This window comes from Strigops habroptila, chromosome 8 (assembly GCF_004027225.2).
Source record: "Strigops habroptila isolate Jane chromosome 8, bStrHab1.2.pri, whole genome shotgun sequence".
Taxonomy (NCBI): Eukaryota; Metazoa; Chordata; class Aves; order Psittaciformes; family Psittacidae; genus Strigops; species Strigops habroptila.
The window spans coordinates 28,000,548-28,144,726 of record NC_044284.2 but is presented as its reverse complement, the minus strand read 5'-3'; positions in this window follow the sequence as shown (position 1 = coordinate 28,144,726).

The window sequence follows — 144,179 nt, the reverse complement described above, 5'->3', positions numbered from 1 at the left end:
AGACAATCTCACCCCTTCCATCATTTCAGCTGTGGAAAAACTGTCCCAGGAGTTCAAACAATTGAGAGACGATTTATCCGATCTATCCAGCTCTCCACGCGTACCAACCCATGTCTCAGCTATTAACAGAAGGCGCCCTACTGCTCGAGAAAGAAAATATACGAGGTACACGCCACGGGCCACCCTATGGTTTTACCTGCGGGATCATGGAGAAGACATGAGAAAGTGGGATGGAAAACCTACTTCAGCTCTGGAGCAACGGGTGCGTGAACTGAAGAGGAGAACAATGGTCAAGGATGATCCTCCCAGGAAAGCTGCTGCTCCAGTCTCTGGCGAGCAGTTTCCCAGATGGAGCGAAAGAGCTGATTTTACTCCAGCTCCTGTGATAAGGAATACTAATCCCTTTCTACAAGACAGAAGTGGAGAATTTTGTGATCACTATTAGAGGGGCCCTGCCTCCAGCCAGGTGGAGGAGAGGGATAATCGGGTTTACTGGACTGTGTGGATCAGATGGCCTGGCACATAAGTCCCACAGAAGTATAAGGCTCTAGTAGATACCGGTGCACAGTGTACTCTGATGCCATCAAGGTATCAAGGGGTGAAACCCATTTCTATTTCTGGAGTGACAGGAGGATCCCAAGCGTTAACTATGCTGGAAGCTGAAATCAGCCTGACTGGGAGGAAGTGGCAAAAGCACCCCATTGTAACTGGTCCAGGGGCTCCATGCATCCTTGGCATAGACTATCTCAGGAGAGGGTATTTCAAAGACCCAAAAGGGTATAGATGGGCTTTTGGTATCGCTGCCTTGGAGACAGAGGAAATTAAGCAGCTGTCCACCTTACCCGGTCTCTCAGAGGATCCTTCGGTTGTGGGGTTGCTGAAGGTCGAAGAACAACAAGTGCCAATTGCGACCACAACAGTGCACCGGCGGCAATATCGCACCAACCGAGACTCCTTGATTCCCATCCATAAGCTGATCCGCAGACTGGAGAGCCAAGGAGTGATCAGCAGGACCCGCTCACCCTTTAATAGCCCCATATGGCCAGTGCAAAAGTCTAATGGAGAGTGGAGATTAACAGTAGACTATCGTGGCCTGAACGAAGTCACACCACCATTGAGTGCTGCCGTACCGGACATGTTAGAACTTCAGTATGAACTGGAGTCAAAGGCAGCCAAGTGGTATGCCACAATTGACATTGCCAATGCATTTTTCTCAATCCCTTTGGCAGCAGAATGCAGGCCACAGTTTGCTTTCACTTGGAGGGGCGTCCAGTACACTTGGAACCGACTGCCCCAGGGGTGGAAACACAGCCCTACCATCTGCCATGGATTGATCCAGACTGCACTGGAACAGGGGCAAGCTCCAGAGCACCTGCAATACATTGATGACATCATCGTGTGGGGTGATACAGCGGAAGAAGTTTTTGAGAAAGGGAGGAAAATAATCCAAATCCTGCTGAAGGCCGGTTTTGCCATAAAACGGAATAAGGTCAAGGGACCTGCACAGGAGATTCAATTTTTGGGAATAAAATGGCAAGATGGACGCCGCCAGATCCCCACAGACGTGATCAACAAGATAACAGCAATGTCTCCACCAACTAACAAGAAAGAAACACAAGCTTTCTTAGGTGTCGTGGGGTTCTGGAGAATGCACATCCCAAATTACAGTCTGATTGTAAGCCCTCTCTACCACGTGACCCCGAAGAAGAATGATTTCAAATGGGGCCCTGAGCAACAACAAGCCTTTGAACAAATTAAACGAGAAATAGTTCATGCAGTAGCCCTTGGACCAGTCCGGGCCGGGCCAGATGTGAAAAATGTGCTCTATACCGCAGCTGGGGAGAATGGTCCTACCTGGAGCCTCTGGCAGAAAGCTCCAGGAGAGACTCGAGGTCGACCCCTTGGCTTTTGGAGTCGGGGATATAAAGGATCCGAGGCCAGCTACACTCCCACTGAAAAAGAGATACTGGCAGCCTATGAAGGGGTTCGAGCTGCCTCAGAAGTGATTGGAACTGAAGCGCAGCTCCTCCTGGCACCCCGGTTGCCTGTGCTGGGCTGGATGTTCAAAGGCAGGGTCTCCTCTACACATCATGCAACTGATGCTACATGGAGTAAGTGGGCCGCACTAATTACACAACGAGCTCGAATAGGAAATCCCAGTCGTCCAGGAATTCTAGAAGTCATCATGGACTGGCCAGAGGGCAAAGATTTTGGGATGTCACCAGAAGAGGAGGTGACGCGTGCTGAAGAGGCCCCACCATATAATGAACTGTCAGAGAGTGAAAAGCAATATGCCTTGTTTACTGATGGGTCCTGCCGTATTGTGGGAAAGCATCGGAGATGGAAGGCAGCTGTGTGGAGTCCCCTGCGACAAGTTGCAGAAACTGCTGAGGGAGAGGGTGAATCGAGTCAATTTGCAGAGGTGAAAGCCATCCAGCTGGCCTTGGACATTGCTGAACGAGAAAAATGGCCAGTACTTTATCTCTATACTGACTCATGGATGGTGGCAAATGCCCTGTGGGGGTGGTTGCAGCAATGGAAGCAGAGCAACTGGCAACGCAGAAGTAAACCCATCTGGGCTGCTGCATTGTGGCAAGATATCGCTGCTCGGGTGCAGAACCTGGTGGTGAAGGTACGCCACGTAGATGCTCATGTACCCAAGAGTCGGGCCACTGAGGAGCACCAGAATAACCAGCAAGTGGATAAAGCTGCTAAGATTAAAGTGGCTCAGATGGACTTGGATTGGCAACATAAGGGTGAATTATTTTTAGCCCGGTGGGCCCATGACACCTCAGGCCATCAAGGCAGAGATGCAACATATAGATGGGCTCGTGATCGAGGGGTGGACTTAACGATGGACACTATTGCCCAGGTTATTCACGAATGTGAAACATGTGCTGCAATTAAGCAAGCCAAGCGGTTAAAGCCTCTCTGGTATGGAGGACGATGGCTGAAGTACAAATATGGGGAGGCCTGGCAGATTGACTATATCACACTCCCACCAACCCGCCAGGGCAAGCGCTATGTGCTTACCATGGTGGAAGCAACCACCGGCTGGCTGGAAACATACGCTGTGTCCCATGCCACTGCCCGGAACACTATCCTGGGCCTTGAGAAACAAGTCTTGTGGCGACACGGCACCCCAGAGAGAATTGAGTCAGACAATGGGACTCATTTCCGGAACAACCTCATAGACACGTGGGCCAAAGAGCATGGCATTGAGTGGGTATACCACATTCCCTACCATGCACCAGCCTCTGGGAAAATCGAACGGTACAATGGGCTGTTAAAAACTACACTGAGAGCAATGGGTGGTGGGACTTTCAAACACTGGGATACACATTTACCAAAAGCCACCTGGTTGGTCAACAGTAGGGGATCTGCCAACAGGGCTGGCCCAGCCCAATCAGAACTTTTACGTACTGTAGAGGGGGATAAAGTTCCTGTGGTGCACATAAAGAATTTGTTGGGGAAGACAGTCTGGGTTATTCCTGCTTCAGGTAAAGGCAAACCCACTCGTGGGGTTGCTTTTGCTCAGGGACCTGGATATACTTGGTGGGTAATGCGGGAAGATGGGGAAGTCCGATGTGTACCTCAAGGGGATTTGATTTTGGGGGAAAACAGCCAATGAACTCAATTGTACGCTGTTGCCTGCTCTATAACACTTTTATAGCCCACCAGCTAGATATCTTCAGGTCACCAGCCATTGACCCTGACTTCCCTCCGATCATCACCTCAACAAAGAATGAATTTTGAGGAAACCAGACGAGCTCAGCAGTGACCAGATGAGTTTGGCGGTATCATCAGCAGGCAACAGCCCAACACTATGTACCGTCCCTCCTGCCCTGAAAGACTATTACAAGAGATGGAGCCTGACATCATGGACTGGATGAGTTCAGCAATTTTACAGGGATTGGTCCATGGACTAGGGAACGATATCTTTCTCTGTGTGCGGGTGTGGGTGTATATATATGTGTATATATGGGACAGGGGTGATGGTGTGCTGAGAGATGTGGGATCTGAGCATGACGTGAATGGTATGGAATAAGGGGTGGATACTGTCCTGGGTTCAGCTATAGCAGTCATTTTTCTCCTGCTTAGTAGCTGGTGCAGTGCTGTGTTTTTTAACTTTCAGCCTGGGAACAACGCTGATAACACCGATGTTTTTAGTTGTTGCTAAGTAATGTTTATTCCAACCGAGGACTTTCTCAGTCTCATGCTTTGCCAGGGAGGAGGGGAAGCCGGAAGGAAGCAGAGACAGGACACCTGACCCAAACTAGCCAAAGGGGTATTCCATACCACAGCACATCATGCCCAGTATATAAACCGGGGGGAGTTACCCGGAAGGCCCAGATCACTGCTCGGGTCGGGCTGGGTATCGGTCGGCGGGTGGTGAGCAATTGTATCCTCTCCCCTTGTTATTTCACTAATCGTTATTATCATTGGTGGTAGCAGTAGTGGTTCTGTGTTATACCTTAGTTGCGGGACTGCTCTTATCTCAACCCATGGGAGTTACATTCTTCCCATTCTCCTCCCCATCCCTCCGGGAGCGGGGGGAGGAAGAAGGGGGGGGGGGGAAGTGAGCGAGCGGCTGTGTGGTTCTGAGTTACCGGCTGGGCTCAAACCACGACAAACCCTATGTCTCTTCACATTTCCTCTGGAGTAAAGCTGTTCATTTCAGTGGGGTTAAATAAATCAAATATATGATAAATTAAGTATATCTCTCCCCCATCCTCTAAGCATAGGATTTAAACTCATATGACCTAAGAGTGCATGTTTACAGCGAGAACTGACTGTACATGCTTGCCTCCACACAGAAACCTGACACATTTCGCTGCCTTCGTTGTTGTTTTATGTGTGCGACCCTTTGTAAGGTTTGGGTACATCTGGGAAAAGGAAATCAATCACTAGGGAGATCCACCTTTCACTCCTTGTCCTTATGGAAGTCCACTGTGCTTTCAAGCCTCAAGCACACTGGCAAAACAAAACTCATGGATGTCTGTAGTGGAATAAGATTGTTTGCTATTTTTAACGTTCTTCCTAGAACATTAAGATTTTGTTATTAAAGCGTATATAGGGAATGAAAACGTCCTGTGTTCATATGAATGACAAAAAAGAATACACTGTTGAATTCTCCTCCTTTCCCCTTGTCCACACAGCAGCGTTACTTGTCCCTCTCCACAGCCGTGCTCACCAGCCAGCCTTGTGCAACTGCTGCAGGGTGGTCACTGCTTCCTTCCCCCTTCTTTCTATAGCTGGGTCCAAATACAGAAAAATAAAGAATAAATATAGCTAAAGATATAAATATATCTTTGTAGAATTTTGATAATAGAGTTCTATAATGACTAAGTGATCAGTTTTGATGTGCAATGCAAATCTCAAGTTAAAAGTATCATTTTTATCCAAAGTTAATATGAATCATTAGACTGAAATAAAATCTCCTACCACTTTCCTTTCAGCTTTTCTGAGGAAATACGGAAAATATAAATCACTTTAGGGAACTGTTACAGTCTAACAGACACTTTGTAGCTTTAGGGTTTTTTTAACTAGTCTAGTGTCTCTAAATCACATGATTTTGTTGTTCCATCTGGAAGTACTACAAGCTAACAGATGTAAATTACCTTAGTGCCTACAAATATCTTCTGCTGAAGTGTATTAAAACTAACATATGAATAGACACGCATTTCACAAGTGTGAGGGATATGTGATACTTATATTGGAAAAGCACTAATCAGTTACAAAAAATCAAAATAGAAACAGAAAAGTAAAATACCTCCTCCCAGATAGCAGCCCTTGATAAATTTAAATTCAACTGCTTTGTAAGCTAACACATCCCCTTGGACTGCAGGAGGAAATTATCAATATTACTGAAGCTACAGAAAATTCCCTTTTTTTAGCTCACATCTTCTGAAATCCAGAAAGAGTTACTGCTCTCTTCCCTCTCTCTTTTAAATCACTCAAGAAAGAAGAAGGGTTTCAAAAGAACCAGGGGTTGGTTTGTTGGTGGATTTTTAAAAGAAAGCCCAAGAAGGTAGAAATAGCAAATTATACTTCCCTGTATTTTCTTATCACAATACTTCAACTCAGATCTGTGACGAATCTTTTTCAACCCTCAGCCATATCCCCTAATGCTTGAACACTTAGTTTAAACTTTACTGTGGGTAGAGAAGAGGGAACAGAAAGGACAGTGGATAGAAGGAAGGGGAAAGAAAAGTTGAAGGTATTTAAACTTCCACAAACATAATAAATGCAGAAATGGTAAATTGATACATCTCTATATACACAGAGCGTCGTCAGTAACTTGTGACATTCTCAGCCACAAATATCAGAGAGGCTGAGACTTAAGGAATTTAGACTATTAATATTTAAAGTATAATATTAAAGGCAGGTAAATAACTCATGAGCATATTCACAAGTACAGAAAGAATATAATGAGTGATACACGGTCCACCAAAGACCAGCTAAGTTTGAGCTCTTCCCTCATAAGCACACTGCTCCCTGACCATGCTGGGCAATGCTCCCTATTTCTGAGTGTTTCTGCAGGAAGGCAAAGGTATTCCAGATGTAACTGTGCTGTCAGCACACACAGAAGCTCACAGAAACAAAACCACTGGATAAAGGCAGTACTTATGGCAAGAGACACCAATACTTGCCTGTATTTATGGCAAAAGACACCACTTCTTGTCAATATTTACAAAACAAAAAAGCAGTATTTGCATGGGAATGTCTGCAAACTATCACCTTAGTGGTCTATAAAGTAAAGCAGGCAGGAGGTGCTGAGCAAGGCTCAAATATTTTAACTCTCTCTTCCAACCCTTCCCTGTACTTCAGCAGCACCATGTCAGAATTCAAGGCTGCTCTAGAATCACCTCCTATCTAAAATACCCTGATATCATGACTTTTAGAGTTGGTAAGATGTCATGTAGCAAACTACCACATCTGGTGGAGGTGATGTTCCACAGAGAGATTCCAAAAATTAGTCTTGCGGTGAAGCAGCTCCCTTATATGTGGGCAGTGTGTGGTGCAGCATCACTTTGCATGGCAAAGCACGCCCTGGTGCTCCAGCAGCCAACCTTTGTCCCACTGATTAAGGCTCGAGTGGGTACTCACAAAGGCAGAAAGCCTCTTTGCTGCTTCTCCTTCCAGCGTTGTGAGCACACATCAGGACTTAAAACATGCTATTCCAAAAATGTAACCTGTACCCCCTCAAGTGATGCAATTAACATAACTTGTTGACTGATTTCCCTTACTGTGTACCTAAAGCAATATTACTCTATTAAATATGCTTCACTAAGTACTTGTCTCACTCCCAGGATAAAATATCATTTTAATAACCTCAGCAGTAAACACGATACCTGCAAAACCACATGATGTGGAAAGCAGTGCAGGATGAGAAGGATGCTGCACACTCGTCAGCATGTACAACCTCTACCAAAACCACAGAAAGGTCAGGGAAGGGGATGTCTGACCCTGCCAGACATCCATGGGAAAGACCGAAGGGGCTAGGTTGGGTATGATTGAACCCTTACACAGAGCCCACGAGCCAAGGGCCTACTGTCATTCTTCACTCCCAGTGACTGAAGGGGCAGTTGATTAGATGAGCTTGGAAGAAAGCTTCGGCTTCTGAAATCTAAATAAAATTGTTGCTCACCTGGGTTTCCCCTTTCCTTTATCCTGCTGCCCTCATCCCACTGGGCAGCCTCCCCAGCAGCTGTGGTTCCCTTCTAAACAGCCCAAAACCTTCAGCAATCTGCAAAGTCCCTTTGGGGAAGTACTGAGGATACGAGTCCTTGATTTTATTTAACGCTTAGCGCTATTAATTTATAATTGTCACACTGGGCTCTGTTATGCTACAAGATATTGTTCCTCTGTTTTATTTAAACTTTTTTTTTTTTTTTTTTTTAACCTCTTCGTGGGCTTTGTGAACTTGTTTCCCCATTTTGTTTTTGTTCTGGTGCAACTGCTTTCATTTTAGCAGGACTGTTGCAACATAATGCAAACTGTGTTTTATTTACATTGTAATAAAAATATTAGTAATTTTTTTTTAAGAATGTTGTACTTTTGACAAGAGTGCAGGCCTACAGATTGTACCAGTAAAGCATCCTGACATAAATGCAATGTAGATGCAACTCCTGTGAGGTTAGCTGGGAGTTAAGATGTACTGATGATACACTTAAAAAGCTGATTTTATTTACAGACATAGATCAACCATTCTGGATTTCCTTAATTTCTCAGTCAGCTCCAAGCACAACACAAGGATAAGTAAGACTGTCCTTTCCTTTCCCACTGTCAGTTCACATTTACTAATTCATAAGAAATAGTTTACCTTTACTTAAATGGAAATTACCTGCCTCAAAAACTACCTTCCATGTAGGCCAAAAGCTGCTGTAGCTCCAGCAAAATTATAGTAACTTTATACACACTGCTGTTTTTTTGGGTTTTTTTTTTCCCTTGGTATGTTACTTTTATGTAAAAAAAAAAGAAACCCAAACCTTAGCTGCCATGCTAACCACTGGGAATACAAGAGGGGCTTGAAATAGGAAACATTTTTTTTACTGAAATTTCATTTTATCATGTTGTAACACCTACTTGTTCTCCAGAGTAAATTACCTGCAGAGATTGTATTAAGGAATTTCTGGGCACTGTATTGAAGAATAATAATGGCAATTTCATAGTGATTGGACAGTATTAAGCACGCACCGCGCAAGAAAACTATCACAGCAAAATCCAAATTGTTACTTTTCCAACACTGAATTTTACTTCTCTTTAGTTTGGTTACCACAAAAGTTTAATCAAAGTCTCAGTTTCTTCTTCCACTTTAAACGTAGCACAGTCAGAATAAGACGTAACCAATAAGTAAACTGGACTTGGCTTAAGACACAGGAAATTGAGATTATTGAAAATCATTATCCATTAGCAACTTGTATATTATACGTTACTTTAGTTATTTTTAGAAGATATAATATTAAAATATGTAATTAGAAAATAAAAGTTTTTTTCAGGTCTATTAGAATGATAAATTCATTTACCTGCATATAGCAATGGCTGCCCTAGGATTCTAAGGGAAGCTGTTGTTCAAATAAGTGGAGATTGACCTGAAAGGGAAAAATGTAAATGGGAAAGCATTACAAAACCACAGTATGAAAGAATAATGCAGAATCTTTTCAAAAGAAGGAAAAGCATCATGGATATATTGAGAATGCAAAGAGAAATACCTAAAGCTACAGGCAAATTAAAGACAGATTTAGGTTCTTGAGACCCTAGAAAAGTGAATAAGAGGGCTGAAAAGAATATTTCAAATAAAAATTATGCAGAAAATGCTAAGGCAATGTTTGGCTGGTTGCAGTTCTAACCTTTCTTTGCAAAAAAGGAACCTGGTCCAGCAGCCAAATAATGATGCTCACAAGTGCTCTTCAATCAATTCAAACCCTGTTCTCCAGGCAGAGAAGTTAAAAAATTGAGGCGTAACTGAAATATGTAAGACTTTTTCTGTCAGATGGTATGAGAGTTGGAAAACAGAGTCACTGAGTTAGGTGTTCTGTCAGGAAAGGATGCCGAGAGCTGTCTGAACTGCTGCCACTTTCTGAAATGACGAAACCCAATATTCAGAAGGTAAATGTGGGACCTGGAAAGCTCACCTGAAGATGGACACAGACACACGTCCTACAAACTCAGCAAGTCTAACACTTTGACAGTATCCTCTCCAGAAGGAAAGCGAGAAAGTAGAAGTGGAAAAGCTGTAATTTCTTCAAATTTTTATCCTTTATTTTATACTGTAGGCCAGTGGTTGGACCAGATACTATGGAAATAGAGGACTCAGATTCCAAGACTTCCCCAACCACAGGAAATTTAAGTGTTTACCCCTCAATATCCCAAAGTGTCCAGAGTCACTGAATCTCATCCACAGGCCCTTACCTACAAGGTGTTTCAGATCCGAGTTTGACAGTACTTTCTGAGAGGCTTCTATGGGAGGATGCCCTCCACCCAGCACAACCTGCAAACCAGTGAGAACAGCTCCCTGGGAAAAACAATCTGTGCTCTCCCTCCACTTGGCAGACCGTTCAATCATTGCACTTTTAGAAACAGTTGTGCACAATCACCTACATTTTCTGCAGTGGCAGCAATTGGAAAGAAAGCTGCTATAACCACAGGGAAGTTGGTCCTGATGGCTGTGCTCAGTGAATGACCTGCAATGACATTAGACAATGAAAGAATGTCTTTCTTCTGGGTCACGTCTGTGCAGGTTTATGTGACAAATTGTGTACACCAGAACTGTCCTGGCATGCACAAAAGAGTAATTCCAGGTCCCAACAGAACTTGAAAATCATAGGGAAGATACCTAGTTTTGGTATATAAATGGTAACTGATGCATTGTGGGGCTAATGATTTTTGGCTTGAACACTTCCAATTCCACCTTCTTTATGTTGACCGGAAATATGTTGGATTGTGTTTTGTGGAATATTCAATCAATCTTTGAGGAATGGCATTCTGTGAATAAAAAAAAAATATTTAATGAACATTTCCATAAAAAGTGTTTTGTGTGTTGTTTTGGTTGGCAGATGAAAAGACTACTCTTACATTTAGAACTGCTAACTTGGATGCATGTTTGCTCAATATGTATGAAACCAGACTGATTGTTATGGTGTTCTGCTATTTCAGTCCAATTCATTCCCATTTTCTCTTTGATTTCTCTTTTTTTCTTCAGTATATTACTTTTTAGCTGAATGAGTCTGAGTTGTCATTTGGAGTTTCTATGCTACAACTTTGATTCATGTGATAAAACAGCAAGTGCAGCAGACAACATCAAGAACTGTCTGCAAAAATGCTGATTTACTATTGTACTGCTTTCATTCTGAAAAAGATACTGAAATAATGAATCTATGGCACACAAAGAAATCCTGGACTAGATTTTTAAAATGTTAAAGCTCAGTTTACAATATAGTTAATGGACTTTTATCTCAAGTACATAGGACACATAGGATGTGTTTAAATAGAATTCATAACCAAGCCTAAAAAGATGATATAACATTGTGGCTGTGCTCCACCCTCTCTCCTTCCCTGGATAAATAATCTGTAAGAACTGAGGACTAACTGCTAACTAAATTCCTGTATAAACATCTGCAATTAAAACTATGAACTAAATCTGGGGCATTCTGTGAAGTTATAAAAACAATAAATGAATCAGTGTGCATCTTATAGATGTCTCTAACATAAAAATAGAAATATATTATTCATCATCAGTGCGTAAGAGTTACAAGGCTATACTTAAGCCTCTATACACCAAAGGTTCAACAGTAAGACAACAGTGAATTATGCTGTTGTAGAAAGTCACACCTCATGGTCTTTTTACTATTTTACCACTTTCAGGGCAAAATTAGTTAATACGGCATTGGATACACACCAAATATATGAAAGATTAAGTGGACAGAATAGATTTCATTAACAAATTCCAATGCAGTTTAAAATTAGACAAACAGGTAAGTTCACAAACACAGCATTTTAACTGATATTGCAAAGTCAAGGATAAAAGCAGAGGACCAGAAGCCTAAAATTTTGTTTGTTGCTTATTGTAGTTTTGACGGTGATATTTTTCCGGTTATTATGACACTGACTCTTCTTTTATTTGATGTAAAAAACACAGGTAGGATTTAATCGTCATGATTATCCTGAAAAAATGAATACTCACTTAAAGAAGAAAGCTATTATTACAGCTCACTTGGTCATCTGAGTTAGCAGTGTGAGAGAATACTGAGCGTATTCGTGAGAGGGAGGGAGATACCATGAGAAGGAGGGAAAGTCCACAGTGTATTGTGCAAGATTGAATGCATCTGTCCTACACAAAAACAATAAAAAGGAGAATTAAATGTAACACAGGCTTACCTCAGAAGGCGGTCAACAGAACAACACCTAGAGTTTTATTCCAGAAGTACCCAATATCCTCTTTGTCTTGGAATTGTAAACCAGCATTTTTACATTTCCAGATTAAAAATAACTACTGAGATGTGAGGGCTTGTAGTAGGACATAAAATCCAAATTTCACTTGGATGGTTTGAGGGTTATTTGCAAGAAAGGTTAATTGTTGATGGGTATAAGAACCCACACTGGTACTGACAGCGATACCAGTATATCTAATCTCTTGCAATTGGAGTCCATTAAAAAGGTGATAGATTCTTTATTAGCTAAGAGACACTTGTCTGGTTTTAAGTCTTCTTACATTGCTATAAAAAAACCCTATACAAATGTTTGCTAACATTAGTTTGCACATATGGGAACACGTATTTACACAGCATAATAGCTGAAGCACAGGATGATTGCTTTTTCTTTAGTTCATGCTCTACAGTAACGTGTTTTCATTTTAATAAAACAGTGTGTGTCCCTGAGCTATGATTAGTATGTGCATTTTCCAAGGTAAACTTTCTTATTTGAAGAGAATCACTTAATAGCTTTCTCCATTTTACTATGCATTACCTTCTCTTCTGACACCACTGCTGTCTCCTCCCCTGCATGACATAGGCAATGGAAAAAAAAAACAAGCAAAAAGTATCCCCATAAAAAAAGATTTCCACGAGATATCAAATGCACTTTGAAAGCCGTTATCTCCTAAATGTGAATACTCACTCAAGTGACTTCAGAAAGAAGTAGCTGAAATCCAGCCCTATACATGCATTAAAAAAACAAGTTATAACCACCTAGAAAGGCTATAAAGTTTGGCTTTTTGAAGTTTCAAAGTCATCAATATTGACTCAGTGCACCACTGCAGAGATGGGAATAGGAAATCAGCAAGTGGCATGAGCAGCAAATGGGTGAGGCAAACAAAATGTGTATTGGCAGATGTGGGGAGCTCAGTCTTTCACGTCAAACGATCTTGCATTTGAGGCCTTTTACTTGTCTGCCAGTTTATTTGACTGTACTTTGGGGGGTTTGAATACCTGAATGAAGCAGATCTGGCAAACTATTTTGGTAGGAGGCCGCTGGTGTTACCACCACTAAGAATGGCAGAATTATCACTGCTGAGTCTTTGATCAACTTGTTGCCTAACTTCGAGTGATTTGTCATTTCTTTCTAGCATGGAGATGGAGTGAATCTTAGAGAGAGTTAGCAGCTTGTCAAAACTGTGACTAATGAACAAAGGAGTCTGAAAAATGACTGAGAGTGCCTCTTTTCCTTGGCAGCTTTGCTCCACATCAGGTGATGGCAGTGGCTGTGAGCTATAGATGTGTCATGTTTTGTACACTTGCTTCCTTTGTTGTGTGAAAAGGAACAAGGACAAACCTGGAGCAAGGAAACTGAGTGAGATACTCATATAAAACCAACACAAAGTTTGGTACAAAGAATAGTTTGAGCAAGGAATGAACGAATAAGCCCATGACACGCAAAATCACAATGACAGAAATAAAATTAAGAGAAGACCATACACCACTTCTATGGTACATATTCCAGTTCTAGGAGCTTAGGTAATATGATGCATTTTGTTTCCACTCAAGGAGTGGTTTTGACCTAGTTGATTGCCTAGTTGGTAAATGCTGATGAAAGTCTTCATGGGAATAGTGAAGGTCACTGATTCACATTTATACACGTATAATTTAGGAAGGATCAGTGAGCCAAAAGGAAGAAGGAAATAGTGTAAGTTCTTCATGTCACAGTTCTTAAGAAAATGCCCCTAAATACTTACGGAGTAACGTGCTAACATACGAGTACTTCGTAGATGCTGTTGTTTAGGACACCAAATCCCACAAAAGAACAGGAAAACCACAATCACTAGTTTATAAATTAGTAGAAAGCTTTTGTTCTTAAACAGTACCAGAAAACCAGACTTGATAAAATGAAGTAATATTTGCTTACAGAGTCAAAACACTGCAGTAATACAAAAGAGAGAGACAAAAAATTTGTAGCCTGGAAAGAAGAGGCCATTCATCTCAGCCTGGTGATATGCAAAGAGTTAAGCAAAGGCTGAATAAGTAGGTTCCATCCAGTCTGGATGTCCAATTTCCTGCAATATCAAATATCAGATCTGAATTATAAACCACGAAGTATAAGATCTGTTTCAGGATTTTTTTGTAGTTTAGCATATAATATGGTTCTGCCCATTATGAATGAAGCCTCACCCAGTAAGATATGCTTGTGATTGACTTTTTTAGACTGAAGTTGCAAGTGCCTTCAATAATAAAGAAAATAGTCCACATTAGAAAAACACAACAAAACCTGAAAAAAATTATATGTGGAGAAGCTTGGGAAGCAAAAGCAATTATATAGCGTACGTGACAGTGAGAAGACACTGGTAACCAATGTAACGAATTTGAAGCAGAAGTTATATATCTATACAGAGAGAGAGAGATATATATATACCTATAACCCTTCCCTGTCAGTCAGGAAAACTGATAGGGAAGGGTTATAGGATTAAGTCTCTGACCATCTATTTAAAAAAACCAGCTAAAACTACAATATCCTTCCCAAAGTTCAGAAAATCTGTAATGCATGGTAGAGATGTAGGGAATTTGAACAACAGGGTTTCTCTGTTACTAGATAAAAATGGTAGAAAATTTAATAACGATAAATTCACCTACCTGTTATTTTGCTAAAAGCCAATAACTCTGTCCATGAGATGATGAGTCACTTCCTTTTCAAAAATGAGGATGCCAAGCAGCAGCTGTAAATATAGGCATCATAAAATGAGGAGGGCCAAATTATGCTACTTCTGTTGGTTCAAACAAGTCTTATTTATTACCATTGACTTTCAATGCCTGTTCAAAATTTCTAGCAAATTTCTGCATTAGTAAAAGAAATGCAATGTTTTGTGAACATATAAAGGGAGATAAACAGAATGACGAAGCAATTATGTAATTATCAGTCTGACAATGATTCCAGGCCAAGCAAGGGAATGACTGATGTAGAGCTCATTAAGCACAGAACTAAATAAGTGTAATTAATGCCAATCAAACTCAAGTTTATAAAGACTAGATCATTGCCCAACTAACGAGGTGCCTCTTTGCAAGATTAGAGGTTGATTAATGGAAGGTGAAAACATAAGAAACATTTATTTTGGATCCTGAGTGGTTCATTTTAAAAAGTAAAGTTAGAAATGAACATGGTAAATAATGGACTGACCTTGATTATATCCCAAGATTAATAACTGCGAACAACCAGTGACGATGTGACTGTTCTGTGTGCACATCTGAGAGGCTCTTTGTGCGTCATCACCATACACAAGGCAGCTTGAACTAACACACTGTACAATGCAAGAGGAGCAGGAAGGGAACACCACAGCACAGTTCCTGTGACTAAGTTGGTGAATGGTAACTTATTAAATCACTATAAATGGATCAATGTTTATCCATATTCATTTGCTCTCTATTCCACTTTTCCCCTTCCCTTTCTAAGATCCCTAGAGTTTATCTCCTGCACCTGTCCCAGTTTGAGAGATCTACATCTTTATCAATCATGTTCACCTGATAAGTCTTCAAATTAAATCATTTTTAAATTGTTTATCCTTCAATGTATAACACTGCAATTCATTCTCTTAGGTTTTAAACAGTGTCTACTTTTATTTGCCAAATGTCACTCAAGAAATTCTCTGCGATATTGCCACTGCCTCTTTTTACAATATATTCAATTTTTTCAACCAATTCCACTAGCATTTTCTATTTTTCTCCAGAGGACTAGTGAAAACATCAAATAAGATCAGTTCTTAGATTGATTCTTCAGAAATTCCGTACTTGAGCCTCAGAGTTCCTTGCAGTGCAAATCAAAACAAACTTAAAAGCCTACCAGAGACTACATGGTGAACCAGATTGGAAATGTATTATTCAGGCCAGCAGAAAGAGATAGGATTCAGGTTTTGGACACTGGTATAGAAAAATATATTTAAAAATAGAGATATTTTTAAAACAGTGACTAGAATTAATGATGACGCTTTAGTGATTATTTAAAGCTGAAAATACTCTAATCCAGACTATTTTCTAAATAGCATGAGTTAAACCAGGAAATTAAGCCATGGCTGCTGGATTACATGGTAACAATAGTTTTTTCATGGTTTATGATTTATTTAGAGTCCTAACTTGATGGAAGACAGAGGCAGAATTCCTGATGGACTGAGAACATACCTACTCCCCCTACACATACAGACTTTAAACATGGACGTCCACACACAAGCACCTGACAATACTTATCGCTTTCTGCCTCTCTCTCTCTCTCTCCCCCATAGAGTTATCTACAGTTTAGAGTGGATTTTTAATTTTATATTTGCTCTCTAATATTCCTTTTGATGCTGCATCAAGTTATGCAATGATGTTAATCACAGATTGCGCCACACTTATGGTCTTTTGGACTATTCTAAGCAGACACATTTCTATTTCTTCTGCCTTAGTTCACTTGATAAATTTGGGTAGAACCTGGCAAATCATTTATGGACAATTTTCAGAAAGGTTATGACTTCATTTCAGTTAGAGTTGTGCATGAGCACCACTTCTGATAATTAGATTTGGGATTTCTGCAAAATACGTAACTGTCCAGTAAAATCAGTAACATCCATAATCAGAACCTGAAGAAGTGCGAAATTCTATGTAACTTCTCACATCCATCACCATTTCACTATGCTTGCTGTTTCACGATACAGTAATATTTTTTGACAAGTAAAGGTTTGTTCTGGACAAGAAATTCCACCAGCATACTTAGCTATTGAATGCTATTGCTGTATCAGTCAGCATGTTTTTCCAAAGAAGGGGCCATGCTGTGGCATGATATATGAAGCAGAGGCACACTACAGAAAAACAGTTCAAACACTAGGAAGTTTGGAGAAAGTAAGATTTTGGCAGCTCTATACCACATTTGCTTTTAAAATGCCAAGCTTACTCTAGACAGAGCCAGGTATTAAAGGTAACTTGCAGGCAGCAAAGTCAATTGCCAGAACAAATGAGATACACATATTTTAAAGTTCTTGTGATATTTCACACTTCTTTTTGTGCTGAATTTTAAAACAGGATAAAAGAGGTCATGGATACAGGTAGGCAATCCAGCACAGTGAGGGCTGCAGAGGAAGACAAAATCCTTCTCACTTTCTTTTTATTATGAAATAAAAATGGAGCTATGAATCATCATAGCATAGACAAATTATCCGAGGCATCTTAAAACAGCCGCTTGAGTGACTGCTGTAATATCACCTGTCATTCAATAAAAAGAACTGCAGTACATGCTTACAAGTTGATAGGAATGTGCCCAAAGCCAAATGGAAACCCTTGGCTTCATTACAATAACATGATTTCAGGAGTTCTTTAATATAAGCATTTGAAGCCCCCTTAGAGCAGATGCAGTGACCTTTGTGAAAGCCAGGTGGGTACTGGCACAACAGCCAAAGGGACAGAGCTTATAGCGACAGTGACCAGCAATGCATCAGGGACGGAGCTGCAAATGGGATACAGCATCTGCAAGGGTCCTGGGTCACCCACAAAACACTCCATTCAAAACTCCTGCCAAGTTTAAAAAGTTTAGGTTGGAAAGAAACTGGAAAAGCACAGATTTATTGACAACACATGCAACCCAGACTTCTCAGCTAAGAAAGCCAACAGATAAAACATGCCAGCCACCACATCACAGCCCATCTGGAGGCACACTGAATTTTGGAGTGTACCACTGTCCCAGCAGAAACATCGTAATGTATCATGCTCTTGCCACAAATGAATTCCACCCTCTGAAAAAACACAAGCTGTAAGAAAAGTTATTATACTCCCATGTAGGTGTATTTACTTTTTTCCTATGACCAATGTCCTCATTTCTGCAAAGACTTCTACCTGTGAAAACAAATATAGCTTCTACCAGAGAAGAATACTCTGTGGGAAGTTCAGATCACATTAGTACCCTTCTCCTTCATTTCAGAAATTCCACTATTAAGGCTAAAAACATCCACAAAGGTGACTTTTGTTATTTTGGGGCGGAGAGGAGAGTTGGTTTGTTTTTTGTTTTTTGGGGTTTTTTGTGTGGGTTTTGTTGTTGGTTTTGGTTTTCTGTTTTGTTTTGTTTTTTTCTGTAATGATGCTAATTCACACCTCTAAAACAAATTACACTTAAATATCAAGACATACTAATCTCGCTATCAACATCATAGAATACTTAGGGTTGGAAAGGACCTTAAGATCACCTAGTTCTAACCCCCCTGCCAACGGCAGGGACGCCTCACACTAGACCATGTTGCCCAAGGCTCCATCCAGCCTGGCCTTGATCACTGCCAGGGATGGAGCATTTACCGCTTCTCTGGGCAACCTGTTCCAGTGCCTCACCACCCTCATAGGAAAGAACTTCTTCCTTATATCTAAATCATCTCTACATTTACCAGTTTCTGGGGTTCTGTGATAGCAGAAAATTGAATTTCCTTTACGACATTAAGAAATAAATTTACTTCAGTTCAATTAAGTAGGTACTCTTTGACAGAGCCAGCAGGTAACGCCAGCAGCTTTGAGGCCCAACGCATACTGAAGTCAAATGAGATTTTAATCGTATGTATATTTAGGATGAGATGCTTAAATGATTTTCACGGTTGCAAAGAATGCTTAGCCAAGAGATCTGCAGCTGTCTCCTAGTTTATAACTTAGTTAAATATGAAAGCTACAAATACAATGTAACACGAAATCTTGTATTCAGAAAGACTTCTGGCATGTATTTGTGGCTGAAGATATTACACATTGCTCCTCTGTTGATTTCATGACTGTTCAGACAATTCAGCTATCAGTATTTTTGTGTAAAGGTCTTCCCAGAGGATGAACATTCTTTTGAGTCTAACAAAAGTCACTAAATAATTTTAGTATCTTATTTTCCTATTTGTCACCATAGGTTTCCTCTGTAAGTCCCAAACTTTTTCCACAATGCATGCCAGAGCCTTTGTTTTAAGACTGTATACAAATACAAGGCTCTAATCGGGAAGACACAATCACAGACCATATGTTGTAAAAACTGCAGTAATATTCTACACTGATAGTCATAAAAACATTTAGCAATTGAGAAAATATTCTGGATGGTTTTTTTGAAAAGAAGATTCTTAATTCTTTTTTTATTCAAAATACAAAAACAGAACTACTGCAAATGAAGCCATGAATCCCTGAATCGCAATTTTTTAGTCTTTACTTCTATTAAATAATTTATTAAATACGTAGGAAAAACATCCTTTGCCAGCAGCTTCAAAAATCAGGTCACTAATATTTAAAAAAATGAATTTTGCTACAAGGTTATACCCAGCATGGCCTAAACTTAAAATCTGTTAAGAGTATTTGCTTCCTATTGCATTACGCACTGAGCCTAACTTCCAGATTCCTGGGGGTTTCTTTTGGCAGATGATGCAAAGAACTATTGGGCAGGGGGAAGGGGGGGGAAGGTCTTTCTGAATTAGATTGTCAACAGTTACTTTGATTTATGCTCTTTTTCAAGGATAAGTCATATTTATATGTTTTACGATATCTGCCAAGAAGTATTTATTAATATTTTGCTGACTAAGAAAGCTTTTGATAGAGCTATCATCTAAACCCCAGCTGAAGGCAACATTTCAAAATAGCTATGAAAACTGAAGACCATAAATTATTTGTAGCAAAAGGAGTTTTACATCTTCTAATCCCTAACTAAGCTTGTAATAGCAGAGCTGTACGTGAGTCCTTCTCTGGAGTTGGCCGAGTGCGGTGCTGGGACCAGAGTCCACTTTTCACCAAGCCACAGAAGGTATCAGGGGGGCATCAGGCTGTGTTTGCAGTAGTATTGACCTACCTCTGGCTGCCTGAGCATCCCTTAACTCCAAAACATCAGAGCACAGAGCTGAGAGCTCAAGTCTCGCACGCATGAGGCTCCCTGCCTCTGTCCCTCCCTCCCCATCTCTATGTGGGCCTGGACGGATGTTAGGTCTCCAAGGATGGTATCACTCGCACCAGCTCTCTAGGAAATAGTAACTACAGCTTCTTTCCTATTTTGTTTTCTACCCAGAATAATCAAACTAAAGTACCCATGACTCCTTGTAATTTTTTTTTTTTTTTTTTTAAACTTGGCATTTTCCTTTCGAAGGATATACTTCCTTTGTAATTCCTTTCAGGTTAGAAGAATATCCTTTATCACCTCTGCTGACCACAGTCTTCCTCCTTTTTCAGACTCATGTGCTAGTGGTCCCACTACCACAGTGACTACCTATTTTCAATTTTATCCAAGCTCTGTGGCAATTTTACCCAAGCTAAGCAGGTACCTCCAACCCAGCCTGCACTTTCTCTTCCAACAGTTCGGAGGCATCTCTATGCCCATCCTCAATAAAACAGGACGGCACCTTTCAGCAGCACCCACAGGTGCCCCATCAATCTCAATCCCAATGAAAACAGCTCCACTCAACTTTGTGAAATCACCATCCTCATCCAATTAAAAAGAAAATTAAAAAATCCCTCCATAATTCACATTTCAATGTGAATTTAATGTGGTTCCTTGATATTTTCAGCCCAAAACAGGCCCTTAGCGCTACCCATAGAAAATAGATTCTTATGTTATGCGTCTGTTGGCTTTATTCTCTCTCATTCTTCATCTGCCTGTTTCCTCACACACTGCTGCTGTAGCTGTTTGAGTCTCTGTTAGCACTGGGCAGAACCACATCTTCTGAAAGTTACAGTTATCTGGGAGCACAGCCAATTTTTTCCCTTTCCTATTTCTTTATTCCTTGTGAATATTTGCCTTTGTAATAGAAAGAATTATCAGTATGAAGAGCATGGTTGTTATGTTTCTAGCTTCATAATTACACTGGAAACATGAACAAAGTTTGGTTTTCAGGGTGACTGCATTGCCCTGAATATTGCCTTCAATGGCGGTCAGTTTTAATAGCTGGGACCTCACAGAGCCACTTTTCTTCTGCAAAGAAAAAAATTATAATATCTTGCCTGTCATCAGACTGAGGACATGGCTGAGAAATGAAGTCTTTATGTGTCAGCTCTGCTTGTGTCAGTCAAAACCTATTAAGCTCACCTGTCACTTAGCATGCGATCTCATTCCGCTCTTGTAATTCCTATACAGCCAGTTTCATCACTAGCGTGAGCTTTCCATAACAGATAATGATATTCAGAGACATTTAATTTCAACCCTTATAAAATGGCTTAACTGAATGTATCACTCTCAGTTCTCAAGATACCTAAATGAGCATTTATTTGAAACTCAGAAGAATTAAATTCACCCCACCCGAGATGATTCACACCCACATCACCTCAGCACCCAGCAGGCCCTGGCTAGCACGGCGCTCTATGGCACAGCCTGTGTGCCACCAAAGGGCCTCCGTCCCTGTTCCGCAGAGGTGAGCATAGGAGGAACACCACGCAGGCGCCATGGGACATGTGCTAACAGGGGCTCAATTGCATGGAGGATCTCAGGGAGAGATGAGCATTCTCAGAGGCACATAATGGTGGTGCACTAGGTGGGAAGGGCAGAACACCATTAATCCCTCCCATAAAGCACTGTTTATATATTCTATAGAATCATAGAATGGCTTGGGTTGGAAGGGACCTTAAACACCATTCGATTCCAACCCCCCCTGACATGGGCAAGGGCACCTTCCACTAGACCAGGTTGCTCCACGCCCCGTCCAACCTGGCCTTGAACACTGCCAGGGATGGAGCAGCCACAGCTTCTCTGGGCACCCTCACAGTGAAGAACTTCTTCCTAATATGTAGCCTAAATCTACCATCTTTCAGTTTAAAGCCATTCCACTTGTCCTGTCACTACATGCCCTTGTAAAAAGTCTCTCTCCAACATTTTTGTTGGCACCTTTAGGTAATGGAAGGCTACTATAAGGTCTCCCTGAAGACCTTATATATTTATATTATACTTGTATTACACATTTTGTTACAGGTTCTTCATTTTTCAGTCTTGACATGGGTTGCTGCATGACTGATGAGGCTCACGAGGCCACCAGAATCAGTCAGGGAGCAAGCTATGTCTTCATTTATACTTAAATAGCTTAAATGCCAAAGTCCTCACGCAGATTTAGGGTTTTTTAAACCCACTACGTCATCAACAACCAATCAAAACTATTTAATCAACAGCACAAGAAATGAGAAATTTTAGACAGCAGGATATACAGATATACACACACATCAATCACATTTTCAGACTTCTATGGAACAGGATACCCTACAATGCAGCATCTACCAGCCAGTGCCTAACTTCAGGAGCATAACTGTTTCCTTTAATTACAAATGCTCTATAATTATTTTTTATTTATAGATATATATGTACACATTTTTATTTATCTATACACCTACCCATATACATTGTCGAAGATTTTTTCTCATTTTAGAAAAGCACTCATTAGTATTTAGAAATAGATTCTTTCCACCTTTATTGTGGCCTTAAAACTGATCAAGGGAGGACACAAAAGAATCTGAATTTTATTTTGAAGTAAAAAGGTCTTAGAAGCTAGTACACAAAAGCTATATAAATCCCTAATTAAAACTCTGGAGACCCCAGAAATCTCCAGAAAGCACTTATCTTCTCAGAAGGTATATCTTTGTTCCCAGTATATCTGTGCTCATAAACTGAAATACGTGAACATACATTCAGCTGTATAAATTATTGTCTAATATCCCATGCAACATGTACAGATACATCTTGTTACAAAGCTTTTTTTTTTTTCCCCCCCAAATGTAAGAAACATTTCCTGGCTTCTGAAAGAGAAATTTTAAATGTTATCTTTTTTACAAGCATAAATATTTCCTGGATGTTTAGTGGTGGCAAAATAGGTTCGGGTTTTTTTCCACCTGTTTACTACACTTTCTTTGAAACCAAATTAGTTGCAAATTCAATAAAGTTACAGGTAAGAAAAGCAAAAAAAAAAGAACTGCTTTAAAGAAAGGAAAAAAAAAAAATTACAGCTTCTTATTTTCTGTGGAGATGCTAATCTCCCTCTACATCACAAGGACTTTGAACTATATTTTTATGGATGCTGGTGGGAAGTCAGTTTATTTCTCCTGTGTATTAAAGAGAATAATTTATCTTCCGAGGAAAAAACAAAAAGTGCATATGCAAATATCTTTTTCAAATAAAAACATTCTATTAAAATTCACATTTGGGAATAAGGTAAATGTTGTTGCATGCAGTTGACAGCATTTGTACAAGCAAAAGGTAGAATAACATGTTCCAAATTATCATTACATTAATTCAATTTTGCCTTTGCTAGGATGGTAGCACAATGACATTAGGTATTTTTCTCAAATATGTGTATTTTATGATTATTTCATCTACTGGCACTTCAGGCTATACCAATTTCATCATCTGTTTGTTTCTTCTGAATCTTAGAGATGAGATTTAATGAATTTATTTATGCAAAATCCTGGTAGTTTCCCTTTTACTTCCTTCAAAGGCCACAGATGTTAGCTTAAATAGAAAAGGAAGATATGGTTTAATTTAGACATTTGTGCATCACTTTTGAGTTGGATTTTTTATCTTTTTTTTTTTTTTTTGGCTTGTTAATATAGAAATGGTGCTTGGCAACTCGTCTCCATCCTTGGAGGTTTTCAAGATTCAACAGACAAGGGCACAGGTGACCTGATCTATTGACAGTTCAAGCAGTGTTCAGGCAGCCCAATGGGGTAGTTGATTCAGAGGTCCCCTTCAATCAGCATTTCCACAATCTATCTTAACTTGGATAATTGTACGTTGATTATCCCTAAAAAACTTGAATTTCTAGACTTGGCACTGCAAAGGATAGAATGGCTGCACAACTAAAATCCAGTCCCTACTGACCACAGTTCTGGGAATTCTGAGAGGTTTTCTGAAGTTAGATTTCAGCAGCAGCACTTCATCTCAGAGTCTGCATCCATGAAGAAGCACTTGCTGCAATACTGAGATCTAACCATTTCTCAGCGCCTCAGGCATGGGGTGTCCCATTCCTAAACTGGGAAACTGTGTTGCACACAAGCTGGCCTGCAGATGGGAGTGGGAGTTTTGGATTACAGGAAGTTGTTTTGCTCAGACCAGAAAATTACCATCTAAAAACTTGTAACAACACAGTTAAGAGCTAAGGCTGCTTAATGGTGTGCCTAATTTACTTTCCTAACTACAGGCTAGCTACATTTGTATTTCTGGACTTGAAAAAAAGGTCAAGTTAAGATATGTGTTGACTATGTAATATTATTTCAGCATTCCCCTTGCTAGTATCTACTGGAACTGTTTGTTCAGAGAGAAGCCATAATAAATGCACAGGAGCAGATCTGAGCTGAAAGTGCAATTGCTGGCATTCATGAGTCACAATTCTAAATACTGGTACAGGTGCGTGCCAGTGTCCTTAAAGCATTAGCTGTAGCTATATCTAAGTCTTATACATAGCACTTTATAAAGGGTACTTGATAGCAATGTTTTGAAGGAATCAAAAATGGTGACATTTAGAAGTCAAGACTGGTTTGTGTCATCTAATTCAATCCTAACAGCAATCCTTTATGCAAATGACAATGGGTACAAACAACAGCTGAAGTTCACAACAGATCAGCCAAAATAAATAAAAAAGTCCAGAGACTTAGAAATGTAATGCTGAAACCAAAAGGTAAACTTGGTTAAATACTGAAAATCCATCCAGTCCTTCATGTGTAATCATATAGGTATTAAATTTTCATATTTATATACAATATTTAACTTTTTAAACTATAAATTATAGGTGGGGCCTGAATCCTTGTTCTGTGAATTAGTTTTTCACATAACACTGAAAATAAAATTTTGAACAATAAATAATAAGAAAGTTCATTTTTAACTCCCATTTCCAGTTGGGTAAAAGTACTTTTACTAATATTCTTTTGGTAAACCCTTGCTTTTGCCACCACAGGAGATTGTAACATTTACATCACTCAAGAAAGGAGACAGCTACCAGGATAATTAAGGGCTTTCTTTCAGCCAAATTTATTAATTATCACAGAACTTACTGCTATTTTACATGAAAATTAAAGTAAGAGAGCCATAAACTTTTTAAGATGCTCAAAATCCAATTTTACACTTGTGTTAATCACTGCAAATCAGTTCATCACACGTACAAATTGCCATCTGCTCATCCATTTACTGAATTTCCAAACATAAACTCATTTTGCTACTTATGTAGAGATACAGAGTGCCATGTGTGTACGTGATTCACACATAACTCCACCAGTATGCAATCCTCTTCCCGATAAACCAAATACTGCAGATGTACTGGAACATCTCAGCTATCACAAACAACAGTGACACAGCAATAGTGGTATTACAAACAACGGGGACAAACAACGGTGGCAGTGATGTTATACATTCTACTTACAAAGCAGTCCCTAGAAACCACCTCAGTTCTTATCAATACAAGATTATTTTTTTATTTTTTTTTTTTTACCTATTGCTAATCATCCTTACAACCCAAGCCAGAGATTGAAATGACTCGCACTTAAATCCATATTAAATTACCACTTCTCTAAGTATCAGAAACACTCACTGAAATGAATGAACCAATGGACTTGAACATCAACTTACACGTTGAGGGCATATGAAGGTATGTCAGGACATCAAAGAAGGCATGCATTTATGCTAAATGATCCAAAATATGTAAATTTATAAATGGCTGATTTATAAGAAGGGGGAAAGTTCTATCACAGCTACACATCAATTTCAAAATGGTAGGAGATAACCATTATATTAATTAGAAATTCTTAAAATATGCCTTCTTTAAAAAAGACTTCATTAGAGTTAAAAATGAAACTGTTTACATATTTATGATATTTCTGTACAGAAGAAAGAAAATGAAAGTATCAGCCTCTTTCATCCTCTGTATCTTCTTTGTTAGTAGATATTGAGACGCAAGTGTCATGAATCTTCTGACAACATCTCAAATCAAGTGTTGTCTTTGAGTATAAATCCACTTACCTTTTCTGGGTCAGTTTCTGGTTTAGGGTTAAGAAATGGTTTGCTTCCATTGCAGAAGTCTGAAACAATGAAACAGAAAAAATAATTTCAGCACTCTGTTTATTTTAAGTATATTTCGATAACCCAAATTAGGTACTGACCACTAAAATTAAGAAGGAAAACTAAGATTTTTTTCAATCAAGTATCTGCATAAAGTTATAGGTTCATCTATATTTGGTATAGATGTATATAGATTTGTATTTTAATTTTGTAACATGATTTTACCACTATCAGTCTTGCTTTTTGAATGAAATAAATGCTATTCAGTTACCCTTGTGAGGACATACATCTCTGCATCCATGCTAATTCAGTTTCCTAAAATAATATTATGATTAAGCTTTCACTTTTCTTTTTCATTCATATTCTTCTTTGGATACTAGGTACTAAATTGAAATAATTAACTAAAATGCAATACCAGCTAAAAATGACCAATTTATCTGTATGTTAATATTGATCAGTGTTACACTCATGTCAACTCTTGTTATTGCAGGACCAATACTGTTTCTAGTACATTTACCATTTTAGTCTTCCTTCCTGGCTCTTGAGATATAAACTATTTTCAGAGGTTTAGAAAATGGGAAATGTGAGGACAAAAATACAGTAATGATTATAGATGCTTTTGTCATTAGCTGGAAGTATATTGGTATACTGAATCAAATAATTTTACCTTAAACATGGCCAAAGCTAAAAATATAGATGAGCAGCCTCTACAAGCAGGTGCTGAAGGCACTTTTTGACTTCAATCTGTCCCAAATGCTAGTAAAGAGCTACACGGTTCAGAAATCCACAAAGAATTTCACTGGAGTTGTATGACCAAACCTTTACTATTTGCTCTTCAAGCCAGAAAACCACTGTGCTAAAAGAGTCTTCCTGCTAAACAAGAAAATATACAGAAATGAAACAATTTAACAAAAGAAAAAGGAGATGCAGAAGGTCATATAAGACTTCAAATACCCACCACAGCATGCATCTGTCAGGTAACCCAGTGCTTTGGGCTCCTGGGGTGCTGTGTAGGGCTAATACAGAATATTTCTGCATGGATTATTCTATTTAAATACTACAGCCCTTATACTTGTAGAAAACATTCCGAACGTAAATGGGGTTTATGCTACATGTAAACCCCTAAAAAATGAGCAAAAAATATGTTTTTTAAAAAGCAGCAAGCTCATAATGCTGTGACACATCTTTGTGATGGCCCTCTTTTTTGATGAATTGTTATTTTTGACTCAAAATTCTGTCTTTAAAACCTTTACATTAGGTATTTTATCAGGGAAGTGAACAACTGAAACTGATCTGTTCTAGGTTTCAGAACATTTTTCAGAATGTATTTTCCAGAAAATAAACTCAGTAGAGCTACCTGGACTTTTTCATTTAGTCATGAGCAATTTTAGCATATGCATGTGAGCCACACATAATGAGAAGTAGAGAAAAAGGAAATCCCCCTCAGTTATTATAAAAAGGTTAAAAAGAAAAAAAAAAGATAATTGATGCCTCATCATAAAAATGAATTAATGGGCGTAATTAATTTAATTTGTAAAAATTAAAATTGTAAACATATTCCCACAGCTAAAAAAACCTTCATCCAGATGATTTTCCACCCGGTAACAAACTCAGAGCCAGAGATCCTCTCTCACAGGAACCCCATTAATACCCTGCTGAAACAAATCTGAATTTAATTCGAACTCGGTGGGTAACAATGCTGCTTGCTTTTCTCTCTAATGCTATGCTATAAAAACCCAGGAATTAGATTTAGGACTAGCCACCTGCTTTCACAACAGACTGCCAAAACCTGAAAGCATTCTGTTTACTTTTTTATTATCCTTTTTTAGATTTATTATTTTTGCAGGTAACGTTTCATGAAACTTTGCTGCTTTGTTAATAGGCAATGAACAGTAGGCAAAACTCTACATATCGTTTTCTTCAACCTCAAGATACTCCTTAATTTGCCCCCTAAAAATCACTTTTCTATTTATCAGTCCCATATTATTTAGTCAGTGAAGACAAAAGGTACTAAGAATGAACAGTGATGCTCAAACTTTCCAGTCTCATTAGCAGGTGAGGAAGCAATGCAAACCAGACTCAGAAAGAAATTAGAGAGGGCATTTGCATCACTCCTAATTATCCCGTGGGTTCCAATGCCACCATCAGTGCTGTCTCATCAAACCCGTCGCACTCTCTGTTGCTGCCTGCTTGTGCCATTAACATTTTCTAACCACATTGCCCTTAACACAGAGCAGAAGAAGCAGGTGAAAGTCGTTCCAATTGTGCTGAGGGTAGCTTCTGTTAACAAATAGATAAACAATGCTGTAATTAGCCCAGAAAGGAGAATTTTAGCATGAAAGAAATTTGCTAGATGAAAACTTAAATTCATCACCCTAAATAATGTAGCTTTAGTACCTTTACCACTAACGTCAAATTAAATTTTCTTTGAAAATTTCCATGAGTCTGAAAGGCTTCTGTTAAGCCTTTTAATTACTATTACAAAACACTAATAATATGTGCAAGCAGGATAAATGATGATACTGAGATTAGAGACACATTCTAACATTCCAAATGCAATAACAAAAAGCATTGATACATGTTTGCTGATAATCTGAAAGCCTTTAACCACCTTGCATTTCAGTGGTCTAAAGCATAATCTTTAACAAAAGTGCCAAGACTTTCAGTGACTGTCTCTCTGCAATGCTATAAAATTCCTAAGTGAGAAACCTACACAAGAAAATGCTGCAGATTTTCAGAATAAGTCAAAGTTAAGCTAATAGTAAACTGAAGTACCACCAGTGACATCTTACAACATGGAATATATTTTCAAGCACCAAAAGGGCATTGACACAGGAATATGAAAGACACAAGTTTTAAAAAATAACTATGCCTGATTTTGTAGAACACCACTGAGTAAACGTTGCTTTAACCTCTATTCCCTACCTCATTCAATTACATCTTTGTCCCGGGGGGGGAGGGAAAAAACAAACATAAAAAACCTGAGACTGAAGAGTGATGTAAGCTAAACACAAATGTAGGAAAAAAAACCACCAACCAAAAAAACCCAACTGAGTCTGGTAAGCGTCTGAAAAAATGAACCACTGTATTTGCTGGAATGGATTAAAATCCTCCCCGTCAAAAAAGCAAAACAAAGCAATAGCAACCCAGCCAAGCTCTATTTGAGATCTGATTATTCCAGAAATCATTCTGCTGAACAGAGATGTACATTGCCTTTGGCTGGCCCCACTTTCTCACACCGATTAATCCCCAAGTATCTCAAACATTCATTTCAGCCCAGGCATTTATGCAAATTCTCTAACCACTGAAAAGCAGCCCCCAGTGCTCATCTCCTCTTAATAGCTAGGCACACCAGCCAGAAGGCTCGCATATTTGCTTTGGTGACTTGATCTGTCTCACACTAACATCTCGCTGCCCAGGACATGCCCAAATTTGCTCATATGGAGGCTGTGAGCACAAATCTGAATCAGCAGCCAAATCTAGACTGCTTGACCAAAGCTATAAAGGAAGAAAAAAAATGTAAGTATCGCTTTCTCCCACTTCATTTAATGATGCTGGCATGAGCAGCATCTTCACACCATAGCGGTGACTTATAATTCCTCACATCTCAATAGTGAGCCCCAGCTAAACATTTTTTAGAAGTTGAACCTCAGTATGCCAAAGATGTTTTCCTTGGAGTCAACAGGACCGAGTAATGAATTTACAAATAAACTAGCCAGTTTCTGGTGAATCCCCACAGCACTCAAGCATATACAAAGTGCAGCTCTGTGGACTCTCATTTCAGGAAAAATTTTATTACCTTATCACTTCAGAAAGACATGACCATAGGAACAGCAACGTCAACACTAACTTTGAAGTCCAACAGCACAGATTGCTCTACTTCTTCGCCTTAAATCTAAAGTATTTAGTAATTTTTGTCAGACTACCTGCAGGCTTCTAGAACAACCTTTTGTAGAGGGAAATAAAAGTACTTTTCAAGGTAAGCAGACAACCATCTGAAGTCATTTAATGACCAGTTTCCCCTTCCTTCCTCCCCCTCTTTCCTTAAACAGCCTATACTGAAGGCAGGCTGTAAAACGTTGACTACGAAACAGCAAACAAATGGCTTGGCTTGGCTGTGAAACTCTTTCAACACTTCCTACTCAGATAAAAAGCTGCGATTCTATCATGGCTATCTCCACTATGATTTCTATTGAAACAAAGTTTGGCTCAGAATTGCAAGTCCTCTTTGCAGGTAGGCAGAAGTCATGCAAACAAAACTGAAATTATAATTGAGAGTTTTTGAATAAATGCTATATTTGTCCTAGTCAATACCTTCTGTGATTCCAATTCAGCTTGTCAAAAGGAAGGATTATTTCCTGCATGTTTAGATTACGCTGAATGTGAATGCTCATATAGGCACTTACACAGAGAATCCCTCACCCGGAATTGTTTCTTTTTACAGACTATGTGGAGTCAAACTTTGTTTCTAAAAATGCTCCTTACTAAAGCACAGATTGTTTGTACAGGCCACACAAAACTATTGGTAGTTTTGCACATACTGCTACCTCCAGCAATGCCACATGAAGCAGGAAAGCAACCTGTAATTCAATGACCCAGTCGGTTTACAGTGACCAGGGATGTACAAATGCTCCCATTTTACATGACCAAAATGTAAATACAGGCAAAATCTAATTTTAAAGCACCCTGAATTGCAAATGCTATTCCACGAAACGCTGTGTGAATTTACCTTAATGGTGTTACATTGCAGTGTGTGGCTGGCACATAGGAGGAAGCACTGTCATTGTCTCCTTGCCATGTAAACAACAGGATACTGGGCCAGGTTCACCCCTTACTCTAAAAGGATGCTTAGACATTCATACCAAATTAGCCCACATAATTTTACTGGTTCCAAAATTAAAGTCAATACTATGACATATTTGGTTCAGCTTCCTTAATTCACATCAACCAAATTCTGTTTTACCTATTTACTAAGTTCTGTAATTTTTAAGAATTGTGATCCAGGTACAATGGAGCCTCCCACTATCTACCACACCAGGTCTACCTCATCTGGTTTAGAGTTTATTGGTTCAGAGAAACGCAATAAAGTAAAATAAACTGCCAAAACACAATCACTGTCTTCTTTACAGTGTCTATTACATTTCTGTGATGGAGAATTTAAATCAGTGCTGTCTGTCATTAGCAAGGCACCAGCAACCTTAGGAAAATTCAGAAAGGAAAAATAAAACGTAGCTGTCAAAATGGAGTTGCTATCTGAATCTGGTCTTGCATCGATTTCAATGTGTCTCTCTTTATGTTTGCAATGATTCATACTGGCAGAGGTATATACTGCTGCCAAAGGCTTCTGGCTGCTAAATAGTTTGAGTATTTTCTTATGGCATTCCCGGTATACATATTTTTAAATAAGTTCACCATCATCTTTTGTTTTCAACTCGTATTTAAAAACAGCAGGGCGAGAGGTGATATTTCAATCTCTATAAACAAAATCCCAAACAAACCATCAATCTCTTTTCAATAAAGTTGGAGAAAGCCTAATGCAGTAAAAGGATGAGAGAGACAAAGAGAGAGAAAAGGGCTCAAAGCAATCCACAAGGTTTGCATCACTGCCCGCAAGCCGTTCAGCAAGGCAGCTCCCACCCACCACCACGCTGGTGCCTTCGGGTGTGAGCAGCCTTGCCACCTGGTAGTGGAGCAATTCTGTTATTTCTGCTGTACTGTCATTTGCTGTCTTTTGCGATGACATTGTACTGTCATTCCTTTCCATCCTTGTCATATTCACAGCACTGTCCCTCTCCTCGTGTACTGAAGGAAATAGCTATCTTTATGCTGGACTTACACGGAAGGATGCAGAAATCCAGGCGCTCATTTCTTCTCCATGCAAAGATAAGTCATTTATACAGAGTGCCACACATACCTCCTTCCAGAGGTGAATTCAGCTCTCACAGGCTAGCATGAAGGTCAGTATTCTGAAAATGTACTTGATAGTTAGATATGAAAATAAGTTTTCTATAGGCCATAGCTGTGCTGTACTTCTGTAGCCACTGGCCACAGCCATCATGTGAAGAACGCTGTGAGGTGTTTCTGAAGGATCTGTTGCAAGGACAAAAGATACATCAGGCAAAGTATCTCTGTACTAACCAAACTGATACTTGTAACGTTTACATGTAATTGCAGAATATTAGAGTTTTCCTGTTCGTAGAAAATAAGATTCGTACTCTGGGCTTACAGAATTCTGTATCCAGATAAGGCAGCTTTTTATCTTGAACAGCTATATAACAGATGCCAAACCAGAACTCCTGAAAAAGTCTCACACAATATTTTGTGTACTTTGACATTAGACTGCCACAGGGATGCACAAACGGGTGGGGGAAAAGAAGCCCAGCAGCAGAAATTGAACCTCTGAAGTCTCAAAATATTTACAGAGCTCTGAGTTGGTTCCTAAGCTATCTATTCAGCCCCATCCACCTCTATGCTGAAAGTTGGGGAATAAATTTCTTTAAAAAAAGAAAAAAAAGTATTCTTGAAGGCTGCTTACAAGTGTAAGGGAGAAAGCAAGCTTTCAGGAGACTGGGAATGTGTAAACCTCTGATATCATGCAGCGGGAAATGTCTATCTTCTGAACACTTTGGAAAAACTGAGTTTTCCAGTCCAAAATAAAGACTAATTATTTAGTCTCATTTTTAGGCTAAAAATTAAAGACCTATTTCACCCCGATAAGCCTTCAGAGAATAAACACAGAAGGAAACCATGCTGTGTCCTGAAGATGTATTTAGGCATTTTATATTTGAATGCTGCAAACAATTAAACAGGGCTTCTACAAACTGCAGGCATTTTGTAATTTAACAAACTCTACAGTCACTGCAAGACTGGACCATTATTCAGTAAAATAAAGGGGACAGAAGTGGTAAATACACATAAACATACAAGCAAGTTCATCTTTTTACATATTTCTTAAGAACAGCAGTGCTCCTGGAAGCCATTAAATCTTTCTGTGATTAGATAAAAAAAATCACAGCAGGTAGCCAAGACGCATATGAGGTGTGCAATCACAATTAAACAAAACCACGAAAAAATGTGTCAACTAGATAACATAGAAGAATATAAATCACAAGCTAATGCATCACCTTTGGAATCAGGGGAATATAGTGATAAGATTCAAGTGAAAAACCTGGGAACACTCATAAAAAGTAATATGTGATCCATTTATCTTACAATCAAGGGTGGCAAAATCTTTTCCCTTCACTCTGAGACAAAAAGCATTCATTAGCTGAGGTTTCTAAGAGTTGCTTAGCTGGAAATCTGACCAGTCCTGAAGAGGCTGTTAAATGAAGATTACAGTCAGCTGTGTTTCAAATTGTGTGAAATCACAGGAGGTAATCAAAGCATCGCTCTCAACAGAAATAAATTCCACAGAGATGCTTTGCTGTAATGGGGAGTACAGAGAGAAAATGCAGGATCTGCTGCTTTGCCATGAAGCAATCCATTGATTCCTAAACATCTGCTCCAACCCAAACAAACACACTACTACCAAAGACTGGATCCAGGTCATAACACTCATATTTTTAACTGGGATGGTGAACCCTGTACAATAAGGGATCTGGCTGCAGCCTTGAAGCCAGCAGTACCAGCTGGTACTGCTCAGCCCAGGGTGATGGGATCAGGGCAGCCCCAGCAAGGCTGGGTTTTGGAAATGTTAGGTCGCTGATGATAGTTTTGTGTAATATTATTATTACTCACCATTATCAATATGACAGATTTAGACCTTGTATTGGGAAAGAAATTTAGCTATTGACAACATAACATTTACCACAGGGTTCAGAGATATCATTCCATTTACTCAACAAAATCAGAACAAAGTCAGTATCTTTAATAGCAATCTAGAGAAAAATCTAACCAGGAGGATGAACACCGTGAAATCATAGAACACAAAAATCTTTCAGGAGAATGTACAGTGCAGGAAAAGAGCAGAATAATGTTATTGAACACAAGCTTTTATTTTAAACAGTGAGCAGTAATGTTTGTCTTGGGATTGGTTTTCAATTATAAGCCTAGTACAGTCACATCTTTTGTTCGGTATTTAGCCTTCGGTATGAATTGTAGGTAATTACTAGATTGGATTAAATGATAAACTCTGTAATACTCTGTGCTATTGAGCATTCTACTAGTTTTGAATCTCCAATAACAAAAATAAAATTAAAAAGCTCTAACTACACTGTGATTAACACTGAAATTTAACTTTTTGGTTCTTTGAGATAATCTCAATGCTGAAATAGTTAATTAACTTAAGCTATATTTTAAATATACTAGACCAAGTATTAAAATGGACAGTAAATGTAAGAAAAATGACATGAAACACTTTACAAGTGGTCCATCACATTATATTGCACAATGGAGTCATAACTTACCAGTTACAGCAAATACAGATGCATCTAAAATGAAATTTACACCTTAACAGTTCTAATTTATCTTTATTATCTAGTAATAATAAAGTCTTTCTCATTAATAGTAACTTTTCATATTTTTAACTGGTAATAGAGAGCACTTCCTTTTTTCATATGCCATGTTATGAGTTTCCTTACTGACATTTAACACCGTCTCTTTATCAGTTTAATGTCTTTTCTACTTATGCTTTTGTCAATGTATGTTAGGCTTTTCTACTACAGGGCTTAGGATGACGGATAACATTTTACTTCAAGGAAACACAGTATCTTTATACAAGTGCCATGTTTTCAATTCCCTACTTCATATTGCAGTATCTCAAATGTATGCAGAATGCAAAATTATTTGTATGCAAAAGACATGTTAAGTTATGTATTCTTTCTGCCCTTGAGCCTCTCTAGAGGAGCTAAGGTAAAAATAAAACATCTCTATCTCCAGGTTTTCCATTACCCTCTTCCAAAAATTCTTATCAGATTTTGGACTGATTGTTTTTATGCCATTGCTTAAAATTCTTGTTACTTCATTTGAACAGTTTAATGCTGAAATTTAATTTTTCCCACATATGTGATCATAGTTTGCCAATACAGATACAAATGGTTATTAATTTTTTCAATTCCCATGTTACTATCTTTTAATGCAGTACTTCATACAGAACCACCTTTATGGAAAACAATAAACAAGGGACATTCTTTAGTAGAAATTCCTGACATCAAATGGTAGCTTACAGTCTGAAATTTGGTCTTCTGTGAAAATTGCTTCCCTAGCCCAGTATTTACAGCAGTTGAGCTTACAATACTGGCATCCTAACTAGCGTCCACATGTCAACATATTGTAGTAAGTAAAAAAATAAAACATGAATCATCACTTAGCTTGCAAAGACTATCGGATATACTTAGCATAATGATTTTAAAGTCACAGTGGCTCTCTAATTTTATTCTGCCCACCTCGGGGATAGATTTTCTGAGGAAAAAACCCACATATACTAAATCAGAAGCACTGCAGTTTGAGCTAGTTGTGCACTGAGATAAAGATGTGCTTCCCTATGAAAAGAAAAAGTTACAAGGTACACTGCAAAGCATCGTCTTTCTGATAGCCTGCATCCTTATAAGCAGATATAAGCAGGTTTGACTACAGAAATCAAATATTTAATGTCTGTTTCTTGGGTGTTCTTTTATTTTTTTATTTTTTTTTTTTACCCCCAAAGATAATCTTGGCTACTCGCCTCTCTCGGAACTAAACTGGTAAGAGAAAGTCCAGTTTTCTGTATGCTGCCTGTTGCTTTAGTTCCCAGCGAGCACTCACCTGCATTTCCTTCTTGAATCTGCAGAAAAACTTTTAAGACTACTCACATCTTAACTACTCAAAATTCGTCCTCTGTAACCCTTAAAAGATGTTGACAGTCTGAATCTCTTTGGATTTCAAAGAAACTGGAGTAATTTCTATCACATTTAGTAATATTTACATTCACTGACCTTTAGCTACTCCTGGGGAAATCAACAGGAGAAGAAATAATAATTTCACTGATTTTGAAAAATGAAGGGCCCCTGTGAGTTCCTGTTAGTTACCTAAAAATTCCTGGAAGGGGCTGAATTTTCAAGGTGCTCAGCAACACATGGGCTTTCTCTCCCAACTCGGCCTCGTGTGCAGCTCTTGCTCACATTGCTCACCACTGTCAGGAGGGTAATGGGATTTACTAGTCTCAAGGGCAACCTGAGATAGGGACCATGAGAGTGAGAAGGAGGGAAAAGAGGCGCTCCCACTTACTATGAAAGCTGTGCATGAGTGCCATTATTGACAACATAGGCCCTGTTACAACACTCTACAGAATACAGTAAGGTTTGTGTTCATTACACTATTGATGTCTTATTTCCATCAAAATGATAGGCAGAACAATCAAAATAAGAGGAATGTGTTCTATTATACAGTACAGTTTAATCATACGGTTGGTTTCTGGTAGCACTGAAAGTATCAAAGGGAGAAGAGAACTACTCAATTTTGGGATTTCTTTATAAAGTAATTTGTTACATAGCAATCACATACACACACAATACCTTTACCCTTAAAATTAATTAGAAAGACCAGTGTGATAACCAAGCATGTGAGGTATAAATCCTCAATTATCTTGTTTCATTTGCAACAATAATCTGTGGAAGTATGAAAACATTCACTGCTTCCTTGGGATTTCTCATATCATTCAGGTGGCCACTAAACAAAGCAGAGGAAAGAAATTATTTGGGTCAAAGATTCTAATCAATTTGGCCAAAACATGCAAGAAGGGAAAAGATTATTTTACTTAGCCTTCAGTGATGAGGAGCTAAGATTACTCTGGTATTCCACGTATTAACTGCACATTTTAAAAGGTAGCATTCTGGGGGCAGTGCACCACAGTTGCAGGCCTCAGAACAGAAATTTGCTATCAATTTTCTTTACAAGTTGACCTCAATTCTCCCTCCTGTTAAGAGCCAGACTAGCTTAGCTTTTATTAAGGATTTTTAGAGGATAAAGAGTACAGTTACAGTGCAGGCCTTCCTTTTACTGGGAAAAAAGGATGCCTAAGCTGTTGACGGTGGAAAGAAAAAAAAAAAAAGAAAAAGAGGGATGTACTCATCTGTATGCAAAACAGGGCTAGAACATCTTTTTCCATTTTCTAGTTTTGTTAGGTTTAATGTTGCTAAAACCTATGTCTAATAAAGCATTTAAAATTAAGAAACATGGAAAGAAAATGCATTGATAGAGGAAACCCAAACTTGCACCCCAGCCATGTGATAAGAAGTTAAAATAAAAAAATATGCTTAAATAAAATAGCCTTCTTGGTTTGTGGCAAGAAAGAGCTAGAAAGGAAGGAAAGCAGGTATATCCTGATATTCATCCTAGGATGGATTTGCCCTGTGACCTGTGGAATAAATTAATATTAGGATAACTGCTTGAGTAATTATGGTATTGATGGATGAGATTCCATATCGATTTTCAGGCAATCTGCTCCTCTGCTAGATGAGCTGCAGTTTGGTTTCCCATGATAGTGGAAGGAACCAGAACTCCTAACTGCAACAAAGGGTGCAATTAGAGCATGGTGTAGAAAAATGGGTGAGCAGAAAATAACATGCATCCCAACAAGGAAAAAACAACCCACTTTGTGCAATTGGAAGACAAAATTCATAAGCCTTCCTTGCTTGTGAATCTCCTTAAAAAGAGCAGGATTTTATTTGCTGACTAGGCAGGACTAACAAGGACTGAATGTACTTTAGTGGATGTTTTTGTTTCAACTCAAAAAAGAAAAAAAAAAAGGCGCCATAAATTCACTTAATGTACTACGGGTGAGAGTGGGATTGTTTATCTGCTTGAAAACCTCAGGGAAATGCGGTTGCTTCTCCTCACCTTCCTCCTACATATATCCTTGCATTCTGTCAGGGGGATTATAACTTCTGAGGAAGTTACAATCAGAGTTACTGAGGATTGTAATCAGTTATAATACTCAGAGTTACTGAGGATTTGTTCGACTTGCACCATTGCTTTTTTGCCCTCTCTTCTCTTTAAATTCCTACAGAAAATAAACTAGTTGGAAAGCAGCTCTATCTTACAGCTAACAAAGCATTTTACGCCCCTTTGACACTGTATCCTTAATGCCTAAACTTTCTGCAAACTGTTGCAAGGTTGCAAGTCCTAAGAAATAGAAAAGGAGAAAAAAGTATGTCAGAAAGAATAAACAATGTGATAGACTAACAGGTAAGAGAAGCAGCTTGCTTTTTTGATACAAAATGTCCTTAAACCTTCATGTGAAAGCCCTACTCCACACTGTTTATGCCCACAGGCAACTGATCTGATGAAGAAGTGAGAACAGTAACTATAAAGTACTTTAGCTGGTCACATCCTAAAGAGCAGATACAGTTAAAAATTTAGTGTAATCAAAGAAAAGGTTGCAGTCCTCTTCTGCTGCTAACAGGGCCCACAGAAGGATTCATTTCTGTTTGTATTGTTGCGCTTTGCCTAGGGATGCTGGCTGACAAACACTAAGCAATGAGATTGACTGTAATGACACAGTGCAGGCAGAAATAATTCACACAGCTGCCAACTAAAAAGCAAAAAAGGAAAAGAAAAAAAAAAAAATCACCCAAAAGGCACCGAGGTGGGAATGGAAATCAGCAGCACGCGTTTTTTCCAACTTAATACTTTAGGAATATTAATGAAGGCTTCAACCACGCGCAGCCTCCATCTTGCCTATCTTGTCAGCTTATTTAATGCAATGTGGTATAAATTGCCTGAGGTTATAGGTTAGGCTCAGTACCTTACTCAAGCTCTGATAATTTTTTTTGTTGTTTTATTGCAAATGCCACTTTATGAAAGGAAACACAATTGGTGTCAGTAATATATTTAATCAGTCTGCAACATGACCATACAATGAGGGAAAGGACAAAGGCAACATTAGCTTGCTGCAAGCCACCGATCACATAAAATCTCAGGTTCTAAAGTTTTTGGTCTGCCAATAATCTCAAATCAGAGAATATCCCAAGCTGGAAGGGACCCATGCTGCCTTCCTAATATCAAATGCATGAATATGTCAATCCATGTACTACAAACATATATGGCATCAAATTAGTAGCAGTGAACACACCAGGATTCCTATCACCCCTCTCCATTATAACATTTCACAAACGAAAACATAATTCAAACAGATGCTGCTTGGAGTGAACCGGAGCTTCTCGGTCATTTTGTGGCTGCAAACACCTCAAACACTTCATTTTACTCAGACTACCTTGCAGCTGACCAGGTGTAAGATAACAGTATGTCCCTAATCTTCCCTTCAATTTCTTTTATTTTCCTCTTCTCATCAAAATACAATTTCCATATTTATGCATAGAATTTCCCTGGACATTTCTAACCGACAGAATCTGAGGCATAGAAGTGAGCACATTACAGATGCACAGATAAAAAGAGAAATACTGCTGTAGAGACACAGACCTTGGTTCAACCTGTCCGGTCTTAAAAAGCCTAATTCTTCCCAACCACAATCTCTCTATCTCACTCTAAAAAGCCGTTTCCATTATAGGGTAATACAGACCATAAACACTTCTCTCTGCTTGTTTGGCTTCTTTTTCTTTTTTTAAATACATTAGTAATTTTTGTGAAATCTACAGAGGGTGGAAGCAAGGACAGGGATGAGGTTAGGAAGGCTAAAGCCCTGATAGAATTAAATCTGGCCAGGAACATCAAGTGCAACAAGAAAAACTTCTATAGGTACATCAGTAATAAAATAAAGACTAAGGAAAATGTGGGACCTCCCTGGAAGGAAACAGGAGATCTGGTTATGCAGGACATGGGGAAGGCTGAGGTAATCGACAACTTTTTGGCTTTGGTCTTCACCAGTACGTGCTCTAGCCACACTGCCCAAATCCCAGAAAGCAAAGGCAGGTACAGGGAGAATGAAGAACTGCCCACTGTAGAAGATCAGGATCAAGCACATCTAAGTCACCTAGAGGTGCACAAGTCTATGGCACCGGATGAGATGCATCAACAGGTCCTGAGCGAACTGGCAGATGAAGTTTCCAAGCTGCTATCCATCACAGTTTAGAAGTTGTGGCAGTCTGGTGAACTTCTCACTGACTGAAAAAGGGGAAATATAACCCCCATTTTTAAAAAGGGAGAAAAAGAAAGATCGAAGGAACTACAGGCTGCTCAGTCTCACCTTGGTGCTCAGCAAGATCATGGAGCAGATTCTTCTGGAAACTGTGATAAAGCACATTGAAAATAAGGAGGTGACTGGTGACAGCCAACATGGCTTCACCAAGGAAAATCATGCCTGACAATTTTGGTGGCCTTCTATGATGGGGCTGGTGTTGGTCGGTAAGACAAGAGCAATTGACATCACTTACCTGGACTTACGCAAAGCATTTGACACTGTCTCATACGACAATCTGTCTCTAAATTGGAGAGGCATGGATTTGATGGTGGATAAAGAATTGGCTGGATGGTTGCAATCAAACATTGCAGTTAACATCTTGATGTCCAAGTGGAGACCAGTGACAAGTTGTGTCCCTCAGAGGGCAGTACTGGGACCAGTGCTGCTCAACATCTTTGTCAGCAATTGAATGCACCCTCAGCAAGTTTGCTGACGACACCAGGCTATGTGGTGTGGTCAACATGCTGGAGAGAAGGGATGCCATCCAGAGGGACCGTGACAGACTTGAGAGGTGGGCCTGTGCAAACATCATTAAGTTCAACAAGGCCAAGTGCAAGCACAAATACAGGCTGGGCACAGAATGGATTGAGAGCAGTCCTGAAGAGAAGGACTTGGGGGTGTTGACTGACAAGAAGCTCAACACGAACCAGCAGTGTGCACTTGCAGCCCAGAAAACCAACTGTATACTAGGCTGAATCAAGAGATGCATGTCTAGCCAATCAAGGGAAGTGATTCTCCTCTGCTACTCTGCTCTCATGAGATTCCACCTGGAACGCTGCATCCAGCTCTGGGGCCCCCAGCATAAGAAGGACAAGGGCCTGTTGAAGTGCATCTAGATCAGGCCACAAAGATGCTCAGAGGGCTGAAGCACCTCTTCTATGGACACAGGCTGAGAGAGCTGGTGGTGGTCAGCCTGGAGAAGAGAATGTCCCGGGGAGACCTTAGGGCAGCCTCCCAGTACCTAACAAGGACAACAAGAAATCTGGAGAGGGACTTTTTATAAATACAAGTAGTGATAGGACAAGGGACAATAGCTTTAAACTGACAGAGGATAGATTTAGATTAGATATGAAGAAGAAATTCTTCACTGTGAGGGTGCTAAGACAGTAGAACAGGTTGCCCAGAGAAGCTGTGGCTGCCCCATCCCTGGCGGTGTTCAAGGCCAGGTTGGACAGGGCTTTGAGCAATCTGGTCTAGTGGAAGGTGTCCATGACCCCCTGCAGGGGGGTTGGAAATAGATGATCTCTAAAGGCTCCTTTCAATCTAAACCATTCCATGATTCTCTTTGAAAATTCTATTTTGTAAATATAATATAATTTAACTGCTGTTACATTCAAATTTCAAGTCACATTGCCTTCATCATACCTTTCTGCACTAGTAAGGAAGAGATAAATTTTTAATCTTTTTCTTTTTTTTAACAAAAATTAAAGAACAAGTTCTGCTTGGCTTGCCTTGGCGCACCATACATTTTAATGTATATTGATTTGCATAAATATCTCATTTAGATCATATTTTTGTTAGTATTAATGGGTCTTGGACAGGTAAGATTATAACTCTTGCAATTTTGCCAATCTCATTGGTCAAAGTTGAAGAACACATTGCTTTGTTCTGAGATGAAAAATGAATACAAAGAGACAGCTCCTGAGACAGGAATATCAAAGGATCAACGTCCTCAGCAGGAAGAGGCAGCTGCGGTCTGCAGGAGGCACATAATTCTGCCTTGTATTGACTACAAGTGGGGATTTTCTGTTTATTCTTGCTAATAATTTATTTCCATTTTCTCATTTATTTCCATGGAATTCTGAGTTAATTGTATCAGGAAAGGCATTTATGAAGTACTTTTGAAGGGGGGCTGGAATCCAACAGGATTTTATTACTATGTGGCTGTATGGATTCTGTTAGGCTACCTTTTGCATTATAGAATATGTAAATGAGGAAGGCAGCAGTTCACATTTTCAATGTGAGATTTAAAAATACTTCTTAAACCCCCATTCTCATAATACAATAGCAACAAAATATGATCATAACAAAAATGCAATATATCTGTTAGTGTGTATTTTTTTCCTACCTACAGGTTACTTACATAGTATCCATTCAGACATTAATGTGTTGAAATGTCCCACACATGGAAATCTAAATCATGTAAACACATGATCTCTCATGTAATCCAAATATAACCCAGAAACTTGTAGTAAGTTAAACCACATGCTTTTTCTATAGTCTAATGAGAGAAGAAAAAAAAAAACAAAACCAAAAAAACACCAATCATCAAAATAAAACACTGAATCCAGATCAAACCATCTGCCTCTGGCTACTCTCTAGATGCCATCTTAGATGATTTCCTACTTTCTTTTTCTTTTCTTGAGCCATCATCTTTTAACTTACGATGGCAAACAAACATGTTTCAACAATGGCTTAATAAGATTACACAATCCTGTCTACCATGGATATCATCTTCCAGCAGACTGGCACTTTTGAAAACTGTGACTGGTATTTCCCCAATGTTTACAGTTGCTGTGAAAGCTGAAGGTTTTCCTTGAGGAGCAAGAAGCATCTTGTTTTCATTTCAGATGACACAGTCCTCAACATATGATGGGGAATCCCAGGTCCAGATATCCTACAAGCTTTGTAAATGCTAGATAAATCCCTTTGTTTCTCCAGCAGATGAAAACCAGTAAACCTTTCAGATTCACCTGAGCTTCCCTAGAGATTTTGCTACTTGCAAATAAAATTGGTCAAACCCTGTTTTCAAAAACTATCTTCATAGAACCATCCTCGCCTACCATAAAGATTCAAAAACATTAACGCTGAAGCAAATACATCCTGAACCATCTAGTACAGTCTGGGCCTGTTACCACAGTGAAATCGTTCCATGGACAAATTGCCCATTTGCAACTTGATCCGTGTCTTTTGTTTCACCCATGCAATACAATTACAAATCAATTATGTTCTTTTTCTAGACCTCACTCCTTTACAAAATGGTCATGACCATCGATATACTTAATGACTGTCTCTGGAAAGGCACCATTCCTTCTTTTGTAACAACAGATGCAGAGCACAACCACAGGGTACAGAAGTACAAGCAGAGGACAAGCAAGTACAAGTGGAATACAATGTTCTGGAAAGAAGAGAGAAAATCAGGGAAACCGGGATGTGGCAACATTGTAATTTACAAAGCATAAAGAAGTCAAAATCAGATCAGCGATGAGAACACAGGAAATTATTCAGCTGCAATAAGAAAGGTAACAAAGAAACTTAACTGAATATAATAAATTTAAGAAAGACTTCTTATTTCACAAATTTGTCTTGTAACTTGGTATGTCTCTGGCTATAATGAGGAGACACCTCAATCCTTCCTCATTCCCTGTTCTACTGTACGCTGGCACACTACAGGGCTCTCAGCACTAACAGTCATAAAAAGTTGAAAACCTGAAGTCCATATAATATTAAATTTTGCAAGACAATTGATCCATGTTGGGGAAAACAACTTTTACAGGGAAGCAACACCAGGTATAGAAAAATAAGATACTATTAGAAAAAGCATTTTTCAAAACTAGTCAAGTACTTTTCAAAATGTAGCAGATTTTGTTCTACTTCCTCTCTCTTAGCTCCACCGAGTGTCTAAGCGCTGCTGCCATGAGAGCTAGTGAATGACTGGCTAACAACTTACACCAGGATTTCTAACCATAAAAGCAATCCAAGTCACTTTTGTCCATTTATTGAATTTTATCATAAATAAAACAGACGCAAAATGCAGTTCAGACAAACATCACAGCACATACTAGCTCATCATCACAGTGGAAAAATTATACCATTGTTAATGTAGACCAATGGGAGTTTCACCTCTGATTTTAGCAGTGCCAGGGTACTAGCTCTTGGGAAATATCCTGAGACTGAGCCTCTCCAAACACGGAGGAAAGCCCTGCCTTGGGGAGCCGCCTTGAAGGAGAGAGATAGTCACAGTTCTGGTCATTGTGTAGCAAAGCTGCACACTCTGACCTCATTTTTTGCTTGGGCCAATGTCCTGCAAAGGCTGGTTGTGAGTTCAGGAGACTTCAGGCTAATGCTTCACTGTAGACGATACTACTTACACTCAACATTGAGACATTTCCCCTTTTCACTTTACAAATATATCCTTCTTTCCCTATTTTTTTAATTCATGACAAAATTCAGCAGACAGGACAGGAACTACTCGCATTTGTGGACATTCTGCTGGCCAGAGGAGCATCGCCACTGGCAGAGCCAACGTCAGAGTTGGCACCAGGCAGAGCTCTCGGGGGGCCAGGGGAAGGAATCAAACAAACAAAAAAACCACAAACAAAACAATACAAAACAAAACCGAGTTTATGCTTTGTTTTACAGAAGGCATTTCACACTGTAAACTAACGTGTGGTTTTCTACCATAATTATGCCACTTCACCTTGTTGTTGGGTAATTGGTTTCTTCAAGCTCTGCCTCTCCCAAATTTATCACCTCCACCAGCACAGTTGTACTGCTTCAGGTCACAAAGCCAGTTTATTTAGCCCTAGCTAAAGCATCAGACTGCACAGTATTGTGCTATGAGACAAATAATTAAAAGCCTGCCCTGCTCCAGTGCATTTCTGCAATGGGCTTCTGCAGAAGCATGACCCACCAAAAGGATTGAAAAATATGTACTAAACTGACCACAGATTTTAGGCTTGAATTTTTAGCCTATGATTTTTAATTGCCTATTTCAGATATCTTTTGAAACACTGGCAAATCAAAAGTAAGTAATTAAAAGCAAGTAATTACAATAGGTGTAAAAACCTACTGGTGAAGCAAAGACCAGCACATGAAGAAGATAATGCACGAGATTTGTCTGCTGGATTATGGAAAAGAAATATCACTATTTTAATATATTTACTACAAGGAAAAAAGATTTAGAAAACTTTACCTTCTATCAACAGGCAAACACAATTCACAGGATAATGCATAATGTATTAATGCGATTGACACCTGGATAGCCAAAGGATACAAGGGAAACAAGATTTTTAGGAAAACCATCCTTTCAATCACATGATATAGAATTAAAAAAAAAAAAAAAACAAACAAAAAAAAAAAAAAAAAACAAAAAAAAAACCACAAAACCAAAAAAAAACCAAAAAAACCCCCGACGTCGTTCTAGAAATCGTGACATTTAATTTGTGGATGAAATAAGAGAATTTCTTATTTTTAATCCTTAGTGATAAGAAAAACAAAAAAATGTTCACTGATATAAATTACATACATAAAGGCTGGCTTGGCTTTGGGGAATAGCGGTCCAGTCAAGCAGAGCATTGGAACATATGCCTAACTCCAAGTATAATTGACTAAAGTGGCTAAAACTGAGCACCTGCTTAAGTGCTTTCATGGCTTCATGCCTAATGAAATATTAATCACAAATGGCAGAGAGCCATTACAGCAAGAAAGTCTTATTTATACTGAATTGAATTATATAATAATTAAGGTATATATATAATCAGCCATAGTAGCAAGTCTGTCAGTGTTCTCATCTGAATCAGCACATTTCGAGAGTGCTAAACCTACAGTGAAATATTCCCATTTCTAATTAACCTTGCTAGTGATTTTATTTTGTAAAGAAACTTGCAAAACACCCGTAGTAGCACAGTGATTCCCATGCAGCAGCGAAGCACGCCTGAGACTAAGCTCACTGCCTTTGCTCAGGGTGCCAGAGAGAATACCAGTCTGCAGGATCAGCAGTATATTAACAAATGAAAAACAGGAACAACTTAAAAACCTCAAAATGATAAAAGTATCAATGGTCCATGGGACTGGCAGTAAACATATACACTACACGTTTTTTACCCTCTCTAATCCTTTCTACTGCTTAGTGAGATTCAAAGGGTGTAGCAATGGTTTTCAAGCCTAATTCATACTGATTCCCTAAGATCATGGAAATGATTTGTTCAATTGACAACTGCCGCACTAGACTCCTTTCAAGTCTGCCTAGTCTTCCCATTACTCAAGATGGAGGATGCAAGAAAGTTTTACAAATTGTACATTTATTACTAACTTTTCTCTTTGAAAAAGAGCTATTTGGTCAAGACTTTCCCTGTGCATTCTTTAAAATGGTATGTAAGACAAACTCAATGCATTAACTGCTTTATAGAGGTGAATTGTTAGTGTGATGAGCAACAACAAAATCAGAAATATATTTTTATTACAATATCAGTTTCACAAGACAAGGGTAAATTGACATACTACTCCCCCTTTTTAGAGTTCTCAAATACAAATAATTTTGAAAAGAAATCATTTTCCCTTCATTTCCTAGAGATAACTAAAAAAAAAAATAAATCCTAAAGCCTACGAGATAAGAACAGAAACTGCACTCAAATCTTTTTTTTTAAATCCTTCTTTACTCAGTATTATACGAATTACTGCTCCTGCAGAACCAGATTAAAATGGGGGTGGTTATGCTGGGTTCTTAATTTATCAGATAACAATTAAAGGGGTCTTATGTTTTCCATGAGATTTTAATATGTCAAAAATATTTTTAATTAGGTCTGAACATCTTGAAATAAAATATTGCAGTACAGTCAGATCAAGCCAAATGAACGTTTGTCAAATGCTGTTTGGCATTTCCTACCAAATGGGGACAGTTTTGTTCCATATTATTTTAGATGTGTGTAACCACTGTCTGCCAAAGTAAAGACTGATAAGAACTTGTACGTTTGTTGTATTTTGAATAATCTATTCACTCATCTCATTCTGGCAGAACATTCCAGTTTAAAAAGATGAGAGTTTGGGCAATAAACCTTATTAAAATAAGCTTTCACTGTACTACAAAAACCCAAACTCTTGCCTAAGGATAACTGTTGATGTTACTGTTTTCAAGTGTTGATCTTTTTAGAAAAGGAAACAATTCAGGACTAGTACCTGCATTTAATCACATTCCCACAGTAAACACCACCTTAGGGCAGAAGTGGTTGCATTTACATAATGTGATACAGGTGCCCTGGGCTCTTTGTACAATAAATCCACCCTGCGCAGACAATGATGTGGATCTGATGAACCAGCTGTCAAGCACTGACCAGCGGGTGGACTGGGTACAGTGGGACCAGGTGCAGAATACCAATGTGCGGGGCACTGCCCAACTAGTGAACGGAAAATGTCCAGCTGGATTCAATAGTGATTTGTGACAGATGAGGCAAACCCAAGAAACACCTGTTAGCTTCAGGAAGAAGTAAAAAATTGGCACCATAATGCTTCACCAAATGAGTCATCAGAATATAAATGAAGAAAGAGCATTAAAGGAAAAGAATGAATTTTACTTTCATATCTGCAAGCTACATAAGAGTATTAAATACTTGTCACATTCTTTCTGATGGGACAGTGACTCATTTAGATCAGGATTCTTTCATAATTCAGCTTCAAGTAAATTACAAAAGGAGCTCTCAAACAAAGAACACACTAAAGATGAATTTAAAGACAATGCTCTAAAGGAGTAATGCACGATCCCTCACACAATGTCAGTCTGTGTATAAATATAACTTAAATGAGATGTTACCGGTGTAGTTTTGGCAACTGTAAGCAAGAACACCTTGGAATTTAAAGGTACCTCTTCCAGACCCAAAAGTGGACTTCTGCAGTGTGGACCACAAAGCTGGCAGATGACCCTGCCCAGGCAGCCCAGGGCCAGCAAGAATGGGACAAGGTCTGCAGTGGGAAGGGACCTCATGGTGGTGATTTGAACGTTACAGACTTCACAGGTAAAGTACAAGATATCTAGAAGGAGTTTTCACTTAGTAAGTTTTCTTTTGTCTAAAATAATGATATTTCAAGCCAAGGGAAGGCTTTTACGTCCAAGTTCTTAATGAATCTTATTTCTAACTACCCTAACAATTTGAACCATAAATACAAACACTGGTGAAAACTACACAATTTTAAAAATCCAGAAAATGTTAAAGTTGAGAGTCAGATTTTTGTTTTAATTTGCAACAAGGAAAGTTAAAATATTTGCTTTACAAACACTGATAGCATTCGGATTTTGTATTACCCAAGGAGTAACACAAGTTAGCAATACAAGTAATACAAGGAGTAATACAAGTTTAGACATCCAGCTGTGGGAAAGCTACTAACCTACCTTAGATCATATCTGCCATATTTCAGAGCTTTCAGGTATCATCTAGAATGAAACAAGTCATAAATAAATGGTCAGGAAAACATTTAAGATTGCTGCAAAATCAATTGAGCATGAATGAGAAGCCTTTTGGGAGGCCTAGCATTGCTGACGTGGAATTCCTGCTTTTATTTAAAATAAAAACGATGATCGACCAAAAAAGTCTTCTCACACAGTAGGTTAATGAAGACCATCAATGCAAGGGTCTTTTGACCTTGTGCTCCTTTTGGCAAAAATCCTGAAAAGGGTAATGAATGAAATAGAAATGGCAATCCACCTCCAACCTACCATATGTCTGCTACATTTCCGCAACATCTGTGTTTATAGCAAACAAGTCCCTGCATGCACTGGATAGAGAGCTTTCGAGAATCTAGTTTGGATAATATTATTATTAGCAAAGGGGAAAATAGGCTTAATAATAATGTCATGTAGGTCATCGAATTGCCTTGGTCTCCAGAGTAGCAGCAGAGATCCCTGACAAGAAAAGCTAATATTGATTGTTTTAGGAATTCTATGAACTGTGGACAACTTATGTCTGTACAAATTATGCTATTACAGGATTTAAAGTATTAGCATCTCAGAAAAACTCAATACACTAAAACATTGGATGGGGAAAACAGCATGCACAGTGATTCAGCACCAGTAACACTGCCACCATACAGTTCCCATCATACCACATCTCATCTGACTTTGAAAATTAATGTGGTTCTCAAAGATGGATTATATTTATTTATTATACATTTCTTTAGGAATGCTGTGATGACAACTGTATACGATAGCAACCATCATTTTGCTCTGCATTAATTTTCCTCCATGTTAAAACCACTGTTCTTCAGCTCGGCTAGGGTAAAATAAGTAGACAACTGTACGCCATTTTCACATCACTTCTTCACAGTGTAATCTCCTTCAAAAGTAAACGAAACAGTCATATTTACCTAAGTGAAATGAACAATTATTGAAGGCTTGCTCCCTATCTCAGTCATTTTCTTTCTCCCTGTGTCAGCTTTGGCTTGCTGCTGCCATTTGCCTGACAGTTTATACACTTCATCTCCCTGTCACTGGTTTCAGCAGGAGCTGCAGTCCCGCATTCCCTTTATACTTCTCAAGCCATCCAATACGACTACAGATGTTTCCATTATCGTTTCTGTACTCCACTAAGTTCTTGCCTTCACTGAACTCTCGTGGGAATTAATTCCCACTGTTAATTATGCATTTGTGTAAATACTTATTTTCTTCAACGGTTTTAATTTTGCTGCCTTTTGGTTTCATTATAAGTCCCCTAGTTCTTGTATTATAAGAAAAGATAAATGAAAGTGCCAGATTTACTTCCTGTATGTGCAATTCATTATTTGTATATCTCCATTGCGTGCCCTCTTTATGTCCCCTTTCTGCACTAAACCATCCCAGAGTTTTAATTCCTTCTTCACACAGAAGCCATTCAAGCCATTTGCCATAATTAAAACAATTAATTTCAAGAAAAATCCAGGCTGCTACACAGAGAATTCAGAAAGGAATGAGAAGTAAGTTGAAAGAATGACTAAGCTCCCTCCATCTACCGGGACTTTTTGTAAGCCTTACACTGCACACATTTCCATACAGAAGCCCACTGCTCTTAGGCTATCTAGCTAATAATATTTAAGTGATTTAATAATCCAGTAAAGTGAAATTAATGTGTTTAATTTATTGTGAGTTTCTTCAGCAGCACTGCTGGGTTTAAATTCATGATTACAAGAATTTAAATTTGTGACAACAGTGAGCACTTACGTTCTGCCTAAACTTTAGAGCTTGCTTTTCTCATAAGCAGTAAGTTGAGAAGAAGAAAATTAAAAGCAAAATTTTCTTTATCCCCAGTAATCTTTTGGACACACATAGCATTAAAAAAACATACTGTTACTGATACTGAGATAAAGACTTTCCGTAGCCAAAATTTAGTCCATTAATACTTCACAGCATCAATATCTAATTAACATTTAAGCAGAGATGACCTTTCCAAGGAAAAGATATGGTTTTATATGTTTGGCTGATGATAAGATGGCATGGGTGGATTCTCTCCTTTTAGGAGAAACTTAACTAGAAGGAAATTTTTTAGGCCTTACAGTTTGTGGGGATGAGTTCCTTACTAAGTTGTAAACGACTGAGGTAGGATATAAATTACATGTCAGTCAGTTCATTCTCTTCTTCTCTCACAAAAAGATTGGGAGAAAATTGAAATTTCTAAAAGCGCATTTCACACTAAATTTCCTCAGTGTATCTGCTGATACGTGTATGTTGCAACTCTGGATTCATCCCAGCCAATTCCGTAAAGCCACCAGACAACCTACTCAAGAAGCTGAAGCCATGATGGTTCACAGTGACTATTTAGTTATGCTGCCCATTACAACAAAATAAAGAGTTACTGCAGCATTGTACAGCCTGTATGCCTCAGCCTGTACAAACTGAGGATAGTGTCTGTCTGAAGATTTAATTAATGTTAGGCTTTTAATAAGAAAATATGTGGTGTTATAGGGATTTTCCATAAAGTATGGCCTTTCTTGAAAACCTACTCATATACGATTTTTTCTTTTGATCTCAGGAGAAGTAAGGTTGTGCTGTCCAACTCTTTCAGTGAGAAATGCTCCTGGCAGGTCAACCTTCAGTCCTTTTCCTACTGCATTTATGCCTCCTTTACTCCTTCTGCTTCTTAAGAACAGACGTGTATTTCTCAAGTTACAGTCATGTAACCACTTATTTTTTTTAAGTTGTATGGAATAGTATTTAGCAAGATTAGTGAAAATAAACAGTAGATTACCAGGGAGAGTACCAGAGAGGTTACAGAATTTACATCCCTGTATATAGAAGGAGGCAGACCACCCAAACTAGAATGTCTAATTTCCCTCTCACTCAATTTGATAAGTGAAAAGCCCAAAATAAAATACAGAAAACCCCTTGCTGATCTTCCCTGATAAATATAATCAGTAAAGCCTACAGTCATGATACAAAGAGTTCCACTCTGGTTAATTAGGCTGGTAGCCAGGGGAAATCCCCAGAAGAATGCTTTGATACTTTCCTTTTATTACACTGAAAGGAAAGCAAGATGTTATTCTGTAAACCACATCTAAAGGACAAGTAATACATGTTTATCAGGCTCAGAGCCACCTACCACTCTGCAGTATCCTTGATGATTCCTTTTATTAAGCCAAGCTCTTACCCAAAGCTCTGCGGAGGGGTTGGACGCACTTTTCAATTCAAGTTCATGAGAAGTCCTAAAGCTTCTAAATAAAGATCTGTTTCAGCTGAATGATATATTTCTTTGTCTTACTTTGTAACTTCTTTTTACAAAACAGAAAAGTCTTTGGTTTACCCTTTGTTTAGATAAACTAAAGTGGATTAATTATTCTTTACCTTGGTCTGAAAATAACTAATTACTCTACATGAACCTAAGAGAAGGAGCACTTTCTTCTTGCAATGGCAACAAAACTACCCACTAAACAGCCAAGCATCCTTTTGAAATGCTTAACATGTAACAAGAAGAATGACTGTACTCCATAATTCACTTACTTTACACGCAGTTGTACAAGGAGCACTAAACCATCACTGTAGAGATCCATTTCTTTTGGTGGGCAACAAGCAACACTCTTCAGGCTGTTCAAAGAGGGTGTGAAACAGTTATAATTGCATCCTCTCTTCAAAGTATGTTTCATTTTAATGAGCTTTCTTTAAAAGACACAATTGTGGTATAGAAAAGGAAAAAAAAAAACAATAGTCTGCAAAAGCAAATCTGCATAATTCATATGTTATCTAAGGTCTCTGTCACTGAAGTCAGATAAGAAATGAGGAATCTGTATTTTATAAAAAGGATCTGATTTAATTACATACAGAAACAATGTGTTCCTTTCCCTTTTTTCCTGGCTGGTTTTTGGTTTTTATTTTTTGTTTCTATTTTGTTTTGCTTTGTTTTTTTTTTTTATAGAATGCAGTATAGTTGAACAAAATGTCTTACATGATTGAGGAATAATTATATACCATGTCTGCACTTCCATCTCTTTAGGACAGGCTGTGCCCTAAGCTGTGAAAGCAGGTTCCTCCACCATCACACAGGGTAAGATTGGGAACACCATCTCCAGTAGGAAGCCAGACTGAAGTATCTCACTGGGAGGTCAGCACTCGGTCTTGCACTTCACTGAAAAGCCAACTTTGCTCCTGTATGTTTTGATGACAGTAGCTGTCCAGACTCTCAATTCAAGCTGTAATAACCTTCTGGACAAAACGTTTAATACCATTGCTCTTGCCAAAAATTTAATTGCATCCATTGATGCGTCAGAGACAAAAAGCGTTACCTGATGAATTTTTCCTTAACAGTAGCTTAATCTTTCCTTCTTCACTAATATATCAAGGTTATTGGACTGCAGATCCTACTGTCTGCTGTATCAGCACCTGCCTTTTAAGTCAACAATACCTTGACTATTCTTTTTGAATACTGGAGCTCCTGCTCTAGGCAATAATGAAGCTCTCCCAGTTGGTTTCTGGTTTGTTTTGGGTTTGTTGGGTTTTTTTGGATGATTATTAAATGTTTGAAATGGTTTACACACAAAGTCGGACACCAGCCCAAGTTTCAGACTAACCGAAGAAAGGGAAACAGACTACAACTGAACAGCAGAGATCTGCATGAAGATAAGTGTATGCTTTCTTGAAAAATTAAATCCAATGAAGTGTAACAACTCTGATGGCAGCTGGGGACTGATAAGCAAAGCAGCTGGGCACCTGCCCAAATTTCACAACATCAGCATACCTACAGTTAGAAATACAGTTAGCTATCTTCTTAAATAAAATCTTCCTTTTTTCTACCAAATTGAGTACCAGTGTAAAGTGCTGGTCTAATTGCTCTTGTGAATATAACTCTTACGTCTTGGTTAAACCAAATACATCTTTCTGGTATTGTTGCACTGTGCATTCTGGTTTGACACTAAAATGAAATGTGCACGTCTGTAATCTAACTGGCTTGTTTCTCCTGGGAAGGCTTCCTCAGTTTGTCATTACTGATGAAGAAAACTGATTATGATACAAAATTGAGATTTCTAAGGAATATAGATGGGTTTGGAAAGAAATTAAATAGCAGATGATGTTTTTCTAACTGCTTTACATTCCTTTACCCTTTGATCCCAGCTATAATTAAAGGGGGAAAAAAAGTACAGTGAGAGGGTCAACAATGCCTCTTGAGTTCTAAAAATCAATGGTTCAAGTCAAAGGAAGGAACTCGTCTGTTCTTCCTTGGAAGATGCAAGGTTAAACTACATTCAATGCTCGAGATTCTGAGTTAAGTGGTGTACTCAGTGGAACTACGACACTGTGCTAGAGCTGAAGTCTTAGTCCACAAAACATGCCTAAATGAAGCAGAAAGCCATCAGATCTGTCACTCACACAATCCACCGGGGGAGACTACCTTGTGAGTAGTCTGTATCTGTTTGGTCAACAGAAGCACGGACAGTGACAATGACCCCAACCATCATCGTTTCCACTCTAGCAGTTTCAACAAAAGTATTTAAAATGAGGATAAAGTTTTCTTTATTTTGCTAAACCTTTACCATGCTACTTGAGTTCCCATATTCTTGCAAACAATTCAATATATTCATCCTGAAACAGTAAAGCTTATTTTCTTATAAGAATCCAACAGAAATACATATATTCTCAGTTTAAAAGAGAGTTTAACTCATTCACTGTAAGATCACTTTGCTAAGTTAATACATTAGTAATTTTCTATTCATCCTATTTTTTTTAGGCCATTTACAATTTTTTTTTAAATAATAATTAACCTTTTAAACCTTTTACTCTTTTTTCTGTATTCTGACTAATGGAAATCCCAAAACTCACTACTTATAATCTGCACTTATTTAAATTGTTCATTGCCTGTTTTGCATTTCTCCAACCAATTATTCAAATGACTGCCAAACTCCACTTCTCTTCCACTATCATTCTAGAATCAGCCTTGTTGTCAACATTATCAGTGCCAGTAATAATTACATTACCGCTTCAAAATGTACCCTTGAACTCAGGCAAACCAGTACATTAGGAACCACTGTAAGCTAGTTTTTAATATCCTTCTTTTTCTTGTCCAGTTCCTTAAGATACTGTTATAATTTGTTTTGTATTTTAACAAATTGCAATCACCTGGATATTAGAATGTCAGAACAAAAGTATAGCAGGAAAAAGTGGTAACATTTTGCCTAACACTGATTCATGCCAATAATAGGTAACATTTATTTGCTTTATTAATGTTCTTGGCTGTGATTTTTACCCTGCTACATTCTAACATGCAGATGTCACAAACGAGTATCCCTATTAGCTGAGGACCAGGACAGCTAAACCACTGAAAGAATTTCACTGGTCCAGTCCTTGTGCTACAGAGTCTTTTCTCATTTCAAAGTCTAATTCACTGTTCCTGAGCTTTTTCCTCACTAAATACTGCAATCTCAGATGCACACACACACGCACATACAACATGATGCAAGTAGAGAAGTATGCCATTACCGTAGATCTCATATTTACCTTTCTGTGGTTCCTAGGCAGAATCTTACATTTAAGACTACAGGCCTCCACTTTCATCTTTTGCACTTTCTAGATAGAAGTGTAGGCTCTGTGATCTCTGCAAATTTATGTTCTTTCAGGACCCAAAAGTCTGATTTCTGACACTGACAAGCTTAACTTTTGTGCGCTAGCCAGTGCTCATAACGCAAAGCACCTTAATTCAGAATTAAAAAAAAAAAAAAAAAGGTGCCTTGAAATTTAAGCCTAAAGTAGGAAACAATTTATAAGGATGCCTCAAGTATTAGGTGGTAACTCATCTTCTGCATGAAGTAATTAGCTTCTGTAAAATATTTCTTCCCTACCACAGAATCTATTTTTCCTTGGCCCTTCTAGTGCCTATCATGCCAGCACTGTAATTTAAGGCAGTTTCAAATATTCTGTGACCTAAGGCTCCAGAACTAAGCTGAATAGCTGCCTGCCCCTGTTTTGTATGACTCAAAAGCCTTGCTAACCTTACAGTTTCAATACTGAGGATTTACATTCATTATCCTTTTTTTCCTTAATTTTGCAGAGTATCTTTAATAAAAATACTCTTCACATTAGCCAATAAGTCAGCTTGTGCAGTACCCATAAAAGCACATGTATGTTTGTAACATTAGAAAATCAGTTTCTGCCTGTTCCCAATTTCATCGCACCTGTCACAGTCACATCCCAGTTCTCACCTCTGCGCATTAGCAGGGAGACTTGAAACACTTGTGAGTGTTTTGCTTTTTTGTCAGACAAACAAACAAACCGCACACATTCATTTTAATGAGTACATCAAGGTTTTTCTATAGAAGAACTCTTGAGAATATTTAACAGCTGAAATAAACTAAGGTAAGAAGGTTGCAAAAGTATTCAGATTTCTTGAACACTGTCCTGGTGGACATCACATTGATTATTTAAAAACAGGCACTCATTGAAAAGAAAGGAAACAAACAACTGACAGTACAGATGGTGGGGAAAAAAGATGTGGGCAAAGTGAAGGATTTCTGTAGGGGCAACTGAGGACAAGCCGGAACTTCTTTGCAGGCACATGGGGAAAACCAGGCTTTTTTTTTTTTTAGAATCTCCAGCCTATATATTGCTCCAACCACAGGCTCGCTCTGAACTTTGGCCAGCAGCCACTTACCTCCAATCACAGCAAACAAGAAGGGTCTCTTTGGTATACAGTCAGAGATGAAGACCGGCAGCTGAAGACTTCTCAGAAAAAAGGGAGTCATAAACTATTTTTAAGCTTAATCTCTACAGAACTTAAAAGTGGTTTCTTTGGTGTGATTATTGCTGCCAAATCTATCCATGTTTCTAGCATTAATACAGTGTCTACACTAAGAAAATCTAACATTCAGGTCAATGCATTAAAAAAACATTTGATGAATCTCAAAGAACAGCGCAACTTTCAGAGCAACCAATGCTGCAGAAAAGCCCTTCCTCTGTGGCTGTGATCTTTACTGTATGAGCTGTGACAGCATGAAGATAACTTAAAATTTTTTTTTTAAACTCCCTTACATCCTCATTTGGTAAAAAAGCTAACTAACTGGCATAGAAGGCAACTATGACCATGTTACACTGGTTAATATGTCTTGAGACAGATATATTTTCAAGGAGGAAATTCTCATCACAGCCTGATTAGAGCAAGTGACTTTCAATAAAGGAAAAAAAAAAAATTCTAAGTCATTTAATCAGAAATTCCAGAGAGAGACCTTAAATTTTAACTCTATATATTTACTTCTTAGGGTCAACTTTCACTTTTGAGGTTGTCTGACCACCTACACAAAATAAACCATGCTTCACTAGAAGAAGCTTTAAAAAGTTAAGAACATTCAGAAATGCTTCATTTTATATGATACGCAATAATGCAAGTGAGGCAAAATGCCAAAACAGGAATGTAATAAAAATAGCCAACAATTTTTTTAATCTACAAAGCCTTTTATCTCCATTACCAGCTGAGCCATCTGTTCTGCAGTTGTTCAGGTCTGCAAAAATATGAGTGTATAAACTAAAATGCGTTGTGTCTTTTAGCTTAGACAATCTGCTGGGTAAAGGAGTTTCTTTCTATATTTAAAAGTAATAATCAACTTTTGGTTTCTAACAGTGTAACCAAAATAAACCTGCAAAACAAATTTAAGATGAACATAAAACATTCGATGGCTGAATATACCCTTGAAAGGAAGTCTGAACTTTCTCCAGCCTCAAACTATGTGACAGAAGGAATGTGCTGCTGACACTGCCCTGTACATCCTCTCACATCCCTCTGCACCAGCCCACTGCTAGGTCCTCACTCACCTGCTGTCCCTCACTCCACAGCTACTCCTCACAGGAGAGGAAAGACAGAGCAGTGACTGCAGCGTTAATCTTACATCTTGAGACTTTTTTTTGCACTTCCTCAACATAAACTTCATAACGTTCCAAAAGCCATTTATGCCTTCTGTGCCACTGTCTCCTCAAACTGAGAGGACAAAGGCACTGATAACTGTGAGCACTAAGCCAATGTGGATGACAACCATGGAAGTACCACAGACAGAAAGACAGATAATGTCCTCTAAGAGTATGCAGGTGAGTAGAAAGTTCACAAGACTGGATAAGACCACATTCACCCTCAAAATAATCTTTTTACTAAATCAACAGCACCACTTTACAGGCAAAGGCAGCGCTCAGTGAAATGCGACACCCAGCCATTAGCTGGTGCAGGGTTAAAGCAATGCAGAGACACAGCAGATGCTACTACTCCAGATCTAGGAAGGTATTTCACCTGAACACACGTAACTACACAAATCAGCCCACGCAGTTGTTACGAGGGCTTTACATAGACCTACTCACATACAATTCTAGTGGGGTTTTAGGCCAAGCACCAGGACCAGCTGCCATGGACTCCAGTCCATTGCTGTACTCCAGTGAGTACAGCAATCACACTCTGAAAATTATTTTACATACTTACTGACACCTTTAGGCTTCTGAATACCAGACCAAATCTGGCCTGTAAGATTTCCCATTCAAAATTCCTGTTGACAGAACAGACTAGATGTTCAATAAAAACATTAGAATCTGGTAAACCATCAAGAGAAGTTAGGCTTGATCTACACAGTACATCTGATAATGTGTTCAAATCCCATGAAATGGGCTTAAATACGTATCATGTTTTAAGAAATTGGGTCAGTGACCTGAAACCAAGAGATTCTGTAACATAAAATATATTTATTTTCTTGACCTAGCATACTTGACATACCTTGTTGTTTTAATAACTTTATTAAAGATCTTGGGCTATGTACTTTACAGTTTCAGAGATGACGTAAATAGGACATTTGTACATATTTGTTTCTGCTCTCCGACTAAAGCCAAAGGTACATCTCTAAACCTCAGGGAAAATGGAAAAGCTTTATGAAGCAAGAGCACAAACTACTGAAGGATAAAGTCCAACTGGTACATCACTTTACCTTTCATCTTTTACATCAGCTTCCATATTTCTGATCTATTTTCCTGTATCTTGTCATAAAAAAGGAAAAAAAAAATATATAGCTGTCCACCCTTAACAGAACAAGCCGCTGAGTTTTACATCAATCTGACAAGCAATCCAAGTGTTTGCCAGTCCGCGCTGGTTTTCTTCCCTTTCCTTTCTCGTTCAGGAATACATATCCCTGAGCCCATGGGCAACATTTGTTGCAGGGACAACTGAAGGCACCACATTCCACTTCGGACCCTTCACCACTGCGACACAAACAGTAACATTCACTGAGCCAAACCAGTTTTCAAACAGGACTCTGAAATTCTCAAAGCCAAGCGAGTTAAACAGATAAACCACATTCATGATATATGATTTCATTTTGTCCATTGATTATCTCTAAGTCTGCAAAAGACAGTCACTCTCCAGTTCCTAAAATTATCTTTCTTGGGATTTGATTTAATTTAATACTAATAATATACATTAACAATGCATATTTTGCTTTCCTTGTGAGATTCTGCTCCATAATTCATACACTATTTGTGTTCTTTTAATATGCTGTAGACAGCTGCTATGCGATATACTGGTTTCACCACTCCAAAACATCTTCAAAAGGCATGCTGAAACCTTTCATTTCCCTTTAAGGGATTTTAGGTAGAATTAATAAACACATTAATAATACAAATTTTCTTTTTGCCTGTTGGTGGATGAGCAGTTTTCACAGTGGCTGAACAGTTTCACACAGTATTACCAATTTGCATTACTAATGCTTAGTTTGTTGGGTTTTTTTACCCTCTTTCTAGCTGGTTGGTGGGCAGGTTGCTTATGAAACAATATGCTCTGATAATAGGTAGTTTTGATTTACAGTGAATCAAAACCAGGACAGACTCACGATGTGTTGTAAATATTCACTAAAGATAACATCTATCAATCTACTACAGTCTTATCAACAGGAGCACTAAAAGTATATACCTACCAAGCACTTCTTTCACGGCTTTTCAGTACCATCTAGGTAAATACTGGAAATGCTCCTTGTGATCAGTGGTCGGAATTTCTATCCCCACCTACTGGTACAAATGCAATTTAATATTTCACATTCATAAGAGAAAAAGGGGGGTGGGGGGGGAACCAGTGATAATCATTACATGGCTCTAATTAGTTAACAACTTAACAGGATCTAAAGGTTACAAAAAGAGCCCAAGAGGATCTGCAAGGACGGAATTTACACTCAACCCAGGGGCACTCTGAGCCTTAAGATTTTTTCTTTGGAATTCTATTAACAATCCCTTTCCATTCTCCTCCCCCTGACACTTCTTTCTGGCTTACAAGAAACCTCTTTAGAAGTATTTCCTGTACTTAATGGTTTCCTAGTTACTTTTTGTGTGGCGTTATAGGGCAGCATATTGTAACAAAAGCATATGATGTATTTAGGTATTGACTCTCTTTAAAGCTGTTTTATCAGGTGGGAGACAGATTTCTTTATTTCCCAGCCACCTTGGGGCCAGAGCTCTTTTAGTACATTAATGATTATGAGTTTGAAACTGTCCACTTAAAGAAGATATCAATATATCATCCTATATTTACAAAATACATTAAACTTAAATGCTGCTTAATTGCTTAATCTTTACAGTTGCTGGAAATGTTCAAAACATTTGAATGCATAAATGCACTCATTTCAAAAGGACAAAACAAGAATAAACAAGGAAGAGAAGGGAAGAATTTTATCTGCCTTTGCAGTTTAACTTGAATTTATTTTTAGCTAATGATAACAGACTTGAAAAAATCCAAGCACTGAGCAATACCAGAAGTGTCATTCGGAACAGAGTTAAACACACTTCTACTATCATTAATCATGGCAAAAGTGACAGAAGAAAAATGAGCTGACTTGGTATATCTAATATATTAATTCTCCCTGCAGATTTGCTCAAGCATGAGCAGGTAAAAGCAGGTAAACCTTTGGAAAAATAAAGGAATGTCAGTATGAGGCTTTCTGTTAGTAAGAAATAGTATGATTTTTCCTCAAAGAAAGCCACAAAAGTTAAAAAATCCAAAGACACTGTTTTTAAATATGAGTGAACAATTACAATGAAAAAAATAGCTAAACTAAAGCAGCTTAACCCCATTTTCATAGTCGCTGAGCACATCCTCCTCCCCCCGGCTCCCATGTTTCCTGCAAAGCAGGATTTATATTAGTTTGCTGGAGATCTGGATGACTTCCTCCCTTAAAGCTACCTCAAAGCTGTGACTTTGTGACTTTTCCTCCACATTATTTCATTTTATTCCTGCTTCTTAGTTATATTTACATAAATGAATCTTATTTGATGTTTTTTATTTTTCCCGGTTTTAATAAAATTACAGCCATTCGAGATGCTCTTTGCCTACTGGTGAAACACATGCAAGGTAAGCAGAGGAAATGATAGGTAATCTTTTTCTTTTATTCACGTGAAATTCAAAGGTGGTAATTTCAGATCTGAACTTAAAATTCCTCTTTATTTCCTGATATGTTCTAGCAGTTATAGTGCACATATGGAGCCCTTTCTAAAAATATCAAATGGAGACCTACTTGTAAAACTGGCGACTTTGCTGACATGATGAAAAAACATTACTGTGCAACTTCTGAAATCCAAAAATAATGAATTAGAATTCAAGGTTGACCCAAAGACACAACGGAAACAAAAGCAAAATGGGGAAGTTAAATACAATATAAGGATTGTGTTCTCTCTGCTGGAAACAGGAATTTCTTACTCATTTGACTGAAGCTTTTATACACATTTCTTTTACTGTATCAGATCATCGAATGATGAGCTCCTTGCAAAATCAGGAGCTGGATAACTTTGTACGATTCACAGACTGTTCTCTCCCAAGTTATTTGTGTAATCCATCTGCAGCTCAGATCTTCCTTTCCTGGCCTGCAGGTTATAGAAAGTATTTTACTACTACACAAAGTGCTAAAAGCAGGATGATGAAAACAGGGACGGTAGTCCAATATAAGCCCACAAACAATAAAAACATTTCATTTAGGAAAACTATAAAAAACTTAGGAAAAAGTTCTGGCTGCACCTCCAGATTTGTGTGTCCTGTGCTGTATAGGTGCGGTCATCTTCTGGCATTGTTAAATAGCAGACAATTTACTAATTGATTTTTGGATAGCATCTGTTTGTTACTCAGATATTGCAATGACAACAACTATATGGTGGGATCAAAGCAAAATCAAAAGAGCTTCAGATGAAGAGACTGCATTCAGGCACCTCAACAGAAGTGGTGACAGGAACATTCTGACTGAAATATTCAGTAAACAACATAGAATCACATTTTTAGTTATTAGGAAAACCAAATTAAGTCACATTGAAATTACAGAGAGTGATGTGAAAAAGTAATAATGAAATGATGTCAAAAATGGGAAGGATGCAGTGTGGATGTCATATGATTCCAGTGGCACCTACATTTTACAACCAAACACGTTAAGAGAGACAGCTACTTTAAGGCTGATTTACAGCAAGCCTACAGCCCATCTGCTTTGTAGACCCAAGACTCTAAAGATAATTTCAAAATTAAACAGAAAGATAAACATTGATCAGAGACATAGTTTTCTTTTTTAACCTGATAAACTTTTTTTTGCATCTCATCTGCTAAATGGTAAATAAAACAGAGAAAAGTAGATTAAAAAGTAGATTAAAAGAATTTGTTAATTTAGTTAAAAAGTTATTTAAGCTATCAGTTCAGTAATCAGTAAAAGAAAAATTCAGCTTTACCACAATTAATTTCATTATTATTGGGTAGAACCCCATAGTGGTTTTTCAGGTGAGAGGAAAAAATGTGTCAGTAGCTGCATTAGGCTTTTTTTGAAAAGACTTATGCTAGTGCAGAACTACACTGTCCTCAGGGATAGTTTGAGAACTACTGTGCCTCAAATACATCCCTCTGAATCATAATTTTCTTTCTGTGGGCTTGATACTGAGGAAAAACATTAATAAATCTGGTGTCAGGATTTTTTTTTGTTTCTAGAAATCATTTTACTCAGAAAATGCTGACGTTATCAAGCCAAAACTTTTTCCAAGAATGACAGTTCTGACAAATTTCTGACTTTTTCTGTAAAATAACATTTCAATTTGGGAATCACACTAATTATAGCAATTGAAGCAAGCCACTTGAGATTTATTTCATTTTCAAACTTCCCCCTCTCACACTCTTCCTCCCCCCATGAATTCAGTCTTTCATTCTGATCTGAGGAATTGTTTGAGGTTTATTACTGACTTCTATATCCAGGAGGTGGTAATTCCAGGAAATTCAAGGCAAGTATGATACAGTGAATGAGAAAGGGAAATTAGCTCCAGTGGGCTGGAGTAGATTCTCAGATCATAGCGATCTATCACAAAGGTGAAAGTCCACTTGACTTGCCATATGTGGGTTTCCAGTGTAAACATATGTTCTATGTGTTGTAGTATACTAGCTAGAAAATATGCAAAGTGAAACTACTTTTGTCATGTCAGAACTTTATCAGATTATTCAGCTTCATATTTTTCTTGCACCTCTTTATAGGCAGAAGTCAGTCATGTTTTTCTATATTCCCATGTGATACAAAAGGACTATGCCAGCTGCACAGAATATATACAAAACTTCTAAGCTTCCAAGGTTCAATCTTCAATTTTGCCACAGAAATTTATTCTTTCTGTTTCTTCTTGACTAAATAACTTCACTGAAAATGCAGACTGACTTGACATAGCTAAACAAACTTTGGTGTCTTCAATCAGCAGCAGAACCCAATTTATTCTAGATGTCTGGGTACAATATTTGATATTAGGTCTCAGAAATAGAATAGCTGCATAATTTTGAGCCATTTTCAACTTTAATATTATTTTAAAGGCAGGTGGATCATTGCAATTTAGGTCTGGATCTAACCTTTCCTGTCTGAGAAGGCTGTTGTGAATTCTGGATATAGGTTCGTATAGTGAACAAGTGAAGAACAGATATACAAAAACTGGTTCAAAGAAAATTAATAGTTCTCCAGCCTAAAAACCTGTTATACGCAACCCCAAGGTCTTACCAGTGCAAAATAAATATGCAGATACAGTTAATACTTTTTTCTCTTATTTAACATTATAAGGGTCAAAATACAGTGTGGAAGCTCATTTTCATGCTCTTTAATCTGAGAGACCAAATATGGAAACTCTACATCACTGTTCCCAGACTATGAACCTTGCAGTTTTGGACATCACTCAATGTGTGAACACTAAGATAGCTACCACTGGGTGCTGGAAAACAATCAACTAACAAAAGGAGCTCTGCATTACAAAATGCTTAATAAGAAGAAAAGTTTATAAATCTTCATTCATAGTTATCAAATCACTGTAAAAACGTTGGGTTAAAAAGTCACAAATAAATGTTAATTTACCTTCTGGCACTTGACAAATATTTATCTTCTCATTTCCCCATTTGTTCACTAGGTATTACACATCTTAGGAAAAAAAAAAAAACAAAAAACAAAAAAACAAAAAAACAAAAAAACCATATATACATCTTTGCCAATTAAGAACCATATTTGAAAAATTGCTCGCTAGAAAATATTGTTACCTAAAATGAGATAAGTCATGTACTAAGTTATTTATTTGCCTCCACAACCATAGAGAAACAATCATTTTATTGTCAGTCTTACTTAAATGGAGTTTCTTTAAAGAGCATTTTGTTTTAATAAGGTCATTATGCTTATTAAATAATTTGCATAACAAAGGCTAAATTCTTATCTTGATGTAATAAAAAGTATTTTTGTCTATCCTTGAAAATTAGATAAAGTACAAACAGAGGTTTCAAGAATAGTAAACAAGACACATATACTTTTTGACACTTGCAGTTGTTCACCCATACTTTACATTCACACCCACTCAACAAGAGGTAAGGACTGTTTCAAGATTAAGCTCCATTTATCCCTTTCAATTTGTTTCCAACAGATGCATCTACAGGTATAACAATTGCCTAGATAAGTAACACAGCTGTGCCGCACCCTAATATTGTAATCATCAGCACAGGATGTTAATTAGAGATGATTTCACAAGTCACCTGGTATACAGAATTTTACACACAGAAAGATAACGTAAGAACATAAGCTGTCCCTATCTTCCTTTTACAGTGCATTTATGCATAACTTTTAAAGTAAGATTTTTGAGTTTTACTTTTCAAAATATTCTCCTCTTTAGGACTGTCATTGACTAATATATCAAAGAATTCAGTTCCCTTAATGATGGATTAATTCAATACATCATTACAAATGCACTACTATCCTGATGGTATATTACTCAATAACATGGTAGCAGCTGGCAAGAACTTCCACTGAATCGGATGATGCAAGTTTTATCTCATTTAATTTACATAGTTAAGAATAAGAGGAAGAGTTGTTAACTGACCGAGAAAGCAAGCTCACATACAGAAAGTTATTAATTGTCTTAATAGAAACTGACAACTGTGGTATCATAGTTTGGAAAAGCAGATGTCCCTAACCTTCCAGCAGTTTCTTTAAAAAAAAAAAAAAAAAAAAAAAAAAAAAAAAAAAAAACCAAACAGATAAATAAATAAATAATCACTGTATCATAATCCCATATCATTCCTCTTTCTGATTTACTACCCCTACTACACTTTCAGTTGTTCGCTTTAGCACCTTAAACAGAGCTGCAAGTGATGAGCAAGCCCCATGCTTGCCACTGCCATTTGCAGCTGTCATTCCAGACTGCTGTGTTAAAAGCAGCAGCACGTTCTTTAAGCAGCTCCTACTGCTCCACCAGCCTCCTCCTGGCTATTCATTCATCTCTATTTCCTTTGCCAGGCCTAGGGTCCTTTAACAGTTTAAAAACTCTTTGATGTTTGTGTCAGTCTAGGAAAGATTAAAACACCAACTTCATCTGGTTGGAGCAGAGAGAAGTCTCTACTCATCAGCCTGTTCAGTTCTGCCCTCATCTCTGCCACTGTACTTGGGCTTTCTATTTCTGTGTTCCCTGTCTACATTTACCAAGGTGGCATTATTTGATTTAACAACATGAAGTACAGAAGTGTAATATAAACCGAAAATTATACCTTAATTCCACACACTGATCACTCTTCCTGTTAGTTTTGAAGAAAAGCTTAACTAACCTGGAATTAGTGCTTAACATCAAAGCAACGCAGCTCTGCCTGGATGCTATAGCACATTATGCAATTGGGAAAAAAGGCATTTCCACAGCCCCACGCTGTTAGATTGAATACCACTTGGATTACAGTATACCTCCGAAAAGATAAAGTGGTTACACAGGTTACAAAGAAGAGAGAAAGAAGCAAAGGAATAAAAAGGCTGGTAAATCAAAAAGAGGTTTGTGGTTCAGGCAGAATAGGAGTTAGGAACAGCTACTGAAATTTTCCAGGGAGAAATATGGCATATTCACGAAGGAAGTTGAATATGTAAGGAGCCATCAAAAGCAGTGGAGAGGATAGATAATTTGGACAGACCATGGATGTTACTGTGCAACACTTTTAGTCTGAAGTGGTGATCAGCTATATAAAAACAGACATCAGACACAGCTGAAGTTGCAAGCTAGGTACACTGGATAAAAAAAAGGATATCAAGATACCTAAGATTTGAGGATTTAGAAGGACTTCTTATTGAGGCACTTAATAGGTAGAAGACCTTCTGATGGCAAAGGAGAAACAAAAGGTTAGGCAGCATTACAGTGGCTCTTTTCAAGCAGATTGTTTTGATGTGATCCAGGCCTGACTACATGGGATGATGTTTATAGAAAAATCCATTTGTAACAGCAATAGCTTCATGGTTGAATGAATGAAAAGGTATTTTCTGCACTTAAATGAAACTGAGATGTAGTACAATGTAACCAGGAAGCTGAGTTCTACAAATGCCTTTAAAATAGAAAAACAAAAGAAATAAAAAGAGCACAAGGGGCAACAACCTTTGCCTGTAAGAGTCTTTTTGATTTCTGGATTTTCATTTTGTTTACTGCTATGGAAAATTATCCTGTGCCAAATTTTATACCTGTGGTATCCATGGATTGGAAATATAGGCTTATTGGAAACTGTCAAGTGCAACACAGAAGACTTGGACTTCATTCAAAAAGCAATCTAATCATGGTACTCAGATAAAAAGCCAAAAACATGAGATCAAAAGACAGGCACATCCAACGATGAACACAAGTTAACTAACTGGATGTCTCAATTGAAAATAAAGACCTGGAACCATATGCTGGAGCTAGAGATGGAACAGGCCAGAAATACTTCACAGAATACTCATGCCACACAGGAAACCAAAGGGGAAAAAAACCAATGTCAGCTAAAATGTACCCCTCTCTGTACCATGAAGACATGAGCTGATACATGTCTCTGCAGCTAAATCAACAAACCAAGTTTGGAGACAGCACAACTAGTGACTGCGAGCGTATCATAAAGAGGAAAAAAGCTAAACCACAGTGGCCTGGTATCGTACAACAAGCTTCACAGTTCTGCTCACTTGTTCCATCACCTATTGCTAGTGAATCGTACCAAGCATGGTCAGAGCAGGACAGAAACACAAGCCTCGCAGTCCCAAAGCAAGAGTCACGTTTCACGGCTTTATTTCTCATGCTGAAAACCGGTTGGTCTAAGCATTTGGTATGACACAAAATCCAAGGAGGCAACTAAATTGCAAGAGTTCACCCTGCTCTTCCCTTACCCAATCCCTACACTGCCTTTGTGTCTTTCCTTCCCACCTTCCAGCATTCCCTGGAACTACACTACTGCTGATCATTGCCATTCTGTCAATTTTTTAAAAGACACATCAAGATTACTAATTGAAACAGTGTATTTATCAAATCAATTCCAAGATGACTGCAAGTGCATCATGATCTCAGTTCAAGAAACATGTATTGGTATTTAGTGAGGCTGTATTTTCCAACTGATGAAGAACAGTAATTTTAGGGGAACACTGAGCAGTTGTTTAGATTAAAGTCATTGCAAATACTCATTAAATAAAAACTTCGCAGTCTGACAGAATGAGGAAATTGAGGTTCTTAGCATAAAAATTAAACATATAGAGAAATAAAATAGATCTATTTAATTTCTTTCACCATTTCTAGTGATAGTACATTTTGATGTTAATCCTACCTCTTTCTCAATCACTAGTAGCGATTGAGAAATCTAGTAGTTTCTAGATTACTTATAAAACAACCTGTGGCCTTTCTATTGAAAGAGATTGATTTATAGAGGCCTATTTAGAAGACAAGTTAAATGATGGATACCTATTCTTCAAGAATCAGTCATTTCCACTCCATGCAGAAGACAACAGAGGCAATAATGTTAATCAGATCTTGATTAAATTTATTTTTGAGGATAATAGGACTCGTAACTGCTAACAGAGAATTTTCAGAGCATTTGTAGGAGCAAACAAGCAGTTTACGGTTATGTTTATCTGATAAACCACAGCGACTGCATGGGAACTGCTATCCTAGCCTCAGTACGTGGGTCAGCATCGCTGCAAAAATAAACACTCTCTACCTGAGTGCCAGAAAGACTGTATTTTGCCCAGGCTAAAAACGTTTTGCAACTGAGGTATAACTAAATTGCATTTTAACCATGTTCTCTAATCATCCCTATTTTTATGTCTAAAATGTAACTTGACTCCGGGGCAGTGTTATAACATGGTAACCATCTACGCTAATAGACTAAATCACATTATCCATTTCAAGTGATGACAGTGCTCTAACCGGATTTGGTACTATAGAGGAACCCCAAATGTTAACGAGAAAAATCAGTATTAAAAGAGAAAATGTTTGTGTGAAGACAAGTATAGAACCACATCACCTGATGAATGGCACAGATTTACTGCAGGGGTGGTGGGGGCGGGGGGAAACAGGGGAAAGGAAATATTTTCTCTAGTCCCTCTAACTCGTTTATTATTCAAAGGGAAAAAAAAGGTGGTGGGCTATCAGATGAGTCCTATTTTTACTTTTAAAAAAGCTATATATGCTATGCAAGTATAAAGCAGAAGAACATGAATTTCCAAGGATAAATTAAAATATTCTTGTATTTAGGCAAGGCCAGACGTACCGGCAAACGGCAATGTATAACAGAGAAAACAAGCATCCAAAGGAAAGCTATTGGGTCAGCATGCTGGAATTACCTGGTAGATAAACAAGACAGAAGTGTCCAGTTTCCAGAACGACTATTTCTAACAATAACACAAAAATAGTAAAATACCACAGACCCACCACATACACAGTTATTGAGTAGATTTGTTTTATGGGTGGATACGGACAGCCCAGTGCTGGCAAAAGCAAGGCAATCATCTGGGTACCAAAAATAAACATGGAAATCACTGCTGAATACAGAAATCATATGGGAGATATTGTGGTGATTGCAAATAATAAAACCATCTGTCCAGTAGTTAGAAGCACTACGCTGGGCAAACAAGGGAACAAAGCATAAATCACAGAAAGGTACCCTGGCAGTGGGGAAGTTGCTACTGAAAGCTCACCTGGAAAATTATGTGCAATTCTGATCACCACATAAAGTCACTGCAGAAATGAAGCAGGTGCAGGTCACAGCTATCAATTCACACAGAATCTGGGGGAGTTTTAGCTATGCGGACAGATTTGCCAGGCTTAGTCTCTCAATCTTAGAACAATGGAACCTAAGTGGGATTTTTTGCCAATATTTATGAGATCTTGATGCCAGTAGGAGTTTTTAAAAGCAACCAATTAAGCCTATGCATCCCAAGGGGTGAAGGACAAGAGCAGAAAGGAACAGCATTCACAAATTCACAGAAATTAAAAGGTGTCCATACACAAAGGTTGATCTTAGTCCTATGCAGAGATCTTTCTCCCACTTTATTTAGGTTCCAAGTATGGATTTCCAACAGTATTCTCATACCAAAAACGTGGGGGACTATACATAAAGATAGGCGTGTAGAGAGATGGATTACCAGATACAGAGAGGTTTCCATGGACTGAATCTGCAGCTTATTCTATTCTATTTCTAAAAAGAAGCTCAAATGGACAAACCAGAACTGGATCTTCCTCTACTGCACACTCCTCCTGGTTTGATTAACTTACCAAGAGTTGTACCAGGGTCCCACTCCCTAATGTCCTCTTGCTTACTGGCCAATAGGGGGCAAAGATGGAAGAATACAGACCATAGCATGGCATATTCTGGGGTTTACATTGTAGATCCATAGATGATAGGATTGGGATGAATTTTGACAGAGAGAAGGAATATAGCATCTGCATTCTGAACAGGATGTATTTTATACAAGATGGGCTCCAAATCTTCTTAAACTATAACTCGAAAAAGGAACTTCTGTGCATATACTACTGCTGCAACTTGAGGTACATTTCTTTTCAGGTTTTCTGGAATTTTAAGGTTGAATCATTGGTTTCTTTCAATTTAGTGCTGCATTCTATTTCCAGAAAGGGTTGTGGCCTTGGAACAGTCAGAGACCTTGGAACTGATTATCTCTGGTAAGAACACTTAATCAATTTTACCCATCGCATTTAAAATTTGGTTTCATCCATATGCTTAGTGTGACTTCACATTTTCAATAATAAAAATAAAATAAAAAGCAGGATGCACAGCTATAAAAAGGAACCACAAAATAAATTAGGTGAAAAAAAAAAAGTGCTGCTTATTTTTCTTTTGTGTTTATGTTTGACTTAGATGGTGGCAGTGACTACTGAGAAGATGGAACAGCTGGAAGTATTTTAAAGGATATAGCTGATAATGGAAAGATATACCTTTTCTTTATTTCTGCTAGTGTTGGTACTTCTACTAACAATATTAGCCCTGTAAAAGCACACGGGTGTTACCTAAAGCATTAAGAACAATCTAATCATCACGCTAGGATACATAATTGTTTTAAAATCTGCATAGTTAAATAGAATTAAAAATAATATATAATCTTCCTATTATACGTAACTAAATTACAGAATTTTAACTTTCAATAAACTGACTTTGCCAGTGTAAAGAGGTGATTCAAACCTCACCTCACCTTTCTAGCAAACAAAATAGACACAAGAATACAAGAAGCCTATAAAAAGAGAAGATACTCAAAGCAGCCTGAGCACCTACCAACAGGAACACAGAGAGCACTGCTGGGGCTGACAAGCTACGAAGCAGGCTAATGGTGGAGATGCCACTTCTTATCTGCTTCCCACCTCTCCTAAAGTGCTGTACATACATATACAAATATATAAATGGTGATTTTCTTTCGATAATGTTTTTAACACAAGTAGTATCAGTTTGCATATACCAATAAAAAAAAACAGTATTACAAGATATGTTTCTACCTCAGTTCATATCTTCTTACATTTCTTTGAAAATGTTAGCACAGACATAGTTCTTTTTAATGAATCAGAATAAGTCACACATTATATAGGAAGTGATAACACTTAAATCTGCAGAAGGCTTCACTATTCCTATTCATTTCATAGTAAAGTATGAACCTTTAAAATTTTCCATTTTGCCTGCTTTTTAAGTTTATCTGTGAACAATCCTGAATAAGATTTACAAGTCTGTCAACTAAACTAAGAGCAACTGGAAACTGAATCTTTCAGAGAAGTTCACAAGATTTACGCCTCGCAGTAAAATAAAAAAAATAATGTGGGAGTCAAATTGCCTAACAGTCACAGCTTCAAAACACAAAAGTTGACATGAAAGTTAAGAAGAAAACTTTATAAAAGGATCATGCTACTTGTAAGAAAAACAGTTCTCAGTATTTCTTGCTTGAGTATAAAATACTGGAACCTCAAGACACTTTTTCTTTAAATGACATGCAACAGTATTTCCATAGTAAAAAGTAACAAGTAAATTCACTGCTTTGAAGTATATGAGAAGAGGGTAAGCTCTATTGTCCACATCAGAGGAGGATCTCGTCATTCTTTAGAGATGGATTGGAACTCCATGGGACACTTCTGTAATGTGGCTGGCAGGAAGTGACACATTAATGAAGATTATAGTGCAACTTCAAAAAAGTTGGTAAAAAAAATTATTAAACAACCTACCTACTATTTTTGAAGTGGAAAATACAGAACAACTATACCTCTTCTCCCTAAAATGGCCATTTTCTATAACAAAGGTGTACAGAATTCCTCCACTCTCATTCCACAGTATTCTTCCAAACAGTTTAAGTAAATGAAAATGCACATATTTCACGGTGGTAAACATGTGGATTTCCAACAGTGTGGCAAAGAAAGAATGAAATCAAGCAAAACCACAAGCTACAATCTGTAAAATAACAGTAATCTATATAGATGGAAGCCCTTAAGTGATGCACAGAGACCAAGTCAGAGTTCCAGCTGCATCTACAGTCATACGACCTGTGATCTTTTTTGAAAATAATGAACTACCGTTCTCTGCCTAAGTTCAGCATACCGTAACTTTCTTATTTGTACTCAACAAGGCAGTGTCTTCAGGGCAAGCACTGTCTGTCTGGGCAAAGTTATGCCAAGAAATGCTGGCACGGTGGGACTCCCACTATAGCTGAGTCTGCAGACTTGCTAAAAGACATAATATTTGAAAACATATCCAAAACTTTAGAAACATATACAGATATTTCATATTACTGGAAAAATAGCTTTAAAGCAAATTAGCTGATGAGAGGAGCAAAGGCAATGAAATAACACTGGTGTGCCATAAAAAACATTATAGCATCATAGAATCATAGAACAGTTAGGGCTGGAAAGGACCTTGAGATCATCTTGTTCCAACCGCCTTGCCATAGGCAGGAACACCTCACCATAGACCATGCTGCCCAAGGCTCTGTCCATTAGATTTTTGCTCTAGAACCAGGTAGCCTCAAACAGCAAATTAAACTGACATTTACAATCTCTCGTAAGAAAAGATGAGGGTAGATATAGAAGGGACAGGACAGAGTGGTTTAGGGAGGAAAATATATCATAAAGGAAGTGCTAGAAAGTGCTGACCCAACTAACTGAGGCATCCTAAAGGTGTTAAAACAGAGCTGCTAAAAAAAAGCTTGCAAATTTAGAAAATGTATCATATTGCTATAAATGCACAGAGGCATGAAAAATATAAGTGCAGTGTCAACCCTTCTTTTTCATTTGCTTATTCTCCTTTCCTTTCTAATGGAAGGAATGTTTCTTTGGGGATGGTCTTGAGGCATACTCCTCAAGCACTTGTAAATCTAAGACCTGTTCCAGAACTCCTCCAATCTCACCTTTCCGTCCAAAGAACAAGGAGGACTTAACTGATACAGACAGATTAAAGGGAAGGCAAAGACCAAACTCTAGTCTTCTACAATCCCTTAAAATATTTAAAAAATAAAAATTATGAATCCAAGTCCTAACTTTGTACTCTGACCTCCTCCTCAGCTATACACCTAAGCTATAGCATAACCTTGCATTAATAACATTTTCAGATGATTTTATACCTTTTTAATAATGTATGTCAATTATATCTGACTTTAGGAAGGATAGTATTCATTTATCGATCATGATGCATTATCTCAAACCCAGAAATTTCTAAGCAGCTTTCATCTCCTGTGCAATTCTAAATAATTCAGAATGTAATTTTAGTCAGGTTATGATGTTTGTATTTTTTCTTATTAAATTTGTATTTTTTAATCAAACTAAAAGCTGACAGATGTATAGCAAAGGGTCAAATGTCCAGCTCATATTACCCAAAAAGTCCCAAAGGAATCCTCTTGAAAAGTCCCATGAGTGAGGATACTGCTGTTTATTTCTTTGTTTTTAGAACGCCGACCTCTGTACCCACTGGATTTGTACAGTATTACATGTATATTTAATAATAATTATAATAACAGTAGCAAATAACTTTTGAGTTCTCGTTAAAAGGACATACATTATCATTTCCTAAAAGTTATTTGTTCATTTTGCCTTAAGATTGGAACAATTCATCCCTGCCAATTCTCAGCATGAAAATAGAAATTTTGTTCAGATTTCTAAGTTGAAAAGTAAATCTAAATATGCAATAAATGATTACTAATTTGTACTGCAGATCTGCATTCACTCCAAAGGTGAATTCCTGAACAAGGTACTGACAAAGTATGCGGCTTAGAGATTTACAGGCTTATCTGGGGAACAGTTTAGTATTAATGAATTTCCAGCAAAATAGATTTTTCTTTCCCTTCATATAATTAGCAGAGAAGAAAGGATAAGAATAAACAGATGCCATGGTGACACTGAAAAATAAAAGGAAAAAAAGGGCAAATGGAATAAACAGTGCCTCAGAGAAGTTAATTAGGAGCACTCTGCAGTTCCTAAGGCCTTTGAATGGTCAGTTCAAGAGATAATATTATCATAAAGGGATTACTGCAGGATTCTACAGATCAGTGGTCAAGGATTACATCAAATTTTAGGGAGAAAACTTGTGCTACATGAAACAAATTAAGAAGAGTATGTTTTCATCATTACAATCAGAAAAGGCACAGGAACAAATCCCAAAGTCATACATCAGTGGATGCAAATTAATCACCTTACAATAACTAATAGTCTCCTTTAGGACTTCTCAGATCGTCAACTAAAGTGACGTTCTGAGTGCTTCTGTGATAAAAGAGGATTTAACAAGATGCAAAGTCATAAAACAACAATCCAAGAAGTTATCTGACTAGATGGCTGTGCAATTAGAAGCCCTGTAATTTTCTAACTCATGCCCACTCTCACTTAACTGGTGTCCCTTTTCATCTTCCCAGAAAGCTACCTGCACCAATTTTGACCACTATACATCAGAGTATTTGATGTAATTAAGTATAAAGAAATTTAATTAAATATGTCATCATTCAACTGTACATCTATATATGGACTGGTATGACAACAGGAGAATGCAGACATTCCCTGCCTAGTTTTAAGCTCCCTGATCAGGCACTGCCAGAAGCACATACGTAGCAGCCTGGACCTCAGTACATGCTGCAAAGTTGACCTAAGCACGCGGGTTATACAAATGCCCTCCACACCTCTGCCATGAACACATAATACAGTGTTCTTTCATATTTTGGAATCACCACAATTTCTTACAAAACTGCTGAATAGCTAGAACAATTTAGTCGTGTCCAACTATCTCTGAATTAAACTTTCCTGTCTTTCTTACTATTTTCACACTTTGGACTCTTTCTTTGGTGAGCTGACATGGCTAACAGGCATTGCGGCTCCTACAAGGAATTCAAAAGGATCTATGCACTTCTATGATCTTCAGAATTGCCTGGCTACCTTAAATCAGCTGGAGATGAAACAGGCTCTGTGAGTGGTTGTTGCATTTATACAATAATGGAAAACCTGCAAATATTCAATTCCTGTCCTCCCAAGCATCCGAGTGAGCAGGAAGTTCAGATACAAACATACGGATATTCCAAAAAGAGAGTGTGACCCTGGAAAGGTAAAATCTATGGTACAATTCAGCCTATCTGAAATAGGAGCTGAGACACCTGCTAAAGCTGAGCTCTCCAGTTTCTTACTAAAGACAAACCCCAAGTGGTCACATTTTCAACATAACATGGTTATGCTGGGGAGCTGTGTGAAGGTCCAAAATCAAAGACAGAACTGACAACCCCTTGCCATGAATAATATCCAAACCCATGTGCATACAGAAACTCAAGGAGTGCTTTACAGCTCCAAACAGCATCGGCAGCACTCGAATGTAATTGCTGAAGTTTGGGTTTCACAAGGCAGTACCTCTAGTCATAACGCTGCAAGGAAATTAGATTAGAAACAGTTGAAATCATGCTCGTTCTGTTCTTGATTGTGTCTGGGAGCTCCAGCACACCAGCGAAAACCTATTAACAAAGTTTCTGTCCCGGAAATTTAATTATCAGCCCTGCTTCCATGTTCTACAGCAAAGTCTGTTCACAGGACATCTTAATTGCTACACAAATCTGGGAAGAGCTTTTAAACTACCATTATGTCTCTAGAAGTGCAGTGCAATGCTCAGGGCAGAAATAACTTCTCATTGGCAATAAAACCAAATGACCTCTATGTGTTGACCACCCACCTGTAATGGAGCCTACAACTTCCAGGAGATGCTTTTGCAAGGCCACAGGAAACCTTGGAGGCAGAGGAAACCCACACACCACTCACCAAGCACCGCTTTCACAATAACACCATCCCCTTCCACTGACAGCATGACACTGAAGCACTCCTGCACCTGCGTGGCCCTGCCATTCCTGAGGATAGAGGAGATCTGTATGATACACACTTTTTTCAGATGCAAAAGGGATTTGTGCCTGTTGCAGACTTTTCAGATCCCACGCTGTTTGCTAGGATGGGTGCCAAGAAGCAGGTAAGCAGGGAATACTCTCCAGCATTCCAGCCTGAGAGAGAGACAGCTCCAGAATCAGGGACTTTGCAACAGCTGAGCCTTTGCTCTGGATAACCTCAAGGCCAAAGGAAACTATGACAGATGTACCTGGTGTTGACCATAAGTTAAGGCACTGAACATCAATTTACACAGCCATTCAAGTCAAGTTTCACCGGCTTAACTTTCAGTTGGATTTATGCTTAGATGGAACAGAAAAAATGATAATCCCTGATTTTCTACCTGCAGTCCACGTTTCCAGAGACTAGTAAAGGAACTTTGGTCCTACAAGACATAAATATTTTCACAGCTAAAAACTTTCCATAACTTACATTGGCTTTAGGGGTATGTTTGAAGACAGAGACCTTGCAGGATTCTATGTCACTGCAAAGCATGAGTCACAGAAAATATGTATCATAATTCAGACTGGTTATGCCCAATCAAATTTGAAGAAATTGAGAGCAAAGACATGGAGATGTGAACTATGAAGCAAAGAGATTTAGCATAGCACAAATAATAAGCAACTGAAGAAACTAGTAAGTAATACGAATCAACATTCAGCCAATGCAAGACCATTCCACAGGACAAACAGTTGCATGCAGGGTCCAGGGTCCAGCAGGCATCAGCTAATGCCAAGTGTCAGGATCAACCTTGTGAATGTATAAGGAGTTTTCTCTTTAACATACCTGAAGGCCTTCTTGCCCACAAGTATTTGATGCTTTACTAGATTTATATAATTTCTCCTTCATTCTCCACTCTTTCTTTCAAGCAACAGAGTAGATGGGAACACAAGCTGTGCAATCCTTTCAGGAGGAGTACAGGGAGCTGAAGAGGAAAACAAAAGGAAAAGAAAAATGTTGGTCCATGAAATCTGGCAGGTGGTAAGTACACAGTAGAATTCAGTAACTATTTTGCTATAGTACAATACAAAAGGAAGTAATCATTATATGCAATGTTGCTGTACAATAAAATACAGTAAGCAGGAAGACTGGCTTTAATAAAAACACATTGTGATTTGTAATACACTGAACTAAGCAGAACATCCTCAGATGTGATCATCTTTTAAGATGTTATTTCTTCAGAAGAAACTATGCAATTATTTAGAAAGAATCATAAACACACCATAAAAGTCAGATTTTAAATTGCCCATGCATATGCCATCTGTCAAAATAATTTTTAAAAACAAGTTGAAGTTTGTAAATTTATTTCACTGCTTATGGCATATGCAGGAGGGCTGGGATCAGTATGGTGATAGCCTATATACAAAAAACCACTCAATTTAATTTCTCGCTCAGAGCCTGGCCCTCACAGACTGAAGACGAATGAAGTAATCATCCTTAAAGAGCTTTGACATCTAAAAGGAAATAATTTAAAGGGCACAAATTAGCAGTCACAAAAAATAAAACCGTTCTACTCTACTGTGTCTGTTTAAAACACTTTTAAAAACTACCAAGGATTTTTAAAATGGATCACAGCATTTCTTTCTGGATGCTCAAGTTCTCTAAGTGCAATTCTTATTGGTTCATTTATGAAAGTGTAAGGAATACAAAACGAATATACTTTTGGATTTTACAAAATGAAGAAATAGGAGTGATTTGCATTGAATTAAAAAAAAAAAAAAAAAAAAGTAAACTGGGCTTCATTACAGGCATTGGAAAGACCCTTCTGCTTTCCCAACTGCCTTCGTGGGCATAGAGATTTCCATTTTTTGGCTTCAGATCTTCTTCACAGCATTCAGATGCCCTGCCCAGACTCAAAATTATAAATAATGTACAGGACCTTCATTTTCAATGATAATCCAGATTCTAATTTAGGCTTTTATTTTCATATTAAGATGTACAAGCTAATAGTAATTTTCTTTCAATATTTAATATCCATGAAGCCCGTCTTCTCACAGCCCAAGACAGCCCTCTCTGATGGGGGAGGTGGGACAGGCAAAATGATTATGTAATTACTTGAGGCAGAAATGCATTTATATTGGGAAAGGGGATTTAGGAAGGGAATTCCAATCTTCACAACCACTCCACTGTCTCTCATCCTAGTGGTACCTCTAACCAGCTGCCAAGGAGTTCTCCCCCATGTCCATGGACTTGCATTACTTTAGAGACACTATTTGCATTTTTCCATGCCTTGGCTAATATACACTGAAATTTACACCAGAAGTTATGATAATCCACAAACAAGCAAACATAACCTACATTAATGTATAATGGAAAGTTCCATCAGGAACTCAGAATAACCATAGAATCATAGAATCATAGAATCGTAAGGGTTGGAAAGGACCTTAAGATCATCTAGTTCCAACCCCCCTGCCATGGGCAGGGACACCTAGCCCTAAACCATGTGGCTCAAGGCTCTGTCCAACCTGGCCTTGAACACCGCCAGGGATGGAGCATCCACAACCTCCCTGGGCAACCCATTCCAGTGCTTCACCACCCTCACTGTAAAGAACTTCTTCCTTATATCTAATCTAAACTTCCTCTGTTTAAGTTTGAACCCATTACCCCTTGTCCTACCACTACAGTCCCTAACGAAGAGTCCCTCCCCAGCATCCTTGTAGACCCCCTTCAGATACTGGAAGGCTGCTATGAGGTCACCACGCAGCCTTCTCTTCTCCAGGCTCAACAGCCCCAACTTTCTCAGCCTGTCTTCATATGGGAGGTGCTCCAGCCCTCTTATCATCCTCATGACCCTCCTCTGGACTTGCTCCAACAGCTCCATGTCCTTTTTATGTTGAGGACACCAGAACTGTATGCAGTACTCCAAGTGAGGTTTCACAAGAGCAGAGTAGAGGGGCAGGATCACCTCCTTCGACCTGCTGGTCACGCTTCTTTTGATGCAGCCCAGGATACGGTTGGCTTTATGGGCTGCAAGCGCACACTGCCGGCTCATGTTAAGCTTCTCGTCAACCAACACCCCCAAGTCCTTTTCTGCAGGGCTGCTCTCAATCTCTTCTCTGCCCAGTCTGTAGCAGTGCCTGGGGTTGCCCCGACCCAGATGTAGGACCTTACACTTGCCTTGGTTAAACTTCATAAGGTTGGCATCGGCCCACCTCACAAGCGTGTCAAGGTCCCTCTGGATGGCATCCCTTCCCTTCAGCGTATCAACCGAACCACACAGCTTGGTGTCATCGGCAAACTTGCTGAGGGCGCACTCAATCCCACTGTCCATGTCACCGACAAAGATGTTGAACAGGACCGGTCCCAACACCGATCCCTGAGGGACACCACTCGTTACAGGTTTCCAACTGGACATCGAGCCATTTACCACAACTCTTTGCGTGTGGCCATCGAGCCAGTTTTTTATCCACCGAGTGGTCCATCTATCAAATTGATGTCTCTCCAATTTAGAGACAAGGATGTCATGTGGGACAGTGTCGAATGCTTTGCACAACTCCAGGTAGATGACATCAACTGCTCTGCCGCTGTCCATCAGTTCCGTGGCTCCATCATAGAAGGCCACCAAATTGGTCAGGCAGGATTTCCCCTTAGTGAAGCCATGTTGGCTGTCACCAACCACCTCGTTGTTTTTCATGTGCCTTAGCATGTTTTCCAGGAGAAACTGTTCCAAGATTTTGCCAGGCACAGAGGTGAGGCTGACTGGTCTGTAGTTCCCCGGGTCTTCCACCTTCCCCTTCTTGAAAATGGGGGTTATATTACCCTTCTTCCAGTCATCGGGAACTTCACCTGACTGCCAGGATTTTTCGAATATGATGGACAGTGGCTTAGCAACTTCATTTGCCAGCTCCTTCAGGACCCGTGGATGGATTTCATCAGGTCCCATGGACTTGTGCACGTTCAGGTTCTTAAGATGGTCTCGAACCTGATCCTCTCCTACAGTGGGCCTAAGGTCTTCGTTCTCACAGTCCCTGCATTTTCTTTCCAAGACTTGGGTTGTGTGGTCAGAGCATTTGCTGGTGAAGACTGAGGCAAAGAAGTCATTAAGAACCTCAGCCTTCTCCAAATCCATGGTAGCCAGTTCTCCTGATAGCTTCTGGAGAGGGCCTACATTGTCCCTAGCCTGTCTTTTATTTGCTACGTATCTATAGAATCCTTTCCTGTTATCTTTTACATCCCTTGCCAAACTTAATTCTAGCTGGGCCTTAGCTTTCCTAACCTGGTCCCTAGCTTCTCGGGCAATGTTCCTGTATTCTTCCCAGGCCGCCTGTCCTTGCTTCCACCTTCTATAAGCTTCCATTGAATTCATAAACAGGCATAATAAAGCATATTACTGCTTTATTATTAATATTGCTCCATTCATTTATTAAAAGCTGCAATGCAAAACAACCGTGAATTCCTTCCTCGCTAGAAAATACAGTGGCTCCATTTTATATCCAAGTATAGAAGGCACCATAGCAAGGCTGACAACACTGGCTGTAAAGCTGCTACATGGGTTTGGCCTTTAGTGCCTAACAAAAAAACAACCAAACCAAACTCACACTTTTAATAGTCAAAATGTAATTAAAACATAGAATTTCGGCCTGGTTGAATTTCCCTCTCTAGGTGAAAAGTCAGTTCAGCTGTTCCACTGAAACATATTATTTTTATTACCAGTATGTCAGAACAGATTTTCAGTTAGCTTTAAAAAACCCAATGCCATAATCTTTAAAAATTAAACTATATACATTTAAAGTAATACAGAAATGGGATCAAGTAGAAGGTGAAGATATTTCTAAGAATTACAACACTAATTTAACTTGTGAATTAAGTTCCTAACTTTCAGTTAACTAAGAGAAACAGGTTGTTATATACACAAATACAATTCAGATACAGATGACAAATTAGGGAGAACACTGAACAGTGAACAATTAGAGAAAAAACTCAGCTCATTTCACCCCAAAGGAAATTTTGCTCCCAAGCTCTGTATAACGAGGCTTCCACATGCAGAAACTACAGATCTCATTCTTACGTATGTCTTGTGCTAGCTTCACTGAAAGAGGAAACAAAGGAAACTGCCAGAAATACACACATTTCTTTACTATTTTCCCATGTAAGCACAGGACAGCATAAGAAAGCATTTCTCACAGATGACTTGAAAGACTGCCTGTTCAACAAAGGAGGCATAAACCTTCATTCACACGCAGCGGAAATGTAGCCTAAGTAAACCTGCAGTCCACCTCCCAAGACTCAGCTCCCTTTGCACAGACTTGAAGGCACAGCCATAATCTCACACTTTCAATTCCTTATTTTGTATTTATGGAACAATATTTTCTGTTCCAGTTCTGTTCCAGATGCAGAAGACCTGATACTATTTAGAGGCAGAGTACCCGAGATGAGCAGATGGATTGCAGAGGTGCTACTTGCTGCTCCTATGTCAAGTTTTAAAACAAACACACACACACACAAAACAAACAAACAAAAAGCCTAGTAACAAATCAAGAAAACCACAAATCACATACATGCTCCCTGGGTATTCCCACCTTCAGGTTTTAACACTGATGCTGTCCATAACCCCATGAGTGTTCTCACTGACCACTAAGCATACACCTCCCACAGAGAACAAACCTGTACGTATTTAATACTCAGTATTTTAAATTATATTGTTATTTCAGTGATTTAATATCAATTCTATCCACCACATTAGGTGAATGGAAATAGTATGACTGAGCTGAGATTTTTTATTTTTTTTCCCCTTACTACAGTATTAATTATTTTAGAATCACTACAGTTAATCTTTCTTTGCATATGCAATCCATGTTTCTCTGGAGGTGTCATTAGAAATTCCATTGCATTTAATTTAAAAAACATATTTTCCCCAAACTATCTGAATAAGTAATGAAAAAAAAGAAATTTCATGCATAATTATTAATGAAGTCATATATCAGGTGGTTACAGTAGGAAGAGCTTGTATTTATTGCTCATCTTGCACTATGGACATGGTGGAAACTACTAAGCAGCTTCCTCCTCCTGTCAATATTCTAAATAATTCAGAAAGGAATCTTGATTGACTTTTCATCCATGCATATCCCATTTAAAATATGTGTGTATATATTTTTTTCAGTATAAGAGTATAAAAATTATGCAGTAGTTTTCGAAAATTTTCAACTTACTTTCCCAAATCATTAAATGAACACTATGTTATGATTTGGGAAAGTTTTTGTATGCTGTATCCCTTAAAATTCATGTTAAATAAGGGCATCTCAGTTACACTGGGAACTATAACTTTCCTTTGTGACACCTTTATGATTCTCCTCCCCATAACTCTCATTTGGTGAGAGTTCAGGAGACATCTCTTGCTCCTGATGAACAACTTTTCAGATGAACTTTTAACTTACAGCTCTTGAAGCTCTCTTTTAATGACTTCTCTGTGCCAGCCAGAAACAATGTGCAGAAGAGAACCTAACCCTGCCTCATTTCAGCTGCACTCTCAACCTCTAAACCAGCACTTTCCTTAATAACATAAACCAAATAAGGGCACATTCTTGAAATGCTAAACATATAGTGAGGCAATGCAAAATTTTAAATACAAAATTCATTAGGACTTGATTTGGTATTTTTAAACATATGGCCAAGCTGAAACTGGGATCATTGCCGCCCTCCCTCCCAGAATGACAGTAGGAGCACTGCTCTAGAAGACAGAAAAAAGAAAGACCCTTGCAAATAATTAAACACTGCAGTTCGGTATAATAATTTATTAATGAAGACAAAGTACCCTAGCGCCAGGACTTTTAACATCTGTTTTACTGTTATGACACAGTTGATCTTACCTTGCACCAACTAAAGATTATTTGTCTCCTTTAGCTACTAGTAACGCTACCTTCCCCTGCAAAACTTTGATGAGGACTTTGCAGACCAACATTTTGGTATCAGCAAAGCTCTTTTAGAGCTTATTGTTAAGATTAGAAAGGAGGAGTTAGTCCTGTGTAACTGGGCTGAGGTGCAGTTAAAGCAGTATAACTAATTTAGCAGCATTTTATCAATACAGGGGTGCCAGTATACAACAGTGATGAAGTTCCCTGGTATGGACTGTGCCAGCAGAGCAGGTCTTGGCACTTCAGAAGAGCCTGGGTTCAGGTTAATTCCCTACTGCGCAGGCTTTGGGGCTACTTAAAAGTGCACGGAGACCATCCAAAATGTCTTGCACACAACCCGTGGAAAATATTGCCTGGCTTCACTGAGGAAAAGGGGGATATTTGCTCCCAGGGGATGATAATATTTGCAGCAAAAGTAGAGAATGCTACAAGCAAACTGGTTTCAAGAGCGCTTTACATTTCTTACTTGTTTTCTTTGATGTTTTATATATTCAGCTGTTCAGCTGCCAGAAACAACATGGGTCTGTTCTTGTTTCGACATAACAGTAGTACAGCACTAATGGCTGCTTAATAGCATTATTACAAAAACACACTACATTTCAAGCTTTACTTACTAGTTAAATTGTATTTTACCTACTTGTGTTTTCATTATTTAATGTTAGTTTCAATGGAATCCATGCATATAGCACCTAACAGTAAATTAAGTAAATTAATTTTCAAGTCTCAAACATTTTGTAACACAAATACTGTAAAACACTCTCTAGCAAATCATCTCAGTTCTTATTTCTTATTAAAATAACTTTGTTCTTTTTTGCACAACAGATAATCATTATTATCTGAGCAAAACTTATATTCCAGTTAAATGTATTAGCATAAATATATAATAATATTTTTAATTATTTCCTTTGTGGATAAATTTTAACTTTAATTGCCAACTATTTCTCCATGATATAATGAACCAATATTCTTTTCCTGGGGCAAAGGAATTCTTTGAGCTTCCTTCAATCTTTGCAACTGAACACATTCTACATATTTAGTTCCAAAAAGCCCATGATCTCTGCAGCTGCATACTTCAGCCAAGCTCCAGTGCAACCTCAACAGTCCCATGCTCAAAGGAGCTATGCCCCACCGAGATATGGGAAGAAGAAACCCCTTGCAACAAATGCATAAGTGTTGTTCATTTTTTCTATCTGGTCATGACAACCAACTAGCACACTGGAAATTGCATTTGGAAGATTCAAAACCATAGCTTATGTACAGTATTTCTAAATCTGAAAGTGTATTTTCAACATGGCACTGAATTGCCAACATTTTGAAAAACATGGCAGAGCTTTGATTTCTAGTTAAGATGTTTGAGATGAACCAAAGGACAGTCTCAAAGAATGATCCTGAAGTTAAAAGGAAACATACTACAGAAATAAAGAATTTCCTTTATAACCTACAAGATCATTTCCATATATCACATGATACATGATTGTTGTGGAGGCTTTGCTTTCTCTGGAAAAAAGAACCTGAACAGGGACCATGGTGCCAGGAAAAAAGTCTTTTGTAAGTATAAAGCCTCTCACCATAGTCATCTGCAACTACTGCATCCACAGAAGCTGAAAAGCTGCAAGAGAAGTGCTGAAGTGGGAAAACTAAGACAAAAAACCATTACACTCTAGGCAGGTTTTCAAGAGAAAAAGTTCAACTGAGAAAGCATGAGATTGTGCATCTCCAAGGACTTAAGAGGACAATTTTTCAGTTTGCTCACTCAGAGACACATCAAAGACCTTGAAGTCCTGAAACATTCAATTTGAAGATTCATTTCTAAAATATTCATTCTAAGTAGGGGTGCCTGTCTACACAGGTCCCAACAAAACCAGTCGTGCCTCCAGAGCTGGTAGAAATGCACAGATACTCCATTGACCCCAGTGTCACTATCGCAGTGGCGGTCACCACACCAACTATTATTTCTTCATTTTGGGAGAAATTAATTTTTGTTACCAAGCTGACCTTGGCTTTCTATTTTAGGTTCTCCATGCAAAAGCAGTTACCATCTGTGGTGCATTACAATGCCCACTGTCACTAAATTATACTACCTAATGGCAATTCTTTTTCCATCTCTTTTATACAGAGGACTCTTCTCTAAGGCTCAGGTAGCACACTTTGAAAATGAGACATCTTGCTTTTGCTTACATTATCTGGACCTGACAGCACTGCAGTCAAGTGACATAGCTTCTCCCTGCACATTTCTGCAGGTACAAGTTTGAGGTTTCTACATCTCCCATACCACTCGCAAAAAATCTTATATTACATTTTGATAAACACTTTTCTTGTTTTGTTCAGAGTTTAAGCTGAACACATACCTCATCTTTATAAGGGCTTGTTGCGTCTGATTTTGTTTTATGCTTTTATGGAAACTCTAAGCTTACTATTAACTGGAAGTTACTCTTCAATGCTGTTTTGAAAAGTACCACAACATCAGTTATCAGCAAACAGCTAAATGTACTACTGACATCTGTTTGATATCTCTGTCTCTGAGGAGCAGCTGAGTCTACAGACAAAAAGCCTGCTGCTCAGCTTTGCTGACAACTTATCACCAAAGAGCTCTCACTTAGCACATACCTTACCATTGACTATATATACAGTATGTATAATCTACAAATTGTAAAATACAGCACTGCAGCTCTGTCTGAAATGCATAAATGCAAAAGCAACTAAGATTCAGAATGCCTTGGTAGCACAAGCGCTCTGTTTATGCAGGCATGTATCAAATAGATGCTGAATGCGGCTCCTTTTAATGAAACTTTTTCTGTAGTTTGCAACTGATCTAACAAGCTTTTAAGTCTTCCCGTCTATTGTATAGTCTCTTATTTTTGGAAAAGACAATTGGTATTATGCTTGTTTGTGACTAAGCACCTGTGGTCCCTTCCAAATTTGCACCAACACTGAAATCTGCATGTTTGAAAGTCTCCAGAATGGTAAAACATAACTTGTGGGAACACAAAATATACGTAACAAGAAATCAAGCAAACACAGATATGTAAGCAATAGCAATAGTTTTCTGAGTTACTGGCTCATTTTACACATGTTAGATCTAGAAAATACAAGTTCATTTCATTACATTGGAGACATCCCTCTGCATTCAGGTGAGCAGAAATTGGCAGCTGTATATACTTTAGAATTCTCTAGCATTTTACATTGCATGAGAATGAGCTCAGATTTTTTTTTTACATTTTTGCCTGATCTTCTGTGACAAACATTGTAATTTTAAGAAGCCTGCTGCACTGCATTAAGCTAGTCTAAATGTCCACTGAGAAAGACAGCTTTATTTTTTAAGTGACCATATCAAAGGTGATAATAGGCACGACTATTAAAACCTGATCTTTACAAAGCTCAGAAACAAGGGAACCACCTTATTGGTTCCCTTCTCAGAACACTCATTTCATCCTGTATTTTATAATATCAGTTGAAAGGTTTAGGACCTAGCATGAAGAAAAGAAATGCAAGAGATCAAAGATGAATTATACATGGAAAAGTTAGAGATTTGCTTGAAGTTTTTAAGAAAGTTTCCAATGTGACCTTCTCAAGAAATGGAGAAATATCCCTAATAAATTATAGAATCATAGAATCATAGAATAGTTAGGGTTGGAAAGGACCTTAAGATCATCTAGCTCCAACCCCCCTGCCATGGGCAGGGACACCTTGCCCTAAACCATGTGGTCCAAGGCTCTGTCCAACCTGGCCTTGAACACCGCCAGGGATGGAGCATCCACAACCTCCCTGGGCAACCCATTCCAGTGCTTCACCACCCTCACTGTAAAGAACTTCTTCCTTATATCTAATCTAAACTTCCTCTGTTTAAGTTTGAACCCATTACCCCTTGTCCTACCACTACAGTCCCTAACGAAGAGTCCCTCCCCAGCATCCTTGTAGACCCCCTTCAGATACTGGAAGGCTGCTATGAGGTCACCACGCAGCCTTCTCTTCTCCAGGCTCAACAGCCCCAACCCTCTCAGCCTCGGGAGGTGCTCCAGCCCTCTTATCATCCTCGTGGCCTTCCTCTGGACTCGCTCCAACAGCTCCATGTCCTTTTTATGTTGAGGACACCAGAACTGTATGCAGTACTCCAAGTGAGGTTTCACAAGAGCAGAGTAGAGGGGCAGGATCACCTCCTTTGACCTGCTGGTCACACTTCTTTTGATGCAGCCCAGGATACGGTTGGCTTTATGGGCTGCAAGCGCACACTGCCGGCTCATGTTAAGCTTCTCATCAACCAACACCCCCAAGTCCTTCTCTGCAGGGCTGCTCTCAATCTCTTCTCTGCCCAACCTGTAGCAGTGCCTGGGATTGCCCTGACCCAGGTGTAGGACCTTGCACTTGGCTTGGTTAAACTTCATAAGGTTGCCATCGGCCCACCTCACAAGCGTGTCAAGGTCCCTCTGGATGGCATCCCTTCCCTCCAGCGTATCAACTGAACCACACAGCTTGGTGTCGTCAGCAAACTTGCTGAGGGCGCACTCCATCCCACTGTCCATGTCGCCGACAAAGATGTTGAACAGGACCGGTCCCAACACCGACCCCTGAGGGACACCACTCGTTACAGGTTTCCAACTGGACATCAAGCCATTTACCACAAATCTGAGCTACTTCTTCCCCCATGTTCTCAGGGGATTGACTCCCTTACATGAAGTGTTGTCTATGCTAAACACCAAAGGCTCAGTGGTTTGCGATGACAGTAGGCTTTTTGCCTACCTCTCCCTCTTTTGGAACTGTTTAATATGATCTAAATAGAACAACACAGCCCAGTATTATTTTACTTCAGAAATCAATGCCATCCAATTATTTTACTTCTTGCATTCCACCCTTTAACTTATTTTTCCTAAGACATCTATTTGTAAAATAAGGATTTTACGGATAAGGTAAGAACCCTTATTTTATTTCAAATGTTGCAGTAAAATATTTCATCAGATCAACTGACTTAAAAAAACGAACTTGAAATAATAATTTATTTACTTTTCTAGCAGCTTCCACTTATACCTTCAGCTTGTTATTCACTTGGAGCTTTAAAAAGTGCAGATTTAGCACTACTGAAGTGAAACATTGCAGATAAATGTTTTTTCTTTAATTTTTTTGTTTGGTGTTTTGTTTTTTGTTTTGGTTCTTTTTTTTTTTTTTTAGTTGATTTTTTGTTGCTTTTGTTTTTAAGTCAGGAATAGCAATCAGAGGAGAAATTAGGATGAGGGAGTCATTCACAATAAACAAACTTCCCCTGCTCAGGACTTCGGCTGGAGAAAGTTTTTCAACTTTTTGTTACAAATTTGCTGAGCAAACTGAGGTTTTCCATGTCTGAAGTGCATGAAGCAATAACTGACCAGGCATTAAACTCCCTTTAGGGTTTGTGCTGGTATAGACTGGTGTTTTCCCAACTTAGCAGAGCAAGTATTATTTGTTGTTAAACCAAAAATCAATTTAATTGAAAATTAGTTGTTAAGAGAAAGGACATTAATTTTGAGATTTATTTAGTACATCACTTACACGTGTTTCACAGCTTCATTTTAGGCAAAGTACCTGTGAGCTTGAAGTTCTTCATGTGCAAAATTACATCAAAACCTCTATCAAATCTATGGGTTTGCTGTTCACTTGGGTAAGATAATAAATTAAACATCTGTTACTCTGAAGGATATGAATAATTTAATCAGGTTCTATAAAATAAGTATAAAAGTACTATTTCAAAATATACTAATGTTGGTACTTGAACATTTTAACTTAGCGTGACAGAAAAAAAAAATATTTGAAAGATTTGGTAAGTGAAGTTTGGGAGAAGGTTATACTCATGTTATTGATTCAGAAACTGGCATACTAATCTCTTATTATTTAAAAGAAGAAATAACCCTGCATAGAAGATAATCTACTCGTCTTATATTCTACATCTCCTACAAGAATTTTCTTGCTCATGCACAGATAGGGTCTTATCTAGTCCTTACTGTAGTCTATAGCAGGTTGCTTGTTTGTTTTTTAAATAGCAGCTGCATTGGGTATCTACAGGGAATGAAGAAGTGAAAGGATCACAGTTTTGATCTGTTAAAATTGATTTATAAGAGGGATTTTTTTTCCCTCCTATTACGTCCAAGTGATAAATTAGTCTTTCAGCCAAGGCTGTGTGAAAAACTGATTTGTCAATTGTAGCCTGACCAAAAAAGTAGAAAATTACCCACTTCAATTAAAATGTGTAATGATTTTGTGGTTTGTTGTTTCTCCACAGACATGAAAAAAAAAGTATTTCTGGAATGTTTAATGGTGGGAAACAACAATAGAAAGACTCAAGGAGGCATCATTTACAAAGGGAAGGAGGAACAGAGAACACATATCCAGACAGGAAAGCTGGGCAACATCTCACCTTCTGCCTCAGAGGGACCGAATGACTCCAGCAATCTCTCAGCACTGCTGGAACCAGTACGGCATCAGACCTTTTCATAATCTACTGAAATATCCATTAAAAGGTAGGGAAAAGTAGTTAGGAACTTGCACCACAGTGGGGTCACTAGATTTGAGGAGTGTTCACACATACTACAGCTAGAGTTAGGGCAGTAATTTGAAGCCAAAATCAAATAGGCCTCACCAAGTAAGAAGAAATAGGAGGCAGCAAATGCCCAAAACTGATACATGTACCTCTCTCTCTCTCTCTTTCTATATATATATATATATAAAGCAAATCCACACACAACAAAATCAAATTGTTGCTAGCAGCAGTATTTTCCCACAACTCTCTAACCTCATAAGATCATGTTTGTACCTAATCCTAAATTCCAGGAAGCAACAAAGCATTCAAAACTTCAGATACTAAAAGAATGGAGAGAAAAATATTTGAGAGAATATTTTCTGAGATAGAGACCCTCAGATTAAAGCATCTCTCTAAGTTCCTGTTATTCAAAGAAAACAAATTACACAGTTAAGTCAGGTTGTATTTATATTTACTGGTAATAACAACTGGATGGAAAAAATTCATGCACATGGCAGGAGGGTTGCAACTAGATATCTTAAGGTCCTTTCCAGCCCTAACCATTCTATGATTCTATGATACTATGTTCTGTATGAAGGCAAAACTAAGCTGAAGCCTTCTGGTTCCAGCTCTTGGCCCTGCAAGCAAGGCATAGCATGTGTAAAGCTGGCATTCACCACTATACCACTTGGAAAATTCTGTCTAGTACTTCAGCTGAAACTTGCAGTGCCCCATTTCCTAGGGTGGTGTAAGAATTAGGTTATGGCGTGGAAAGCTCCCACAGGATGCAGATCTACCTGCTGAGTACCTGCAGTAAGTAATAAAGGATGGGTGGGAGAGTAGTAGGATTTTAAACAGGTGTAGCAGCATTACATGAAAGGAATTGAACTGCAGCCTGTACTGCAGGAGCTGAGAATGCTTCAGACACCAAGAAAATTTGTCTTTGGGCTGCAGCAGGGAGTGACTTTCAGTCCAGTGTGCTCATACATCAAGGCTCTCGCATACAGTTAATCACAGAGTAAAGCAAAACATTGACATGAGTAGTTGCAACATAAAAAGTATCATTGAGGAGTCTAGGGAAGAAAAATGAACAATTTATATTTATCCACTGTTTGGTATGGATGATGACATTCTTCCCACTGAATGGCAAGTGACAGGACCAACCCTCTGGGCGCCTGAGTGCCACACTGCAAGACATCTAGGCACACATCTCTTGTGTGAGTCTGACTACCAGTGTGTAAGAGCAGTCCAAAGATAACAGCAAATAATACAGCTTACTTTATGAAGCTAGAATTTATTTAACAGCTGAAGAGCTCAGAATACCCCTTTATTTTAGCTGTCTAGCAGTATCACATTGTGAGATTTGTGTCTATGCAGTACGTTAATAGGAAGTGACATGCAGTATTCCCACCCAACTCATTCAACCCTCTCTAACCAAAGACCAGCATCACAAGTGAGATGTGCCTGCTAATGGCTCCAGTGTCCATGGGACCACTATACTTCAGCACACACCTTTGGGTTTGCTAGCAAATACCTGGCATGTTCAAGTGAAGGGGTAACGGCCTTGCTGCTTCTACATAACAGAGGAGTATGAAGGCAAAAATGGTTTATAGAGTAACAGCTCTGATTTCATACCCCTCCAAAAAGTAATTTAAAATAAAAATAAGCTTGGAATATTGGCTGCAAAAGCTATCACTAGTGTTTAACCAGAGCAACACTGAGAATGACACAGATGAGATGCTAACACTGAAAACCAGCACAGTCCCGGGTTTGCAAAGCCAGAGCACTATCAGCACAAGCTGTGAGTGACTCCAGTCATGCAGTGCCCAAGGATGCACACAGGAGTCTGCCCTTGCCATACAGCTAAGACTCACATTTTCACTTCTATGGTTTCCAGCAAAACCTGGACCCCCTTCACTTGGGCTTTCAGACCCTCTACTCTGTTGAGATGATGGAAGGGCCACACTGAAGTCTTTTCTAACCAGGCCCAACAGGCAGTGCCTGTGCACAGCTGTTTGCCTGATGGGTGGGTTAATGGTCCACTCTACCATGCAGAGAGGGGAGGGTAAACACAGGTTTGGAGACACCAAACCAAGAGTCCTGCAGCCAGCCTGTATAACACCAGCACCCTGTTGGAAATCTGATTGCTGTCTTCCCTCCTGCACTCCACCCAGGTGCATGCAGGCACCCCTTTGCCCTGGCACCACTTCTCCCTCCCGCGCCACAGACCCACTGGGGCAGCAAAGGGTTTATAAACACACTCAAACAATTTTAATTCATACCTGTTTGACTTCTGTGCAGATTTCAGTTCAGTAGAACCAGGCTTTTGCTTGCTGCATTGTATTTTTTCTTCCTCTTGTAATATATTTCATTTCAATAAATATGAATAATCTGAAATTAGTTCTCATCTTTAATGACAACAACTACTTAGAGGCACATTGAGAGGATTAATTCTGAAGTACTCTGAAATGTCAAGTGCTTATTAATTGTAAGTTAATTGGAGTTAGAATTACACTATGGTAAATAATAAGAAATTAACATAGCTGATGGGCAAGAGGAAAGGAGCAGATTTTGAATAGTATTGTTAAGATGCACATTTTAACAAGCCTTTTGAAGAAGCAAAGTCTGACTGTTCAGTAAATTTACCTCTACAGAATAGTCTTACATATGTGGAGAATCTAAAATTATTTCTTCTCACACATCAACTTTGATGCGTTCTCTGATCTATGGCTTGGAGCAAAAGGCCTCCATGACTTTTAGGAAAAGTACAAGCTTTAGGATGCATTCATCTCAGCTGAGAGCCTTTTAGAGAGTGCCAGATTGCTCATGGAGGATAAAACATATAAGGAAAACATCTTCATTCTTCGATGGGAATAACAGCTGTAGCAATTATGAGGGTAGCACATGTATATTAAACTAGTTGAGTGCCTAGAGGTGACTGGAATTGAAAAAGTGAAACTGAAATCTTTCCTCTGCAACCAAATCACCATCTCGAGTTTCATCTGTGCTTAAAGGCTCCAGACAGGAGTCATCTACATGCTCAAAATAACATACAATAAATGAGTTTATACTCCAACAAACTACTTGTAGCCAGATACAGCCAAGATCAGATGGTGCAAATAACTCCTTATCTTCAAACTCCTCCGTGCTCCTCTTCTACATTCCTTCACTGGAGCATTTCAGAGGTTTCTCTAAAACCAGAAGATTTTGTGCAGTGTCTGCATAATCACATTCATGCCAGAGAGAGACTGGACATGGAGCAAAGGAAATCTGAATGACCTTGAGCTCAAGCAGGGCTTCAAGAAGTCTCTCTCGCTCAGCTCATTCTTCCTGCTTGAAAACAAAACCCACCCCTTTTCGTGTTGAGAAAAGCTTTGGCGGAAGAACAGGTAATGAGATGAATAGCAGCTTCAGTAACTGCTTCCCATCTGCAAGGCTAAACCCAGATTATGGCACTCTACCATTTCCTTTTCTCCCCTCCCTCTCTATGGCCATACGAACTACACGAACCTCACTGCTGGGGAGGTAAACCCAGGAACCCCTCAACTTGGGAGGTAAAACAGAAGCTCCTGGGCTTTCCTATCACTGAATCCCTGAAAGCAAAGTGGAAAGGAGCTCCCTTGACTAGTATCAATAGATTATGCATGAGGCTTTACCACCAGTTACAATTTCTCCTTTTCACGTGAGACTGGTTTTCGCTGTCTCCTCACAGCAGTCACAGGGCCAGTGAATATTAAATGCGACACACACTTTCTTGACAAGAATGAAGCTGTCGGTCGAGGAGTTACTTCCATCTCCAAAGCTGCTTTGACCTCCCTCAACTAAGCTTTTTCTGACAGTCAGCATCCAGGGGATTGTGCATCCCTCATCTGCAGCCTAGGGAATGATGAAACTCTTCCCAGAAGTTTTATTGCTGAAGGGGGGCTAAAAAGCTGGCAAAGTTAGCAGTAACAGTTTCCAAGCAGCCATGTCAAAGAAAAGCAGAGGTTTTCCATACTAGGAAAACCTCTACCCCTCCTTGTTTTGGCTCATCTCCCGAGGATGCTGACACAGTATTTCTCTGAATTGGGCCTTAACATTATTTCAGGGAACCTTTACTGAAATTTTAAATTATTTCAATTCCACTTTGCCATTTTAGTTTGAGCGTTAAGCGCTTTAACATATTACAGACCTGTTCTTCCCTTAATGTACTAATGTACCTGACAGTATTAAGATTGAAAGTTATAGAATCATTTAGGTTGGAAAAGACCTTTAACATCGAGTTCAACCATTAACCCAGCACTGACACGTCCATCACTAAACCATGTCCCTAAGTGCCACATCTACATGTCTTTTAAATACCTCCAGGGTGGTGACTCTACCACCTCCCTGGGCAGTCTGTTCCGGTGCTTGACAATCCTTTCAGTGAAGATATTTTTCCCTAATATCCAATCTAAACCTCCCTTGGTGCAACTTCAGGCCATTTCAACTTGTCGTATTGCTTGGTACTTGGGAGAAGAGACCAACTCCCACCTCAGTACAACCTCCTTTCAGGTAGTTGTAAAGCGCGATAAGGTCCCCTCTGAGCCTTCTCTTCTCCAGACTAAACAACCCCAGTTCCCTCAGCCATTCCTCATAAGACTTATTCTCCAGGCCCTTCACCAGCTTTGTTGCCCTTCTCTGGACACACTTGAGCACCTCAATGTCCTTCTTGTAGCGAGGGACCCAGAACTGAACACAGGATTTGAAATGCAGCCTTACTAGTGCTGAGTTCAGGGGGACAGTCACTGCCAGAGTCCTGCTAGCCACACTATCTCTAATACAAGCCAGGATGCTGTTGGCCTCCTTGGCCACCTGGGCATAAGGTGGCTTATGTTCAGCTGGCTGTCAACCAATATCCCAAGGTCTTTTTCCTCCAGGCAGTTTTCCAGCCAGTCTTCCCCAGGCCTGTAGCACTGCATGGGGTTGTTGTGACCCAAGTCCACCCATCCACTTAGTGGATTACCTTGTCATAGAAGGATATCACGTTAGTCAAGCAGGACCTGCCTTTCATAAACTTGTGCTGACTGTGCCTGATCACTTGGTTGTCCTGTACATGCTGCATGATGGCACTCAAGATGATCTGCTCCATCACCTTCCCCAGCACTGTGGTCAGACTGACAGGCTTGTAGTTCCCCAGATCCTCCCTTCCAGCTCTTCTTGTAGATGGGAGTCACATTTGCTAACTTCCAGTCAAACGAGACTCCCGAGACAAACGAGACCAGGACTGCTGGTAAATGATGGGAAGTGGCTTGTTGAGCATTTCCCATAAGCTCCCTCAGTACCATTTGGTGGGCCCATCTAGCCCCATAGACTTGTGAGTGTCTAAGTGATGTAGCAGGTAACTGACCATTTCCCCCTTGGATTATGGGGGCTTCATTCTGCTCCCTGTCTTCCAGCTCAGGGAGCTGGGTACCTGGAGAATAACTAGTCTTACTACTATAGACTGAGGCAAAGAAGGCACTAAGTACCTCAGCCTTTTCCTCATCTGGTGTCACTGTTTCCTATCGCATCCAATAAAGGATGGAGATTCTTCTTAGCTCTCTTTTTTGCTAACGTATTTACAGGAACATTTTTAATTCTATTTTACAGCAGTAGCCAGATTAAGTTTTAGCTGGGCTTCTAGTTTTCTCCCTGTGTAACCTCACGATATCTTCACAGTCCTCCGAGTGATGTATTTTCAAGTCAAAGCTAGAATAAGAAACCTTCATGTTTTTACTAGACTCTTTCAAAGGAAGATAACATGGGTGTTAGTCTTCATATCTATCACAAATTGGGATTCACTGTTCTATAATTCCATGTAGATGTCAAAAAGGATTATACATTTATCATTTTTGGGTAATACAGATTGAGTTTATTCTTCTTTATAAATGAGCACAGAGGAAATTATTTCATACAATGGTTTACCATCATTCCAGAGAAAAACAACTTTTTAAATCATTTGGCCTTAAAAAAAATAACACTTTAGTAAGAGATTTTTTTATATTCTTTGTTGCCAGATGTTTGTATCTCAAACTTGCCAGTAGTTAAGCCTCGTAACTAAAACAAGAGAAAAGACCTTTTAAATCAGAAAGGTTATTGGTATCAATATTCTAAATCACGTTTTGAGACCATATGAACTAAGTAAATGTTCTGACTGAGCCTACTAGCACATTTACATACAATATTATGAGAGGAAATACTGTGCTTACATTTTACAAACTGTTACTATTTTGTAAAGATATTCTGAATGAGTCCTTAGGTGACTAAAATGTTTAGCTTTTTTAAAATATAATTAAATAGAATGTATCAATAATATACCAGGATTTTCTTTTCCTTTTGTTTAATTTAAGACTGCAACAGAAAGAGCCTTTCATTCTAATCCTTTCAGTTGTTAAAATAATCCCCTTGTTTATAAAGCATTACTAGCAGATTAATCCTAAATGTCTTTCCAGGATCAAACGAACAGTGCTGAAGTGAAAGGGAAAAAATTCCCTCAGGAGAACAGTTACCGTCTGCATTCTCCTTTATTGCTGGACATGGACCTTTTTTCAAGTATTTCAATGGTTTCTGCTATGGATGAATCACACTTCCACAGTTACAGTTCTAAGGCCTATGGTCAAAGCTTTAAATTATAGTATCTCCTGAAGAGATACTGTAATTTAAAACAAGTAATATCTCAAATGTTATACTGATTTCCTTGATAAAGATCTTCTGCATTATTTCCTAAGCATCCTGTCTAAAATCCGTGCCTGCTCGGTGTAATTCATGATCTAATCAGAGAAGCAACATGACATAAAAGCCTATTTCATCTGTGACATATACAAATTACCTTGTGATTTTGTAAAGTATAAATGCAATGGTTTACCAAACCATAAGTGACACAGTAGATTAATGCTTTACTATTAATGCATAATGCCCTCACCCCACTACTGTGAAATCAAAGGCAACTCGTGAGAAATAACTAGAAGCCATTTAACACAAAGGTCATAGATGTTGTCTTCTAAAACAGTGGCTATATTAAAACCTGATAATGTTCTTTGCAAAGCATATGCAGTAACCTGGGAGAAAACTTACTGACACTTCACAGAGATAGGCAGCTGCAGCCTAATTTAAAAATTTCTGGACATCACCTTTCCAAGGGAGAAGGAGGGAAAAATCATTATGCATCTGCCTTCTCAGTTCATCTGTGTCTAGCCTTGAAAGATATGCCAGTAATATATCAGTATGTTAATTGATTGGTGTTCATAACTTGCACCAAACCCTCTGTTCTGCTCACTACCTTTATTATCGTGGCTGCATAATTAAAGGCCAAACGGTATAAAGGCAGTTGATAGCATAGAGAGATGTGTACATTACACAGAGACAAGGTGGATGAGGGCCAGGTGACATTATGAAATTTCATTCTGAAGTGGTTTAAACCCAGCTGGTAACTCAGCACCATGCAGTCATTCGCTCACACCTCCTTTCCTCACCTCCAACTGGGATGGGGAAGAGAATCAAAAAAGCATAAAACACATGGGTTGAGATAAGAACAGTCCAATAACTAAAGTACAATAATGCTTATAATAATGATAAGGGAAATAAAGGGAGAGTATATAAAACTAAAAGAGGAACACACACACCCCCCCCCAAAAAAAGGCAAAAAACCCCAAAAAAACCCAAAAACCAAACAAAAAACCACAAAACAATAAGCACAAGTGATGAAGAATACAATTGCTCACCGCCCTCCAACCAATACCCAGCCCAACTCAAGCAGCAATCTGCCCTTCCAGGTAACTCCCCCCAGCTGACATACTGGGCATGATGTGCTGTGGTATGGAATACCCCTTTGGCTAGTTTTGGTCAGATGTCTTGTCTCTGCTTCCTCCCGGCTTCTTGTGCCCCTCTCACTGGAAGAGCATAAGAAACTGAAAAGTTCTTGATCAGAGTAAGCATTACTGAGCAACAACTAAAACATTGGTGTATTATCAGCATTGTTCTCAGACTAAAGCCAAAACACAGCACTGCACCAGCTACTAGGAGGGAGAAAAAAAATAACTGTTACAGCTGAAACCAGGACATGAGGTAAAACAAATAATTAGGGCATGATATCTAAAATAATCTATTTGTCAGGAATTTAGCCTAGCCTTTTCAGTACTGCCCACTAGCATACCTGTCCTAATTTTTATTCAAAAATAAGTTCTTTATTCATGGACCCAAATTCTGATACTGTTTCTAAATCCTCACAATTGATTAGAACGTGTTACAGAAAGCACTACATAGACTGCACAAACCATGGCCCCTATCCTACAGAGTAGCTTATAATTTATGGATTAGATAGGATCCAACAGGCCCATGCAGACAGGATTGCATGAGAAACCATGATAATACGTCTGTGGACAGCAGTGAGAGCCCTCAGCTCCCTGCTGTAATTGCTGGTCATCTGCTATTGGCACCACTGCAACAGCCAGCGCTAACAAGGCAGCTGAAGGACAGAACCGATGCCGACTAAAAGCATTTCTGTATAGAAGCATTCAAATTAAAGAGGCACCCCCAAAAGCTACAGAGAAACCAAAAACCCCGGTCACTACAGAAAAAATAAATTATTCTTGATTGTACCAGTCGCTCACTACATTTGCTGGCTGCCTCATGCTATTGGAAGCACAATGCTTGACATCATCTTTGGGAAATGCAGATTCATACCAAAACTCTGTATCACTTCCCAACTGACACTTTTTACCTATGAACTTATTGAATGAAACCTGAGATCAGAGTTGTTCAGCTTTGGTCATTTCTACTTCACACTGAAGGTCAAGACTGCAAAAGCACTCTGGAAATTACATTTCAGATCTCTGCTGGTCACACTGCAGAGCTGGGGGAATAAGCACAGGCAGTCTCAGAGTGTACAAGATTTCTCTAGCTTCACATAGCGGGATAGCTTTTCACACGCAGCTTTCATTTTCCAGCTGTGTTTACAACCAAGAGCAAATCTGAAGTAAACACTAACACGTACACCACTGAACCAAAGGGAAATTATTAGAAGAAGAGCCAAAGCCAGTAAAATGAGAAGTCATTCTGAAGTGAAATCACTAAATAGAGATTTTGTTTCTAATGTTAACGATGCATGAGGATGTGGTTCTGGAAGTTTAATCTCAACAATGGTGTAAAGTTTTATTTCTGGATACCAAGTCCTAGAAACCTTAAACTGACTGATATTTTCAAAGTATTATTCCATTGTGATCCAGATCATGCTTTGTTTTTACCTATTAAAATATAACCCATACTTGATTAGTAGTCTGTAATATAAATCGTGGAAGAAGGAGTTTTAAGCTGTTGGGTTTGGTTTCGTTTCTGTTGTTCCCCCTCCATCTCCCCGAGTAGACATTAGTCATACTTCTGCTAAAGCATCATCTCAAAGAAACAATGAAATATTCCAGAAAAGACCATAGGAAATCCCTTGCAGCCCCTCTTCAGCATAGTACTTGCAGTAAATGTTTTGTTGATGTGGAGTACATGCCACAGTTCGAAGATTGGTCTCTAACTTCAACTTTTACAACTGAAATTCTACAGTTTGCCCACAGTGTGTTGGCAAAATGAGACATCTAAGTGTATTTGGAAGTTATTTGGGGGAATATCCTAGTTGTAGTTTACGCAAGCACAAAAACTGGCCAAGTGCTGTAATACTCTGTACTTCTCCAAACCCACAGAATACAAAACTGAAGCTATAACTGTACAGCCTCTCTTTGTAGTAGGCTCAAAACCAAAACTTTCTTTGTAAAATAGTTAGGATCACTTTTCCCCCTTGTTATAGAAAAATTACAAAAGGCACCACTGTTCTTACTGTTCTGAGAAATAAGACACTGGAGGCCTAAGTCCTATTCTGGATACCTTTTTTTTTTTTTTCTTTCCCCTATTTTTAACTTGATTTCACTAGGCTTGGAAAAATACTCTCAATCTTTACAGGCATTCAGCAGCAACAACAACAACAAGAAGTATCAAACTACTTTCCAAAGCTTAAAAGCAACAACAAAAATCAATACTATGTAAACAAATTCCCTCAGTAAAACTCCGCAATGCTCTTGAAACACCACAAAAGAGTTATTACAGTCAAGAAGAGTCCCACTGCACAAGGTGAAGACGCTGAGGAGCAGCAGACTTAGCACTGCCTGCTCTAAGGCAGGCTTGTTGTACCTGAAGAGGCTGACAAGCAAGCTGGAGAGGGGCTTTTTACAAGGGCAGATAGGGACAAGACAAGCGGGAATGGCTTTAAACTGACAGAGGATAGATGTCGATTAGCTATTACGATGAAATTCTTCACTGTGAGGATGGTGCGGCACTGGAACAGGTTGCCCAGAGAAGCTGTGGCTGCCCTAACCCTGAAATGTTCAAGGCCAGGCTGGACGGGGCTTTGAGCAACCTGGTCCAGCGGGAAGTGTCCCTGTCCACGGCAGGGGGATTGGTAGTAGATGATCTTTAAGGTTCCTTCCAACCCAAACTATTCCATGATACTGACTCAGAAGACTCAATCTCTCTCTGACCTACTGCAAAAACACCAGGATCCCCATATTATTTTAATCAATGTTTCTTTTCACTGGTCTCTCAAACTAAATTACAGCATCAGTTTGTTCTTCCTGAGCTGACAACATTCTGAATTTTACAACTGGTGGTGTTACATTTGTGCCTGAAAAAAAATGCCTTACTCATTAGTGCTTTTTGTTTAAAGTGAGTAATCCCATTCATCTTTCCCATCTGTTCAAGGATTTCTCTGAACACAAAAACACACGAGTACATTATGCTGTCTAATCAGTCTGAGATCTGTTCCACAGCAGGGTTGGAGGAGCTTCCTGTGTGCCCACTACAAGGCGACTGTGAAAGCCATGACAAAGCAGTGAGTCTAACGTTAACACCAGGGTTTGACAACCCTCAAAGTAGCAAATATCTTAGCCTCAGACAAAACTTCAGCAGTTTGTGGAATTCAGCTATGAAACAAGGATATGCTTCCAAAATATATTTGCAAGTTACACCAGGAAAATAAACAGTATCCATGGGGTACAACTCCCTGTACAAACTGACCACTCAGCCAAAACTGTTCTTGAAGACAAACCAATGTTCCATTTTAAAATCCACCTTTTTCTCCAAATACTCAGAACTGTACAAGACCTCTTCTATTTTGCCACTTTTGAAGAAAATACTTCTCTAATACTTATTTGCTCCCACAACCATAAAACCAAATATTCTTTGCATTTCTATACACATTTATGTCCTCAGCCTTATGAGTGCCTACATGACACACCACGTACCTGCTTTACAACTCCTTCTGAAGTCAATGGCCACTCTTACACAAACGCTAATGGCTGGTTATATGGATTTGTAACATTACAGCAGCTGCACGGAATTGGGAAAAAAAAAAGTTATGTTTAGACAAAGAAGAAAAACTGCAGAAGTGGGTTTATTTGTTGGTTTGGGGTTTTTTTGCTTAGGCAAATGCTTTTTACAGGAAGATAATGTTTCTTGAGGTCACTGCATTACAACTACCATTTCCAGTGGCTAAATACCTCCATCCCTAGAGCTTGTCTGAATACTACTTGGGACATGGTGTCCCTGTCCATGGCAGGGGGGTTGAAACTAGATGATCTTTAAGGTCCTTTCCAACCCAAACCATTCTATGACTTCCCTTCTACGAATGCATGGTTTCATTCAGTTGAGAATGAGGCAAGAAGAGGAAGAAGTTTCTTCCACAGGTAAGATGATACCAAGTAAAACCTAACCTACAGTTCATAAAATCACCAAGCTAAGTGATGCTGTACTTGTTTCTGGGGACCTGCCCATCTCCAATTGCACCTTTGCATATTTGCTGACTCCAGGCCTTCACCTCACTGAAAGCTATAAAATTATTAAGTGAACAGGTTCTTGGTGTCTACATTTCCCTGGTTCTTTTCCTTTCTAAAATAACTTCTATAAGTAAAGGTCAAATATGTATGAAGTCCGACAGCAGGTTTTTGGTTAGATTGGGGGGTGTTTGTAAAATGGTGATTTTTGGTCTGTTTAAAAGATGCTCAAAGAGAATGAACTTGATGTAAAGAGCTCACATCAAAAGGACAAGCAGCTGACACTAAGCATTGATGTCCTAGTTCCTCAAGACATGGGAAAAAGAAACACCTAGATTGAGGTGTAAGTCAGTGGCAGGAGTTTAGATACTCGGGTGATTCAAGTACTTACCCCTAAGCACCTTCGTATTAAACTGCAACGATCTTCTGTCAGGGCCCTGACAGTGACTCTATCACTGCCAAACTTTCACGCATTTCTGGGAAACTAGACAATTTACCCATAGTTTCCGTGTTCAGGGTATGACTTCTCCATCCTGCTTGCATAATTCAAATTCTTTCTCAAATAGCAGCTAAGAAATTTGTATGTGAAAGTCTGAGCAAATGGGATTTACCTATTCAGCAGAAAAACCTGCTTTTTCCAGCATACCAATTTATCTGAAAACTTTGAGTTCATTTAGCTAAAATGACTGCAAAAGAAAGTGGTATCAGAAGGGAGACATCTCTGTTTTGGACAGGAATTTGAGGTACCTGAGAGTCTGCAATATTAAAATCATCCTAAAAACAGGCAGCAGCTCTACATAACACAGTCTTTAACAAAATCCATAGGAAACCTGGGTGAGGAGGCAATCTACCTGAAACATGACAGAAAGAAAAAACCAACAAAAAACCCAACAAAACCAAACCAAAACAAACAAAAAAACAACTACAAACACCAAAACCAAACAACTTGTATTAGTTCTATCCAATTAAACTAAATAAAAATACAGATCAAAGGATTATATCAACCCAGAGACATCATAAACCTACACATAATTAATCAGGCAAAGGCACATATTTGTAGCTTATTGGAACTCAAATGGAAAAGATCTAAACTGAATACCCAATAAAATGTTCTTGGTTTATTTAACTCACAAGATGAGGTTGTTAATACCAGACCACTGCACGATTTATTTTGTGCTCATGACATCAGCTTTGGAAATATGAGCCAAGGTCAAAAACCAAGACACATTCTGGATGATATTCAAAACACTATCTGGTATTGATTGAAATACATTCTACACCAAGAAATACAGAAAAAAGAAATTTTGCCTAATATATCTCCTCCACGGTACTTACCCAGACTATTTCGCCTACATGCTCAAAATTTATCACCCTATGGTTTTGCTTGCAATGAAAAGTAAATGGTACAAGAATCTGGATGATATTTTGAATTCAATTATTTAGTCATCAAATCTGTACTGTACTTTCTTAATAATCTATACAACAAAACCAAAGGGCAGAACATCAGCCAGTTCTTAATCACTATGTTAACATTGAATTCACTGTATATAAAATAATTTACAGTATTGCAGTGCTTTTCAGGATGCATAGATGCTCTTCTCTTGGTGAAGCAGGAATACAGATGCTCATCCTCTCAAAATCCTGTATTAGACTGGTAAGTGAGAACTGAAGTTAAATACAAAAACCCTAATTTAATACTCCTAATCAAGCCTAACACTTGCATCTTAAAACTGTTCCTACTGCCGTTGGGTAGAAAGTGTGTAAATACGAGATGAGGGACAGAGGTACAGCAAAACACCAGGTATGTGCTACATTGCTTTTCCTAAGCAAGCTGCAAATGCTACCAATGGCCACAGCTAGCAAATGGCAAGGGGGAAGTGTGCACAGGTGAAATGAAGGATCGTGAATCTTTAAAGCTATATAAAGCTTAATAAAGCTTTAAATACATAAAATATATATATATAAAAGTAATAAATTTATTTATAATTTATAAATTTATGTAATTACTATGATTAGTAATTACAAGATTCTCTCTCCTAAGGAGAAATAAAAGCGTGTTGCAAACCAAGAAATTCTTACAAGTTTCTGTTTTCTTACCGGCAGCAGTGTAAGTCACTTATCTAACTACAAGAAACAGCGCATAATGTCACATGCCATGATTCACAATTATTGCAACAAAAGAATCATTAAAAGTTTTCCTTGTTTTGTCACCATTATGACATCAATGGAGACAGGAGGAGACACTGATGGACAAATGACGTGCTTTGAACTTTCAAAAATACTTCAGTTTCCTTTTGTAAATTCTGATTTTTCTACTTGGATTGTCACAATACTTTGAAGTCATGGTCTATTCTGCTACACCTGTACAAAAACATGATACTGTACTACACTTTTGTCAGCAAAAAGAATGTGCACTCAATTCTTTCAAATTCATACAGCTGTTGACAGCAACAGTCGTCTTTACAGGATGAAGACCAAACCAAATAATCAGACCAAATAATTCCTAACACAGACTACCATTAAGATGCTATGAGCCTAGAAAAGCAAAGAAATAAGAGGCACCATGAAGATATTCAGAACACCTTAGAATATTTAGAAATTTAATAGAGAGATTTGGAATCCTTCATACATAACTATGTCTTCCATGAAAGTCAATGCAAATTCTTCAACAGTGACCTAGCACTGTGCTTTACACAGCTATTTGCATGAGAATGATGGTTAAAAAAAAAAAAACAAACCAAAAAAACCCCCCAAAAAAAAACCCACACAAAAAAATGCCCATATCATAGTAACAGTACTTTTATCTTACAATATTTTAAGCTTGCCCTTGTCACTGGACAGACTTGCTCTGCTTGCTGCTGCATGTATTTCATGTGGACTTTTAACAACTCACTAAGGTCAATTTTGATAACTCATAGTAACATTAAAATAATGCCTAAAAATCCCTTATGAAGGCTGATATTCAAAAAACCAAACCAAAACTGAGATAATTCTAATTCAGTTATAAATGCAAAACTCCTGCAATTCCATATTAGAAGTTATGTAAATTTTTACATTATAAACGGCCATACTTAGAGAGCTTCCACAATCTACCTCACAAGTTTCATTCTACTTTTAGACCTGGTGACTTGATTAAACTACACTGATAAAGGGACATTTTCTCATTTAGGCCCCAGTTCAAGATTTTACTTTATACATATAAAAATCTTTGTGCAAACTTGACTGACTTCCAACCAAACCTCATCCTGTTGACAAGCGTATTAGATCTGTTGTTAGTATATCAGGCGTTTCTGTACCTAGAAACACAAATCTTGTAGACAGATCATTAGGAAAACAGAGTAGCCCAAACACAGCCAGTACAGGCCTGTGCAGGAACATGAGGTCCCTTAGAAGCTTCACTCTCCTTCTGTCCATACCATGCTTGGAATGTAGCACAGCACTGTCACCTTTTGGTCCACACTCCCACAGCCTATGTGCCAGCTGCTGCTGAGCAGTCACATGACATGATCAATCAGATCAAAGCACTGATCATTTAACCTACAAGCGGGATACTCATGTTACTTTTACTCAGCAAACAGGGCCCTTCCTCCACCAGGAGCTTAGGCACACATCCCCAACAAGTAGCTTTTGCAACAAGGCAGACCCTGAGCTGCTGTCTAGCCTCACAGGTGGCAAGATCTTGTTCTGTTGTGAGGAGAAACCTGAACTGGCCAAATCCTCCATCCTTCAGAACCTAGAGCAAGGTTTGCAAATTGCTGACAAAGAATCAGTTAATCCCACCCTATTTTATCCAGTTTCCACACATTATTAGTCCCTGTTTGACTGTGTTTCTGCAGGGGCAAGGAAGTAACCATCTTACAGCACCACTACACTGAAGAAAAATTAATAACCTCACACCCTCATCACGCTGAGGAGTTAAGTCCTCAAGTACATCTTCCAAGAAGTAACTGGGTCTAATGACAAACAGTTTAAATTTACATGTGTTGTACACATTCTGGAGACTTGATGGGTAGATGTGGCACTTAGGGACATGGTTTAGTGGGATACTTGGCACTGTTATGATTGGACTCAACAACCTTAAGGGTTTTTTCCAACCTAAATGATTCTATGATAATTATGTTAATGTTTCTTGGCAGCCAACATGGTGGGGTGGGGGGAGGGAGTAAAAAAAAAAAAAAGGCATCAGAAGTGCCTCAAACCAGGATAATTTGACCTCTCTAGAATAAAACACTCCTCTTGCATTTCCCAAGTCATTTAACAACATTGCCAAATCTCAGAGGTTTGGTTTAAACATGAAGATACACTATCTTCCCTTTATCTTGTCTGCACTGCGAGAGAATAAAAAGCAATACATAATACAGTACATTTTCCTCCTTGAACATAATTAATGTTATGTTTGGAGCAGAAATAGGAAAAAGATTCATGTATCACTTGATCAACAATGCGAAGCACGTATATCAATACCCACTTGAAGTATTTTTCCTAGGCTTGAGTTCCCTCCACCCTGTCATGATAATCCATTTATCTAGGTTTCTTTAATTCAGTGCTTTAGTAAACACTATGAAATATAAGTTTTCCATTAACCACAGAACTATGCCTAGAGCCATGGTTGACGTATCTTGTTTTCTACATTTTAGCAGGTAACTAACATGAGAAAGTCAAATCAAATTCCATGTCTCCCACAGAACAACATCCTAAGAGGCTGCTCAGTGTAGGTTTCACAGTATCAGCAATGAAGCAATGTCCTTCATAAAGCACAGACATTTGATTACATTGAAGAGTGGTGTGTAACAGCTAGGGAGTGCATTCCCAACTCCTTCCTTACACAGCCTGCATAGGCAAGACTGCAAATGCTCACATATGTGGTTCTACTCACTGCAGCAGAAAAGCAAGTGCTGGTAAAGCAAAGCCCATGTTCACAACAGAAGAGCTGATGTCCTTTGCCAGTCCTTTCAATGCATTTCTTTATCATGTCATGAGGACGAAAACCCTCAAATCTTTTCGGCAGTAGGGCATATGAGAAAGTTTTACAAATTGCCAGTTGTCACCATGATACTAACTTTTAAATAAGCAGTACATCAAATTAATTTGTTATCTTAGAGCTCAAAAATGAAATTAAAAAAAAAAATCCAGATGGAAGGAGAATGATTCAGTTTTGTTATTATTTTCTAGAAACATACAAATAATCAGATAGTCTACCAAAGTCTGGGAGTTCTACTGCAGGAGTTTCAAACAAGAGTAAATCCCCATACCCAGAGATTACAAGGGCTTTGATGTTCCTAAAATAATCTGTATCTTTTCCTACAAGTTTAAAAGAATACGTTTTAGAGAATAGGCATCCTTTGACAAATAGCAATCTTAAAATAATTTGACTGTATATGTATTTGTTATGTAAATTACATGTTAATATTTTAATAGTTAAAACATTATTATTATTATTGTCAGTGTCAGATTAAGTGAAAACAGTATTTATAATAGAAACTCACACAGAAACTGAATTTATAAATATTCTAGTTAATTGGTACAAGTTATCTTGTGTGACCATTAACCTCTGATTTTCAAGTTAGTTCCAGATGGGTACAGCCTGACAATTATGTGAAGAAAATGCTAATGGCAATGTCCAAATATAAAGCAGAGCTTTAGAAATGTGCTAATGTACAGCCTTGCATGATTTATTGATATTTTCCACCCATCTGTCATTCGGTACATTTTACTTCACAGTGAGAAAAATTTGTAGAAATAAAACATCTCTACCTGCCTGGTTTGATGCATTATTTTTATTTACAATGACAGAAAATGCTGTGAACTTTCAGAACCACATGAAGGACAACAAGGTGTTATCAGACACTATGTATTTAACTACAGAGGAGTTTACATTAAAATATTGTCTTTTTCCCCCATTTTCCAGGTCAATGCTCCCAAGAATTGTCCCATGCAACAGTGCTAAGTACACCCCTTGGAGACTATTTTGAACAAAAAAGCAGGTTGCGCTGTACCCACTTTCCTGGATTAAGCACTAGAAGCCTCCACTGTGCCATTGTGAGAATTGAAACGCATGACAAAGTTACCTCCCTAGATGCTACAATAAGCACAGCCATTTTACAATGGCCATTACACTGTTAAATTGGAGAGTACATACCTCAGAAATTAAAAGGAAGATTGAAAATACAGAAATAGTGCTGCCACTGCTGTGCAGACTGCTACATCATTATATATATGCACTATTATACATATATTACTGCTACATATTATTTTCAATAAATATTATAAAAATATTTATAGCAGACACATTAAAACATTACAATCTGAGCGGGAAGAGGAAGTGGCAAGATTAATACATTTTTTCAAGTAGCTTTAAGGCACAGCTATTCATCTATTTTTAAGTCAAGCTTAATAGCTGTGTTTTAAAAAAATGAATTTCCTATCATGTGTCACTAATAAAGCATTAGTCTAACAAAACAATCTAACCCGGGGATTTTTTTTTTCAACTCGTGATTTCTTTCTTATGCATCTATCACAAGCTTGAATAACAATAATTCAATAATTCCTGAATATCCAGTCCTAGTCAATGAAATTCTGCAGGTTTTCTTTAAAAGCTAATTGCTTTGGTGGGTTGAGCCACACTTATGTACAGAAGACAAGCAAAGCTGTGCTTAAGAGCAATGCAAGTACACCTCTCTGAACTCACACCACAGAAGAGCAGCAGAGCAGCAGAAGTCCAGCTATAAATTCAAGTTAGATCTCAAAATAACTTAAAACCTTTTTCTTTCAAAAATGCTGTAGGTGTTTTATGCTGTTAATGTAATAGTTAAAGCACTCACCCTCGAATACCTGGACTAAATTCCTCCCAGTGAGGGCCTCACATCTACATCATTTTTCTCATTGAGAGAAACTGCCCTGATTTTCCAACACAGGAATACACCAATGTACCCTCCCCTCTGCTTTGGAAGCCATGACATCGGACAGAAAGGAATTCAAAATGCAGCAAATATCAGAAAAGAAGCATCAGAGGAAAAAAAATAAAATCTACATCTTTAGGAGCCATATTTAAATTATCCCTAATTGATCCTTATTAAGCTAAATCTTCAAGACAAAGTTACTACCAGAATCTGTCTAATGACCTAAAACCTACTGCCAGGATGCTGGAAACTTAGTGACTTTGCCACAAAGTGTGTTATAAATGACTCACCAACCCAACCCAACCCGTGACAGGCTTGACATCAAACTTTGATCTGTTGTCCTACCTTTGAGCTGAGCTGAACAAATTTCCCAACATGAAATACTGTACATGCTGTGAAACTGAATATGGTTCAACTTACACCTCACACAAAATAATTTTCTGGGATGTCTCAGACTCTGAATTACTCTTACAGTCCTACCGATTTCTTTCAAAAGGAGAGAAAACCCCAACCCTGGATCTGTGACAAAATCTGGACAGATAAGCCTGGGTTCTTCTCTGCTTCCCTGCCCATGGCAGCACTACTGTCAACTGGCTAAACAGTGACAAACTCTGAGATACGCATCTTCATAACCCATTGCTACTGCTAAGAGCAGAGTACACTGTTGCTCTAGGCCCTTTAGTATGGTAGATTAGATTTATTGAGATGCATTCATACTCTTGACCTCCTTACCCCAACAAACAAGTGTCAGCAGAGTGACTTATGTGCTGTCACAGAGACAGATATGACTGCGTTGGTGCAGAAACATGCTCCAGAACTCTCAGCTAGCATATGAAGCACCAGCCTTTGCTTCAGGTTGAAGTGCTCTTTAAAATTCTATTATATATTTCTTACCTGGATGCCTGAAGTCCAGTTATTTAATTCTCCTTTTCTTTTTTAAGAAAATGTAAGTATATACATACCTACGTTTTATTCACACTATTAAAGAGCTAACTTTCTACTGATTTGCCTAAAAGCTGAACCTGGTTATTCACCCACTAATGCTGGGAGCACTGCAGGGACAACCACAGCCTCCTTCATCAATTTGCCCCAAGACGCTTTGCATCTTCTCTCCCGGTAAAGTGTAGTCTTTAGTTCTCTTTTCAAAATGAGCCCCATAGAAACACCAAATTCCCTCACACAAGCTGACGTTCTTTGAATGAAGACGCAATATCAATTTTCCAATTTTACAGTCCACTGGCTCCCAAAAATTATAATTTGTGGGACTTTAGCAAGCCAATACCTGTATACATGCAACTTTCCTCATTCCACTAATACACTGATATAAACTCCAAATTAAATACCTAGTTTAGGATAAAATACAGTTTAGGATTGCAGTACCTTAGCAGTAAACCTTGAAACAGATGGCACTCCATCTTACAGTAGAATACTCCTTAGGACCCTTTTTCTTCATCATTGCTTCTTATGCTCCAACAGAGTTTAAACCCATGGGATCTGACCACTCCCAAATAGTTTAATTTGATGTTGCCAAATTACCTAAGCCTTCTGTTATTTTTTGATCCTACTTAAATCTCATATTTTTACAATATTAAAACATGCAATTTCTTCATGCTCCATTACCGATCTCCAAATTTTATACCAGAAATGATGTTTGACAAATAAGGTTAGTTTCAAACTTTTTTGAAATACAGATGCTGCCTTGGAAAAAGAGCAACCCTGTTATCACTCCATTTTAATCTGTCAGATCACAATTCTGACAAATAAATCAAAGTGGGTATACTGTGCTCTACCTACAAAATAAGTTTCATATTCTGCACTGATCAGTCTAGCCTTTGTATTTAATGTCAGCTTTAACTCTACAGGAACAGCCCCATTTTAACCAATCCCTGACACATTTCTTTATAATTGTTCAAATATCAATTTAAGATTTTTAGGTCTTACTTTTTCATCAAGTTGTATTCTTTTTCTTTTCGACCCCTTTACTGACAAAGCTATCATACTTCACCTGTCTGCAAAACCTGAAGAACAAATTCCACCTGGTGGTTTGTTTTTGCTTTTAAAGCAGCACCATGTTCCCTTGCTCTTTGGCTCATTTTTAGCTTAATGTTTCCTCATCTCTCCTCTCATGACAAATTCCCATGTCTGAAGAAATCCCTGGCCTTTCACCAGTGAGATTACACTAGGATTTTATACCTCCTGATAGAATGTCCCTCATATGTCCCTCAGCACAGACACTTGCATTACCAGAACAAATCCGCAGGGAACTCCTTCCTCCTCCTCCTTTTGTCCTCCAATCAATACATGAGAAAAATCAGGAACAAGTAAAAAGTAAGGGAATCTGTTGCAGTGCCTTTATGTGTGTTAATGAAATCAAAACCTGCTGTCATGATGATTCTTTCCTGCCTTTCTCAGCTTTCTCCAACTCATCCTCCTCAGTCAATAAATAAAACCAAACAGTCAATCCAAAGGCCCATTTCTATCTCATTTTTCTAAAAGATGTATTGCCTTTGTCAACATGTTAGAGCTAAGAATGGGATTAAGCACTTTGAAATGCCTATTCATAAGAATGATGACACTACAACACATGAGACTTTTTGCTTTTTAGAAGTAAACTCCAGAATGCCTGTATAGGGTGGGTTTCCCTTCAAAGACCCTTACCACCCAGAGGTCTAAGTTACTTTTCTGTAAAAAAGTGAAATAAACTGAACGCTGCGCAAGTTATGGCGCATACCCAAATTAATAGCTTTGCACACTGATCAAAAAACCATATCAACTGCAATTCATAACAAACTTGCTAATAAAAAGCATTTTGCACCATTCCCCCTTTCCCCCTGCTCCCCACTTGAGCATTATTCCAAAGATCTTATTTTTGCTTGAGTCCCCAGAGGCCCAAATGTCTCTCTTGAACATTTCGTAGCACATAAGCAGTGAAATCACTGCTTATTTCCTTCCCTTGTTTCCAACTCATGGTTCCCTGACACTTGCAATGGAGTCTCCTGTCCACTTCCTCCTCCTTTTATCTTCAGTCCAACACTGAGCATCCTGACATCTGAGGAGCAATAAACTTACTTCCCAAATTCACGATGCTATTACACAGAACGCAATTTCTTCTAGAACTGCATTTGGCTACCTACTTATTTTCTTCCCTTGTGATATGCTCTCAGTCGAAAATGTGTCTTTCATCGTAAAACTCGTTATTTATCTAACCAAGAAGTTCGACTCCTTCCCATAATTATTAGCCATGCAGTTATTATACAATCCTGTGACAATTTTGTAACATGCAGGTAAACTATGTAAAGGACTTACCATCTGTCAGTTCTCTGGTGTTTATTTTAAAAAGGTTTGGCTACACTGGGAATGACCAGCTATGAACACATTACTGGATATTTAAGTAAATCACAGCTTTGAAGACAATCCTCTTCCCGAGCCTCTTAGTGCTGGAACCTTCACAACACTGATGACAAGATGTAAAGTTTGGTGTTCCTTGAAACATCCTTAATGGTCTCCTCTCTTACCCACTGAACACAGACCCCACATCTTTCTTTAGACCCTCCACCTCATCCAAAATATTATAAAATTTGGCCAGATGCAGATATTTTAATAGGTTTGGGTCATTTTTATTTTTATAACCCCTTTCCTATCATGATCTCATTTGTTTCAAATACTGTTACCTTTGGAAATTCAGATTTAGTGATGCCTTGCGACACTTGTATTTAGAAAGATAGACAAAATGTGGTTTTCTAAGCAACATTTAAAAAATGTTCTACCTTCTCTGAAGAAATTTCGCCATTATTAAAAGGTCTGACACTTCTCTTTGTCAATTTGTTTACGGACGTAAAATGTCTCTTTTAAACTCCCTCTTTGCTTGTATCCTGTAGCTTTATCTTTCCTACCATCTGGCCTGCTAGTTACTCTCCACCCATGCCAGATTTCTGCTCTTCTTCTGTACCTGGATGATGGGTTTGGATTAAAACTGCCATAAAAATCTGTCAGTTGCATAAAAACAAATAGAAGCAAGGAGGGGAGAAAAGTCCTGGAAGATTTTTTGAGTGTTTTGGATATCTTTTTTTTTTTGGTTGTTTATTTAACTTCTCTAAATTGTCACATGCATTTTCTTATAAATTTACTTTAATCCTTTCCCTAAATGGCAGACAAGCATTAGACACTCATACACCTCTGACAAAACCCTTTGTCTTGGGGGAGTGGGGGTGTTGCTTGTTTGTTAGGGTTTGCTTTTGTTGAAGTTTTTAACAGAAGCACCATCTTTGTACAATAGAGAACTAAAACACCCCATGTGCTTTAAGTTTGCCATCCAGTCTCCAACCTATGCCTTTGACAGACAGGTAGCAGATGCCATGGAACAGAGTTAATTCATTTCAGCTAAGTGATTTGTCTTCAAAATATCAAGTGGCAGGTTTCAGATGACAATAAGGAAGTTTCTGATTCATAACGCTAAGTCAGTCACCAATAGTGTGATAATTTTTCTTTTTTAATAATTTTAGGATGTTTCATTACAGAAACTCACTTGAAAAAAATCCTGACTTTTTCCTCAAAGGGTTACAGGCTAATTGCAATTTTTGGGCTCAAACCCCACATTTAAGTTCCTTGATGATTTGAGCATATTAGATTTCTTAAGATTCATTTTCCCAACAAATGAATGACAGTAACAAGGAAATACTAACAAATACCTATCTACAGCTCCTCATGGAACCCCACTATAAAATTGCTATTCAATTAGAGTAGTAGGAGGATTGTACTTCAGATCTATATTTTTGCACTACTTCTCTTTTCCAAACAAGAAATTGCTTCTCTTCCTCAAACAGTCTTTGCCCACCTCCTCAAACAATCAAAAAAAAAAAAAAAAAACACGACAGGAAAATGCAGCAACCACCTTGCAACTCAGAAATTACATTCATTTCATCAGCTCTGACTATTACAGATCTCTCTCACTCCTTTTCTACTATCCTTATTTTAAACATTCTTGTTCATCTCAACTACATCCCTCTTGTGAGATGCTAGCTGACCTGCAGACAGAAGACGCTATGGACAGGAATGTCGTAATCCACAGCCATGCTCATCATGACCTCCCCAAGCACAAGTCACTGCAAATCCCCTCTCTCACAGTGATTCTCTCCCTCAGAGCCACTGCTCCTGTGAGCAATCTTCTCATCTTGTATCTCACGATAATGAAATTCTCTCATCACAAGACTGCAATTCCTTATCTGCCAGGCAGTGTCAGAAGCTGAGGCATTTAGTTTTAGGTACAAGGTTTGCCTGGAACAATCAAAACACCCTAATGAGTACCATGTATGTGCTCCTCCAACAATTTCTTCAGAATAAAACAAAGGTTAACAAAGGTTTCCAAAAGTTTCTACCATAGCTATTTAAATGCTTAAGAGTATTTTCAATAGAAATTTCACCCACTATTTTAACAGAATTGGTATATTATCTGATCAATCATTAATATTCTTCCTCAGAGTCTTCCTTCGATAAACATAATTTGAAAAATACATAACACCTACTTACCCCAAATCACAATTAAGACAACTGAAATTCAAGCTTTTTGTACGCTATCCCATAGTATGAATGCTTTTTCCCTAGGCCTAAGTTGTCAGCTTTATGAATACTTCAAGCTATCAGCAGCAGACAAGACTTACAAAAGCTTTTACTGTGCATTTTTAGAAGGATGGAAAATCGTGCCCTGCTCTGGTCAGTTGCTGGGCAGGCAAGTACCTTATCAGATGGCTGAATCTGCTTTTGCTATCTCTATTAACTTTCTAACTCCCCTATAAAACGTTCAAAGAACTAGTTCTATTGCCAGTTTTTCGATTCTAACAGAAATAATTATTGACAGAGAAAATTAAATCTTCCATGTTGAGACCCTGAAAAGTTGCAAAGCTGATCACTTGTGAACTATGACTTCTGCATGTGAGGCAATTTGTTCTTAGACTGAAGAAGTTAGGAGTATAGTCGCCAACAACATTAACATTGCTGGGAAGGACATTAAAAAGTATTAAGGCTAATTAAACAATGGACTTTTTGGCAATGTGGAAACAGCATCTCCACGACTGCCAATTATACTGGGTTTTAAATGTAAAGAATCTGTAGCATAGATTTTCTGAAGAGAATATTCACTGGAACGATGCAAGAAGCAGCTTCTGAAAAATCTTTTTGGTAATACACAGTCTTCTATGACATGAATCTCCAGATACATATGTTCTGATCTCTTTTGCTGCAGCACACCTTTTCTTAATACTTTTAATTGTTACCTTTCCCTTCCAAACATAAGGTCCCTTCTACTTTTCTTAAAGATATACTTGTCCTTTTGAAAAAGGTGGAGAAATCTTAAAGACATGAAAGACAGTTTGGCAACTAAATAACTCCCCCACCTGCACAGCCTTCACTCTGCTCCTCCTACTCACTCATCCGCATTGTGCTCAGTTGGAAATTTATTCCCAGTAAAATTTAAAGCAAGTACAGAAGAATTAGCATTGAAAATAGGCAGGAGTATTTTAGTACCCAGATTGTAGGAACAGATTTTCCCACAATGTGAACAATAAAGTCATGCAACTTCTTCAGAGAAATCATCATTTGAGTGATGTTCATTTTACAGCAGTCTAAAACATGCCTGAGTCATGTATCAATAAGATTTCCCCAAAACCTTTGAACAGATGATCATGTTTACGGCTCAAAAAGAAGCAAACTCAAATCTTTCAAGGTGGGATTTGATTACTGCCTACTGATTACATAGGGAAAGACATATATATCATCAGTCAGGCTATAAGTGGGAAGCAACAGACCTCATCTTGGCAAATTTTTTGTTGTTTTGTTTGGGTTTTTGGGTTCTTTTTTTAACATCTACATGATGCCAGTGAAGAACGGAAAATAAATAAATAAATAAATAAATCTATCTGTTGCGTGTATATTTCATCTCCTAAATCTGATGCTTTTCAATCATGATGATTAGAAACACAGTCCCAGCACTGATGTATTGTCTTGTAAAGACAAAAGAATCTTGTTCTGCAATGTGCTGTTAAACACTGTGGCTTGCACACTGCCCATCTTCTCCTAAAAGTCAATGCCATTGCAGCTTTAAAAATCCTCTGCAAAGACCTGAATTTCTTTGCTTGCCTCCTGTTGCTGAGTGAAGGATTAGTCCAGTAATAGACGATAAGTGATTTTGTATACAGGATTCAAGAAGGCTAAGGAGAGCAAGCTGTAAAGCAGCACAACCCTACTAAATTAAGTATCCCAGAGCTGTTTCTCAGGACCATGTTTAGGGACAAACATCCTTGCTTCCTAGGTTGGGATTCAGCCCTTCAGTCTGGCTGGAAAGCAGTGAAGCGAGCAGGAAGGGGACAGAATTGTAGGGCCAATGCCTGAAAGGTTTCTCCACCCTTCAGGAACAGAAGCTAAAAACTGTCAACACAGCAAAAGTCTTTTCAAGATATTTTAACCAGCATAGATTTATGTCATTATAATACTGAAAAATTTTTGAGCACAGTATTTTTAAATATATAGCAAAGAATCATAGAATGGTTAGGGTTGGAAAGGACCTTAAGATCATCTAGCTCCAACCGCCCCGCCATGGGCAGGGATGCATCACCATACACCATGTCGCCCAAGGCTCTGTCCAATCTGGCCTTGAACACCGCCAGGGATGGAGCATTTACCACTTCTTTGGGCAACCCATTCCAGTGCCTCACCACCCTCACTGTAAAGAACTTCTTCCTTATATCTAATCTAAACTTCCCCTGTTTAAATTTAAAGCCATTACCCCTTGTCCTATTACTACAGTCCCTAATGAAGAGTCCCTCCCCAGCATCCTTGTAGACCCCCTTCAGATACTGGAAGGCTGCTATGAGGTCTTCACACAGCTTCTCTTCTCCAGACTGAACAGCCCCAACTTTCTCAGCCTGTCTTCATATGGGAGGTGCTCAAGCTCCCTTATCACCCTAGTGGCCTTCCTCTGGACTTGCTCCAACAACTCCAGGTCCTTTATATGTTGAGGACACTCAAACTGCACACATTACTCCAAGTGAGGTCTCACGAGAGCAGAGTAGAGGGGCAGGATCACCTCTTCAACCTGCTGGTCACACTTCTTTTGATGCAGCCCAGGATACAGTTGGCTTTCTGGGCTGCAAGCGCACACTGCTGGCTCATGTTAAGTGTCTCATCAACCAACACCCCCAAGTCCTTCTCTGCAGGGCTGCTCTCAATCTCTTCTCCGCCCAACCTGTATCTGTGCCTGGGATTACCCCGATCCATGTGTAGGACCTTGCACTTGATTTGGTTGAACTTCATGAGGCTGGCATCGGCCCACCTCTCAAGCATGTCAAGGTCCCTCTGGACGGCATCGCTTCTCTCCAGCATATCAACCAAACCACACAGCTTGGTGTCATTGGCAAACTTGCTGAGGGTGCACTCAATCCCACTGTCCATGTCACCAACAAAGATGTTGAACAGGATTGGTCCCAATAATGACCCCTGAGGGACATCACTCATTACCCATCTCCAGTTGGACATTGAGCCGTTGACCGCAACTTTCTGTGTGCGGCCATGCAGCCAATTCTTTATCCACTGAGTGGTCCATCCATCAAATTGATGTGTCTCCCATTTAGAGAAAAGGATGTCGTGCAGGACAGCGTCAAATGCTTTACACAAGTCCAGATAGATGACATCAACTGCTTTGCCCCTATCCGTCAGTTCTGTGGCCCATCACAGAAGGCCACCAAATTGGTCAGACAGGATTTCCCCTTAGTGAAGCCATGCTGGCTGTCACCAAACACCTCCTTGTTTCTTCATGTGCCCTAGCATGGTTTCCAGGAGAATCTACTCCATGATTCTGCCAGGCACAGAGGTGAGACTGACTGGTCTGTAGTTTCCCAGGTCTTCCATTTTCCTCCTCTTGAAAATGGGGGTTATATTTCCCTTTCTCAGTTGTCAGAAACTTCACCTGACTGCCATGAGTTTTCAAATATGATGGACAATGGCTTAGCAACTTCATCCACCAGCTCCTTCTGGACCCATGGATGGATTTCATCAGGTCCCATGGACTTGTGCACATTCAGGTTCTTAATATGATCTCGAACCTGATGCTCTCCTACAGTGGGCCTAAGGTCTTCATTCTCACAGCCCCTGCATCTGCCTTCCAAGTGGCTAGAGCACTTGCCAGTGAAGACTGAGGCAAAGAAGTTATTGAGAACCTCAGCCTTCTCCAAGTCCAGGGTAGCCAGGTCTCCTGCTTCCTTCCAGAGAAGGATATTCCACAAGGGCTACTAAAGGGGAAAAAAAGTGTTCTGACATATTCCACTCAAGTGTGAAAGTAACCTTTAGCTTTAATGGTTTATTCAGGAACTATCCTGGTGTTTTTAATTAGCTAATGCTTCACTAAGATCTGCAGTTCCCAAAAGAACATAATAGTTCCATAAAATGGCTCTGTTTTAATTTCTCTAGTTTTAATGTAGCACGCAATCTCCTATCCTACATTCCAACCGTAATTAGCATGGCTAATTACTGAATCATAGTTGCAGTTGCTATAATAAGTACATTTAGTGTATTCCTAAGTACATTACTGGTATTACAGAATTTATTATGAAGACACAGTAAGGAAAACAGGGTGCCATTGCCACTCATGGGACTTGGGGGGGGGGGGAGGGGGAAGGGAATTCTTCTTATGGAAATAGCAGATTTCTTCAATGAATTAGGTGATTTCCAGAGTCCCAAGTGTTTATGAAATTTTTGTTACATAAAAATCTATTCATTGGAGGGGTTAAAAAAAAGGGGGGGGGGGAGGTAAAGAACACAACAAACCTCCTCAAACAACTGGTAGAACACAAATTTAAAACAACTGTCCTGAAAGTAAGAAAAATGTATTTAACAATCTTTAAAACACATCAACAATATTATTTCCGACAGAGCCTATGAAGTCCAAAACCTATTAAAAATGGGTTTCACATCTTTTGAGATTTGATAATAAATTGCAAAGATATGAAATCTCTTTTTTATAGGCTTTGGATATTAACAGTAATATTTCCTTATAGTAAGATTAGATGCTGAATTTACAGATCCCAAACAACGTTAGAATGAGTCAATCTCCTCACCCAGATCTGTGCAAGGGATGAATCCAGTGAACTCTCTCAATTTATCTTGCATTGATAAATATTAATTGGTGTCAAAGGTCACTGACATAAATAGTGGAATACTAATCCTCCTTCTCTGCAGCTGTATCATACAAACCATCCCAGAGAAAAACAAATGTATCAATCTAGCTATACTTTGTTAATTGAAAGTAACAACAAAATTAGAAATATAGCAGATAGTGCTACAGTATCTTGGACCTCCTATCACCATATTCATGAATTACAGATACTCAGTTGCACACCTCTGAACTTGTTTTTATTTCAAACATTAAGAAACTTTGAAACATTACCATGGAAAGAACATGAACTTAAATATCAAAGTGTTCCAGTCAATACAAGTAACCAAATCATACCAACACAGATTCAGCTTCAAGTCACCAGTATTGAAAGATACGTCTTCTGGTGAAGGAGAATCTCCAGGATAATTCTCAAGGAATAAAAAACCAAAACCAAAAGCAAACAAAACAAAACCAACCAAACAAACAAACAAAAAAACCAAAACACCACACAAAAAAGACAAAAGAAAGACCCACAGATCTGCTGCAGCAACCTCTCCTCCAGTCACACCAGCTAGAAGAAAGGCCTGGCTGACCTGGACATCTGCAGTTACCCAACACGAAATCCTGCTACATGGTAAACCCAACACTATTTGCCCCAAAGCCACGAGAAAACCAGTAACAGCAGCTTCATGACACCACATCACCACTTCCTTAGCGGCATACTTAACAGTGGCAAAAGCAGGCACTTCTGGACAGTGATGAAAAAGCCTTTCAAACCCATGAAACAAGACTTCTATTGAGCAAGGAACATGAAAAGTACCCCATTTGGAGCAAACTAGAGATCGTACTGGCTGCACTTCAGGACATGAGCAAGGGAATGTCTTTCCAAGGGTATTTTTAAATACTGCTTGCGTGGCCAGTTGGATGTATTCAAAAGCATCCTGCTCTGTTCACACACGTGCCCACTCTGCCCTCTGCAGTCAGAGATGTGGGTCACAATCTACTCCCACAAATTAGCATTTTAATTTATTTTAAATGGAGCATGACAAAGGAAGAAAGATGAGCAAAGTCAAGAAACTACTAACAAGCTCAGCCAACTTTTGAGTACCCCACACTCCAAAGCAAGATTTTGAAGCAAGACAGCCTTCTTCTGTAGGGAAAAGCTCCTGAGAGGAAAGGGCCAGGTTGGGGAATCTTTCTCCCCCTGCCTCTCTCCCTTTGCTTTCCGAAACAAGAAGCCTCACTTTTACTGATCAACAACTAAAGTGTGCACAACGATGCTATCATTTAAGTCTATGATAGAAATAAATGCTTGCTACTCCATGTTGTCCTGTGTTCTAACTTGCAGGTACCAAGCAAGACAACTTAATTTCAACAGAAGATGCTCTCATCAAGCTTACCTCTCTGATAACTTGGTAGGAAAACAAAATAGCATTTTTGTTCAGCACTACCGCACTTAACAGAGTATCTGTCTTTATCAACAAGTCACACAGAAATATTCCAGCCCAGTAGCAGTTACCTGTACATTGTTTTCATCTCACCAAGAGTAAATCCATTTCTCAATCCTATGGAGATCTGTATCAGAAACTGTTGGTCCAGCTCAGCTTTTTTTTCTGCACTCCAGACCAGCAGAACTCTAAAAGCAAATGGCAGCTCATGTCTTAAAAGTAAATCTTGCCCTTATCTCCAGATGGCAAGAGTAAACCTGGTTCACCATCTGCACTACATTCTATATAGTCCCTTTCTGTTCACTATTGTAAAATATTTTTAATAGGAGGGAGGGAGAGTGAGGAAGATTATTACCCCATTATATTGACTCTATCAAATTCTTATGCAAGCAGCCTTTTTCAAGAACCAGGTGAAGCTATGCTTTATTGGAGAATCCTTCAGGTATAATGCATGGTTAAAACTATAGGAAGTGGGGCTGCAAATTGTGACATTTAGGGTTAAGATGCTAACCTTATTAAACACTGATTTTTTCAAGGGGTCAGGCATGCATGATATACTAATTTTCTCATCTAGTATGCCAAGTAATAATTCTAATTGATGAGCCATTATCAAGCTCATCATCAAAATTGAGATGCAAGTTGTTGCGGAAACGTTAGAGACTATATAGAGCTTTTGAAATTATTAAAGAAAAAAATTCTGTCAAATGCAAATATTTAAAAGTTTAGCATAGAAGAAACAGAATGTGACTGAAGAAATGAAGCATATAAAATGTGAGACATCAAATGCATAAACTCTTCATCTCTTAAAACTATTAGAAATGTCTAAGACATCCCAAAACTCTGTTACTCCTCGCACATGCTCTGGAGCATTCCAAATGCAAGTTACAATTCTGCCATTGATTTTTAATGAGAAAGTTCATCCCTCCACTCCATCTATTTGGGGGATTCCCACTAACTCACAGCAATCCAGTGACAGTTTAAGTTCTGGGGCATGAAACATTCACAGCTAAATGCAAACTACATTGGTTTTACTACTACTACAATAATGTAAGTGCCAGTTGTCTCTGACATCCGGATTGTACTACCACAGCTACTGAACCTGAAAATTGTTGCTGATATCTGGGATCCTACAATGTTATCTTCTGCCTTCACTGGAAAAGACCAGACCTGCTTGTTGCTAAGCAAGCATATTAATTTAACTCTTGCAGTAACTCAGCCCCAGGACGGGATAACCATGGATGTGCCAATTCTATAACCTTTCCACATACCCAGCAAAGTGCAGCACTGGGGAGGGCGGAAGTCAAAGATAGCTGTTTTGACCCGTCATGAATCAGCTTTTTAGATGCGGCATGTTGGCAGCTTTTAAAGACAGACCCTCATTGCACCACATGTTCCTGCAAGACCACTTGCTGATTCAGCAGAACATCACTATCTGGGAGCTGGAGAATTGAACACCACCTTTTATATGGGCCAAATCATGAAAGTGAGCTCTCCAAAAAGCAAATCACAAAGCTACAAATGATGTGCAAACACACACACAAAAACCCTGTAACAGGCTATAGCTACAGTTCTCCTTCATGTCTTCTACTTCTGCCAAAAACGTGCTTCATGAATTGGAGTATTTTATCCATTTGTACGAAAACAGCACAATGCCCTATATTAAATAGTAAGCAGGACTTCTCATACTATCCAGCAAGAAGAATGTCCTAACTTGTTATTACATACAGCAATTGAATAGTCTACAGCAATTTTTCCAGATCTGGATACACAGCTGGTTTCTCAGCTTTCATTACGTTGCCGATGATACCAAGCTGTGTGGTTTGGTTGATACGCTGGAGGGAAGGGATGCCATCCAGAGGGACCTTGACACGCTTGTGAGGTGGGCCGATGCCAACCTTATGAAGTTTAACCAAGCCAAGTGTAAGGTCCTACACCTGGGTCGGGGCAACCCCAGGCACTGCTACAGGCTGGGCAGAGAAGAGATTCAGAGCAGCCCTGCAGAAAAGGACTTGGGGGTGTTGGTTGACGAGAAGCTTAACATGAGCCGGCAGTGTGCGCTTGCAGCCCAGAAAGCCAACCGCATCCTCGGCTGCATCAAAAGAAGCGTGACCAGCAGGTCGAAGGAGGTGATCCTGCCCCTCTACTCTGCTCTTGTGAGACCCCACTTGGAGTACTGCGTACAGTTCTGGTGTCCTCAACATAAAAAGGACATGGAGCTGTTGGAGCGAGTCCAGAGGAGGGCCACGAGGATGATAAGAAGGCTGGAGCACCTCCCATATGAAGACAGGCTGAGAAAGTTGGGGCTGTTCAGCCTGGAGAAGAGAAGGCTGCGTGGTGACCTCATAGCAGCCTTTCAGTATCTGAAGGGGGTCTACAAGGATCCTGGGGAGGGACTCTTCCTTAGGGACTGTAGTGGTAGGACAAGGGGTAATGGGTTCAAACTTAAACAGAGGAAGTTTAGATTAGATATAAGGAAGAAGTTCTTTACAGTGAGGGTGGTGAAGCACTGGAATGGGTTGCCCAGGGAGGTTGCGGCTGCTCCATCCCTGGCGGTGTTCAAGGCCAGGTTGGACAGAGCCTTGAGCCACGTGGTTTAGGGCAAGGTGTCCCTGCCCATGGCAGGGGGGTTGGAACTAGATGATCTTAAGGTCCTTTCCAACCCTTACGATTCTATGATTCTAAAACAGCACAATGCCCTATATTAAATAGTAAGCAGGACTTCTCATACTATCCAGCAAGAAGAATGTCCTAACTTGTTATTACATACAGCAATTGAATAGTCTACAGCAATTTTTCCAGATCTGGATACACAGCTGGTTTCTCAGCTTTCATTACGTTAAAGGGTCACTAAATCATTGACCCTCCATCATTCAGGTATCAGTCTGCAGGAAGGGATACAGTGGAGGGCTGCCATGCTCCACAATGAAGCCTTGTGCAAGAGTGCGCAATGTGTGCAGCCATCTGCGGGAACGCATGCTCCTCAAACTGCGCTTTCTATAGGTGTTGGTTCCTTCCCCTTCTGTTGCACTCAACTGGTAAGAAACTAGAAAATGCCTTAAGACAACTTGCTTGCAGAAGTATTCACTACTAATTTTATCTTGGATGACTATATTTTAAGAGTCCATAGTCTTTCTTATAGTGTCTGAAATCTTGATTTTTTTTATCCTCAGCTTGGAGCAGACAGGTTTTTGTCTCTACAACCTTTGCTTGTCATGCATTTCCCTGATGCTGCAGTCCGGTCAGCACCAGTCATGCTGTCTGTCACAATGCCACAGCAGCACCACCTTTACATTCAGACTGTGTTCACTTCTCTGCTAAAGCTGTGAGTTTCTGATAAGGGCTATCTCTTGACTAAAGCTCAAAATACCAACTCTGACTTCTTTCCTCAGTGTCTCAGATGGCGGACGAAGACAAACTGAATAAAACATGCTATTCTGCAGTCACTGCTTTTGGCATGTGCACGAAAAATCTACGGAGTTATTTTTGTAAGAACTAAGTAATATACCATTTCCCTCCCGCCCTGAAGAACTTCTTCTGAAACAGGATTCTATACTGGCAGGGCAGCTAAATCAAGATTTTCCTGAATAGTCCACACATTGCATGATTTTATAATACAGAATCATAAAACCTCACATAGAATCATGTTTTCACCAAAACACTTTTCCTACCAAGCCTCAAAGAATTTACAAACCCCAGAATGTTATTGCAGAAACACACTGAAGTACATGGAATGCACTGGTTTTCACAGTTTCTTTGAGTTTAGTAACAAAGTATTTCTTGGAAAATTATCTATGATGAAAAAGGGTTTTCTCATTTAAACAGTCAAAAGGGTGAAGAGATTCAGAAGTACAGAGAGTTTGGTACTTAATTCAAAATTGTCTTCTAGTTAATCATTAGTTAATCATTGGGTGTGAAGAGAATCAGAGTTTCTCAGCTCTCACAACTCCACAGACCAACTGAACTACTGACCTAACAATAAAGGCATAAACATAATAATATTTCTTTTCAGAACAGAAAATTAGTAATGATAAAAAAATACCAAAGTAGCTTGTTTTAGCTAGTGTCTTGTTGACAGGTCTCTTTTCACTACTGCAGCTGAGAAGCTCCTCTCGTGAGCCAGAAGTGCCACGTTAAAGAAGGAAGAATGACATTTTAGGAGTTGGCACCAGTTTGCATAGATAAAACTACAGGTTCAGAAAGACTGAATGTACTTTGCATGGATATTTGCTGATACTAACTGCCTGCTACAATTGTCAGGAACTACTGAAAGCCTTTATGACAATGTATGTTGGGCATTTCTCAGTATCTTCTTCTCTTTCAAAGCTTTGTGTAACAGACCAGCAGCAACCCATAGAAATAGCAACATTTTCATAGAGTGCAACAGCTTTTTAGTAGTTTATGACTACTTACACCTTCCTAGCATATTACAGGCTGGGATTTAAGGTGGAGGTTTTTTTTCCTTATTGTTTGAACAGTTAATCTTAGTACTACAAACTATGTGAAATCTGCAGAGCACAATTCACATTTTGCTCTGGCACTTCTTTCAAACATCCTCCAGATTCAGAAAGAGCCTGTCTTCAGAAGGCTCAGCCACCATGAAGGGCGGGTTCTGATCAGACCTGCCTCCGCTGATCTTTTTGCAGCTAACTGCCACAGATCAGCCACTGTGTACTGTCTCATCAGGAAATCTCCACCTGTGCACTGCATTTCCACCCCACAGGTGCCTTCCCATCCCCCTGCTGCTCACCTGCCTTCAAACACAAAGCTCACATCAGCACAAATAAATAAGAAAGCATAGGGGGAAAAAAAAAAAAAAAAAATCCCCAGCTTTATGCTGACCCTTCTGACACAGTATGCAAATTCTTCTCATTTTTCCAGTGTCATTTTTTTCCTGAGCAGCAAAGTTATATCCATTCCTGTCAGCATAAGAAAGTCTCACCTTCTCATGATTTTTAAAATAAAATACACTCTAACCAGCTGACAGTGTAAATTTCAAAGCGACAGCAAACACCACTAGCATTTAAAACCCACTATTCTTGAAAGTCATCCATTTGTTTTGTGGAAGCAAATGAAAGCAGATTTGCCAGCTGTGTAATTCCATGTAGTTTTCACATCCACTGTGGATTTTGTAAGTTCCTTTAGTTATGAAACTTAGACTTGAGTTTTTTCAGAGCCTACCTAGGTCAAAGAGAATTTTTCCAATTACTTAAATAGGCAGTGGATTAGGCTCCACATGAGACACAAATTAACATAGCCTGATTAACAGCAGTGCTGCACTTGAACTTGTGCTGGCGTTGGTACTTCATAGGCAGTAGTTCTTCAGCAGGAAGCACAGCTGCTAAAGAGGGCAAAAATCAAAGAGCAATTTTCCCCACAATACAACCTGCCACCAAAAAAAAAAAAATAAATCATGGAACAGATCAGCTTTCCACGAATTCATTCAGTTTCCACTGCAACACATGGAGGAAAAACCAACTGAGAATATAAGCTCTGTATCAATGCACCTTTGAACATTTGTTGCCCTAAAATAGATTACTGCTGCTTCATGGGAAATATGGATATGTGTGGTTGGAAGGACTATATATTAAAAAGGTAATTTAACGAATTTAATGATACAAAATATTTTTTTTAACTTCAGGAATGAAACTGACTTGGATTTAAAAAATAATTTAAGATGCCAGTCTATTTTAACAATAAATGTTATAGCCGGCATCTGAGAAGCTGCTCATCCCACCACACTGTCAGGCTCCAATCTGGCAGAGGTCTATAAATGTACTTTGTGTGCACTATGAGTAATTTCACTGATTCACAGGGGTGGCTCAGACAATATTGCTAAACAGATGCACAGATTTGGGGCCTTAAAATACATGTCCCTCTGGTAGCTCAGAGACAGTCTGAGCTTGTTCATATTTCAAAACTTGAGTGTTCCTAGCTGGCTTTAAAACTGCAGTGACAACTTTGCTAACATCAGTGAAATGCATGAGGAAAACATGTACATGAGCCCCTGCTGGGCAAGGGGTGTCAGGGCACAGACCTGGAATAAAAACATTACCTGAAGAGAGTCAGCCATGTGGGACCATCACATCCCTTTCCACTGCAAAGAGCTCTATCACAGTCCTCCCCTCACTAAGATCACCAGGATACATCCAGAGCAGGTCATGAAGATGCTCAGAGGGCTGGAGAATCTCCCCTATGGAGATAGGCTGAGAGAGTTGGGCTTGTTCAGCCTGGAGAAGAGAAGGCTCCGGGAAGACCACCGAGCAGCCTCTCAGTACCCTAAAGGGGCAGTAAAGAAATCTAGAGAGGGGCTTTTTACAAGGGCAGGTAAGGGCAGGACAAGAATGAATGGCTTTAAACTGACAATGGGAACAATTCAATTAGATATTAGGAAGAATATATTTCGTGTGAGGGTGGTGAAGCACTGGCACAGGATGCCCAGAGAAGCTGTGGCTGCTCCATCCCTGGAAGCATTCAAGGCCAGGTTGGATGGGGCTTTGAGCAACCTGGTCTAGTGGAAGGTGTCCCTGCCCATGGCAGGGGGGTTGGAACTATATGAGGTTTAAGGTCCTGTCCAGCCAAAACCATTCTATGATTCTATGACTGGGTAAAAATAAAAAATAACCAATATTCTCCCTCCTCACAGGCTTTGTTATCCTGAAGAGACCAGTCCAATGCTCCCAGCACAGTGTCTTCATCAGGTCTCCCCCGCCTCCCAAACTCCTCCTTGGGTCAGAGCCCCTGAAACCTTTCACTGAAGACAGAACAATTATTTAGTGGTAAAATGTTTGCAATAAGAACATTTCCATAAAGAGGATTACAAGGAGAAGCCATTTGTTTTCCACAGACCATCACTACTTGACATGCATTAGGGATGATGATGTTTACTAAAATGCTATTTCCATGACACTAGTGTTTAGCTTCTTTTCCTGTGCCTGTCTGCACATGTAGTTACCCCCACCCAGTGATAACAACTGCTTTTAAAGAAATAACTTTCTGTATTATTTTGTATATTGCATTATTTGTAGTCATGAGGGAGATCATAACCCTGGAATTGTTGAAATTACTTTAGGTTTTTTCTGAAAGACTTAAGGTTCAAGTTATTTGCAAAAGGAACCAAACAGAAATAGTGACTGATTAATGTAAGTCTTTGAGGCAAGTAAACAGAACAAATTATGTATCTCCCCGTGCCCGTGGATTCAGATTTTTACTTCATTTGCTTCACTAAGAGGTTTTCCCTGTAATAAACAGCAAACAGCCAAGTTCACTTAGAGGGAGAATTTCAATATATGTGTTTGCTGGAGAGTGTAATCACATCAGAGTCTGAACTACATGAAAGCGAGTATTTCTATGGGTCAGAGACCATTCTGCAGCTGTGTTACTTCACATAAATTCAGTTTATGAAATACCTCCCATGGGGCTAGAGCAGCAAGACTTTGACGAAGACTGCAAATACACAGTGTCCATAACCCTGAGGGTGTTTTATACAAGACCTGCAGAGATACATGAAGTTCTGATAACCTCAGGAATTCCTCCATGACCAGCAGAACCAATTACCTTTCTCTTTTTGATTGCGCATGGTTATAGTAACGATGAAATCTGTGTTGGACTTCTTAAAAAATATTAGGAAAAATCTCAAAGGGATCATCTCTATTAGACATTCAAATAATCAGTAAATTTTTAGAGTTCACAAAAAAGTTGAAAAAAGTTGCACTGAAATACAATAAGAGCTAAATAAAATGCCATTAATCTTCTACATGGTTCAGTAAAATGAACCCCCTGATTATACAGTTAAAATTTTAAAGTATCACACCTTTTTAATGTAACTTGCTTTGGCATTTAAATTTCAATTTCCTCATTAATGGTGAAATTTCTTTACCTTGGAAGAGAATGGTAAAAACCAGGAGCGTGAGCACTGCAGATTTGGAAGGGAGCATTGCATTCTGCAGGGAGGAGAGAGAATGAACATAGTTCATTAAATCATGTGACTAGTAATGAGGGTTTACACAAATCAGTGTGTTAGGTAATTGTAATGTTGCTTTGTGGTAAATCATCTGTCAGGAAGCACTTCCAGTTGAACCTACACTGCCTCCAGATGATTTCTAATTAGAGTAAACTTCACTGTGGCATGGAATAAACATATTAAAAAGTACCTGGGGTTTGGTTTGTTGTTTTGGTTTGTGGTTTTGTTTAGTTTAGTTTTTTTCTATAGCTTCTTTCACCCTTCTCCCAGCACTGTGAAAAAGAAAACTCTTTTACAGTGAGTACTAAGAGAAGCCTACCACACTCATCTAAGGAAAATGACAGCCTTTCATACAAACAGGTGAAGAAAAGCTGAGCTCTGGAAGAGACAACTCCTAAAAAGATTCAAGTCTGTCACCAAATCATAGAATATAAAACTTAACTTCAAAAGTTTAAAACAGTGCACACCTCTGACACTAACATGAAAGGGCTCCATGCCAATAAGCATCATTAAAGTTTTCTGGTTATTTTTTTTTTTTAAGATAGCAAACATTTTTAATGATGGATGTTCTAATAACAGAACAGTCTAAAACCAAAATCTCCACCCCTTCAAAAAAAACAAGGTACTGTAAAATGCAAAGATGAGTAACTGAGGTTAATCCTGCCTGCCTCGTTCACAGAAGGACAACCTACATGACCACAGTGCCACATCCATGAACCTGGAGAAGGCAAAAGCCATACCCTGGCACACACGCCACCCCCTTTTTCCAGCAAAAAGGAACTGTGAGGAAGCAGTAAGTCTACATTTAAAAAGTACAAATGTATCTCCTGACACACAATTTTACAGCTTCAATCTTCTAGCAGTTTTCTTCCTTTATTCCATACCTGGCTACAAAAAAAAACCCAAACCAAAGTTACAGCTGTGGGCCCCTCTACCTGCCCCATGCTGCTTACTGCTGAGTTGCTGGGCTGCTATCGGGGAGCTGCCAGCACCCTCAACAACTAATTTCGTAGCAGCAGGATCTTCACAGCTCTTCATTAGCCAATTGACCAAAGAAATGTGGATTATATCCTCCCAATTTTGTATTGCTTCATTCTTTTCTGAAGTAACTACAGGAGCCTGGAACACCCTGGTACTTTCAAAACTAATAAATCTTTCCCCCAAAACCTATACGTTACACAACGACAACAAAAACAAAACACAAAACCTGAAAACACATACACTCTCCTAAGCACACAAACAAAAACAAAGCAAACAAAACTAACAAAACAAAACAACGACAACACCAACAACAAAAAAAGGTAAAAAGAGTTGAACAGATGGGATAACAAGGTCCAATATATCAAACCAAAGAGAAAAGGCTGTTGCCATAACGCTATGGAAAGTACATTCAAACAAGTGCTCTTCAACAAGGAATCCTCAGGTCTGATAGAACCTGAAAACTTTTGGGTTTATTAAAAAAAAAATAAATAAAAAGCTACAGATACAGCATTCTCTACCTTGGAGCTCAGAGGAGAGATTTAAAACACTGGATAGAGTTTAACTTTTTTTTTAGTAACTGAAAACACCCCTAGAAATACAAAACTATTTGGATAAAACAGAATCCTACATGACCATTCATCCATGTTTGAAGCCATCTAAGCCTGTTTGCTGTGCTGTTGAAGCATATCTAACACTTCTTTTGCATTCTTCAGTACTTCCTTATTAAAAGTAAAATAATAATAAAAAAAGGATTAACAACCAGAGTGTAGGAGAACAGCTGTTCTAATGAAACTTTTAGATGCAACAAAATTGGAAAGCAGCAGAAGTCTTTCAAGAAACTTGAATATGTCAAGTTCACTTCTTTTTTACTGTTAAAGAAGAATGTTACCACGAACTTTAGTTTTTATTGAGATTAATCAGTGAGGTAAGAAAAATCATTTTACTCAAACTCAACCATTTTATCTAGATATCACTTAACAGAATAATGATCAGATGCCATCAGATTGTTTACTGGGTTATTCAAGTAATACTGTTCATAATTACAAAAAGCCCAAGTTCCTTGAGTCTGTGTAATCTGCCTTACCTCTGAGCACAGAGACAGCTAGCTAGCAGTAGGTAACTACCTGAGGCATAACAGAAGCTGTCTTCATCCCTAGAAAGCAATCAAGATGTGTGTATGCTATGAGTTTTTCCAGAATGATTAGTTATATTCATTAACTTAAGCTGCACAGAGAGTATCTTTCACTCAATCTCAAAGCATGGTGATAGTACTTGTGAATCATCTTGCCATTTCTCATTGCTTGGTTACCTATAATTTTGTGCTCCACTACTGCTCGCTGTTCAGAGAAGTTAAAACAATGACAAATGGTAGCAACTCTCATTACAACTACTTTGGCATTCTTGCAACAACCTAAAATAGGGTCTAATTAAAGCTCAGGAAAGTGAAGCTTCTCTAGTAATAATAGATGCTGTGTGCTCTGGCAAATAGTTAAATCTGCTCTAAGTTAAGTTTGAACCTGTATTTCTCAGAAAACAGACTGTTAAATTATTTTAATAGGTCAGCATGTAAGTTCCCACATTCCCAGATACCTCACTTGGAGAATTTGACTCAATTTTGAATTGATACCTTGCTCACCCCTCAGGAAATAAAAAGCAAGCATCTGTGCTATACATAAAATGCAACTTAACAGCACATAGAAGCAGATCTCTGGTTCTGTAAGTATGAGAGCAGTAATATTGAACCAAACAAAAAATACAGTGTCACTGCTTCTAATTCCATAACAGACAGTAAAAGCTGTCACAGAGATCAGCTGAACCACCATGCTGGAACTGTGCCAGTCACCCTCGCCCATGCCAGCATCTTTCTTCAGTCAAGAGGCCAATTTTTTCTAGGTATGCAGGTGACAGTGTGGAAAAGGAAAGCACTATTTAGTACAGCATCTAAAGAATATATAGCAAGTAGTACGAAACATCCACTTGAACAGACCTACTTATATTTCAAGAAATTAAATACTAAAACGCAAGTTCTCTGCAAGTCTCACCCTCACTCTCATTTTTTTATGCTTTAAAGTTGGAATCACATGAAGTAGAAAGCTGGGGGTATTTTCCTTTTTTTCAAGTTTGTTGCTGATCTCTTTAGTCAAAAGTTTGACTTCAGAACACAAGAACTGCCAGTGAACGGTTAGTCCACAGGGCCTCTACATCAACTTACAACATGTACCTTCACAAACTAAATTGAGCTGAAATAAAAGTACTCCTTTTTGTCTATTTTCATGTTCATTATGACTGGTAACATCATTATAATTCTTGTTTTGTGACACAACAACTGTGGATTTGCTAATGGCCCTTTCTTTAAAAAATCCAGGATTAAAACTTCAACCACACAATTATTTACATCATGCCCAAATTTCAGGTGTAATAATGCGTTTTGGCTATTTGAATTGGTTCAAGGAATCTGCATTTCCACAATGCTTCAAGGTCATGCAATGGCCTGGAGTTCCTGGAACAAGTAAGTTGTGCTCACTGTCTTTATACACAATCTCACTCCCTACAAAGTATCATAGCCCAAATACGTAGGAGTAGAAATACAAATACTAGAAAAGTGGAATAGTGGAAATAAAGACAACAGCTGCTAATCTCTTCAAGAAAGTTTTTAAATGGGCTTTTTAAATAAATTATTCCACCTACTACATAAACCAGCACAAGCTTGGCTCTAAGAAGCAACTGATGATGAATTTTAATTATTTTCAGCCAGTGTAATTTTTTACAGAAAATTATTTACAAGCTCTACAAATTAATCAATCCAAACAGCAGCTTGCAATATTTTCCTGTTCATAGGCAATACTTCTATTTTATCTAGAAAGATGAGAAGAGGTAGGTATGCGTACACTGCTGCCATCCGGTGCAGAGCAGTGATTTGCACTGAGTGTGACAGCACCTGAAAACATCCTGGCCCGGAGGCACTGCTTATTTGGTGGTACCACCATGGCCAGGGCACCTTCCCAGGCACAATCCGGGCACCCCAGGCAGCTTCAGGAAGCTCATCCACAAGTTATGATGGCACTGTGGTGCCAGGATACTGCCACAAACCCAACAGGAGAGAGACAGAGCCACAGCTGAAGCACAGCTCTCAGCTCCCTAAGATCTGCATATGACCACAGCAGTAGTTTCTAGACACAACTAAGGTTTCCTCACTGCAGGAGACAACTTTGATCCTCAGGAGCAGATTAGGGAAATCCCAGGATCCTTGAAAATAGTTTTGCAGATTCCCCACCACATAGTCAAGTAAGAAGAAGAATGAGCCAAACAGCTCAACAATGACAGCTGGATATAGAGGTTATAGTTTAGAAACTTGTATCAGTACCTCTCAAGGTCTATTTAGTTAAGGATGGAAACAGATGTAGAGCCCAGCTCCTCAGCTGGCACAAAAATCCACTGAAGCTAGTAATTTATAGAAGCTGTTTCTGCCCTGCTTTTCCATACATACTTTTCTTATGGAGCTGCTAGGATCCAGACTGTAATTTTGCCTGACGTCCGGCTCCAGCCCACGTATGAGGAAGCTATCTGCTTCAGAGAAGACAACAGTAACCAGAAGGGTCAGTGGTTTTTTACAATAGCATTTCACTTGTCAAAGTTACACAGAAAAACACTGCTATGATATCAAAAGATGATGAGAAAATGGTATTTGAAATTATTCAACAGGTTGTGCCAGGAACTCTTAGCTAAGAGGGACAATACATCCCAGCGTGAAGATTAAAACCTCCCCTCAATAGCACTATGAACTTGTCTTGGTCACTATTTAAGACAATCTGGTTGATATTTTGGGATATGATCCCCTTCCCAGAAATTTGTAGTGTTCCAGGTATGCAAACTTTAAGATATAAGGCTCAAACCAAAACTAAACATTTGCCAGATTTAGAAAACGCATGCAATCCCCTCTGCACATTATTCCATCAATGGCCAGAGACATTGCCATCAGTGTTCATTTTAAAGGTCTCAGTCAGATCTATCACAAAGGGACAGCTGTGAGAAGCACCTTCCCAAGAGACTCAGGAAGCATGTCACTACAGACAGGAGCACAAGAAGCTCTTGGTGCCAGAGACACAGGCCCAGACCAGGCAGCAAAACTACACAGAATGGAGCTTGCAGGCATCAGCTACTAAGCAACAATGGGCTCCCTCCACCTTCTGGGAACAAAGGCCATGAGATAATTGTGGATTTCCAGAAACCCAATGATGTTCTCACACACAAACAGCTTTGCATTGTGCAGTTCTGATTTACCTTGTGGCACCTGCCACATGCACTATTGCTTTAAGGGGTAAAGCTGGGATGTGAGATGGGAAGCAAGGCAAGAGCCTAGGAGAGAAGAGTGTATCTCTTGGAGTCAGCTCATCAATTATGGGAAAAACCTCCCAAGTTCTGGTAAACCCATTATGTCTTTAGTCTTTGTACTTCCCATTTATAGGGTCTAGGGAAAAAAAAAAAAAAAAAAATTGGGGGGGCAGAACTCAACCTCTACAGCATTATCATGAGCTCAAATATCTTAAGTTCTTAATCTACACACAGGAATCAGTACAAGACACAGAAAACATTTGCCACATACACTAATACAAAAAGCCAGCAGAGATTGAGAAACAAAGGTAAAGTAATACAAAACTTTAAAACTCCAAGAGGTACAAGAGACACCACTATCAGAAGCTACCATCATTTTTCTTTAAGATGACATCTTGAGCAGAACAGCACCCATGTAACAAACGGGAAGTGAGGGGGATGTACCTTGTTCCTTATTTAACAACTCAAACTCTTCACAGTGACACCATGTAAATAACACACGCTGAACCATCCCACCTCAGAAACACATCTTGCTAAGTTTTGAAACACAGATAGCACAATGATAGGACGTTTTTCAGTCAGAGAGTGATAAAGTGAAAAGAATGAGAAAAATCTGAAAAATATCCATGGCCCTTTTCCATTCAGCTGCCAACTTTGTGCAGAGTAAGACAGAAAATGTGCAATATCCACTGCCTAGCAGGGGAGGCAAGGAGAAAGGAAGGTTGTGTGTAAAGCAGGGAATTTGGTATCAGATGAAGAATCCTCCTGAAGCCCTTATGAAGTTAGAGGACAAAACTTCAGGACAAGACCAAACTTGTTGCTCAAGAGATTTAAAAACAAAGAAAACAAAAATCCCCAAACTTTTCCTGTAACCACAAGCCAGCCTTCTGTTTTCTCCACATGAATGAGAAAGAATGAGAAACCAGAGTGAGACTACCACCACAACACTGAAACATAGTGAGGTAGTAATATACATTTTTAAAAGCTCAGACTCAAGTTAAGTTGCATTTTTTTCCTGAAAATTAAGTTATTCATCAAGCTTTCATTCTTGTTACAAACCTGCATACATTAAATAACATACTCTATTTCACAACAGCTAGCAATTATCTATTTAGTGTCTACTCAAGCTAAAAACACAATCTTTACAGCAGAGTTGGCATGTATGTGGCTTTTCTATAACATCCAGCACACAACTGCAGGCCTTAAATAGAAGACTGTTGTTTCCAAAGTGACAATAAAATCTGAACTTAGGTCAGAACTGTCAGAAAACCAATACACATATGTAAGTGTCAGATTTGGAAAAGAATCATAAGCCATACCGAATACTTAACAAGCATCTGAGCAAATTCTTTAGCCTTTTACCTGTCATGATAAAGATCTATGCACAGACTTTTCATCACAGCCAGCAAGTCAAAAGTATATTTTGAAACATGTATTAAAATGTTACTGGGGCGGGGGGAGGAAGAGGAATATAGGAATATATTCAAGTACTGAAAACATGAAGAACTACAACAATGATGCAATGATTCACTTATTTTCTAGTACATAATCCCTCCCATGCTTGCTTTGCCAATAAACACCATTTGTCAGTGATCTAGTTCTCAACTTCTGTGGTTTGTACAATTTTTTTGTCTGGGATGTCATTCATTTTCTACTGTATGACTATATTTCATCATATTCAATGGTCATACACAACTGGGGAGGAGAGGGATTTTTTTCAAGTTACCATTTGTAAAACTCTGTGCACTACAGGATCACCTCTTAAGTGTTTTGTTCAGTTTTTCGTAGCCTCCACGGTACCCTTTGAAAACTTACCTTTCAATATGCCCTGCTGGTCTCCAAGCAGCCTAAGTAGATTCACGCTCCAAGATGTCCTTAGTGTCTCTCTTCAAACTCGTGCAGTTTAGGCTTCAGTCTGCCTTACTCTTACCTACCCAGATTCAGGATCTGATTTAATTCGATTAACTCCTTTTGCTTACTTCTATGGAGCAAGAAACAGCCACAGACATATTCCATTGGAATAAGGAAGAAAAAAGCACCAGTGGATTAGAACAAACCAGCAAGTACTGTGGCATCTTGGAAAAATACTCTATATTCTGTGGCTGTGTAATTACAGCCGACAAGCTCTCTGCTAATACCAATAAAACAGTCTGCATCTCTGTAAAGTGCATGAGATGGTCCAGCATCAGTTTTCCTATTGTTCATGTTTATAAGCCTGTCTTCAGATTTGCATTTATTTTCCTGCCTCTGGAAAATATGGGTTAGACTTAATCACACTTAGTAAGCCATTTCAGTGCTTGAAGCATGTCTTTCCTTCGCATATGTCCCTGAGGTCCTTCAGCTACTGTTTTCACTGCCCAGTTCATGCAACTGTCTGCCCTCTCTGGCAGCAGTCAGCAACACACAAGCTACGGCTAGTGGCATTCAGGTGTATTTTCCTGAAACTGCATCTCCCTCCCTATGCCCCACCTACAGCACCGCTTAAAGCCCACAACTTCTAGAGAAACAGGACATATCCAGCCAGAGCTCAAAACCTGTAGGGTTTGATGCTGACTGGGAGTATTAAAGATAAAATATTATATATATATATATATATACTTTGGTGACCTGCACCAAATTAAGGAAGTCAGCATTTAAATGTCAAGCTGCAAAATAACAGACACAAAGAGGCTTCAGAAACAATTCAAGAGGAAAGGGAAGCTATGGATTTCTGTTTTTCTTGTCGAGCTGGATCACTTCCACACACTCACACATTGTTTCTCTGGCCCAAACCCCAATAAAATATTTTGTGGTATTCTTCATTTTGTGGCAGATCTATTTTTCATTCAACACACATCATCTGAGACGATACAAAACTGACAGTCCGTGGTTTGCATCATCTCACAGCACTGAAAATTTTTCAATGATGTGATTTATATACGATATTCAGTCTCATCTATAGTGAATATGTTATAAATTATACACATTTCCTAACCCACTTTGTCTTTATTCTGCAAGGGAAGGTCATCTTATTCATTTACGTCAGGGAGAGCAAAGTCACAGTGGGAAAAAGACAAACCCGTGTGTACACAGAGTCTTAATCACATTTGTAACCATATATACACTTAAACCACTTTTTATTAATTTCTACTTTTATACTCTTTGGGGAAGAACAGGAGACATACTGAACGATGTATATAATTCCATGTCCTCTGTAATGCCAGAAAGAATACACTAGTTCAAGATACATTAAGCAGCTTGCTACTGAGATATACTAACACATTAGCAAAACCATTATACTAGAATTACACTGAACAACACTGGAAAAACCACTAAATTCACACTGAAAAAAGAACAGGATCTGGAAACATCCTCCACACAGTGATTATATACGTCATTTAAAAATAACTAGCAACTCTCAAAGCCCTGAAATACACCATTATAGTTTTAGTGGGTGATACACAACTCAGAATTTGGCTGGCCAGAAGTAGCAGCTGAGCCGTAGGGCAACCATGGAAGACAACCTTGGACGTACTCTGAAGAAGCTTGGAGAACTTCCCAACTCACTTTGGTGAGTGCTGGGCAAAGCCTATACAGAAATGAGCTCTACAGGGCTTGGGCTCAAACAGGAAGCTTACAGAGACAAAGGCAGACAATGCTTCCTCCTATCATTTATTTACCCAAATCATAGCTGCTCTATAACTGTGCTGACCTTTCCCTCCTCAGTGTGGACCATTCTCTAACTACCACCAAAGCCATTAAGTCTCTTCAAAACTCAGTATTCCTCCCCAACTGGCAAAAGCAGTATATAGTATTTCATACTATTACTCATTACTCACTAACCCTCTACAGCAGCTCTGCTATATATTGTGGAATGAAATTTAAAATAAGCTTATTAACTCCGCACCAAGTTTAACTGATTGCAGGTCAGATGCAGCAGAATTGCTTCACTAGCATATTTACCAACATAGCAGAAACTGAGACATCACAGAGAGGCTTAATACTTCTTTCAAAGACAAAGGTGAACAAAAATCCCAGTTTTAAACTCAAATTTTCACATTCAATCAGAGATTTGGCAAAAATGGCTTAAAAAAAAAAAAAAAAAAGTTCTGAAAAGCATTCTTTCCCTTAGATTGCTCCAACCTGGATATCTCACTTAAAAAGACATTACCTAAACCGTGACCATCTGATACATGACATCTGAATGTATCATTATTTTAAAAAGCATAAAAAGGGTGTCTGTGCCATATGTTTAATGGGCATCTCAACAAGGACAACTGTGGCATTACCCCACAGATGAATCACCTAATTAAATGAAGCAAGATGTACCAGGAATTGAAGATGAAGGGACAGTTTCTTTCATCAGCCACAAATTCAGAAAGAACTTCGCCAAAATAAAATGCAATCAGAAAGTTGTAACTCTGGCAAGGCTGCTTGTAAATATTTATGCACAATTGAATTAGAATACCTATTTCAATACCAAATGAAGTTTATGCTCATTGCACAGCAGGTTGTTTACTCTTTCATTTTGGCTTTGTATGATAAAGCTTAAATTAAAGCATATGGTAAATTCTTGCAATTAAAACACAGTTTCATCACTACTTAGTATTGGACTTCCTACAACCCCACCAATAAACACTGAATTTTCTTACCAGCTGCATACCACAAGAGTTCAAATCATCTTCTCGCAACATAAACGTTTCTTTTCACTGATCAAAATGCAAACACCCTTAGCTTAAAACTGCATGTTTTCTAGCTTTGCTCAACCCCAAACTAACCCATCCACGAAAGCCAATACAAGTTTTCTCACAAACTTCCTTGGCCTTTGGAACAGGCTCTTACTTCTTCACCACACAAGGCAAGACCCTGTTTCTGTAACCTTGATATGCATTTGAATTTCTTCTTAAAATTCATGAGGTTATTATTTCTGAAGGGCTACTTTGTTAAGACTGTATTACAAAGCCACCTGTTGTGGCAAAGAAAGAGAAATCCTGCTTAACAGGTTTCATTGTGTTATATTCAAATTATAAACTAAAATGGCTTATGAATATTTCCTTTTGAATTAAAATACCAGTTTCTCATGTGAAATGGAGTTCATGATAAATCAGAGTTTATCTAAACAGTTTGATGTCTTTGTCCTTCCTTAGATAAACAGTCTGCATATCACATCAGTGATAACTGTCTTTTGACTTAGTCAGGAACAAATCACTTCCCCACACTGTTTTATTGTTGGCTTCCCCTCAAAATTTTCATATCAGATGGAACAGAGGTATTTAACCAGAAAGAAGGCAAGCAAACAATCCTTGCACATTTTAATTCACAGCTTTGATCTGCTGCCAGTTTTGAAACTCCATGCAACAAGCACAAGCACTTTCCTCCGGCAATCTGTCCACAGGCATTTGGGACAAGCCATGTGTGCACACCCACACAGCACATTTTCACCAAATTAGACCAAGTCTCATATTTTCACTATGAGGGTGGTGAGGCTCTGGCACAGGCTGCCCAGGGAAGCTGTGGCTGCCCCATCCCTGGCAGTGTTCAATGGATGGTTGGACAGGGCTTTGAGCACCCTGGTCTGGTGGAAGGTGTCCCTGCACATGGCAGTGGGGTTGGAACTAAATGAGCTTTAAGGTCCTTTCCAACCCAAACCATTCTGTGATTCTATGATTTTAAAGTGAGAGCTCAGATGTAAAGGCCTAAGAGCACAAACACTCTCTAAACACAGTAGGATCGGCACTGGTTTTGGCTGTTTTCATTGATGCAACACCACCAAACCTGCTGCCTGTCACACCAGCTCAGCTTCAGGAAATCACTTCTCTTTCCTCCAGTAACTTTAGGCAAGATCTCCATCTCTGTGAGGCAGTCTTTTGCTTTATACATGCAGTAACCATATTTTCATTACAAGTTTTCCAACAATGCTCAACAAAGAAACAATACATTAAGAACTTTAATTTCCTGCATTCTTGCATTTTTCCTGGATCAAAAAAGAGTCACTGCTGACTGAAATGAAAGGACCAGGCACACCCTTTGTGCAACAACAAAACTGCTTTTCTCTTGACACAAGTTTCATGCATCTGCCTCTTAATCTCCAGTAGCTCAGAGACCATAATTCCTTCTTTAATCTCTGTAGGGATCATGCTGCTTCTTTGATGAAACAACTCTTTCTTTGTATTCAACTGTTTTCTACTGCACTGTCATAGCTAGACAACTCATGTCATACTTCCTTTCCATAAAATACCAGTCTACATAATTTCCAAGCCATCTTCTTCTCTTTATAAAAGTGCTCTGTAGCCCTGATGGAAAACACAATGCTACCCCTGTCACTCACCTTTCTCTCCCCAGCTAAACTATCTCTCAGCAGCCAAATGATGTTTCCTCTCTGTTGGTTTTGGCCATGCTGCTCACCATATGTTAAACCCTCATATTAACCTTATATATCTGAACAATCCTCTCAAGGAACTCTTAATTACCTAATTATCAGTATTCAAAGACCTATCACTACCACATGGTCTCTGGTTACACAATGGTAACAAAGGTCAAAATAAGATAATTGAAGGAAAAGGGACTGTAGCAATAGGACAAGGGGTAATAGGTTTAAACTTAAACAGGGGAAGTTCAGGTTAGATATAAGGAAGAAGTTCTTTCCTGTGAGGGTGGTGAGGCACTGGAACAGGTTGCCAAAAGAAGTGGTAAATGCTCCATCCCTGGCAGTGTTCAAGGCCAGATTGGACAGAGCCTTGGGCGACATGGTGTATGGTGATGCATCCCTGCCCATGGCAGGGGGATTGGAACTAGATGATCTTAAGGTCCTTTCCAACCCTACCTATTCTATGATTCCAAGACAAATAACAGGACTGTTACTTTGATTTATCATGCAACTCACATAGATGGCTTAGATTTGCCCATAGGAAGTACAATAGAAAAGGCCACTTCCCTTCCCTTCCCCCCACCTTATGCAATGTTTGAAATTATACCTTCTCCTCTAGGTTCTCTCAGGCAGCTGAAAATGTATCTAAATAACATCCTGCACGCAAATTGAAAACCTAGAAGCAACATGTGGAGATTTGAGTAACAAACAATGAGCAGCTCTGCAGGAAAATGAATTTAAAGTTACTCACAGACTCTTAGCCTTAGAAAACTATAAATCTGAAAAATCATTTCCCTTTCAATTAAGCTTTTGTTTTTTATCTCTCTGAAATGACAAGTCCCCTCTGACCAGGTTTTCCAATACTGAGAAATTAGGAGAAATACATAATACAGGACTGCAAAACATTTCACATAAGAAAATTTCAGAGAAGCCAGCCCTACAGTCCTCATGAGTCTCTTCAGAGCCAAGCAATTCCTTTTTTAAAGTTAAAAGTACAGACGTATCAACTGGAAATGTTTCAAGCCAGTGTCTGTGTTATGACTAATACTCTGAGGAAGACTCACATTACCTAACTCTCACTTCTTATATAATCACTGGGAAAAAAGGTTCCTTTCAGAGAATTTTTTAGAACATCTGAATTAGATGCCTGATCTGAACTGCACTCTCATCCCCTCTTCCTCCATCACATCTGCAGCCTGCAGAGACTCGTCACCTAGCCTGGCTGCCTCATCTCTTCTGCAGGAGACACACTGCAACATATCAAAGAACCAGAAGGAGTGAAAATGATGATGCTGGCTGCAGAGTAATTTATTTCTATGAACAAGTTTTGGACAATCACATTCAGTTGCTTTCTGAATATTCACACAAGCCAGGAGATCATGACTCCTTGCAGCAGCAGCTCTGACATTTCTTCACTGCTGCACGCTGGTTGGAAAGATTGCTGTACAGGACATACTCAAGTTAACTTTGCTGTGTCCAAATGGAGTTTCTGCTGTTCAGGTACTCCATCACCGATTTTCCTAGAAGTTATTTACTACTTCCTCTCATCCCACTGACACCACAACTTGTAAGCTAGGCTGAACACCTGATTTCAAATTGTGGCAGTCCAAATATCTCCCTTTCACACCATGCCAGTGACAAGAGAGTGCTCATAATGCCAGGAACAGCTGCAATTAATAGTCTGTTGCTCTGCATGCGCTCACAAAATGCTGCACTAATTCCAGTGAGAGGAATCAAGGGCCCATACTCTGTACTGCTAAGATTTTTCAAAGCTGTTTTGTGGTAATCATACACAGTAGAAACAGCCATTAGAATTCACAGATGTGGTATTCACAGTATTCTGGTGGATCAGCTGTTTTTCCAAAAATGAGCTTGAATGAAATCAAAGTGAAGGTTCTCAGTTTTTCCCCCAGGCAAAACTCCCAATGAGCTCAGCAAGAACTGAATCAGACTCATGAAGGGTTTAACTTCACTGGTTTTATTTGAAAGCAGGGATCCAATCGTATGATTTAGCTGTGCACACACACAAAAAAACCCACGCACTCCACTTGACCTAGTAGCAAGTTATTCACTCAGGAATACAATGTTGTCTCTAAAAAAAGCTTCAAAGAGTGGAGAGGAATAGATATTTCACCTCATTCACCTCGTTAACAATGGTAAGAGTAAATGGGAATGATATGTGCAAAAGTTTCAGTAAACCATCACCAACGCCATCTTTCTCTGCAGGAAATTTTGAACTGCACAGCCTTTTAGAAATCTCACTTTATCACAAGTGAGGACCATTTGTTAAACAAACAGGGAAGCAGGTCAAATATTTGGGTTTTCCTTCCCTCCTCCATATTCTCCGGTCAGAAAAATGCCTACAGGAATCTAAGAGACAATGGTTGTTACTGAGACCTTCATCAGGTCTGCACAAGTGTCACACCCTCGCCATGCGTGGAAATCCTTGTTAAGTTAGTTTTTAAGAGCAGACTGGATCTATAACAAAGTTTGGAGCAGGGTTTCATTGGTTTGGAGGCATAAGACACACATAAGGGAGTAGGGAGAATACTTTTTCCAAGTAATTACCCATAAGGGGGAAAAAAAAAAAAAAAGTGGCAACATTTCCCCCCAAACTTCAACGCAAATAAACAAGAATTGTGAAAATGTGTAGGTATACCAGCTTTTCTTTAAATTTATTTCTGTTATTGCATAATGTATGTTTACACAGCAGTACCTTAAAAGTTTAGATTTCACCTGATTTTCAGCTAGCATAACAAAAAATCTTCACATTGTCTCGTCTGAATGGAGTTAAAACTTTGCACTTTTAAGATTTATATAAATTAGAGGAGATGTCATTTGCTTATTTGGATCATTGCTTATTTCTCTAGGATGCAAAGCTCTCATATAGCTCCTATCAGCTCTGCAGAAAGATTCCCCAGTAGAGCAGGGAAGTTGCAATGCTGTGTAGATATACTGCCATAGGTCCTCCAAAAGGGCACAACATAGGCTCACCTTTTATCTGCTATGGAACTCGTCAAACAGGATGAGATAGAAGAGGTAACTGTTTTAGACAAAGGAATTACATACATGTTACATACAGAGTAAGTACACTTAGCAGAATGAATTACTGGTCCAAACACAGGGACGGCCTGAGCAAGTGATTCATTGTACTCTATTAGTGACTTGACATACAGCCTCAAGTCATTATATATGCTTCAAGTTATCTACCTGAAGAGTTATTTATTTGCCTTAGAATGCTGCAGTGATACTGTTGCAATAATAATACATTCATTTTCCAGGGCCTGGTCTAAGCAGAAGCAGCACAGTAACCTCACTTTCCTCTCCTAACCTTTGACAGGCTAACTTAAATACGCAAACAATTTAATACATACACATTCTTCTATCAAATGCTTGACCTCACATCCCTGTGATGTTCACATTGCTAATTATAAGAGAATACAGTTTATCAGAAGATACGCTCTTCTTAAGAGTTTGTTTATATGCACATCAACTTTGTGTAGACTGTTGAGTATAGTTCATTAGCAGCCCAAGATGCCCATGATCCCTCCATGCTCAGCATGCTATATATTTTGACTAACAATTAACCAGAACTCAGTACTGCATCTGGCTTGTATTTACAGCCAAAGAATGAACTGGGTTGAAAAACTATCTGAAAGGATAATACTTCAACATGATGACTTTGTAGCTGGGTTTTGTTTTCCTGGAAGGAATTTGCTAACATGTTTGAGAGACCCAACAGACATTGAGGCTTTAGGTAAACAAAACATATGGTACTTGCTATGTTCCATCTATCTAGTAATCAGTCATTTAGCAATAAATGCACAATAAAATTTGGCCAGTTCCTCAAGACATAACATCTGAGGAGATCAATTACAGACTTAATTTAGACAAATTTTTCATGGCAACTTTTTTCTTCCCATTACATTATCTTTCTTGTTCCATTAAGTTTTTATCAACTCCGGTGGAAGACGAGACCTGGATTCTTCAAATCATAATACAGATGTAAAATTCAAAAAAGTGAGCTTAGATTACAAAATGATGGATTAATCTGAGACATTGACCAGTAATAGCTCCAAGTTGTTCTGTTTGTAATTATATTGCCAACCCCGCCTAAAAAAACCCCAAACTATGTGCTGAAGATTGTTATTTTGATATTCTCTAAATTAAAGCTTTTCAGAAGAGTTCCCTCTTCCCAGGTCTCCATCCTAGAGCAACACCTACAAGCAAGTCCACCCTGGACTCACAATTACAGAAGAGAGATCAGGATCAGTGCCAGTCCCAGGACTTTGGACACCTCCCTGCCCTGAGGGAGCCACAAGCTTGGTTATATAAATGGTCAGGCACAGCCACAAAGGAATTCCTTACAGAAGCTTAAATAGAATTCTCAGCCTAGTCACTTTCCTCCAATTTTTAATCACATCCCAAATCTTTAGGGGAGAAGGGAAAGGCAGTGAAAAAATAAGAGAAGAAAACAGGTAAATGATCACTGCATTTTGGTTCTGCTCCACGGAATGCCAAGTGTTGAAATGCCACTTGCAGTAAGCACCTAAATCCTTCCCATTTTCAGACAAGACTGCCAGACTACAAGGTCATTGATTTTGTGATGCTGAGACAATGAATATTCAGTTTTCCCACACAGAGAGTAAAAATCTTCAGAAAGCAAGACTGAGAAAACTTCTTCATGAATCTTCTGATCAGATTAACAACCTGGGGGACACTGAGGACCATACTCAAGTGCAGGTGAATACTCTGAGCACTGATATTTGGAAGAGCACAGGGACTTGGTGAAGGCAACAATGACGTCTCTGCCCAGGGACTCTCAGATGCACCCAGACTGGCCCAGTAAGCACTGAGTAGGCAGGAACAGTGCACCCTGACAAGTAGCTCTTAGATTCCAGAGGCCATGTACTATGGGAACCTCTCCAAAGGCCAAGAGGCAGGGGTTTAAAAACACGGGAATTTTACAAGCGTGTTTAATAACATCAACCCATTCAGGATCAAGCAGCAACTGGCTGCAAGTTTTAATACAACAGAGATTACTACAGAATTCTCTAGAGATTCACACTGCCCACTTGAAGAGTTCAGCAGGATTTCTGTCTTTTGTCTGTCCTTAAAGCTCCAAGGATTTATATGCCAAACTTTGGAAAAATCTGTTGAATGAGCTCTTCCACTCACTTCCTCCATGATTAAGCACCTTACTGAATCAAGACAGCTAAATTTATTACTGAGACACACTAAATAAGGGTGATGACTTGGCAGCCATGTAGAGTTGGGTATGTATTAACAGGTCCAGAAAACATTTAGAACTCCTATGAAGTAACTCACCTCTACTCCACAGTACATGTTCCTCAGACATTCTCTCCAAATCCCCACAGTGCTGAAGCAGGCTTCCAGCTGCAGCATTCTCCAGGAGTTTACATGAGATGCAGACAGCATTTCCCCACCCAGCATGCACTGGAAGCCCAACAAATAACAGTTTAACTGTACTGTGCCACGTAAGACCAGTTAATGCTTTTCTGCAAGAATCAGCAACCAGTCGTTGCTTTGTGTATACATCCCTGCTTCCATTTCCAGCACAAAAACAGATTTCTTAATGTCAGTTTCATTTATTACCAAGATTTAGAA